The 123,898-nt window shown below is 34.2% G+C and overlaps 1 protein-coding gene across 15 annotated transcripts; it reads right to left on the bottom strand.

Annotated features, from left to right (window-relative positions):
• Window positions 1–13,056: 13,056 nt before the first annotated feature.
• On the bottom strand, window positions 13,057–101,721 carry CDH10 (cadherin 10). Of its 15 annotated transcripts, XM_085537818.1 has the most exons (16): window positions 101,606–101,695; window positions 101,209–101,431; window positions 81,604–81,673; window positions 74,823–74,917; window positions 73,103–73,405; window positions 64,950–65,327; window positions 46,378–46,672; window positions 40,119–40,238; window positions 39,392–39,559; window positions 33,600–33,787; window positions 31,050–31,303; window positions 27,766–27,902; window positions 25,326–25,447; window positions 17,040–17,148; window positions 14,834–15,085; window positions 13,057–14,141 (listed from the first exon to the last, which is right to left on the bottom strand). In XM_085537818.1, exons 6-16 carry the CDS (start codon window positions 65,178–65,180, stop codon window positions 13,648–13,650), a joined length of 2,370 nt encoding a protein of 789 aa, XP_085393944.1. In that variant the 5' UTR covers window positions 65,181–65,327; window positions 73,103–73,405; window positions 74,823–74,917; window positions 81,604–81,673; window positions 101,209–101,431; window positions 101,606–101,695; the 3' UTR covers window positions 13,057–13,647. The 15 variants fall into 15 exon arrangements, with proteins under 15 accessions (XP_085393944.1, XP_032298369.2, XP_085393946.1 ...); XM_032442478.2 differs by having other exon boundaries at window positions 101,209–101,628; XM_085537820.1 differs by lacking the exons at window positions 81,604–81,673; window positions 101,209–101,431 and having other exon boundaries at window positions 101,606–101,697.
• Window positions 101,722–123,898: the final 22,177 nt, after the last annotated feature.

Raw genomic sequence — 123,898 nt, 5'->3', positions numbered from 1 at the left:
AGTTTTATTTAATTGAAGTGGAAGTTTTTTCAAATGTGTTTTGCTTGTAATTAAACAAACAAACAAATAATAAAAAGCTTTCTATAATTTACTGTCTTAGAAGATACATTTTATGCATAAATAGCAATAAGCCAATTTTCAAATTAATGACTGGAAATGTTGCTCCAAAGGCCCCTAAGAATGGGAAACAAAACCCTCAAACCCCACTCAGTGACAGATGTGCATGTATGACCTCTGGTCACCTACATTCCTTGTCCATCTGTTTGGGTGGCATTATGTTTAATCACAAGTAAATTGAAGCCTACCACAAGAGTATTGTGATTTGGCAAAAAATAAGTTCAGAAGTAACAGTTTGTATTAAGCTACATGTGCCATTTTTCCTCTAGGCCAGCATTGTACGTTAGTAGATGCCTCCTGCATTTAATAACATCTGTTCAGTTCTTAGCCAAATCTAGTAAATGATCAGAATAAAAGCAAAACAGTACAGATAGTCAAGCTTTGCAGAACAGGTTGCATATCAGTGGGTGTTCAAGGAAGTCTGAATTCAGGTCTTGACTTGACTTTAATAGATAAGGTCTCCCTCATAAAATGATGCCATTCACTTTATAATGCAAACTCTCACAGACTGCCAGTTAAAAAGAGAAGCAGAGCAAACTCTGAAAAAAATGTCTGAGATAACAAATTAGCATGAAAAGTAAGAAGTTCACAGGGTGTAACATCCACAGAAATAAGCTGTGAATCACATTTCAAAAGGTTTAACAGAAGTAAGTATTTGTGCTTTTCAAAGGAAACTTCTGCCTGCTCTTTTTAATCAAAACAAAACAAAAAGAAGAAGATATTTAAAGAAAAAATCTCTGATATTTACCCCTAAAGAGTGTGAGAGCATGCCAATATTTCACTTTGTTCTGTTAAAATCAAAATTAACAAAATTGTTCTTTCTTCAAAATTTGCATGGGGGAAAATGCTTCACTACTTCAGATGTTATGATGCCAGAAGGTGAATTGGCTAAATCAGGTGTTCAATTGCCATGATTTAGAAAACACTTCGTCCTAGATGATCCTCTGTACAAAACTACATTTTGTTTCAGCCTGAAAAATATGCCTTCTGCAACCATTGCTCCAGTTCCCTTAGAAAATTATCTGTCAATTTTTCTAGACTATGAATACCTTAATGAATAATGAGTCACGTTTGAAGGAAATTGTTTCAGGAAAGCTTTCAACATCACTGTATTTTCATATCATAATATTTAAAATAACAAATCACATCTTTTAATCATAAATGAGTCTTCCAAGTGGTTTTCTGGGGAAAGATGCTAGAAGAGCCATGAGTTTAAGCATCAGACATAAGGTTTTACTGTCCAGGGATGTCTAAGTCCTGAATAGGATGCCATTGCCAGCTGAAAATGAGCTAAAACATTTCATTTCATTTTTTTAAATTTCATCCAGAAGAGATGCTGACAAGAATTCCAAGTTTGCATTGTGCAGTCTGTATGCTGTGAAGTCTACAGGTCACTACAAAAGTATGTTTCCTATTTATTTTCATGGAAACATCAGTAGAGACAAAAAGCATGATAACACTGTTTGATAGAGCAAATTCTCTGCTACAAGATATTATTTGCAACATACTCAACACTATTAGCTATGCATTTTTATTTTGTTTTTTTTTTCCCTAGTGATGAACAAGAGCCTGCCTGACATGCTCATAAAAATCTGCACCAGCAGAGGTGACTCATTGTTTCACAGCTGCTATGATGGCATCATTGCTAGGAAACTGTTTCAGTTCATCTTGTCTTTCTGTACAGTGTCTGTGGTAGGACAGTGCAGCCATGACTGGCAGTGTTCTCTATGGTCTGCAAACTGTTATGGGCTCTGGTGTTATGGTGTTGCAAGAGAGAGACTTTAATTTTGTCCTTTTTCTAATTCTAAAGTATTTCTAATACTTTACAAATTACATTTGTAATGATATATGGAACATCTAGTACTTGTGTATTCTTTATGTAAAAGGCTAATAATAATACAGATGAAAAAACTATGGTACCAGCAATCTAATAATTCATGTGGAAGGAATTAATGCTCTCATTATGTGACTGTGACCAAAATATTAAGTTCAAAGCAGTTTGATAGACTGAAAATACCATAGTCCAATCATAAATTAATTCATTCATTAATTAATATTAATAATAATAATATTGTTTGGGAGGTGGGAGAACAGATCCACAAATCAGAGGATGAGGATTTGGAGACCATTTAAAAAGTGTCTTGATTTCCAAATATAGACTATACTGTGATTTTACTTCCTTGCTTGGTTTAATAGTTGCCCCATCAACTATAAAAAAAAAGTCTAGAAGTCTATAAGTCATTATGTCTTAATCTGCTATTCCAAAGCAAGAACTTACTAAGCTAAGAAAAAAGTATAATAATTGTCTCTGAATAAGCCAAACTAATAAACATTTTCTTTGCTCTTTTATCCCACCTGAAAACAGTACTTAAGTAAGAAGTTGTGATTAGGTTGCTGGTTTCACCCTGATGAGCAGCTGAACTCCACCATGACACTATTTCACTCCTCCTTCTCAAAAGAAGTGAGGAAGAAAACAATGAAAAAAGTGTTCATAGTCTGAGGGAAGGACAACAAGATCACCCACTGTTCAAGATGGTTAATTTTATATTTTTAAAATTATTTTGTCTAGAAAAGAAAAGTGAAATGCTCTAGTTCAAAGTTCCTGTGCTATTTCATACACCTCTCTTAGCTCTCTTAGTCATATGACTGTATGGCTTGTGCAGGCAAAAAAAGCTATACAAAATTTTTAGTAAGCAACTTTGTCTTTATAAAATTAATACTTCTAATGATATGCTGAAATTTGAACTAGCTGTACTTTAATAAGAAAAAATTGATATTCCAGTACACTGTAAATGTCATGACATATGCTAGTCCCTTATTGGATTCCTGGATACTTTTTAGAATTTCTTTTCTTATTGTGTGCAGTTAAGAGTCAAGATTTTAGTTTGAGACAAGTTCTTGGCAATGTCATACTACTTAACATTTAACCTCCTTCCACTTTTTGCATGTTGTAAAAATAAACAATTGTTTTTTCTTCAAGAATTAACAAGAAAGCAATAGATCATCATTGGTAGCTTTTAAATTTAGTGTCCCAACTTTTTATTTGTGCATATTCAAGAAAATCTGACTGATATATGCCGATCTTTGCATATTCAGGAAAGATATGTCTTCCATAGGCATAAGAAATACAGGGCTTAAAGTCAGAACTTTTTTGGTGAATAGAATGTATTGCAGACAGATATGCTTGAATCTCCTTTCGTGGCCTTGGTGTTAGTTTCAAAATGTATACCTTTTAGGAAAAGCACTTAACAAAGAAGATCACAAAATGGACCACGCTTATACAATTTTTACCATCTTTCTGGATGTTAACACCAATCTATAATCAGATATATTGAAATCATTTAATGCAATGTTTTATGAACATGTATATGTCTGATATTCAAAGGCATTATGAAATGTTAATTGTAATGTCTTTGCTGAAAAATAACAGTGTCAGTCAGAGCTATTGGAGATCTTCAGTCATAGAAATTCCAGAAAGAGATACAGGTAGTTGTCAATCTTAAATAGTTTTTTGGAGACTAATAAGTGAAAACAAGCTGCATTTTTTCTGGTTGTTTTAATGAATCAGTACAGACACTGAAGTTCCACTGTCTTTTTTGATTTTCTTATCTCTTTCCTGCTCTTTATTAAAGCTCTGTAACAGTTTTTTCTCACTGAGGAACAAATGAGGGAATGGTGAGGGAACGGGAGAGTTTTAGAATGAATAAACAAGTCGATTTTTACCTTGTACATACTTGTTTCTCAAATACATTAAATTGTAATAGGAAGTTTGTCACTGCCAGCAATGACAATCAGGGGGAATGGACAGGGAGAAAGCTCCCAAAGCATCTACAGCTAGGTGGACAAAATAATGGACTGCCACTAACATAGTTATATCTGTCTTTCAGCATTATTATGTGGAACAAAAGGAAAGAAAAACCCCTGCCTTTACAGAAAGGAGAACTTTCCTTTAGTGCTGAACAAACACAGCTGAGCCCTGATTGGCTCCTCTCAGCATCATGTCCAGTTTGGATTGGTTGTTGCCAGACTTTGTCATTAACTCCTGTCAGGGTTGGTTCAAGTAGCCTCTTGGTATACTGGGTTGATCAACTGCAGCTGCAGCAGATCATGGCCCTTCTCCATCAAAAACATCTCCACAGAAGTTCTTATTTATTTATGTGTTTTATCTTTGCCTGTTTTCTCTGTGTTCTGAATGGTGTATGACAAAACTCATTCTAACTGTGAAAGTGATGGAAAACTCAGATACCATGAAGAAGTTGATTTTGCTTAATTCATATTGGATGCTGTTGAAATTACATAAACATTACCTTACAGTAAATAAAATTCCATTGCTGGGCCTAGGGTTCTACTTTATTTAACATCAACAGTGGAATTTCACGGTACCAAGAGGTTCTAGAGCCTAAAAACTTTGAAGTAAGTTATGAATGTCATCATTTGACTTCTATGCTTTGTCAAAACTGAACTGAACCTCTCAACTGTTTGATGTGTATCCATTGCTGACGGGAGAAAAAAAACCTTACCGATGATAGAAAAAGTACCTGCCATTTTCAAAAGCAATTCAGTAATATTCAGTTGTTATATTATTTTAATATTTTGTCTTATGCTTACACAGCTCAACAATCAGTGGAACTTATTGTTCAGCTTCTGTAATTTTATAAATAAGATTGAATTTATCCAACTGTTTTATGAATTGGTGTTCATTCCTTTTATACTGTTTAGGTGCTAGGCAAAAACTGGAGTGTTTCCCTCTCCTGCCTGACCTTTTCCTTTTAAAAATGAATTGCTTTCCCCTTAATAGGTTATGTAATATTATTTGTGCATTAAATGGCTTTGAATTTTATAAATAGCTGACACTGACTGAGAGGAGTTATTTTCAGTAAGTTTACACAGGCAGTATGTACTTACAAATGTTGATTAATATTGCTTTTAGTTATATTAATTAAATTAATGGATGTAATCATAGAAATTTTTAGTGATAAATAACTACAGAGATGAAGCTTTGCTATAAAAACTGTGTAAAGTCTTGTTAGCTTTGTAGATTATTATTTTTTCTTCTTAACAAACTTTGAGAAAGACTTTCTTTTCTAATTATACGTTTGAAAAGGTACTCTCAAATCTGTTCATGGTGTTTTCAACAAAGCTTACTGCCATTCTAGTTAACTGTATTAAGGCATACTTACTGTTTTGTAACACAAGCTTTGCTTGATGATGAAAGCACTAGCCTCTTATAGTAATGAATGATCAGCTTTATAGTGTTGGAGTTCTACAGACTCTAACCTTGAAAGCAGATAATCTGAGTCTTGCTTGGCCTCTTAACTAAAATACACTCTTTCGAGTTTACAAGGGTGTCTTTTATCTGCAAGAATAATGTTATGTCCTAAACCAAATGTAGAAGGTTAAACTACTTCTATCCAAGTAGTTTCACTTTAGAATTTGATATTATTTTGATAGTTAAGATAAATACAGGGAAGTTTTATAGTATTACTCAAGATATGCCTGTGAATCAAATCACAATCACACAGTCAGAGTTTTACTAACTAACCCCAGAGTGTATTTCAATTCTGTCACATAATGATGATCAAATCCCATTTGAGAGTAAGTGATAGGCCTCCAGAAGAGACTATAGTGAATTCTGAGGTGCATATCCCTAGAATTCAGTGTTTTGCCCTACTTAGCTCAATGAGAATAACTTAATTAACACTAAAAATCAAAAAGACATTCTCCAGTTCAACATCTTGCTACATAACGCTGGATATGAAACTTGTATTCAGACTGCCTTTTGTGATAGCCTTCCTCACTCTCTTTTTCCACCGGGACTTCTCCACCAGGACTCTTAAAACAAAGGAAGCACTAAATGACTGGGACAATGACAGGGCTTAAATTTCTGTGCCCAGCTGGAAGAAAATCCAGGAAGATGACTCTTTATGATAGGACATGTCAGATGCACTTGGAAAAGCCAATTATCTATCCAGAATTGAAATAAAACTAAAAAGAGAATGAAAACACGTCTACATTTGAAGTGAGAGTTGAAAACCAGATGAATATTCCCAGGTGCTTGTAAGAGAAGCTGCAGGGGTTTCTTCTGTGAGAAGAGAGGGCACATTGTGTTGAGAAAGGGCTGTCAGGGAGGAACTGCTGGGGTCAGTTGCCAGCCCTAATCCCCAGCCTGTGTGCTACTACAAACCTCTGTACAAGAGAGAAAATAAGAACAGATGTGTTTTCAGTTAATCTTTCCTAGTCAGTAATTTAGGAATGTTTAGAGCTAATGGTATCAAATTCTTTGTAAATATTTGTTTACATAAATAAAAGCTTTTTTTTTTTTTTTTTTTTAAAAAAAAAAAAAAAAGTATTGGCTGAAAATCATTTGGCTGAAGCATCAGAATGTGTTATGGCACTGACTCACATAAGTTTTCTTTTTGATTTTTTGAAAAGCTTTAAATTGCTATTATATTCCTGATACATATCAGATAAGCATTTGGAAATTTCCTTAGACAGTTTGGTAGAAGCTTCTGTCTTTTTAGGATAAGTAGAGAAATTTCTGCTAGACAGGGAACAGTGAAGCAATCTAGACTTAATAAAATTTGAAATTAATTTTGATTTTGTTTTTGTTTTTTTCCAGGTTTCTGCATTACTGAATGTCAAGAATAGCCAGATTGCACTTCATAGGTAACTATTATCCTTGACCAATAAACATCATTTCATTTGCTCTATTCTGCTTACAACAGGCTATCAAGTATTGTTTTTTCCAGTCATTCCTATGGTGCCCATCACTATAAAAGGAGAGTGTCTCACAACAAGTTTAGTCAGAAAAATCCCCATGGCCTAATGCTGTGGATTTTTTGTTTGATTGTATTTGTTGTTGTTGTTGTTGGTAGTCTTTATTTTAAGTCTCCAATTTACAGTTGTGAAGTTAAAAAATAACACTTAAAACGAGACAATGTTGAGATACATACCTCTAGATTGTCAGTCTTGAGGATCGATGGTTTTACACATCATGAATGACTTTTCACAAATGTGGAACTCAGTAATTCTGAACTATATGAGTAATGATTGCCAGTACTTATTTTATTTTTATTTTAGACTCTGTAGTAGAGGTATAATACTACTTGCCTTGTAAGAATGTATTTTTTGTTAGAACATGTGTAATCCAAACTGCCAATTTCCATATAAAAGTAGGTAAATCTCTGCCAAAAAAAGTCATTATGTAGGAGCCTTGAATCATTCCCAAAGCAAGCCTATCCAAAGCATAATTGAGGAAAACAGAGCAGCACGAACTAATGTAAGTGACAATATAGGAGTTATGAAAATACTTTGTGTATTGGGAAATTTGCAGTAAGGGAGTAGGTTTCTTTCTTTCTCTCTCTCTCTCTCTTGTCACTGTGGTGGCCTGCTATGGAAGAAGGCCAGAGAGATTCAGCTCTTAACAACAATGGAGTTCTTTTTTGCAACTTTTTTTTTTTATATATATATATATATATTATTTTTTTTTTCAGATCCTGTAACTAAAAGCCAGAAGACAACCTTCATGCTTTCTTAAAAATCTATTATTTCTTTCCACTTCCTTTACTCTCAGCCTCATTTATACCAAGACTTCTCAGGTCACAGTTTTGAGATGATGACATGGAAAGGTTTATGCATTTTTGGCATAATTATGCATAGAAGCTCTAAAGTTTCTCTGCTGGAAGTATCGTTTACAAAGGTTACTGTGACATTTCCAAAATTGGTTCTTGTTTATATGAATGAAATATGTTTTCCATGTCATGCTGATATTTTGTGTACATGTATATGTATGTCTATGCAAAGACACACATGCATAGTTGCCATACAGACAATATTGACATTCAAAATAAAGCAGGCTGTTGTTGTTGTTGTTTTCTATTCTGCTTTGAATGCATCAATAAAGTGTAGTAAGCAAAACAAAACTTCCAAACATGGATAATTTGGAAAAGATAGACAAGTTTCCTTCCAATAATAAAGTTTTCATCAGCAAGTTTCATCCCTTTCTACTGCTAAATAATCTGCTGTTTATGGCAGATAAATTTACTATAATATTCTTCAATGTGTTGGATAGACTTTGATCCAAACAAAGAAAACAAAGTCTTTAAAATTTCTTAGGAAATTCATATTCCTGATCAACTTGTGTTAAAAGGCAAGATGTGCTTAACTGACCTTGGAGGAGAGGGGAAAAAAAAAAAAGAAAAAAAAAAAAAGTTTATTTGTTTGTTAAAGAGAAATTTGTGCTTCTCCTTAAGTTTACATGCCATGTAAATACCAGTGTTACACCTGTGACAGTGAACTACTAAAGCATTACTTTAAAAGCTTTCATTGTGATTTCCTGCCTTGATGGGATGAGGGGTAGATTATCTTATTTTCCTTTTACAACTTTAATGATTCTAAGATTCTATAATATTCCTTTAGTATGCAACCAAGGTTAACTGTAAAGAAGAGAAAACATAATAATAATAAGGGGGGAAAAAAAGAAAGATCTGCTTTACTGCAAATAAAGATTTTGATGTTGTTATTTTTTTACATCTTCAATTAAGTGGAAAGTGATTTTTCCGCCAGTTCAAATATACTGGATGAGAGAATGACTATTCCTCTATAAAGCTGTAGACATTATAGAAAAGCCCATGGCATTTCTGAGGGGGAAAAAAGTCATATACATATATCTTCTTTTCTTTTATCTCCTTATGTTTACTGTTTGCATTATATTGAACACAATAGATAACATTTTTATGAATATGTGAAATTGTTTTAGCTCATCTTGCTGTGAATGGGTTATGATAAAGTAATGAAGTTGTGGAAAGCTCTTAGTAACTTTTGTAATCACATCTGTAACTTACTGATTTGGGGAAAAGGAAGGAAGCCTAAACTCTTTTGTTGATGTGCTGTTATTACATGTATGTTGCTAACAAGCTTTCTAAAAATGTTCATTGATTTTTCTTCATAGAAGTGAATAATGGGGCAAGAGAAAATATTTAGTTACTTTTCTTCCCAAATGTTGGAGAAATACAGAAGAGCACATAAATAATTTGTCAACTGTTACAATAAATGCAAACTAGTCTGAAAAGTACGTGGAGCAATGATTGATTTGACAGTCTCCACTAATTTTGTTTAGCACAGTTAGTAACTATGTAGCCCTTAACAGATATTTATGTAGTTACTCAAGTTAAAATGACTTAGAAGTTGCTTGATAGATAACAATGTAACACATGATTATTTTTCTTGTGTCTTTGTGTAATAGGCAGCATAAACATACATTCAAAAATTATTGTTGGAAAATTTGATTTCTGGGCAATGGTGTCATTCTGGGTAGTGATTGGGAGGAATGAGGAGTAGACAGCTGAGAGATAGTGGTATTATTGATAAATAATTTGATCCATAACAAAACTTCCCCTCCCCCCTCCCCAGCACTGTGAATATTTTTGCATGATATGTAGGTACCAGTGTTGGAGATGTTACACCTCATGATGGTGAACAACTAAAAATATCTGAACTTCCAGGGTTGGCAACCGATGAATACAGTTACCCGATTATGTAGAGCATGAGGATTCTGTTGGTTTAAGTGTTGTTTGTTTGGGGTGGTTTACTCAGTATTCGTTTTATTTTTGACAGTTCTTGACATCAACACTTTCCCTGAAGGCCCTACAAAATATGATTTTTGCTATTATTTTTCTCATATTAGTTTGTTAATATAAGATCTTGTACGCCTCTTCTTTCTAATAATTCTATTTTAATTAATAATTTAATATTTGTTTGAATAGACTCTAAGAACCATCTGCTTACTTAGGAACCAGTGGCCATTATAATTTCAATGTTTCTGAATTTTTAAACATCTATCATGTGAGTAATTCGCAGGCTCCTTCTGAAATGCATTATTTCTATTTTTGTTGTTGTTGTTGTTTGTTTGTTTGTTTTGTTTTGTTCTGTCTGGCTTTGAAGTATTTTCATCAAATGAATGTATGCAAAACTAATTTGGACAAAAGGATACTAGATTACTGCTTATAATATTGTAGTTACGTTTTATTGTTTTTCAGATACTTCCCTGTGGCTAGGCTTAGAAGGTGCTGCTTGGTAGAGAGATATTCTGTTTTAAATTTCCTCTAATTCTTTGAGTAATTTGGGAGTTTCTAATTTTTCATCATTTAAGTGCATAAGAAAGTCACTGGGACGGTGTCTTTGAATCCTTTTCCTTTCTTCTCCCTTTCCATTTCAAAGCATACATGGTTTTGATCTCTTACTCTAGCTAGCACCTTAAATTTAACTAAGCTGCTATGACTCATTTGTAGCATGTAGAAATCTGGAAGATATTTTGTGGACTATTCTTTGCCTGAGTGCAAAAGGCCGTACTGAGCTGATGATCCACTTCCAACAATAATTTAATTCTGACATTGCATTACAACTTCCTGATTATTTTACTTATGTTATATCTTCAAGGATGACTGCACGTTCCTAAGGCTACTTTCACGAGGCGCTAGTATTTGTACAATAACACAATAAATATCTGCATGTAGTGCTGAAATTGATTTTTTTCCTTTTACAAAAATGTGCTGAGAAAGATAATTCTAAGGATTTAGCAGGTGGTAAAAGACTCATAGGTCACCCTGAAAGTAATGCCTCCTATTTATTTTGATGGAAAGTACAACAAAATGCATAGTGACACTATTTGATAGAGGAAATTTGCAGCTACAAAACACTAATTTTTAACATAGTCACCAATATTAGCCAATTTGTATATGTGAGCTGATTGAGTTGCTCTTCATTTTGCAGTGTTTCAGCTGTGCATGGCCATCTGGAATGCTGCTTCTCTTTCACAACACTGACACAATTGCTAAAATGCTCACATCCACTTTTTGGTCTCCATAAGCATTCAGTAAACATCCATGAATGTCAATGGATGCCATGTTTTCTGCATGGAGAAATTCAGTTATGCACATTTGCTTCATGCACACTTCCATGTCAGATGCCATTTTATCAGACTGTCCCTCTGCTGCCATCTGTCACATGGCAGTAAAATATTACAGAATATTGGAGGAAAGGTTTCACATCTACTGCTATACCACCAACATCCACATTCGACACTATGGGCCAAAATAATAAAATAGGAGGCATTGCCTTTGGCGCCACCATCGTATTTTCATTTATACTCTTTACATTTATATATTTTAGTCATGTACTTATATTTTGTATATGCTTCTACAAGCTACACTACTATTTTATTTAATAGGGAATATGGGATTAAACTTTAAGTACTACTCAAATTCTGCTAAACGATTATAAAATTACCTGCTCAAAGACAGCCATAGACAAAAACCCAACATTCAGAAAGAATTATTGTATAACGCAAACCAAAATAACAGAACCTTCTTATTTATCCAAAATCTGTTTTTAGCAAGAGACAACAAACAGCTGTATTATAGCCTATTTTATCTCGTACTCGTATATACTCAGTTAATTATGTCGGGTGGCATTGATCTGAATTTAATACTGTTGCAGAGAGAAAATAGTATTGGAGGAGTTTTTTGGCTATGAATGTATTGAATCAATGAATTTTTATTATTTATTTATTTATTTATTTTTACTAGTACATGATGTTAAAGAACAAATGAGGGCTAGGAAGGGAGAAAAAATTGGACCAATTTCACTAAATAGTCATAATAAAAATCATCTCCTTCTATGGCCTTTCACGCTTCCAAAAGAACTTTATAATATCTAAATATCTAAGCTATTTCTTAATATTGTAAGAATTATTTTTCTTTTAAAGGATATAAAAATGAAGGTATTTTTTTTTATTGAAATGAAGAGAAATCCATAATCTTCAAAATTTCTTAATGGATCAAATAATTTAATGATACCAAGTCAATAAAAATTCATTCTTCATTGCACAAAAGTGGCTTGTATAATGGCACTGTATTCAGCTTTCAACTTCACTGCATTTAATCTCTCAATTTAGAAGAAGAAATATCTGGTATAATAAGAATGCAGCAATGCGCTTTACAAAGGACTAATGTATTTTCAATATTTGTTGATTTTATGCCAGTAAGAAGTTAAGGGAGATAGAAAAGGAGAGATTGTCCTTCAGATGTGTTTCTTTCACAATAAAAAGGTAAATGTAGACCCTATGACTTCCTGCTTTTCCTCTGAAATTATCTAATTTCAGAAATGTTTATAGATCCCTAACTACTTGTTCGGTGAATAGATTTGTGTAATCTGGGGGAAGAAAAGATATCTTAAAACATCTTGGAATGCCTAATTTTTACAATAGCTAGAGTGTGTTTTCTGGTATGGTTGGCTAATTGCTTGGTTTTCTTTTTACTAGAGTTTTCCAAGCCATTAGAAAACTGAATAGATTCAGTGGGAGTTTGTGCTGGTTTTACTGACACTTTGTCATTCTTCAGCCTGGTAGCTTTAAAGGAGATTACCCTCAGATAGCTACAGTAGAATGCAGTGTTTTGTCATCAAGTGATTTGTCTTAGGGGAGAGAGTTGGTGTATAACAATGGTTGCTTTATCATCTTTTTACATGTTCTTCAATGCAATTTCAGGTCACCTCTATTGATCTAATTATGATCCAGAATGAAGGATTAGAACCAATAATCCCAATAATCCAAATTTTCAAAATGAATTATTTCCTCTGATGTGTAATTTTATCAACATGTTTTTAGAATTGTGTAATTTAAGACAAAATAGAACTTCATCTTTCCACATATGATATCATTAACTTAGTTCAAAAATAAAGCTTTTCTTAAACATGACAACTGTTGAAAGTAACATTTTGATCAAGGAAATAGGTCTATGACTTGATCCTCTCACCATGAGCTTATGCACTTCTGGCTGCACTACAAGCATGCAGCTGACAGCAGCCCAGAATCATTGATGCTTGGCTGTGCTTTCTTCAAGACAGGAACTGATGGCCAGAAAAGGTAAGCAAGCATCAACATAGTTGTAAAAACTGGTTTATTTCTTAAAAATAAATACAAAAATATAAATATAAAACGTTGGCAGATAGAATTTGATGAAATGAAGCTGCACAAACTTTTTTTTTTTTTTTTTTTTTTTTTAAACCAGCTGCATATTACACTTATTAACACCACGTGTACATTTTGTTTCAGTTTTAAATGTACAGAACAGAACATACTGGGGTTTTTCTTCTTTGCCTTCTTAAAAGCTGCACTTGTAAGGGAAGGACATGTACCTAACAGAAGCGGCTTGTACATGAGGTTACTTAAGGGATTATCACCCTGTTCAAATTTCTGAAGGTAAGGTATTTTTAATTACTAAAATGGACAACACTGAATTTCCATAGCTTTGGCTCTTGGAAGGTGATTAAATAAAATACTGTATGTGTTCCAAGTGGCATCCTACTAGAAAGAATGAATGACATAAATGGACAAATTGAAAACAAATTCTAAAGGAAATCATTGTGCTGAGTGGCAGGAAAATTTTCCTGAATGTTAAATACTGTTGAGTGCAGAAGGTGTCTGTAAAATTACTTCCGCTCAAAGGAACCAAAAAAGTAGACTACTGTAGTTTAAGAAGTGTCTTTGTCACTTTCTCCTCCACCATACATTTCAGCAAGCTTATTAAACCGAGGGCCCCATTCTCGGAGGTAATCATAGTTTTGGTCTCCTTCAGTAGTACCCGACTCTAAGGAGCTCAAGGATTCAGCTATTGAATCATTTCCTTCATAGGCATAGGTTGCTAGCGAGTCATATGGTGGTGCAGAAGGATCAGTATCATGCTCTTTTAGCCTTTGGTTAATGAAATCTCGGACATCTGTGTTATCCGGTGCTGAAGGAGTCCTCCGTGGTACAAATAATGTTTCAGGGATAATGTCTCGTCGAAGCTTCTTATCTTCGATAGCTGCAGGATTCCTCAGTGTGCCAATATCAAAGGCTTGGGTATCTTCCTCTCCACCGCCTTCATCATTATAACTCACAATGTTGTCTCTGATATCCTCTTTAGACAGGATCAAAGGCTCTTTCTTTCGTTGCCTCTTCAGAGCAGCAAATAGCACCACTATAACTTTAAGGAAGAGGAAAGAATGGGTAAGGATTGAACAATTTTTAGTAGGAATTCCATCAGATACAACAACTTTATTACTGCTACATTTCACCAGTTCTTTTCTACCTGATAAGTGGATAAACATCACTGTCTATATCACTGTAGCCAGGTAGAAACTGCAAAATCTTTTCCCATTTTTATGTATGGAGCACATTCATACTGTTTTCAATCTGAACTGCAGATCATTATGTGATATTTTAAGAAACACAAAATGCAAACTTTAAAAAATTTACAATTTTTTTTTTTTTCACACAGAAACATTTCAATAAACAGATTTAATGTTGTAAAAATATTATTTAATGGCAAATTCTGTTTGAATTTATGATGTATTTGAACATTTATTTAAAAAGGAGATTATCTCAAAAAAGTTAAAACAAAAGACACGGAAGTGATTTTTGATTATGTTATTCCTTCTGCCTGATTTTTAAGACAATAAAATAATAAAAGTGCATTTAGCAGTCTGAAACTTGATTTCATTTTTACTATGTCCAATTATCAGGCATTTTTGGACTCTGTTTCTATCAATTTGCTGTCGAGTGTCTCTTGCAAAAGAAGCGAAGCCCGTGATCATTTATTCTACCAACCTGCATAGGTTTCTAAAGCGTGTCAGGCCTGAAGTATTTGTTTTTGGGGGAAAGATACATTTTTCTTACCCAGCAGGATGATGATGCAGAGGAGAATGGCAATCAGTGCCCCTGTGCTGAGGCCAGCAGGGAGGAGCAGGGCCTCCGCATTGCAGGACTGCATGTTCCCTCGACTATCACAGGCACAAACTCGGATGGTAAGTGTTCCAGTACTGCTCTGGATTGGGTAGTCATTGTCTGATATCACCACCGGTAAGAGGTATGTACTTATTTCGTGTCGACTAAAGCCGTTTCTTCTTGTTAAAATTCTGGCAGTGTTATCTAGATAGATTAAAATATAATACTATTTTGCATAGGGAAATAAATAGTGTATCACATATAGTACATGCAAAGTATAATAGTTTAGGTCACTGTTTGTATTTCAAAGCGGGCTAGTTCTCATTTTATAGTGACATCTGACTTTTCTAGCGACAATCTCATTTAATCAGAAAGCTATTTATAATCTTTTACATACAGCTGGCTAGCTCCTCTGTGTCTCTGCAACACCTCTGAGTGCGATTTGAAAAGAGGATTTCTGAAAGCTTAAAATGTTTTATGGATTAATGCATGCAGTGCACGACACAGTTCCATTCCATGGCTAAAGCCCTGAAATAAAGTGGCCAACCGAGAAAAAATAACCTTCCACTTCACGCTGTTCAACAAGCACTCTGTTCTGAAAGATTCCTCCTATGGATCTTCTGTGACAGTACCCAGGGGAATGCTATCAGTAAATACAGGATGAGATTTTCCACACCAAATGACTTTCATCAGACTGTAGAACAATGAATTATGTACCTTTGCACATGGAGTAGAATTTTTGTTGGAAAAAAAGACAGTCTTGAGAAGTGAATTGACTAATTTATACTTGTGGCCCAGAAAAATAATGTGTATGCAGTATACTTCAGCATCAAATCTAATCACCAAGTGGCCAGAAAAGGAATGAAGGTGGTATTGGGAAGAAATGAGTTACAGGGCAATACTGTTCCTTCTAATGTCAAAGCTACATTTTACTCATAAAACTATGACCCAATACTACAGTTGCTAACTTCTAAGTCCAAAAGGGAGGGAAGATAGATTTAATCAATTGGAACGAAAATTTCACTGTCATCACACAAGTGAATTTCTTGAGGTAAATGTTAAATCTCGTGTGAGACAAATTCAGCCTGAATTAAATAATTAATGCAAAAGAAAGAAAATAATTTCATCTAGAAGAGAAATACCAAGGTCAATACCTCTACATGGTCACTAGGACATAATTTTTGTTTAAAAAATTAAATGACTCTTTTTTAATGGGCTGCATGAACTGAAATACAAAGTTCTCTTTTACTGCATCCTCTGATTTATTTTGGGTATCTATGTTATTTGTTTTCACTCAACATCAAAAACAGTGTATGTGATGTATTTTGAAATACCTTTCTCTGCTACCAAGAAATCTATACAGTACCTAAACATTCAACTACAATTGAATGTTTAGGTGAAAGTGAACAATTATTCACTTTCCCTACTGATATAATTTATTTCAACTTAATCTTCCACATGGTGTTTGCAGCCTGTTACTTCCTGTGATTTTCATCATTGATAGAGGATTAGTCCCACTGCCAAGTCAAAAAACTTTAACATATTTGAAGGTATTATGATATCTCCCCTCGTTTATTTCTTCTGTAGTCTAGATCCCTCCCTATTGAAATGATAGTGAAGGCCAAAATGGGTGTGTTGTACACATCTCCTGATAAAAGCTGGACTGATCAAGGATCTAAGCAAAGCCAAAGTGGCTGTGTGTTACCAGCCATAATTTTCCTTCATCATCAGAAAGAAGCAAGACAGAAAATCAGGTGACAGAAATGTGACAGAAGGCTAACGTGAAACATCTGAACTTGGAAGGTGAAGTCATTTCTGAAGCTTCCTTCTGTTCACCCCTCCCTTTTTTTGACTATTCGCTCCAAGCCAACATTCACTGATTTTCTTTATAATTTATGTTATCCGTTTCTTTTTTCTTTTTTCTTTTTTCTTTTCTCTTTTTTCTCTTTTTCCCCAAACTGAGTTTGGCCTTCCCTACATAGATGAAAATATAGAAGTCCCAAACCACAAACATTCAAATAAAATTAATCTTGTTATTAACAGCAGCTTTAAGGGCATCTCTACTTGTTGACAGACAATAGAAGTAAATTCAAAATATTGCAGGAATGTATACCATGTAATAAAGATCTAACTTCCATGGATCAGGGATGAATTTTACCTTCATTGTCCTGAACAGTGAAATTAGGGTTAACAGCTGCTAAACTGAAGAAAAATTTTTGTCCCCCAAGAGGGTCATCTTTGTCTACTGCACTTATGGTCTGGATGAGCTGCAGGAGAAAAAAAAAAAAAAAAAAAAAAAAAGCAAACGACAACAACAAAATAAAACAAAATGCATCTAGGTTTTTAGGTCTAATTATCTTAAGAAGAGATGAGAAACTGCATATTTAAACTATGTGCATACTGATTTAACTGTAGGACAGATTACAAATTTGTAAGCTTTCTAGCAAGAGCATCCATATATATTTTCTATGGTGATACATGCACACATGCAAAATAGCAAGTGTCAAACTAACTTAATTCTCCTTTTTTTGTCTTTTTTCAAGATATGTTTATGTATTTTTGTAAGTTCTTAAGGGACGAAACTATAATCAAAACAACCCCTAAGAGAAGAATTCAGGTGAGATTTTGCTTTTGGGATGAAAATGTTATTTTATGAAATTAATGCTTGTGATAGGAAAGTTTAAGTTTCAAATTAAATTTCAAAATAAGAACATTCATTTCTAAAGCAAGATTTTCCTATTTCTTAATAAATTATTTTATAAAGATTTTTATAATTAAAAAAAAATGCAAGGTAGATTATCTTTCTACTAAATGCCAGATTGTATTTACTTGTAAGACACTTCATAAGATACTGTAAGGATTCACCCCCTCAGATGGAATCCAGTGCCACAGATTTATCAGATCTGTTTGGTTCTTGGATGGAATGCTTTCTGCAATCCCTGCAAAAAGATTTGTATAATACTTCTGTTTGGAAGTAACAGCAAGGGTTTCATTAACATTTGCTTATCTGTCATGTAAATGAACTTGTGGCTTTTTTATCCACTAAAATTTCTAGATGTAAGGCTGACAAGATGTCACTTTCCAAATAAAATACATTTTTTTGACATCTTCATTGATTGTGTTTCAGTGTTTGGTTTTCTTTTTGTTTGTTTTGTCCCACAGCGATAAAAAAATACTTATGATTAACATTTTTTGGGGGTGTATATGTTCAGTTAAACTTGCCAAAAATAATTTACTCTTGTACAGGTTTCAGCTTGAACTGAGCTGATTTTTCCTTCATAATGTCTGGTGTGATCCTACCTTTTGGCTTTAGGGGAAAACCAGTGTTGATAATATACTAATATTTTGTGCTGTTGTTGAGCAGTGCTGCACAGATGCCAAGCACCTGCCAAGGATGTTCCATTTTTTCAGCTTCTTGTGGACTGGCTGGACACCAGTTAGCAGGTGGAAAACAATTATAATTTTTATATATAATATTATATATATAATTATCTTCACTGTTATCCTTTTTTCCTCTTCCTTTGTCTGTCCTAGTAAATAGTTTTGATCTCAACCCACACATTCTACTTTTTCATTTATTTATTTTTTAAAATTTTCTCCCTCATCCTACTGGGAAGGTAAATAGTGAATGGATGCCTATATGGTGCTTAGCTACCTTCTGGGTTAAACTACAAGAAATCTTTAACCTAGATTTTTTTTTTTTATTCTTCACATCTAATCCATCATTTTAAATTGCAGTGTTTTTCTAAGCATGCAATAACTTCTAATTTTTGACATTACTTCTTCCCTGTGGCACACTTGTTAAACTCTGTTTTTCCGCTTTCCATTCTTCCAAATGCAGCCATTTCTCTTCATACTGCAGGTTTTGTCAGGACTGATCATTTTTAACATCAACAATTGCACTGTTCTCCTGCTTGCCTTTACAAACGCATGATTAACTCCCACCTTCTCTCTTGTACATCCCGAATACAGTAACAAATTTCTTCAAGAGGCATGGGCTGGATTTCTTTTAATGCATCACCTTGCATGCTTTCTCATCCAGGGTTTTCTCTTTCTCTAAATTTATTTTATCACGCAAACTTACAATAGCTTGCTGGGTAAGCTAAATAGATAAAAGAAGCTTTGCATAATATTTCATCCTAAAGAATGAAGCTTTTAATTATTTAGTTACTTTGTAAGTAACTAGCAAAAACATCTTTAGAGATTTTCACAAACTTAGATGTATTTTTTAAGTTGAGAAAAAACAAGTCAATTTTGCTTCACAAGTGAAGACCATGAAAGTGGTCCGCTGTAGGTGTTAAACTGATGAAATTTAGATAAACCTTTTCTGATTGCCCACACCCATAATTTAGAATGAGTATGTATTAAATTTTTCAGAGATTTTTAATCTACTACAGTAATGCCAACCAATGTGCAAAACTCTTAACAGAACAACAAACAGCGGGAGAATATCTCCAATCTGTCTATCATTCCTTGTAGTAATTGAAGTTCTCTGGGAACTTCCGTATTCAAATACTCATCCTGTTTGACATTCAGATAATTTGCTTAAGTTAGGATTGTAGGTTTTTATTAGTTTTTTTGTTCTTTTTTTTTTTTTTTCCTTTAGCTTGAAAACATCCTACATGTTTGAAAATATTTGCCTTATTAAAAAATACTGACAAATACTTGACTAACTAAATATTATGCATTTTCCCACTACATGCTGGTGTGTATCTTTAAAAGGCAAACATTTTGGAACAAATCTTAATGAGATAAAGTGTATAGGTACATTGTTATCTACCACATCTCTACATTCAATTGCAAAAAAACACAAATACCAAAAAAAAAAAACACCGTCACAAAGATAAGCATTATTTGTTTAGATTTTGTTCTTAATTAAAACCTGATATATATATATATTGTATATTTACACAAATTATTGCAAGTGAATATATTACTGAAATTTTACACAGGAAGTCCATTTATAGCTCCTTTTCGAAAAAAGGCACATATGAATGAAGCACTCATTATCTCACACGTCAGCCTGGAAGGTTCTTGCATTACCTGTACTGCACCTGAATTCCACCTGTATGTCATCATAAGGAACACGTGCTTTTCAACAGTGTGGATGAAGTTAATTTACATCAGTACATGTGGTCTTTGAAGGAAGCAGAATCTTTCTGTCAGCCTTTTGAAGCACTGAAAATTCTTATGTGGTCTTTCAAGGATTGTGTTCTGAAGTGTATTCAGACAATCACAGAATCACAGAATCACAGAATGACCTGGGTTGGAAGGGACCTCAAGGATCATGTAGTTCCAACCCCCCTGCCTAGCAGGGCCACCAAACATACACCTTTACTAGATCAGGTTGCCCAGGGCCCTGTCCAACCTGGTCTTGAACACCTCCAAGGAAGGGGCATCCACAACCTCTCTGGGCAGCCTGTTCCAGGACCTAACCACTCTCCTAGTAAAGAACTTCCCCCTAACATCCGAACTAAATCTTCCTTCTTTTAACTTAAAACCATTTCCCCTAGTCCTGCTATTATCAGCCTTTTCGAAGAGTTTACTCCCCTCCTGGGAGTAAGTTCCCTTCAGGTATTGAAAGGCTGCAATGAGGTCACCCCGCAACCTTCTCTTCTCCAGGCTGAACAAACCCAACTCTCTCAGCCTGTCCTCATAGGGGAGGTGCTCCAGTCCCCTGATCATCTTTGTGGCCCTCCTCTGGACCAAAATCTCCATGTCTTTTTTGTACTGAGGGCTCCACACCTGGACACAGTACTCCAGATGGGGACACAGTACTCCAGATGGGGAGTAGACAATACATGTCTACAACCTACCAATGAGTAAGGAGGACAGCAGGCTCCTAATACATTGCCATGAAAAACTCAAAATACAGATGTAGACCACAGGCAGTAATATAGGTTGTGAAATACTTTTTTTTGCTTGCCTGCTCCATATCTCTTGCAGTCAATTACAGCACCATCAGAGACTTGGATGTCAGATGAGATTCCATGTCCAAAAAGGATATTTGACTTGATTTCTGTTGACTTGAGCAAAAAGAGTTGTCACAACTTCTATTTGAGAGTAGGTTGAAGTATGCCTCATATACATTACTGTTCTTTGTTGTCAAAATAGCCCTTTTGTACTTTTTTCCTTCAGTGTCTGTTATTTCAAAGGTTCTTGTCAAAATTAAGAAGAGACGCAGATAATCCCACTGAAGAACAGCCACTGTCTACAGTTTTTTCATACTAGCCATTAGTTCCTCCTATTTTCCAAGTCTTGTCTAATGAAGACTTGGGTTGGAGTCATATCTTATTTTCTTACCTAGTCCAAGCAACTACTATGTGACAGTAAGTGATTCTTCCACTAACTGTTCTTTTACAGCTTTTCAGCATGTATTTATTGTGATTGCTGCTCCAGTATTTCAGTTTCAGCCACCTTGGGGCACTGCATCTTATGAAAATGTGTCATTGCTCACACAAATTTTTAATCATTTTCACAAATCTAACCCCTTTAAGAACACACTATCACTGTGTTCTGCAGGTGAATCCAATGAATCAACAATTTTCATCTGATTATTATCCAATTGTTTATGGGCACAGAACTGATGGAAGTAATTATGACTGTAATTAACCATGAGAGCTGTGTGGCACTAGCTTTCCCTCTTGCACCGTTGCTAGGCAGCCACCTGGAATACTATTTGTATTTTACTTAAGACACTCATTCATGAAGCTTCAAGGACTCAGAAACCTCTGGGCACTTATTGATAGCAGGGTAACTACTTAGAGTCTGTTAAATATAAGCAAATCCACTTGAAGAACAAGACAAAATTTCTCATTGGGTAGACCTGTTTATTTCTAATTGAGATGTATATTAGTCTTCAAGTAGCCTTTTCCTTTCTCAGTGTCTAAATATAAATCAACATTTGAGTAGAATTGTAATAGCAGACAGTAAACTCAGGCTTACAGGTTACCTACTGTTCAGTGTTACATTTTAAATATAGATATTTTGTCTTACAGCATATCTGCTACTGGTAATGTACATTCTTATTAATTCAGAGAGAAACTGAACAATACTGAGATGTTAAAGCTTTCAATTCTCATTCTCTTAAATCTGTCTGTATCACTTTGTATTATTTAAAAAAAAAAAAAAAAGATAAATAAAGAAATAAACATCTATCCAGGCACTCATATCTAATTACAAATCCTGCTGAAACATATGGGACACTGAAGAAAAAAATAAAATATGATCAAGTACTACTACACCCATGCTTTTTCATGAGAGATTGATTTAACATAACAGAATTCCAGAAAGAAAATGAAAGCCAACCTATAATTTGCCTCAGGATGTTTAAATACTACCAATGGAATTTCAAACAATAGAAATCTGGGATAATATTATTAGTATTAGTATTTGTATTTGTATTAGTATTAGTATTAGTATTAGTATTAGTATTAGTATTAGTATTAGTATTAGTATTTATTAGTATTATTTCTCCCCTGAATTTGTAATGAAATTGTTCCTCATAGCCTTTACAGCTAGACGCAATGTCATTACTAATCCAAAGGGGGTCTTGCATGACATAATATGGCAAGCCTGGTAATTATTCATTGCTTCAAGCAGAGTATCAAAATGCAAATAGTACATTTGGTGCTTCTTTGATCTATTTAACTCCAGTGGGTTGGGAATTGGGGAAAGGAAGTATGATTTTGGTTTAGCTTAAACAAAGCAAATGAACAGTTTATTTACTGAAATAAACTTTCATTTACTTAAATAAACAAAGCATTTATTTTTAAACTCCATGCAAAAATAAATAGATAAATAATCATAAAATGTGTTATTATCCCCCCCCCCCCCAAAAAAAAAAGTTCCATTATAAAAGTTTTATTTTTACTGTAGAAAGTCAGAGTAGAACTCTGACAATTATTGAATGAAATGGTTCCAGAAGAAAATTCTGACAACACTGTAAATGCTGAATGCAGAAATGCTAAATTACAGCCTGAAACAGTGATTGAGTGCCTGGTGGGAAGGCAGGGCCAACCCAGAGGAGCAGTGCTGTATTCCTGCAGCTATCCTGCTATCCAGATCTATTACTATGAGGCCTATACCATTGGCTGTAAGTTTGTTACTCAGTAATATTGCATTTCACATAAATTTAGAATCCCACAGATGCATATGTTTATATATATATAGAAGTGACCAGAGTAACAGAGGATGGTGAACAGTCAAAAAGGAAAAAAAATAAAAAAGAAAGAAAAAAGGGAGGGAAAAAAAAAAAAAAAAAAAGGAGAAAATTGAACAGAAGAGAAAAATAGCTGATGTGGGAGAATCCAAGCTATACTTAGTATGGATTAATTGGACTCAGTCCCTCAGGGTAGATTGAATTCCAAAATAATGATTCATTACTGATCTACCTGTAAGCAAGAATATAATTACATTCAAATAGATAATTTATGTTATCCTTAATTGTATTGTTTTTTTTATCTTCCTGTGAATTGATTTTATTTAAAGTCTCATTTAAAAATCAGTCTGTTTAAAATAGTAATAGTAATAGTAATAGTCTCGTGCGAGTTGGAAGGGACCTTACAGATCATCGAGTCCAACCCCCGGGATTCAAGCCTCCTGTGTAGCAGAGCGGCACTTCTACCACTTGCACCACAGGGGGGATTCAAACCCCAGGCCCCAGTGTTGCAAGGCGGCATTCCTACCACTGCACCACCGGGGCACACAATTATTTAATTACTGCAATTGTATAATAAATTTAATATTGGTTATCATATTGTAGTATATCTAATATTGGCACTTTGTTCTAACAAGAAAGACCTCTATAAATTGAATAAATATGTATAGTTTTGTACACACATTTAGCTTCTTATTTATTAGGCATTAGTCCTTAGAGTGCTTTCTTCTTTTCTTTTTTAATTGACAACCATTTCTGAATGTGTACAGATTTGTGATTAATTTGTGGATTAGTGCATTTCCAGTCTTTTTCACCCAGAGGTGCTGGTGAAACTGGGAGAAAAATTCAGTATTCTACATTTATAATTCTAAATCTATATCTTAAATTTGAATTAATTAAAATCTTATATTAGCACACATAGGCAACAATAGAACTACCATGGGAGATGATACAACTATCAGAAATCCTAGATGTTTTGCCAGAGATTTTCACTCATACAGTTCTAATTATCTTAAAATTCTACTAGTAGCAAATATTGATCAGTATTTTTAAAGTATTTAATATGTTATAAACAGGAAATGTAAGTTCTTCGTTGTAAGTTCTGATTACTTTGCTTTAGAAAAAAGAATAGCAGCCTGAGTGTAAAACTTGTGAAACAAACTGAATTCGATACTTGTAGGTTAAGAGTTAAAAAAAGCTAACACTTCTACCATCTGAAATGCTTGCATTGAGGTTCTACTGTGACCATTTTAGAGCATTTATTGCTGCCTGACTGATCTCTAGGACATGCTGTGCTGTAATAGGCAAACAGTACTTAGCAGTTCTAATAAGCAGCTGCCTATTAGGAACTAGATATTAAGCACTGCAGTCATTCTGATTAAATTCCAGTATGCCTTCTGTAGTCTGGAATAAGCAAATCAAAAATATATATTGGCACTTCAAAAAAAAAAAAGTATGTATTTTTTGCTTTAATTTCAAAAACTTTTGCTGAAATAATGAGAGACAAATATTACATTTGGAAAAGAAACAGAAAGTGTGACAGGTGTGTGTGTAATCACCACTAGCATGGAAATATATGTGAGGTTTGCCACTTATGAGTTATTGAAAAGATCAATAAAACTTTTTTTAGTAGATATGTATAACATTTTGCTTTCTCTGTGAAGATAACAGCAAAGCTAATTACATTCATATTTCCTGAGCTGATCTGTAAGGGAAACTGTTGATCACAGCCTGAACCCCTGATTAACCATCTGAAGCAAGCAATGAGCCCACTGTGGGTGCATAGGAGAAGATAATTTAACTGTGCTCCCAGAAGGGGTGGAGCTTGACTCCACTTCTCTTGGATCCCATTTAAGGGCTGACTACTGCTAAGGTTGTGTCTCTTTCTGGAGATTGCTCCTTTTTGGAGTTTTTGTGGTAAGTCTCAGCATTGGCAACTATCCATCTCAACTGAAGGCCTCAGTATTGGTGAGTCTTTTCTTAGGTACCCTCTGGCTATTCATTTACCCTGTAATTACAGCTATACTTGTATTATTCCAACTACATGTGATCTAAACAAGCAAAATGCTATAGTGTTAGGTTGAGGGAAGTGCTAATTCATATGCTGTTGTTGAAATAAGTTAGTATTTTGCTCCAAGCTTCACACAGTAAGCTACTTGCTATATTCATTTTCAACATTTGAAAGATGTTTTGGATGTAATTTCTCCCAAATAATAGGCTAAGATAATCAATAATTAAGTACCACGGCCAAATTAGACAGTAGAAAGTGTTTTATCAAAGGCATACCTGTCCGGCTCTTGCATTTTCACAAACAAAAGTATCATAGAACACAGCAAACTGTGGGGCATTGTCATTAACATCCAAAATTCTTACGTAGACAGGAACACGGGTAGTATCTTTAGGATTGTCTGACAAAAGAAAAAGAAGAAAAAAGAAAAAAAGAAAAAAGAATTTATTTTACTACTGAAAGTATTCTTAGAATATATAAGTATATTTTATCTTCCAAATTTAATGAGCAACAGATATTTGTGATCATTTTTGAAACTGGTGAAAAAGTAAGAAGTTAACTTTGATTTTAAGCATATATATATATACATATATATATATTTGAATCTAGTGAGCAATTAAAACTTACTTTAAAATAATGGCTGCCAGTTCTGATGTTCAATGTAAATATAGCATATAGAAAGTATGCCCATTAGTATAATGATAAATTTATTTTGTGGACTCAAGTGTTTCTTTCTGATACAAGGTTTTGAATTATAAAATGATTTGCAATCAGTTTAACATAAAAGAGCCATATTATTAAAGCTCTCTTATGCCTTAATAAGCAGAGAGAAAACTCAAAAAAGTTAAGTATACCAATAAAAATCAGAACCAATTAGAGTTTTTATGTTTAAATTATCTTAAAAAATACAAATGTAATTTTTCAGACCTTAGAAGCAGTTACTGTTGTTGGTTTTAATCTATCTCTCCAAATGCTCTAACCTCAGTATCATTTAGAGTGTGCTCCCTTGCGTATCAAGCTGGCATACAAAGAATCTGAAATTATTATTATCTGAAATCTGCCTTAGATTAAAAATGCAGCTATTTCTTAGAATTGTGCTGGATATCCAATAACTTTAAAACCATGATTTTGCTACTCTAATGGGACAGATATATAAGAATAGAGATGATTCAAAATTACTTTAGTTTTTTTTTTTTTTTCTTTTTTTTTTTTCTTCTTTTGATTTTATTTCCCTTTTAAACTGCAACAAATAAAACACTAAATGTTTAGGAAGAGCTGATGTCAAATTCGCATGTAACATAACAATTTTTGCTGGAGAGTTTGATGTTGGTCCTTTAACATGCTGAAAAATTTAAAATGGCAGGTTTTGGACACTGTTCTCACATGCTTTTGCATTTTTGTACTACCTTCCCAAATATTTTCTATTCTTACAGTGGTTCTCAGTGTCATGCTTCAGAGTTAGCATTTTTAAGCTAATGTCTTCCTTCCATACTTCCTCCAAAAGTGGTGTATTTCTTGGGAGAAGTTTAGCTACTCTTTGTAGGCCTAGAATGTAAATTCTCTCAAACTGTCCTGACAAGGAAATAAGTTTAATGTTATGACAGAGGGATAAAATTATAAGTTTCTTTGATTTATAAGTACTTTTAAATATTACTCTTACAGGAGTGGGTAGGACTGTTAAATAGAGCAAGCTTAGAAACGCGTGTTCCTGATAAACTGATGTATGGAAACTGCTGAATCACAGCTGGAACCTCTGATGGATAACCTGAAGCAAGCACTGAGTCAGCCATGGGAGCATATGCGAGGGCAATTCAGCTGTGTGAACAGAAGGGGTGAAGCCTAACTCCACCTCTCCTCGACCCTATTTAAGGGCTTACTGCTACTGAGGAAGAATTTCTTACTGGAGATTGCTCTCTTTGGAGCTTTTCTGTGTGCCTTGGACACAGATGAGTGTTTTCATTTACTGTCGATTATTCCTTTTCAATGTGATAATCTTTTTAGCTACACGATCTGTTGATACCAGCCTAACCACACCACTCTGTATAATTGTTGATTATGCAACTGTGGTCTTTGCATTGTAGTTCCTGCCAGCCATGCTGCAGATCAGCAATTTCTGCTTTTTGTAGAATTTAGTGATTTAGAGTTAACACTAAAAATTCAGTGGCTTTGAAAGCATAAGACCCACTCTATTTTGAAGATCGGTCTTTTGTCACATAGAAGATTTTCTTGCAACATAAAAATATCTACAAGTCTATAATTTCAATAGTCCAAGATATGCTATAATTTACTGATCAAGTTCAACCTAGCTAACTTTTAAGATGATTGATTTCAAGAACTGCCGATGTAGGTTTTATATATATATATATATATTTCCCCCCCCCAACCCCCCCCAAGGAAAGGAAGAAAACAATATAGACAAAAGCATAGATTACAATCCTGAGCTCTGCTACTGTAACATCAAAATCCTGCCATTTTCTTCAGAGGAAAGAAAGGAAACTGTTAGCCCAGCATTTTATTTAATTGTGTAACATTTCGGAAGTATCTTGGATATTAATGTTCATTGTTAGAAAAAGGTGAGGGTGGAAAAAACCTACATATAGTTGTTGTTAGCTATACCCAACTTAATTCCCCAGAATATCACATAGATTGGAGTGGGAGGAAGGAAATTTAACCTTGTGGGCTTAGGAAATGGAATGAAAAGATACCAAATTAGCTTACTGATCTCAGCTGCTATAACACTGAGATTGTGCCATTGTGATATCTCACGATCCAGTGGCTTAGAAGTATAGATGGATCCATTTCCAGAATGAATATTGAAAATCCTGTCAAGATCTGTATGACGATCCAGTGAAAACCTATATTCAAAGAAAGAAAAAACTTTGTTAATTGTTAAGAACATGGAAGAAAGCATTTGTTTCAAAATTCAATACAGCTTTTGGGTTCTGTATGTCATATTTAAAAGCTTGCTTTTCATAAAATAAATATTTCATTTCTGTAAAAGAACTGGTTCCTTTCTTTTCTCCTCTTGACCATTGGTAGTTAATGTAAGTATTATATCTAAAACTGTATATGCCAATTTCTAAAAATTCTCATGATTAGCTCTCTAGAATGAGGAATAAAAATTGATAGATTTCATAAGTCATTCAGTATGATATAACAGTGTAATATTTTATCATCAGAACCTTCATAGACATATATAAGGCTCACCAAAACTTAAGTCAAAATTTCATTATAAGAATTAAAGAATTGTTTTAATCTTGAAAGGAAAATTCTCTTTGATGTTGAGTTTCTCCAGACTGAGACTGACAGCTAATTCCTGATCTTTTCAAAAGTACTCTTATAAACTCCATTTCTGTGCTTTAGGGCATGTTAAATTAATAGAGATGGAATAATAATAATGAAAGAAAACCTATAAAAATTAGATTATATGCAGAAATTTCACTTTTATGATTGTTAAAGCATCTTATGTGCTGTCATAGTTGCTATGCATCTACAGGAAAAATTTCTTCTACCACAAAATGGCAGATATGTCAAACTATGATCCGTAAATATGTTCTTCACTTCATTTTTCTTTCTAATATTCAACACAGCCATCAAAGTTAAGATTAAGCCTTTGATGTGAAGTAAAATGTAAGATTTTGTGAGGTAAAGATTATTTGTCTAATTCTGGCAGTATTGGGTCAATTTATTGTGCAGTATATTAAAAATAGTAACTTATGTTTTTATGACCTGTTATGACTGACCTAAACATTTCATTAATTATGCCAATTTTTACATGTAATATTTAACTGGATTGAGTGAAGTGGGGAAATACCACAATATAGAAATGCCTGTGAGAACAAAATAAAAGAAAACTAGAACAGCCAAAAATCTTCTGAAATTACAGGAAAAACTTCCTCAAATATGTATATTTTTTCTCACCCAGTTGTCTATAAGTTAAAATTTTAAAATATCTTTTTTTTTTTTTTATTTTAAAGAAATTATAATTAATACTATTCTGTTTATATGACTAAAAAGCTGGTTTTCTTCATCCATGGTGGGAACTTTAAAGAGAAAAAAAACCTGTTTTGACAGCAATCTGTTTTTTATATAGGTAATAACTTTACTGTTTTTCAAATTCTATGCCATATTGTCTGGTTATAAATTTTTATGCTGTTTCATGTTTGATATGATGTGATGTCATGTTAGATAAGTATATACCTTTACCCACTTCAGATGACCAGCAAATTCTACTGAAATTATTCATTAAAAAACAAAACAAAACAAATTTCCATTAATTGAATAGAAACAAACAAAAAAACTGAAAGAAGCTGCTGCTAAACACTAGTATTTAGAAACACTAAATTTATGGGAACTTGAATTGATTAGAATTTGAATTAACAGAAACTATTATTTGAAAAGCAGTAGTTAAAAAGAAAGTTAAAGCCTGAATTAATTTTACAACCTGAAGCTGTGATTCTTTTCTATTTAACACTAGCGTTTAAATATACAAATTGGCTTAATGTCAAAATAATATGACAAGTTCAAAATATTTTAGTTTAAATGTCAGTTCTTCAAGTTAGGGTTGAACACATGCTACTTTCTATTTAATATTGGTGTTGGAATAAGTAATAACTTATAAAAGCTTATTCTAGGTACCTAATTATTCTTTGAAGCTGAGAGACAAAGCAAATATTGAAGAGAAGAATTTGACCTATGCAGTGTGAATTGTTTTAACATTCCTGTATTGAACTGTGTGGAGTTTAAAAAAACAAACCCAAAAACATGTGCCATGAAGAACATTATCACAGTATTTATTTATTTATTTGTAGTAAACTAAATCTAAATAATCCCCTTCAGTATTTTGATTTTGCCAACCTGCCTCTTATAAGTTATTTTCTTTAGGGGGATGGCACAGACATCAACAGAACATAAACAGAGAAATTATACAAAACACTTTTTAAGTTGCTACTGTTTGTAAGTAATACTGATGAAGAAAATATAGTCCTTAAGTTCATTGAGTTGTGTCAGCAACAAAATGAATAAAAGTGCCAAGTTTGTTCTTTTTCCGCTCACAATTATGAAACCTAACTGCTAAAACTGTCAGTTGTGTCATGAAATTAGCATTGCATCTTTATCCACTCAAAGTTATTTATATGTTCTACAATTTTAGAGGATTGGTGCTTTCATCTGCTATCTTTTCTATACACATAAATCACTGTAGGAGAAAATTAGATTCAACTTCAATTCTTAATGCAGTTTTTCCACATGGGCCTCATTCAACTGCATGTGACAATTTACTTCAAAGTTAGTAAATAATGACGGTGTTTTGTTTAGGTTTTTTTTATTTTTTATTTTTATTCTTTTTTTAAATATAGTTTTTATTCTTTGTTAGGTATTTCAGGCAAGACATATTCATCTCAGACAGATTTGTCTTATCTGTTTAAGACTCACGTATTGTAGCAACAATAAACTAAATAAAACAAAATACAGTTAACTATATACAGCTAGATGTGATCTAGCAAGTAGCATCAAGAAGTATCCACAGAAGATATATCTTGAAGATTAATCTTGTCTAATTCCATAGGGAGTTTGTAAAAACACTAGGATAATTCTATTATATGTAGCAATTGCATTGTATAGCAGGAACCACTGCATATTTTCCAGGTCTAAATGTCAAAAGACATTAAATCCCTCACCCATACACTAGTTTTGCAGGTTTTTTTTTTTTTTTTTTTTTAATATATATATTCTGAAGCATGCAGTCCTAAAGAGCCTACTTAAAATCAGTGTGTAATTTTATGTTTTCTGAGATAGGAAGTATTAAGAAGCACTTATTCTTGGTCTTGTGTGAAAGTGAATGGCTCTTCCCTGAAGTATCTGAGACTTACAGATAGCATCATTTTCAATTCTGTCTAGTTGGCACACTAGTACATATGAGAAAAAGATGTAGTAGTAGGTCTACTATGTCTCTCAATATTTTCTTTACCAAATTTCTTTCTTCACAGAGAATCAGAGGTTACCTTATAGGACTTGAAGCTGAATCAGGATCTCGTGCCATTACCGTTCCTATTATTGTCCCCAACTCAATATCTTCATGAACCTCAAAAAGGTAAGAAGATCTGCTGAAGATAGGAGGCTCATCTACATCCTCTACAGAGATTTTCACAATAGTTGTATCCTTGAAAGGCCCAAGGTAATAGAAGCGTGGATCCACATGGGTATTCTCAGCTTCTACTTTCAAGGTATAAAGCCTTCTTGTCTCATAGTCTAATGGCTGAAAATGAAGATGATGATAAACTAGTAAATTACATATGAAAGAATGTTGACCCAAACACACAGCAGATCTTGTTCTAAGCTAGGATAACCCTAACAATTTGAATTTCCCAAGTAAAAACCACTTTCCCTACTAAGAAATTATCAGTTTGTAAGATTTTTACAGAAGCTCCCCTTAAAATTTCTGAACTACATAATACTTGAATTAACATAGCACAAATTGCAGAAATATTTTTCAGTGCAGATTTACTAGTCATTTGGTGAATTTTACAGTTCTTTCACAAGCATAGCAATGTGGAATAATACAATGTCTGAATTTAAAATTTCTAAAATTCCTGAATTTAAAAGTCCTAAAATACTAACTTAAAATTCTGACATTGCAGAACAAGGTGCATAATACTATTATTATTCAGGAATTACTATACACACCTCAAAATTCTGTATTTTAATTGTCAAACCAATACCTGGCCTTCAAAATCATTGTAGATTTTTGTTGTTTATTCATTGTTTTGTTCCTTGTCACCGAATTTCAAACTTTTTTTTTTTTTTTTTTTTTTTTGAAATAGATTTAAAATTTTTGTCAGCAGTTTCTTTTTAAAATGGAAGCAAAAGGTCTAAGGTTAGGAACAGTTGTGGATACAAGAAGAAAAAAAAAAATCCATCTGTTCCTTCAAATGTTTCCAACTCTCATAGATGGGAAGTATTAGCTAATTAATGACACTTCCTTATTTCCCTATAAATCTCATGAAGATACCAACTAATTTTCCTTCATCAAAAATGGGAGGTAGAAGACTTGTTTAATTCCTCTTTTCTGCCTTTAAAGACAAATTACTGTTCATGTGAGATACTAGAAAGACAGCCTAGAGCAGAATGATGCGGTCCATTGAGAGCAGAAGAAAGAATATATAAGAATATACCTAAGAAATGCATGATAGTGTTGTTACCTAAGCTAAATATGCGACTACTGGTATTGTCTAAAAAGTGCAGCACACTGCTGTTAAGGGATGCTGCCTTCAACCTAGAGTCCAAGAAGCCATGATAGTCTAAATATATAAAATTGTGACACAGCAACAGTTAAGTTAAGCAATAATTTTATCTTTCTCTCACATTAAGATATAGTAACTGATGGACAAGAAAACATCCTGGACATTTCAGGATGTGTCAGGTTGCTAATCTCAAAATGAGAATAATTTATTCATTACAATTTGTGACTTTTTTGGAGCTGATATCTTATAACATGAATTTCACACACTTGAAAAAGTTGTAAGGCTATGTTTTTCAAGACTTTATTGATTAAAATATAATAGAAGTCTGCGTAGAAGACCTCAAGCAAGAGGTCCAAGACATCATAAACTTATATGAAAAGATAAAATATCTGGTCCCTAGCTTGGTATTTTCAAACCTTCGCAGATAATTTTCTGTGAAAGAGCACAAAATATCAGAGGTTACAAAAAGGAATTCACTATCATCTTTGCGGAACATATCTTTAACTTATTTGTCATTATCCCTCTCCTCATCTCTTGATATTGTTGTATAGTAGTGTTTTGTTTGTTATGCAATGCTTACAGTGTTAGTTTCTGTTAGAAATACTGCACAGATTCTTTAGAAATGCTTGAAATCCCAAAAAAAAAAAAGGACTGGAGCACTTCAGAAGGAAAAACAGTTGAGGGCCATGGTTGAGGTTGAGAATGGCATTTCTATTTCTGAGATCTTACACCCATGAAAGTGCTTAGAGACAAAAGACAGAACTAAAGCTAGCTCTGAAACAAGTACACCAGCATTATGCACTACTTGTGTGTACCAGCTAACTTGCTGAAAACAGTAATAAAACATTATAGCTTGTGATAGTTTCAACAAATATAGCTGCTTCTTGGCATATGTTGGTCTCTGAAATTGATGCTGAATGGATGACAATTCCAAAGAAGGAAAGACTATAATATTTAGTAGTTAGTTAATTGCATATTTCTTGCTGAAGAGAATAGCTTGCATGAATACTAGAGAAATCTATTTGAAACCACAGAAATAATTAGTACTAGCATTGTGAATGGCCAATTTTTTTGCATATATAACTGGCAATATTGCTTTAAACCTGTATTTCTGTGTCTCAGTGATATTGCTTCGATGTATTATTTCTAGTTCATCTTGAAGGGAAATAATACCATTCATTCAACAGTAGGGAAATATTTGCATATGTTAAGCAGTTACAATCACCATCACATGATCTAAGCACTTTTTTAGAAAGAGCTGTGCCATAACGTTGTCACCAAAGCCATGTAGTGAAACTTTTTAATAGGCACCTTCCGCACAGTAATGATGCCTTCCTGTGTGTCCCTCTGTGTCACAATGTCAAACATATCTGTCCCATCTCCATCTACAATTCTGTACTCTACTTCTGCATTTTTTCCAATATCTGCATCTGTAGCTTTGACGCTGCCAATAGCTGTCCCAACTGGAGAAGACTCAGGAATGCGGAGATGGATGGTACCTGTCAAAGAGACAAAGAGCCACTCAGGAGTCCCATAAACCGTTACACATGCATTAAGTAACATCATCTGCAGATTTTGGTTTCTTTTATTCTAGACACTTCCCTTTGTAATGCATTTGAGGCAAAGAATTATGTGGGGGAGAACTTCAGGTATAAGAGTGAAAACTGTAGAAAACTAAAATCAGAGGAAAAAAATCCTAGAAAAAAAGAGTTGAAAAGGCCTTCTATTTTTACTTTCCAGAAAATGATTGTTTTCTTTTTTTTTGTTTGTGTAATTGCTGAAACTACATGGAAAAACTGCTCTATGATCCCTTGATTGTTCTATGATCCCTTCAGACCTTACTCTTCTTAAAAATTATTTTCCTCCCCACTCCTCCTCTAGTAGCATTTAATGTGAATCTTTGATGCATTTTACATCTATATTATCATAGAAGCAATAGAAAGACCAGAACTTCCCTGACTTTTCCAGCCAAGAATAGGAAGCAAACTGAAATTCTGGCTTTCCAAACTAGATTGTCAGGTAAAGCATTAGATAAGTAGGGGGAAAAGTTATGAAAATCCACAAGTAGGTGGACCTGGGAAACAGCATGCATATACCTAATTAAGTAAATTGATAAAGGAAATTAGTAATTTTGTGTGATCAGAAAGAACTATGGCGGGTGGCAGTGGCAACACAATTCCAACATATCCTCAGGAAAACAGAGGCAACTACAGAGTGACAAAGGTACTGTTTCCCTTTTCAAGGAGACTGGCTGAAAAAAAAAAAAAGCACTCTTTGTCTACTCAAAAGTTTAAGAATTTCTCTTATACTGTGGAATTGCTTTTTATTTCCCTTTGTAGCTTGCCAACATGAAAAAAAGAAAAATCTATAAAAGCCTTCAAACACATTCATATATACTTTAGTAAATCTTGAATAGAGAAGTCTAAAATTGAATTTCTTACAATTGTTTCATTAGCTTTTGATATGAAACTGGTATACAGCACCAGAATTAATACTTTATGACCCTAAACACTCCATATTCTATTTATATGAAATTCATTTCTATGCAGCTGCTTTTTGGTGTTTCAGTTGAGTGATTTATCTTGCATTTGCTCTGATGTATTCATTACCTTTCTCTGAAACCTAAATCTGTGTACTCTGCTACATTAGTGTTTAATCTCTGTGTAATCTGTTAATGTTTATTTTTTGTTTTTTTGTTTTGTTTTGTTTTTTTTTTTTAAAAAAAAAAAAAAAGGGAGCAGAGGCTATTTTTTAGTATTTCACAGAATCATAGGGCTTGGAAAGGACTCCCAGCGCTCAGTAAGCCAAACCCCCTGCCAAAGCTGGTTCCTTATGCCAGGTTGCACAGGTAGGCATCCAGGTGGGTCTTGAATATCTCCGGAGAAGGAGACTCCACAGCCCCCCGGGCAGTCTATTCCAGTGCTCTGTCACCCTCTCTGTAAAGTTCTTGTGCACATTTGTGTGGAACTTCCTTTGCTCCAGTTCCCAGCTGTTTCCCCTTGTCCTGTCCCTACACACTGCTGAAAAGACTCTGGCCTCACCACTTTGCTTCCCACACCTTGGGTATTTACTCTCAGTCGTCTTAATGCTAAACAGACCCAGTTCACTAAGCCTTTCTTCATAGGGGAGATGCTCCAGGCCCTTCACCATCTTTGTGGCCCTCTGCTGGACTCTTTCCAAGAGATTCCTGTCTTTTTTTGTACTGGGGAGCCCAGGACTGGACACAATACTCCAGATGATGTCTTATCCAGGGTGTAAGTAGGGAGGATCACCTCCCTTGACCTGCTGGGCATGCTATTTTAATGTATCCCAGAACGCCATTGGCCTTTTTAGTGATGAGGGCACACTGCTGGTTCGTGGCCAACCTGTCATCTACCGGGACACCCATGTGAGACTACAGTGAAAGACTGCTCTTTTTACAAATATTTGATATGTCATAATTAGCCCTATTGCATGTCAACTATTTTTATTTATTTATTTATTTATTTATTTATTTATTTTTCCTTGTGTGTGTATGCTTAAAACTACATTCCCAATCAGTGCATTGTGGACACTTTATTGACTTCCACTGTTATACCCAACTTTATAGATAATTTAATAAGTTGTAGGTACATATAACACAATGGAGACAGATGCTGAAAATAACCAGAAATCTACCATGTGAAATAAATTATTCACCATAGTATAAAATACTACATTTTTCTTATTTTTGTCACTGATGACTAGAAGCCATTTAGGACATGAGGGAGATAGTGTAGGTTTAGCCATCGTATCAGAACGTAACTACACAAACTCAATTAGTTGTGCAAAGTTCTACTGTAAATCCCTTTTGTTTCATTGCTCTTCTTCTCCTAGTGAGAGGCATATATTGTTTGCATTTATTCCAGGGAGTGTTGTTCTCACAGACATGATAGTGTAAGCAAAAAGCTGCTCTATGTACCAAAGAGAGTGGAAGCAAGGTGAAAGCCTGTCTGCATACTTGTGGCAGTGTGCACAATATTCCTGCTTCTAGAAAAGAGTTGAAAGTATAACAACTGAAACAATGATCCAGTAATTGTCTTTAATCACCTTTCTGTTCAGAATCTTGACTTACATGTTTATGCAGGCAGAGCAGGAAGGGCACAGGGTGCCACTTTTTTCTGATCTGGGAACACTAGAGTGCAGTACGCAAACAGGATGACCACATGTCACAATGGACAGGCTGAGACAGAAACCCAGACTGAGAGGCCTTTCCCTGCTGATGTGTGACTCAGACAGAGCACTTGAAGAGCAAAATTTATGCTCAGACCTTCAGCTGTGGGAAACGCCAGACTCTAGCATGAAGAAAGAGCAGGGTGTCATGGATGTAAGTGTGCCCAGCTTGATGAACTTTTTGAGCATGCATCCAAAGTGTAAGAGCTGATTTAGTTGCCAAGTCACTCTCTGTTGTATTTGGAAAAGTTGAGGTCGCCAGGTAAGACCCCCAGCAACTGAAAAGGACAAAGGAAGACCTGGGGAACTAGAGACTGGTAAGCCTCATCTCTGTGTTTAGGAATATCATAGATTGAATCCTCCTGGAAGAGATATTATAGAACATGCAAGATTCACCACAGGCAGATCACACCTAACCAATCTCATAGTCTTCTATGATGGTGCAATAGCATCACTGGACAACAGAAACGCAACTGATGTAGACTATTTGGTTTTATGCAAGGCCTTAGGCATAGAGATGGGTTTTAAGGGTTGATTGTTCAGTAGATACAGAATTGTTTGCATGACTGTAGTGAGAGGATTGTTGTCAGTAGTTCCACATCACAAGTCAGGGCCCTGGGCGACAGTGATTTCTAACATCTCTACCAACAACATAGCAAAGATAGAGTGTCTCCTCATCAAGTTTGCTGATAAGACCAAAGTTGCATGGCGCAATTGACACAATAGAAAGAAGGAATGCCAGCCAAAGTGACCTGGACAGAATTGAAAATGGAACCCATGTGAAACTAATGAAGTTCAACAAGGCCAGGTGACATGAATTTACACGTGAATAATGGTAATCCCAGATATGCATGCAGACTGGGAGAAGAACTCATTGAGAACAGTCCTACAGGGGATTGTGAGTCCTGGTGGATGAACCAGCAGTGCATGCTCACAGCCCAGAACGCCAAGAGTTTTCTGGCCTGCATCAAAAGAAGGTTGGCCAGCAAGGTAGGGGGAGGTGACTGATCCCCTCAAATGTCCTTGTATGACCCTGTCTGGAGTACTGTGTCCAAACCGAGGTCCTTCTGCACAGGAAGTTTGTGTGCTGTTAGAGTAGAGGGTCCAGAGGAAGGATTCTGTGTTAAATGTCAGCATGTGATCACAGAACAGTTTTCTAGAAAGTCACTGATATAGACACAGTTTTAAGGGGATTTTTAAGAGTGGAAAAATACTCTGAAGAGGCCCCAGCCTCTACATTAGAGCTAAGAGGAATCAATTTTATTTTTTTTTCTCTCAAAAATACTCTTAGATAATTTTAAACTTCTCCCACATGGAAACTCATTAATTCATCATCTATGCTACTGAGTCCTGTGAAAACATATGGAATTTTTAAATAATTGTATTCTTACAAGATTTACCAATCATCTTATGAACCTAAGATCAAAAGATAGTGGTAGGATGGAACTGAACAGTCATCAGTTCTCAGAGTCTCAGTGATTTCTATTTAGAGATTAAAAATAAAGATCATTAAAAACAAAAACAAACAAAAAACAACAACAACAACAACAAAAAAAAACAAGTAACCATTGACCTCTAACTTTGTTATAACCAGTGAAATTACATTAACCTTTATGAATATTTTAAATTTTATTTCTAGTAAAACATATTTGCAGTTAGTGTGACTACTGGCAGAGAGAAAACCAAAGTAAAACAAAAGCCCACCAAGAACTAAAGTTAGTTTAAACAAAACATCTCATCTGATTCACACAGAGCATAGAAAAACGCATATATTCCTGGGATGCTACACCAGATCATCATCCAAGTCCAATGAATATGGTGTTGGACTACCTCATAAGTCATGTAAACACAGTCTAGAAAGTTGATTCCACAGCTCTACGTACTGATATCACACAATATTTAAGAAACAAAAAAATCAAAAAGGAAAAACAAAACAGAAAGACAAGAAGGAAGGAAGAAGGGAAAAGAGAACAGGGAAGGCTTAACTGCATATTTAATACTTAAAAACATTGTGTAGATACAGGAGGACATAAAAAGACAAATTAACAATAAATTCTGTCTAGAATAAGGTTTGTTCAGCTATGCACAAACTGTAAATGTTCCGTTGCTTGTGATATTCCTATGAGTGTATTTTAAATCCCACGCTGATAAACATCTTAGCAAAATACATATATGCTTTAATTACAATGCTAAATTGAACAAAGGTGTGTACTCCATTTGTGCCATAAAGGACATACAGAATCATTAGAACCAACTTCAGTTGTTTTGAGCTTGGAGGATGATTTCATATTCTAGTCAGAGGTTAAAGTGTCTTGATACTTATACTAACAAAAGTTAAAAATCAGTACAAAATGCATTGGTCAACATAAGTAATAAAAAAAAATAATTTAAATGCCATTTATTTCACTTTCAGATATCTATCAGATTCTGGAGCACTGTAACTAGGGAAGTACAAATCTGCTTGATTTTCTTCACGTAATTCCTTTCCCAGTTTCTCCATGATTAAATATTTAAGCAGATAATACAATTCAAACATTTCTGTATATCTGCAACAACTACATGCTTTATTTTCTGGTAGGGGAATCTCTAGGAATTAAGGTAAGGGGAAAGAAAAACACTGCTCTAATGCTCTTACGAATTCACCTCTCACCCTCTTCCACAGAACTGGAAGGTATCCTAGGCCTGCCATCACTATAGCTGATCATGTAAATGTTTTCCTAATAAACAAGTGCTGTAACATTTAATATTCTGCTTTAATAATAGTGAATAAATCAGCACATAAGCCTTTTTTGTTGTTGTTGTTCATGTGTGCCCTGTAATCTAGATTTACTCTAAATTAAACCAGATGGTGATTGCTTAACTCTTTAGTTTGAAGCTCTTACAGTGCAGGACAACAATTAAATGCAGCTTACTCTGGGGAAATCGAGGTGGATTGTCATTGACATCAGTCAAAGTGATGTTCACAGTAGTGGTCCCTGATAATCCACCCATCTGGCCTCCCATGTCCTTTGCCTGGATAACCACTTGGTACTGCTCCCTGTTCTCTCTGTTCATATTTGGCAAAGCAGTCCGGATGATGCCTTAAATAAGGAACACACAAAAATTGTTAATCACACACACACACCCTTTTTTTTTATAAACATGCAGCAATCTAAAGCTTTTTGTAGTAGTCTGTGAAATGTATTTACAAAATATTCATTTCATGTTTTAAAGTACAAATTTACTTTCATAAGCTTCATAGTCTTCAGTACAATCTGTTAAAAAAAAATCCCCCTTCATTCTACATCGCAGCTCCCTTTCAAGTTTACATTTCAAGCTAAAGACAGTTTGAGATACATTCAAGAAAACATTATTATACTAACTAGAACCATTTTAAAAAATGCCAAGCAACATTTTCTAGTACATGTATCCTTCTTGTTGCCTTTATCACTTAGATCCTCACACTGTTGCAGCTATTTCAATTGTACCACTGTAACATTATTTACACTTTATGGTATTAGCAGTGATAATTGTGAGTTTTTACATTTATAATAAGAAATACGAGTTACAATGAAAATAGCAAAATATATTATTTCATTTCAATTAGCTTTTAAATTTTTCTTAAGGTGATTTTCAAAATGAAAGAACAAGTCTCCTGACCTGTTTCTGGTTCCACAGAGAAATATGGCTGTCCTTGAAGTATGCTGTAAATGATTCTGGCACTGTTACCATATGAAGGGTCATCGGCATCCGTAGCTGTGACTTGCACCACAGAGGTACCTTAAGCATCAAAAGTCAACTTAGTTTCACATAGTACTAAACAGAGATCCAGAACTTTAGTTTCCATTCAAGTAAACCCCAAAGAAATTTTCAGCTGATGCTGAAATACATTTATCATCTTAGTCAACTTCAGACTCACACTTTTCTGTTCCATTTTATATTAATTAGATCTAAATTTCCATAATCCCACAAGTGTAATTAAGATGCAATAAATAAAGGTAAACGTTAGCAGTGTTTGAATTCTTCTCCCTACCTTGCTATCATGCATTGATACTTATGTACTCCTATTAGAGCACATGTTCATTTTTATTGCAATGGATATCTGCTTTTCATTTCCCAGAACAATTTATGTTTTCTTTTGTTTTTGATGTCAGTGTAATATAAAATGCCACAGAAACACATGACAAAAATATTTTTGAATAGGTCATCAAATGTGGGGAAAAAATAGTCATCAGTTTCATAGTTTCGTGCGGGTTGGAAGGGACCTTAGAGATCATCGAGTCCAGCCCCCGGGATTCCAGCCTCTGTGTAGCAGAGCGGCACTTCTACCACTTGCGCCACAGGGGGGATTCGAACTCCGGGCCCCAGTCTTGCAAGGCGGCGTCTTTAACCACTGCGCCACCGGGGCACACAATCCTTCCACCTATCCTTTAGGTGGAAAAAGATAGGTGGAAAAAGTTCCACCTATCCTTTAAGTGGATACATGGGTATTAGCAGAAGAAATATTATCATATGGTCTTTGAAACGACTTAGTTATAGAGATAGAACTGAGTTATACAAGTGCTGCCAGTATTGTGAAATAAATCACCTGTAAACTCAAGCAACATGGAGGAAACCAATTATTTCCTCTCATAGTTAGGGCTACATTACATATTTATTTTGACATGCATAGGTAAGCAAATAGAAATAAAAGCTACAACACCCCTTTGAGAATTCATAAGGTGATGACAAATCAGCTTTTGATAAGTCAATTTTTCAATCATATGAACAATTTTTGCCAGTACCAAGGATATGATTACATGCCTAATGGTTTAATCTGTGATGAATTTTCAACTGTATTACAACAGAAATGCTTATTTCAGCAAGGCCCTAGAAGTACTTGCATCTCATAATAAAGTCAATAACCGGCAAAATCCTAGCTACATTGCTATTGATCATAAAAAAGAATGAATCATTGATTTAACAGAACAGAGTCTCAAACACAAAGTTAAAAATTAAAAAAGCTACACAAGTATAATTGGAAAAAAAAAAAAAAAAAAAAAAAAAAAAAGAAAAAGAAAGAGAAAAAGAAAAAAAAAAAGGAAGCTTTGAGTACTTTCCAAAGTATTAATTTCTGTTTTAGTAAGCATCCAGAATAGGGTAGAAACTGAAAATGAGAACATTTGTTAAATACAATACTGTTGGGAGAGCTGTCATAAAGACTTGGCCAATTTCTGATTCACGAGTATCTCACATAGGCCACACTAAACTGTATCTCTAATCTGTTAACTATATTTCTGTTAAAAAGATACAGAAGCCTTGTGTTTGAATATGGATTATTCGACTGAATTGAAATACACTGTTTAAACCATCGTGGCAGTAAACTGCTGTGCTAATATTGATGCTAGCTCCTAAATAATACTTGCTCCGAAATAGCAAAGTAGTGTTGTGTAAAAGGAAGATAAGAACAAATAATATTTGTTAAATTAAGTTCTGCAAAGAGTTAAAATAATAAAATAATAATAATAGAAAAAGAAAACTAAATACAGACAAATGCTTCCTCAGTGTGACATCACAGCTTCCTGGATATACTCCTCTTTCCTCCACAAACTGGCAAAAACTTTTCATATACAAGCACAAACTAACATAACATTATTCAAGATTTTAAATTATTATACTCTATATTTGTAAACACTCATTATTATGATTGAAAAAAATGTATTAATGAGAAAAGTCTATGTAGCAAACTCATGAAAGGTAGTATTTAGGATCTATTATGTGCAACTGAGTTATTTATTGTTCTAATTTTTGCCTCTCTTTTATATGTTCTAATTAGTAGTAATTATTGATAGGAAATCATTTATATGAGACAAATATAAACTGTTGTTTATTATATAAGATTGGAGAAAAAATTAAGTAATTGATAGCATACAGTGCCTTCAAGATTTGCACCATCCTTCTGTTTTATACATTTTTTATTTATAAATATTTTTACTTTTCAAATAATTTCAAGCTTAGTCACCCTAAATGAAAGCTATATCAGTAACAAGTCTGCAATTTAACCCAGTATATAACTTTTCCTCTTCTCACTCCTTCACTGTGGGGAAAAAAAGTTCTCTTACACTTGTGAAATTGCAAGCTTTTTATCAAAGGTAAATAAATCTGAGAACTGCCTCTTGGTAGGCAAGGGATAGAAGAATGAAAGCAGAAGTAAAAATAAATTTGTATGCTAGTTGATAATTTCAGACATGGAAGAAGAATGATTAAATGGGAGCATTACAGTAGGATTGGGCTAGGAAAATAAGGCTCCGGTAGGAAGCCACTGAGCATCATCACTTTAGAAGTTGAGGTCAGAAGTGAAAGGTCTTTTAGAAACTTCGAGCTACTGCTTTAAACTCAAGACAGTCATTCACTTCAGATTTTTGTGTTGTTTGATAATTGCAGTTAGAATAGGAATAATGATAACTGCAGGTTAGCTTTATCTTCACTTCAAATTGCACGTTTAACACTTCAAGAGATCATTTGAATCAAAAGAAATTAAGAAAACCACCCTCATTAATGTTATATTGTGTGTATCAATTGTCAAACTATTAATTTCTTGTCCTGCATCAGTTCACTGAAGACTATTGATAACTCAATACTAGTAGTTTATTGTTTGCACAAGTCTTAAATTTGGACCAGAAATCCCAAGGCACTGATTTTGATCACTCATGTTGGTGTTTGCAATGTGACTTAGTCCTTGTCAGTTAGTCCGAGTCTTTCTCTCTGCCTTTTATATGAGGATGTACAGGATCCAAAGACTAATCTGAACTCTACAGGAGGACTTAAATGACACGGCAATAATATAACAAAGAATTTGGCACCAGCTACGGTATTACTAAGGCATGAATACAACTGTGAACTATGTAACTTCCTCCTCATATTATTAGAAGTTTCATTACACAGTAAACTAGAATTACATAGAGGTGTGCTAGGCCCAGAAACAAACTGACATTTGTCAGGTTATTGCAATTGTTAGAAGGCAAATGTGAAAATAATTTTAATTATACTGTTTGAATTTCTCTAAGGCCTGATAATACAGTAGTACTTAATACAGTTGGCCCTTTTAAATGGTTTCTTAACAAACATCTCCAGACAGTATACAAGTATTAATGATTTCAGCCTCACCATGTATTTATGATATAGAAGTCTTAGAGAAGAATTACCATAAATAATTAAATGGGATTTAGGGGGTACTATAAACAACAGATATCTATTGTACAGTTGAATTTGTAACTTATTTCCTATATCCAAGTGAGTTATGCACTATTTAAGATCAACTGCCCTCAGTAGTAAATTATCCATTCAAGTAACAAGTTGAATTAGCAGAAACCTTCTGTTCCTTCTAGTAGAAAAGAGGAAATAACCAGATATGTTCTCCCCTGTAATAAAGTATTGGAAAGGGTTGCATATTCAGAGAAGTCTGTGTCAGTGCACTTTGCTTACATGTTGCTTCTGTAACTTGGAAAATAATAAGCTGGAGACAAGGCTGGCAAGGATGCTTGTAGTTCTAAAGTGATCTATTTTAAATTGTTTGTAAAATATTTAAATATCTAATATGACCTCATTTTTCAGAGTCTGTTGTTAACATCATAAAACTGCAAATCATTTAATACAAAAGATTTGGTGAAAGAACTATGGAAAAAGAGTAAAGAAAAAAATCTGTTAATAAAAAAAAAAAAAGCAAGTGTAATGAGATAAATGCAATGGTAGAAGAAAAGGATTAAGCTCCGGAAGTTGTTGGAGCAGCACTAATGAGGGAGTGAACAAAAAGCCTGGGGAGAAACCCAAGCAATAGTAACTCAAAACACTGTCTGAAGACAAAAAGACAGACACAGTTAAGGATGACAAGCTATCTGTGGGAGACCAAACCTGCAGATCACATGCGAACCCAGTGGGAGATTACACTGAAGTGTATATCAATATCTGTAATGTACAAGTGGAAAACAGATGCAACTAGAAATGCAAAGTGCTTCTGAGTAAAAGATTCATAAAATGTTGCTCAACATCATAAATATAGAATGAAATAAGGATAAATAATGATTAGATTACATCTAGGTACAATGAATGAACAGAGAAGCAACATCAAATAAAAGAAACGGTGTACTGTTCTGAAAAGAAGTCTTGGTGATCAAGAAGATATGGAGAGTGTAGAAGGGGCAGAACAGAAAAACAAGATGTCTTCAAGTCTATTGACCTAAATGTGAGATCCTGATGTTAGCACATTTATCCCCGCCTTTACTATGATTAATGAGCAGTAGAAGAAAGATGAACAAGGCAGTCCTAGATTGCAGTTTATCTCTACATTTCTTTTATCTCTAAGTCTTAAACTTCCTTAGTCAACAGTTAACATGAAAAAGGAAGTGGAAGCTCTAAGATTTTATTTTTTGATCCACTTGACATGTGTCTCCAGACTATTCAGCAATGTCCTTTAAATAAGCTTTCCCTAAGGAATTTTTTTTTTTTTAAATTTTTTTTTAAAGTCATGATTCTAGAAATCCAATCAGCAAAACCAGTAAAAATTAGTATTATATTTTGTTTCTATTTTAGAACAATAAATAAGGAAGCCTTTTCAGTTCTCTGACAGATGGAATTCCAGTGCAGACCAACATACAATCACAGAATCAGGATGCTCAAAGTCCGATCCAGCCCAGCCTCAAATATCTGAGATCCACAGCTTCCCTAGACAACTTGTTCTAGTACATTGCCACCCCTAGTAAATATCTAATCCAAATCTACCCTCTTTCTGGTGCAAAGGCATTATTTCTTGTCCTGATAGAGACCCTTTACAGCTTTCTCATACATTTCCTTTAGGAACTCTAGGTGATGTGGACAGTATATGCAGAAATCAAATACATTTGCTTTCCCTGCCTTCCAGTTTTGAATACTGAAATCTTATTGCTGAGTGATGACTTCTTAATGTTGCAATCACAACACACAAGAAGACTGAAATATTTTCTTAAGAATAGAACTGAAGCTACTGTGGACGTTTCCTGGATATTAAGAAATTAACATTTTTATCTACTATAGTATAATGAATAAGTGAATTTTTAAGGAAGTATTTGGAAAACTCAAAATACAGCCTAAAGGTAGCTCTGCACTCCAAAATACTACTGTGTTTAATTCTGTCTACCTGGCATGATACAGGCCAGAACTTCATAGTTGTGGATAAAAAATCTATTCTGTTAGGATTGTGTCATTAATTTTGATAAAACTCAAACATTGTTCTCTTTTCATGTTAATTTTATCCTTAACACTTGACTGTGCTTAGCAAACAGAGATCATTTTTCCACAATTCAGTGTTACTCAGATGTGGAGTCACGATGGAAAAACCCTTGGAAGACTCTAGGCAGAAATACATCAAGAAATGACAAGGGTTTTATTAATGTAAAGTTCTTGTTAAGCAATCTGCCTGAAACTAAATGCAAAGAGGAGAATGAAGAGCAAACAGTCTACCTACAGGAAGTGAGTGGATCAACAGTACATGAGCAAATGTCTTTCACTCTTTCTGTGGCTGAGCAAAGTCAAGACAGATCTCCACACAGTGTGTATCACTGGGCGCTTCCAGTAAAATGAAAGAAAAGTTCATTGAGCATTCAACAAGCTAATTTATTAACCTTATTCTAGTAATTCTTAAAGGTAAAAGTGATTCACCATTATTTACTTTCTGTTCCTGTTTGTATTCTAAACTACTTTATGTTAATGCTTTAAACATTCTAAGTAGAAATCACAACATCTCTTTCTGGATGAAATACAAGTATTTGAATGAGCAAACTGAACTAAAAAGTAAATAGTCCATAAAGAAAAATTCCAGATATGACTGAATTTTCAGAAGATGGAGGAAAATCTGTTGAATAACATAATTAGAGCAGGCATTTCTGTTACAGTATAAAGCACTCACCCACTACTGACATTTCAGGAACACTAGCAGTATAAATTTCTTCTGGAAATGTTGGTTCATTGTCATTGATGTCATGGATTTTGATGACAAACTCAGATTCAGGTTCCACTGGTCTCAGAGTACTTCTGTTAATAGCTTGGGCACGCAGGGTGTAAAAGGCTTTCTCTTCCCTGTCAATTCTCCGGGTAGCATGAATGTCACCTGTTTTTTCATCAATTATAAAAAGAGTACCTGCCCCATCTCCTGACAAAATGTATTTGAGAGATCCGTCTCCCTTGTCCTGATCAGAATGAAGCTGAAGAGAAAAAAAACAAACAAAAATAATTATATTTAGAAGTAATGAAAAATATTTTTAATTACTATAATAAATAAAATTTTGAATCCATCAACCAAGAAAACAGTCATTTTCAGTAACTTCTGACTAGAAGTCATGATGTTACACTGAAGCATTTGTTTCTTAACTTAGCTCCAAGAATCTTTTAATTTGACTGTAATGGCAGATTTCAGTTTTGCAGCAACACCTGTTCTCTGCTAAGAAACCTTTGCACCACAATTCTTAAAGAAGATTTTTATGTTAATACTGACCTTTTCCTTCCTTGAAGAGATCCTATTAAAAATTCACAACCTGCTGTGCTAGTTGTAAATTCACTAAGCAGATAAAGTACATGGCAGGGTACATGACAATTAAGGAAAATAGAACAACTGACTTCATGTCAGACTAATTTTAGCTTTCATATATCATATTATTTATATTTCTCCTAAACCAGGCTATTTATTTGAAGTCATTATCCTTTTAATTCCATCAACAAATGTAAATAGCCTCAAGGAAATTCACAAATTTATTAAGGATTCAGATAACAGGTGTTATGTCAGTACGATGTAATATTTAAGTAATATAATTCATCTATTAATGACCTTCAGTACAAACTTATTTCAGTACATCTGTATTGAAAAAAAACTTATTCTATTGCATTACCTTTTTAAGTACAATATTGTAGTTGACTAATTTGATCTTTGGATAAACTTAGCACAGTTTCTCTCATCACCTTTCTGTATCTGTCATTGATTTCATATCTAACTGAAGGAATCCAGCATTCAGATCTATTGTCACTATGAAATGAATATTTTATTTTTAGATTCAGCAGAAGGGTTACATCAAGCAGAAGTTTTGATTAATTTTAAAGGATATTTTGAATACTTTCAATTTTATGCATGCAGCAGTAAGAAACACATTTTGTAGCATATAAATAAGAAGCTACCTGCTACCTGTGCAGATTAACTATGTTCATAAACTTGTACTTCCATACAGAATGATAAACATGACCAGTTTAAAGAGATTCAAGGAGTTGCAGTTGTTGTAAATATAAATGATAACTATTTAGTTATTTTTGTATTGTAAATCTAAGGACCACTCATTAGTTCTCATGATTACTTCAAATATATGATATATATATATATAAAACTTTCTAATCTACATTATTTTAATGCATATTTTAGTGCAAGAAATTAGAGTGCAAGTGACTGTTTTTATAAGTAAGACTCTAAAAATATCAGAATGTTCCAAGATTTTTTGACAGAACCAGTTCCTTTCTAAACGTAGTTAACTGAACGCACATTATAAACATCAATTGGAATTACATCAAGATCATATATAATCACCTGAATAATTTTTGTTAACTCAAGTTCATATTTCAGGTCTCAAAAAACATCACACAATATAACCATCTGCCTTGAAAAGAAGCCCTGGATTTTTTTCTCTTTTACTGTGATGCCCTTCTACTGTTTTCCGTAGCATCCATTTTAAGTCATTGCTAGGGGTATAATATGCCCTTTGTGCTGAAACCAGCTATAGTGGAGTGGTGGAATAAAATCCAGTGAAACAGCAAACTTCCCTGCTGTGAAAAAATTTCAAACACTGATTGACTGATGGACACCTACAATATGTGGAAGAGAAAGTGCTCATACAGGATCTTGAATTAAAGTATTTATGGAAAAAATTTAGAAAGCTACAGTTGATGTTGAACTACTTTGGTGTTTTATCTAAAGTTTCTTCTACTTTCAGTTTTGAAATAAACTTTTAGAAACACAGTAAATATTCAAAGAATATTAAACACTGTACATGTTAATATATCTAATGCATTTTTAGAAAATAAACTTATTCTTAATTTCTTCATTTCGTTCCACATGAACACTAAACATGTGAGTAGGGAAACAAAGGTAGGATTTACCAACAAAATATATATTTTTAAATTATTATTATTATTTTTCAATCCTTCCATTCTTCTCACGAAATTCAAAGAAATTCAAGACATTCTACTTCCCTTCTGGGAAATTATTTTTTCTTATAAAGTTTAATTCTTCATCCTCTTCTCAGACGGCAAGTTTCAGTTGTGACTTTTCACCTTTTTAGGATACATTCTTATCCCGAACTAGACAGTTCTTTGCTGTTTGCAATCCATTTTGTAGAGTCTTCTAGAGTAACTCAAAAGGCTACTAACTATTTTCTTCTTAAGAGCTTCCTAGGGTACCACTTTATCTTAAAAAGATGTTTTACTACTAGGAGGTCACTGGTGGCCCATAACCAGCAGACAAACTATATTCATGGCAAAGTGATGAAGTATAGTTACAGGGGACGTTATTCCTCAGATATCTGCATGAGAAATAAAAAGTGTCTCCTTGAGTATGAAATATTGAGGCAAAATAATTTTTATAAAGTGAAAATAGATAAATTATAGTTTTCCCATATGCTTCACAAAGTTATGTCTGGTATTATAAATGCTTATAAATTCAAGCTAAATGTACTTGTGATAATAGAAAGAAGCTACAGTGCCTGTTCTCTGAAAATCCAGAAGTCATCTAGCAGCATTGGGCAACATCCTTTCTATCAAATTCTCTACCTATGGTCCAAAAGAACAGTATTAGTCAAAAGTGACTCACAGACTTTCCATGGAAATTGTTTGGAAGAGTTATATTCAGTGAAACACTCCAGGGACTTGTTTAGTAATTTATCAACCCTAAAAAACTGCCTTCTTGTGCCTGGGGATGTTGTCTGGAACCAGGAGTACAGAAACAGTGTACTGAAGAGAACTAAATCAGAGGACAGAAAAAAATCTCTCCACAATACACAAAGCTTTTGAATAAACATCCAATTAAGGACATAAAGATAATTTAACATACTTATCTGATAAGTATTCAAGGTAACATCAAAAGTGATGATTTTTTCCCCCCCCCCCCTCACTTCTCCTGTTGTTATGTGTACATAAAAAATTCTTACTAAACCAATTTGGAAGAGAAAAATGTTATTTTTGTGCCACAAAAAATAATCTATTCTCCCCTTCTATATCAAAAATGTATACTTTTTGAAAATAACTTATTTCTGGAAAATGGTTGAACTTTGAGACTTTCACATATAAGAAATAGTTGTCCTTTTGAACAGTACATTCATAAGACCAACCTGGATAGTTCAGCTTACATTTCTTAAAACTTGTTAAGCATCTCACTTTGACAAAACAAGAACATAATAGTTCGCAGATATTGGAGACCAACTACAAGTTCAGAATGACAGTTCAGAAGATCTTGGAAGATCAGGATGCAAAACACCACAGAGACTGCATTATGAGCAAAGTTTCCAGAGATAATTAATAAGTAAAAATGCATACTTCACATAAGCAAGGAAAGAATACATTTCACCTTATTTGTTTTTGGTTCTTCAGTTCTATCAATCTAAGTATTTTTAGATGACTCAAGGTGGCCACAGGTAGCCCTGTATACTTTGCAGCCTTGAACATCAAATCTTTACATGGGTCTGAAAATCACAAGTAGGGCTTCAATCAGGACAGAATAGCATTGCCAGTCTACTATAGCACTAAGAAGAACAAAGCAAAACACCTTTGTTTCATGGCTTTTAGTATAAAATGTTTCCTATAGATTTTGGAAAATGGACATCTGTGATTCACATCGGCCAAGCTGAGAAATGGAAAGACATCTGTTTCATTTAGCAATTTTATTGCACAAAATGATCAGCTGTGAAGCTGTAGCTTTATTTTCACGTATGTTGCTGACATTCTGAAGACTGTTGTTTCAGTGTATTTCTCACTGTTTCTCCACAGAAAAACTTCCTATTTCAGCTGACAGAGGTACATATATTTTATCTGCTAATTTAAGTTTACACAGCCTTGTTTTGTCATGAAGTGACTGCAAATACTATATCATAGAATCAGGTTGGAAAAGACCTCAAAGATCATGAAGTCCAACTACTGCCTAACCATAGTACCCTAACTCTAACAACCCTCTGCTAAATCATATCTCCAAGCACCACATCCAAACAGCTCTTAAACACATCCAGGAACGGTGACTCAACCACTTCCCTGGGGAGCCTATTCCAGTACTTAACTTCTTTTTGTAAAGAAGTGTTTCCTAACCTCCAACCTAAGCTTAACTTGGCGCAACTTGAAGACTTTTCCCCTCATTCTGTCACTGGTGAGAAGAGACCTGTCCCACTCTCACTGTAAGCACCTTTGAGACACTAGAAGAGAGTCTCCCTTCAGCCTCCTTTTCCCCAGACTAAACAACCCCAGCTCCCTCAGCCTTTCCTCATAGGGCTGATTTTCCAAGCCCTCCACAAGCCTTGTTGCCCTTCTCTGAACCTGCTCCAGTACCTCCATGTCCTTTTTGTACTGTGGTAACCAAAACTGAGCACAGTACTCAAAGCCTCACCAATGCCGAGTACAGGGGCAGGACAACTTCCCTTGTGCTGCTCACCACACCACTCCTAATACAAGCCAGGATGCCATTGGCCTTCTTGGCCACCTGGGCACACTGCTGGCTCATATTCAGCTGACTGTCCATAAGCACACCAAGGTTCCTTTCCATCAGGTAGCTTTTCCAGCCACACCGCCCCAAGCTTGTATGGTTGCCAGGGGTTGTTGTGACTAAAATGCAAGACCTGACACTTGACCCTATTGAAACTCAAGCTGTTAAGCTTGGCCCATTAATCCAGCCTATCCAGGTCCCTCTGTAGTGCCCTTCTTCCCTCTGGCAGATTAACACTCCCTCCCCAACTTCATGTCATCTGCAATCTTAGTCAATCCCCTCATCAAGATCATCAACGAAGAAGTCAAACAGAAGCAGCCCCAGCACTGAGTTCAACCCAGTTCTGCATATTTGGTCATCTATTTAAAGATTTAGAAAAGGCTTTTCAATTGAGAAGCATTAAAAAAATAAAATAAAACAAAACAAAACAAAACAAAATAAAATAAAATAAAATAATAAAATAAAATGCTGTTAAATAGATTATAAATGGGGCGGGGGAAATTAAGAGAGTTCTTTGAATGCTTTAGTTGTGCTATAACATGATGGAAAATACAATGATAATAACAAGGTGGCAAAGTCTTCAGTGACAGCAAGTTAGGACAAGGCTAAACCCAGCAGTTAAAAATGCATACATGAAGGAAAAGAGCAGCTTACTATTGGAAGATCTTAAGCAAGCAGAGATCTCCAGTAAGAAACACTTTCCTCCACTGTCAACCCTTAAATGTGTTCTGGGAAGGGGTGGATCCTGGCTCTACCAATTCTGGTCACTCAGGCCCATTGCTTGCACCTGAGCTTCCGTGGGTTGGCCCTGCCTTCCGAACAGGTGATCAATCACAGGTTCAGGCTGTGACTTAGCATTTCAACTACAACTTTAAAAAGAAATTGAGGTATCAATCCAAGACTGAGTGAAAAATAAATTTAAAAAGATTAACCGTTTTTTAGCCTCAATTTCAATAAAAATAGATAATTTAGATACAAATCCTTGTTCATTAAGGTGTGAACAGTCATAAATACAATTGGATAATGTAAAGATGCTAAAATCAAAATTAGCTTGATATCTTTTCATATTTGTAAATGATCCATCAGAAGACATGAGATAAACAATGCAATAATCGTCCTGGAAATTATAGTGTGGGAATTCTATGTTAATTGTCTTCCAGTGACTCAAATCAAACTTGCCAATTACAAGAGTGATTTTTTTTTTTTTTTTTTTGATTGTTAGCCAAGTCTGAAATCTCCAAATTGAATATAAAGTTTGTGAGCTTTTTTTTCCTAACAGCATGTGATAACTTTATTTTCATTTCGAAAATCAGGAGCTGCTACTGTGAAAATAAAAGGCAGATCAAGACAGTTAGAAACATTTTTCCATATAGAATTCTTATGGAATATATAATGATTTATGACACCAGATAAAAACTAAAATCTTTAGTGCATGTTTGTATTTAAATTCAGAAATCTCTAGATATTTTCAGTGATTGGTATTTAGGTAACTAGAGACTGGAATATGATTGTTATTCACAAACAATAGATTAATCTTCATATTGAGTTTGGTAGTTGTTAATGCAGTTCAGGTCATTTTTCTACATGGTTTTAATATACCATAATGTATAGGAAACTTTCTAATGCAGTTTACACTTTTTTTGCAGCCTTTGTGAAATGACAAGACTACTCTATTATCACCTTGCTAAAATACTGTTATTTTTCTGCTTCAGAAAAATGTCTTTTTTCTTTTTTTTTTTTTAATTTTATATAATCTAGAATATGTTTTTCTTACTTTAGTCTGCAAAATATTTGCCAACGTTTCCATTTAATCCTTGTATTGCAATAGCAGTGGGACCTCAGTATGCTCCAGAATCAATCAAACTTTCAGATTTTATTCAAGCAAGTTTTGGATTTCCCTTCATTATGAACCAATTTCAGGGCCACATTGCTACCTATTAACTCTTTTCTAAGGAATCATATTAGCCATATGATGCCAAAATACACCTTTGGAATCATTCATAATTTTGCTCTAAGTTTTCTACAGCACAAATTATAATATTACTAGGTACTTCATAGAATAATAATAATAGTCTCACTAAAAATATTCTGACAGTGGGCAAATTTGATCTGCAGAGAATAATTGGCATAGAAGTCCCATATCAGGGATATTTATTTTAAGCTCCATGAACTGAGCTATTAAACGATGCAGTTGTTTAATGTTAGCTGAAATTATTAATAAAGACCTTCAGACTTACCCTCAATCTTACATCCTTTGCATAGTCTCTTAGTTGCCAGATTTAACTATATTAGCTTTAAACCAGCTTTACTCACCAAACAGATTAATTTATTTCAATTTATTCTGAACGTAACATTTAAAGCAACTCTTTTCAATCAAGCAAGATTTTATACTAAGTTTTAATGAGATATGTCACACATTTAATTTTCTCACTCTGTCATGTTGCCAGTTTTCAAGTCCTGTATATGTTATTTAACAGAGAAGTGAAAAGGAAAATGGCAAAGTAAAAATAATAACTATATATATATAATATATATATATGAGTACAAGAAACAAAAAAGCAAGAGCAAAGTAAAATACAAGCATAGCAAGTAGTACAAGATGAGGAAAGAAATTATTTTGCTTCCTGAGAATCAGCAAAAAGCAGAAATGAAATACAACGATGTGCAGTGCATTTTTACATTATATGAGTTTACAATAATTTGTGTTATAATCCAAAGGAGATAAAAATCATTATTGTTATTTCTATAAAGAACGCTTACAACTGTTCCTTGCTAATCAAGACTTTTTATTGTTTCTATTAATGTTTTAAGGCGCTAAGATATGAATTAATTTTTTTAATATTTTGTACACATCCCTGGTGAAGTAATGTTTATCAAAGGATCAGAATGTGATTTTTCTCAGTCTTCTACAAACGTCATAAGCATGAGGTATCATCTGCAAGATTACACAGACTGGAGATACACCAAATATATTACTTCATCCCTATATTTGCATCTTTTGAACATTATTATGGCTTATTCTAAATGGAGAAAGCAGAGTCTGGAGAAGGTAGATGGTCTTGTTGCTGACATCTAATAAGCAGCTGAAAAAGGCAGTTTCCTTTTTTACAATGTATTGCAAGAGCAATCATCAAACTCCTTTCTTAAGCCAAGGTTCTTAAGCTAATGTTCAGAGAGCTAGAACAAGAAAGTTTTTACTTCATTGGACTGTTTCTGGTTCTACTCCAGAAAATACAGAAGCTGCTATGAATGTGAGACTAATTGAATTTCATACATGGAAGGCTTTTTCCATAAGCCAATATGCATGTTTTCTTCTATTATTAATATAATAAACACAGTCCCTATGTAAAATGCAGACAGAAAGTAGAGAATTGTATCTGGGACTGCAATGCTCTTACTTTCTGATATCTTGACCTAACACCTCTGGTAGATGACTGCACATTGGTAGGAAAAACAGGATTCTTGCAGAAAAAGAACCAACAAGAACAACGAAAACATCAAACATACCAAGTAAAGCCTATGCCTCTTGTTTCAGGTTACCATTCATTAAAGAAGTGGGCTAAATTAAGAATCCTACTTCAGCTCCTACTCAGATTGATTTGCACAAGCCTATTTTGATTAGTGATCTCTAGACAAACCTGTTGTCTCAGGATGAAAATACATCCAATCAGATTTTCCTCATACATTTCTATTGTAGACATACGTTTTTTTGTTTGTTTTTTTTTTACATTTTGTATTGTTTGTTTGGCCAATTCTGGACTGAAATGATAATCTCTATTAAATGTGGTACAAAGAACTAGAATGAACTCTGTATTCCACCCAGGGATAACCAAGTCTGTGCTAGATGTGCTAGCACGTATGTTTTATTTACTGAATTTGGAAGAGCTTTTTTTTAAATATATATATATATATTTTATTTGTGACTTGTGCATTTAAAAGTCTTGTCTTTTACCTGTTTTGATTTGTTATTAAGGAGAAATCATCTCTAATCCTATTGTTCTCTGTTAGTTACTTGCTTTTATATCTCAGAGCATAATTAGCACGCATATATCTTAATGGACAATTTGCACTATACATAAAAAAAAACAACACTGCTTGTATTTTTTTCTTTGAAACAAATGTGCAATACAATTAAAAACTGTGATACTTAGTTCCTTTTGCCTACTTCTGTTCTCCATATAAAAGCATATTTAAGACAATTCTTGTTTCCAACTTTAATCACTATAAAATGTAGATCAACAAGAGCAGTGAAGAATTTCTGTGTTTAATTTGTCTGCATTTTCTCCTCGTGAATATTCTAGTCTTTGTGCCTCCCAAAGATGTATACTTGAGGGAAAAACAAATATAGCATAGAGAAGTGAATAACAGTGTCTACCAACCCCAAAAGTGTTAAATGCCAGCTTAGATGAGAGGTGTATATAGCAGAATTAAGAACTAAATTGGCATTTTATTAATAAAGGAATATTTTAATAATTTAAATAAGTTATTCCCATGATAACATAGCACTATGGTGAAATTTATCCCATGGAAAGGAGGAGAGGGGTGAGAGCATGCCTATATTTTAAATTTTTATTTTGGCCTCAAGAAGTTACTGATGAATCCGGCCTGATGCTACATTTAATACTATATTTCAAACAAGACACAAAAGTGGAACAGTCCTTACAGACTTCATTTCATATCCCAAAGTGGTCAGTGGAGCTGATTATTTAAGAGATGCCTGGTCCAGGAGAGATGTACTGATAATTTGTAACATTACAAGAATAATCAAGGTATTGCAGATAGATTTGTGAGAGAAGGCATTGAATATTCATAAATCCTTAAATGTAATCCACATTTTTGTTTGCTCATTAATTATTACCTCATGTCTCCACATGTCTAATATAACTTATTCCTCTAATCAATGTAACATATACCAGTAATTACAAAAACTATTATAACATTTTAGAAAGAGTTAGGAACACAAGGCAATTTCTCAACCAAGTGGGAAGAAAGAGTTTGTTTCTTTCCCTGGCTATTTTTTTGGATGAGGAAGACAGACAATATTCTGCATTATCATCTCTACTCTGTCATGTCCCCGCTTTACCAAATAACCAGAATAGCAATCTTCCATGTTTTTCTATAAGTAAGTATTTTTGTAATTGTTTTGAATTTTGCAACTACAGTTTTATTCTATTTCAAGCTAAAAAGTCCAACCTCTATTTCCAGTTCTGTTGTCTTAATAAGTGTCACTTGCTTGAGAATTTTCAAGAAAGGACAACAATGCTTCAGCAAAATATTAGCAATGAAGTATCCCAAGCTTTACATTGAGGGGGAATTCATGCCTTCCCACTAGTGCTTTGAAATAGATATAAGGGGTAATCACATTCCAAAGAAGTCCAGGATTGAAATAATAAAACACAAGAAGTGGAGACAACATCATCATAGTATCATAGTCTCGTGCGGGTTGGAAGGGACCTTAGAGATCATCGAGTCCAACCCCCGGGATTCGAGCCTCTGTGTAGCAGAGCGGCACTTCTACCACTTGCGCCACAGGGGGGATTCGAACTCCGGGCCCCAGTGTTGCAAGGCAGCGTCCTTAACCACTGCGCCACCGGGGCACACATAACATCTCTTTGTCCAAATAAAAGTGACACAAGAAAACTTAATTCAGTGTGAGGTTGTACTGCCTATGAAACAGTAACACTAAATACAGATAGCACAATTGTATGGAAGTCATTGATGCATGAAAGAAAATGTGAAAGACTTAGAGCTGATGTGAAGGCAAAAGAAAAAACAAACAAACAAACAAACAAAAAACAACAGAAACAAACCATCTCTACAGCTAGGAAAAGTTAACAGAAGACAGAGTTGCAATTAAGCACTGAGATTGCTATGGAATATTTTTTTTCTCCCTTAGTGGCCCAGTCCTCCTTTAACATACTCTAAAAATAGTTATGAAATGTTTCAGGAAATAGAAATAATTTAGTTTGAGGATGTATCAGGAAAATGAATGACATGTTGGACAATGCTGGTTGTTTACTTCTAAGAACAAATGTTGTTCTGTTCACTAGGGGCTTCAGATACATTGACTGTACAACTATAAAACAGAAGGCACTGGAGGGTTTGATAAAACCTGCCATTACAGCCTTTTTGGTTAAGCTTATTTTTAATTATCTTCAAAGAGAACAACACAAATATAAGGCAATGCTTCCAGCAGGAAGGCATTTTAAAAGGGTAAACATCAACTTTTAACTTCCTAGAACTTTTTCCCTCATGGGTATTTTGTTGCAAGCCACTGATTTTTCCTCAGTATTACCCTTGGCTCTTCCTTGCTATCTGTTTATTTAAAGATATTTAAAAGGTCAACTGCATTTGATTTAAAGAAAAAAGAAAAAAGAGACAAAAAAATCCCCTAAAGCATTAGCCTTTGAATTGATGTAGAAACTATTGGCTCTTTATACTGTTATTGTTTCAAAACAATGTGTAGGTCAAACATTTCTAAACTCTTTTTTCAATGATGTTTTCTATGTTCAATTCATTGATTGAATGAACTCAGTCTGATGAAGTGGACTCTAGTTTTACTGAGCTATGAATCAGTAATATAATTATATATATATACTTATATATATAATTAAAAAAAAAAAAATCATTCCAGTCATTCCTTTTTGGAATATCTTTCTTTGACAAGATACAATTCTGAAATTCAAAGAGAAATTGAAGTTAAAGGAACTGTAGAGCTCAGACCAAATTATTTCCCCATTCCTTATACTATTTTGAAGCATTATGCTATTTTGAATGTACTAAAATATTTCATAGTGCCTCTAAGTTTGGACTCGTTTCTTGAACACTCTCATGGTTGGTTCAACTGACCATAGCTCAACCCACGAGAGCTATGTCTCTTATCTATAATGGCAGCAAAATGCATCTTATTGGTGATATGCACTGGAAGGATATGCATAACTATCCCTGCTGTAGTTCTTCCTGAAAATTCATCAACAGTATTGTACTTTGTGCTTACACAGAGCTGAATTGTCATTTTTAGAAATTAGGTTTGCAAAGGCAGATCACTGAAATTGGAAACGTTAGGAAAAAATAAATCAAATGTTAAAACAGTTTTCTCAGAGACTGAGAAAGGCAGTAGCAGGAAACGTACTTCAGTGATTAGGACCATACTGACCTCTCTACCTAATTATCACATATCATCAAACTAACACCAGAATCAATCCTTTGCTCAATGGATTATTCATACTATAACTACTATCTCTTCTGGACTTGGCAGACAACTTCTGCACTTGGGAAAGGAAGTCTGTCTTACACGTACCTTACAGTGTGATGATCAAAACCATGTACAATCACAGAAGAAATCTCTCTGACACTTTGTATCACAGTTCGAGTTGTCAAGTTCTGATTATCTATTATTATTGTTGTAGTTTGACAAGATGATCTTTGAAAGTTGCTTCCAACTAAACTTCTCTTTTCTTACTTTTCTCTCTTCTCCTCCACTCCTTTCACCTGTCCTTCCCCCTCTAACATTCACATATAGGTTGATCTTAAGTTAACGCCTCCTATTTATTTTCATGGAAAGAAAAAACAGATGGAAATCACAATAACATTCTTTCACAGAGCAAATTCCCAGATACAAAACAGTGTTTTTCAACACAGTTACCATTAGCTACGCATTTTCACCAGTGCTAAACTAGAGCCTGCATGCCACACTCGTACAAATCTGCACTTATTAGAGGTGACCCACTGTCACCGTTGCCATTGTTGAAACACAGCACCCACTGCCTCGCTGTGCTCACATGCGCTATTTGGTCTCCATAAATGTTCAGCAAGCATTGAAAAATATCAATAGGTGCCATTTTTTCCTGCACCAAGAAATTGAATGATGTTTCTTTGCTTCGTAGGGACTTCTGTGTCAGATGCCATTCTGTCAGACTACCCCTCTGCTGCCTTCTGTCACATGGTAACCAAGTATTAGTGGGAAGGTTCAACCCCTACTGCCATAGTACCAGCACTTGCTCTGAAGACTTGGGCCCACATAGGAGGAAAGAGGAGGCATTATTTTAAGAACAGCTGTTGTACTTTCCTGGCTTGCGTTTGCCATCTTACCTTGTAGAATGGAAAACCATATGATTGTATGATCTATCTGCCAGGTGATGCACAGAAAAAGTAATATGCATATACTGCTTTCAACTCATATATACATTTGCTTGTGAGAAGACTTGAAATATATTTATGTATGAAGAAAGCATATGAAACTGCATATGAAACCAGTCAGAATGACACAGGAATTCATGGAGCAACCCACCCTTCCTGCTCAGCAGTTATGAAAGTGTTGTTTGTCAGATACTCATCACAGATTAAGTTTAGCTTTGTACTAATACTCACCTCCTATGAATTCAGAAGCAGTAAGAACCTTTCACATAGGACAGCATATAGTAAGTACAGTTTAGTGCGCTGCCTCAGAAGTTAGGCATACTGGTAGTAGCAGGCGAAAAATATAATTGCCATGGGAAGTTTTTAATGCTTGCTAAGAGTCACTTTGGTAAGAAAGAACTAGAAAGTTCATTTAATTTTCAACTAATTAATAACTCTGTTCAGCAGAATTTAATATCTCAAGCTCCCTCTACTCTGTACTTCCTGGAAGAAATGGAAATTTTAATTTTATTTTCCTTAAGGGATCAACAAACAAAAAATATTCTTAAAGTAATGATGATAAACAGGCACATACTCCAACTGTCCCCCTCCCAAAATACCATTTCAGGTTTTTATGAACAATTACAGTTCCTTGCTTTCACTTTTAATTAAAGATCATTAACAATGTCAAATGTAATAATAGTTATGGCCCCATAGAGGACAAGGGGAAATAAAAACAGACTTCTGAAATTACACAAACTACATATAATACAGTAACCATCTAAATGAAAAACATCCTATACCAAGAATAGTGCTTTCAAGGTATTATCTATATGTGCCTAAGACATAGATGCATATAAGAAATTTAGTATCTTGTAGTTCTTTTTTCATGCATTTTACCTTATTTCATTACCTTTGGAGTGCTGTAGGTACTACCGTGGTTGCTATGTAACACTGCAGAGCCAGAGTTGGGCCACTATTATGATCAGAGGGCTGGAGCACCTCTCCAATGAAAAAAGGTTGAGAGAACTGGGCTTGTTTAGCTTGGAGAAGAGAAAGCACTGGAGAGACCTCCTCTTCCTGTATTCAAATGAAGTTTATAAACAGGAGGGAGAACAACTGTTTACGAGGATAGATAGTGATAGCACAAGGGGGAATGGTTTTAAACTAAGACAGGAAAGATTTCGGTTAGATGTTAGGAGGAAGTTTTTCACACAGAGGGTGGTGATGAATTGGAACAAGTTGCCCAAGGAGGTAGTGGTTACACAATGGAGGCATTCAAGGCCAGGCTGGATGCGACTCTGGGCAGCCTGATTATTGGCTGGTGACCCTGCACATAGCAGGGGGATTGAAGCTAGATACCATTGTGGCCCTTTTCAACCATTCTACAATTCTATGATGTGTGTGTATATGATGTGAGGCTAGAACTGGCAACTGCCACAGGCTTCACTGCCAATGAAGATTTGACGCAGATACAGACCACGGTATTTCCCCTCTTTTAACCATATTAGATGGTAAAAAAAGTTGTAGACAACTGTTTAGACAATAGTTTCTCCATAGCAGCACCCACACAGACACTGTCATTCTTCAAAAGTTCTTCTTCTCTTTTCTTAGTACATATAGTAATAAAAATACAGAATACCCTGCCTTTCAGTTCTGTCAAACTAGATAGTCTCTGATAAGCTCATGCTTGAACGAAAAATGATTAGTTACCCTACCTTTACAGTTTTCTAAGGCTTTGTGTTTCCATTTTTCTATTCTTGTATATATCTTCCCTTGCCCTTACTTTCTTTCCTTCAGACCCAAGTTCTATCTCCTCTAATACCTCACTTGTCATTCTGTGTACAAACTCAAACATGTACTCCCCAAAGCAAGCTCTCATATTCCCATCATAACTTGGTACTGTAATAATCTTCACAGCCTACATGTTAAATCTTGCTGAGAAGCAAAAAAACTTTCTCTGTATTGATGTCCCTCAAGGGTCAGTTCCACCACAATTCAGTACCTTCCTTGAGGTAAGGTTCTGTAGGTACAACATGCTTTTTGCATCCAGTCACACCCCAGCTCCCACATCAAGCCTTACAAGGGATAAACTCTCTTATTTTACTCTGGCAGAAGAATACCAAATATACGTGATCACAGTTCATTTATTCATTGAGCAGAATATCTTACTTTCTTTCTATTCTTCTTTATTAATCACTGTCACAAGAATTGTCTCAAGCTGAAAATTTATCCTTTAAAGAACTTTGGTGCCATAGAATTGATTCCCTACACCTGAAGGGAGAGGCATTTTCAGCTTAGTCAGATCTTCACACCAAATATTATGCCTACATATGGGTATTTTCAATTCAAAATCTTACTTTTCAGTCTCTGTGGCAACAAGTCCTCCAGGAATCAAAAATAAAATTATTTTTTGAAAGATTTGGAAGGTCTTCATTTTTTCCACTGCGACAGGAACATTTATTTCAGTGGGATCTTATGTTTTAACCTGTCTTGATGATGAACTCTTTCAGTCACATTTCAATTCATATGGTTCAACATGTGGTAAATAATCTTACAAGACACTAAAGAACACTGTAGTATATATCTAAAAGCTTAACTCTCTCATAGCAATGAAATATTCATACTGGTTGATCCTGTATACACTAAAACTACCATCAGAAATACCATTGAAAAGACAGTATCTATCCTATCAAGCACAGGAGGAAATATCTGCAAGTTTGAAATAGAAGGGGAGATCAAAATAAATAGTAAAAAAGAAAAATATACTTCAATGTGGATGAATTTATTTGTGAAAAATGGTGGATCAAAACACTGTTAGTACACAGTAGTGTTTCATTAAGAGAACAACTATCAGCATTTAAAGGAAAAATGTTAAATAATAAGCACAGACTATGGATACCCAGCCTTGCAGAAGAATCCCAGGCCAGAGCTGCAGCCCACTGAGCGCTGTGGGAAGCAATACACAATGCTTTTTGTTTGATTATAGTTTTTACTGCTCCAGTCTGTTAATAATGGGCAATAAATTAAATTAAATTACTCTTCCTCAAGTTTGGTCTGCAATAGCAACTGGTAATTGGTCTTCCTGTTCTTACCTTGACACAAGGCCTTTTCATCTTATTTTCTTCCCTTTTGATGAGGAAGGGGTGTGAGAGAAAGTCTTGGTCTACATAGGGCAGCCAACTAACAAACTATCACACTACCTTCATTTTCTAAAATTATGAATACTGAACTGAAACAGCCAGTGAATGTTTTGACCCGGTCAGTTCTGCTGATTTTCTTGTTTAGACCTTGCTACTCTTCCACAGGCAAGGATGAGTTAAGGGACTCTTCCACAGTTACTGGATTACCCATCCCATTCATTCGGTGAACCTCATTTTCATAACATTATTCTGTATAAGCCTTTTCATGCTGACTTAACAAGTAAATAAATGAATACACAGATTCTATTTTGAATTTTGGACACTGCTTTCAAGAGTAATGTGATATTCAACAGTTTTCATTCTCCCTTGACAGATACATTGATACAGCATGAGAAATTTGAGAAAAAAAATATGGCATTTATGAGCTCAGAAAGCAAGCAGATGTAAATTCACAAATCTAGATTAATCTGGTAATCTCACTTTGCAATTCATGCTGATCCTTTCACTGATGCATTTGTCATCTAACTGCTGTTCTCAATTTTTTTTATAATTTTTTTTTTTAATATGGTAGTTTACTTTAAAATATGTAGTACTTATTCTTTACTAAAACCTGTTAATGATAAACATTCTCTTCTAGTCATTGGTCACAAATAATTCATTCCTAACTTGTGCTCCCATAATTTCCAAACACCATCATACTGCAAAGTAATAAATAGAAAGGTGGTATTTTATGTAACCCATCTATCCAAATCACTTTGGCTTTGGAGAAATTGAGATAAAAAGAAACATCCAGAAAGATATTGAGTATACAACTGAACTGATGCAACAGAATGCACCCTCAGCAGGTTCACAGTTGACAAAATACGAGTGATTGATTAATCATATGGATGTGCTACCATTCAGAAGATTTTTTAATAGTCTGGGAAAATATATGTCATGTATCTGTCATGCCCCTTACAATATTCATTAAAAAGAAATGTCAAGTCATGAACTGGGGAGGAATAACTCCATGCACTGGTATGTACTGAGGACCAACTCATTCAAAAATACCTTTGCAGATATGGGTGCAGTGGGCCTTGAGTACAGTAAAGTGACCATGAGCCAGCAGTGTGCCCTTACAGCTCAAAAAGAAAACACCATCCTGGCTTGCATGAAGAAAAGTGTTGCCAGTAGGTTGTTTGAGCTGATCCTTCCCTTCTATTCAGCACCAGTGAAACACATCTGGAGTGCTGGGTTTAGTTTTCTAGTAAATGAGAAATGGAGCTACTAAAGACAGCCCACTGAAGAGCCACTAAGATAATTAACATCCTGGAGCATCTTTCATGTGGGGAGTGGCTCAGAGAATTTAGGCTGTTTACCCTGGAAAGGGGAACGCTAAACAGGGGCCTTACTTAATGTATAAATCTTACCTGATGAGAGGAAGTGAGAATGAAGAGCACTTTTCATTGGTGACCAGCAGACAAAAGAGGCAATGAAGACAAACTGAAATACAGGAAATTCTCTATACATGTAAGAAAAGATTTTTTATCTTGTGAGTGGCAACACACTTCACTTGAAGTGGTTGTTCAGAGGGATTGCAGAGTCTCTATCTTTTGAAGATATTTAAAATCTGACGGACACAACCCTGAGCAAAGATCTGCTTTGAGTAGGAGAGTTGGACTATTTGATCCCCAAAGCTCTATTACAACCTTGGCTATTCTGTGATTCTGACATTTTCAACAAAACAACATTCCTCTGCAGTATTTTAGAAGTGAAGTATCATGTTGATATGAAAATCTAGGTTACAGACAAAGAAATTTCTGTTTTTATCATCAAGCAATATTGCTAACTGGTACCCATGACTTCTACCACTAACTTCCACTTTCAAGCAAATTGCCATCCTGAACTAATTCATTACTTACTTGTAACTAGTGGAATATTATTTGGCATGATAACTTCCTTATTTTTTGATAAGTTACATGGCAAAACAAGCTGTACAACAATTTCATGAGACTTCTGCTGTACTTCACTTCTTATCCACCTCACTCCTTTCACGTATTTTTTTAATGGACATTACACAGTGCAATTTATCACAAGGAGAGCTAAAAAACATATATTTTTTCTTTAAATAGGCTGCATTCTTCAAACATAAGTACAGAAAATGAATGTGCTATTTTGTACAAAAGATGAAAAACTCAAATACTTGAAAAAAAGATTTTATAATTAATTATAAGAGATTGATAAAGAACAGAAATATCAATTAGTCAAAAATGTCTTGATTTGGTTCATTGAAATATTTCTGAATATAGTTTTATTACTTTTATTGAGTCTGACAGTACAGTCAATGGTAATATGTATATTACCTAGAAATCTGCTTCTTATGCATGAGTGTAAAACACAGAATATAGAGCTCTGTAGAAAGATGAATGTCCTGGTTTCAGCTGAGTTGGAATTGATGATGAAACCAAGACAGCGAGAAAAATTGACAATATTGCAGAAATATATTAGTGGGAAACCTACCTTGCCTACATACTGATAATCAGATCCTGTGTATTCCTCTAAAAGGAAAAACTGGTTCCACATCCAGCCTCGCTTCTGGCGGTGAAGTGCTTTTCCATCACTCCCTGATGCACGTCCCGCAAAGCCTTTAGGTCTGAGATCGGGAGTCCTTCTAAACAGCATTTCTGTGTGGCAGGGATGTAGCAGCCACATCCAGAGCAGCAGAAGTAATAGAACTTGCTGTATTGTCATAATTATCCACTACTGGTACTGTTTGAGCTGGTCAGCAATGCAGTCCACAGTTTTATTTTTCTTGACTTGCTTTTTATGTTTCTAGTTCCAGATGTAGCCAAGCCCTGTACAACAACTCATCTCTGAAATGCCCATAGTAACCAGGTCCTGAAAGCAGAGAAGAGACAATGTAAGTTGGAATACATGTACTTACTAGTGTCCAATAACCCCCACTACTTGCAGATAAAAAAAAAAAAAAAAAAAAAAAAAAGTGGAAAGCTACTTAATTAGCAATCTAAAAGCTGTCTTGCAAGAGGGGAATATCACAAATATGCTGCTTCCTGAGAAAGAACAAGTATGTAAATTTCCCCATTAAAACCTTACAATTTAGATACTTTTAAGAATGCTTTTTTATATAGACTGGAGTATTATTACTACTGGAACATACGCATTAAATACTCCAGCCTTTATTTCAGATATTTTCCACCTGATTTGATTTACAAGAAATCCACTTTTTTTGTTAATCTTGCTATCAAGGGGGCTGAAAAGCTAACAGAAAATAGTTTTAGAAATGAGGAAATCATGAAACTCCAGTTCTCCAGGGTGTTTTAAGTGGCAAAAGAGAACATCATATGCATCAAAAATAATACAACATGACAAGAAGCAAACTTTTAAGTATAAAAAGTTCTTGAGGTGATCTTCCAATATGTAGAGAGGCGCAAGCATTACCTTAAAATGTAGAAAACATTTCAGAAATTAAGGCCTCTTCTGGAAGTATCCTGAATAATTTTAATTTTGCAAAATAGTGAAGTGTAAAGCTTATTAGAGGTAATGGTTTCTTATAAGTAAAATAACGTGGGCTTGTGTAGTCAACTAATGACTGAACATATTTGGTTGAAGAACCATCTTTCATCTTCAGTTATGTTATCTGTGGAGAGCACTTTCACCTCTTCTCCAAGAAGATTCTGTAACTTGTCACAGCCACTGTTGTCAAGGACTTCACCCCCAAGGTTGTCCTAAGTAACTATCAACCAATCATTTTTGTCTAAATAAACAACAGATTATGTATCCTACCATTTACCTCTTCTTTTATTGAAGTTTTTTGAGAAAATTTACTTTATTTGTGACTTTGAACATTATTCAAAACAAGGAGTCTAAAGTATGTCACTAATAATATGTGTCAAATTGCATCATATTCACAGAATCATAAAATTATAGAATGGTTTGGGTTGGAAGGGACCTTTAAGATCATCTACTTTAAATCCCGTTGCTATTGACAAGGACCAGGTTGCTCAAAGCCCCATCCAGTCCAGCCTTGAATGCTTCCAGGGAGAGAGCATTCACAAACTCACTGGACAACCTGTTCCATTGTCTCACCACCCTCACAGCAAAGAATTTCTTTCCGCTATCTAGTCTAAATCCTCCCTCTTCCAGTTTAAAGCCATTAACATGTACAACTGTATTTGTGGTCCTTCACCTTGAAAATTATTTATCACAACTCATATTTACATTCTTTTGAAACAAAGGTATAATGAGTGAGAAACTATGATTTATTCTTAGAAACTTATAAAAGTTTATTCTCAAAGACCACAACAATTTCTAACTTGAAATTAACTTTTCAGGATTTTATTAGTTTCTGTAAAAACTGAAAAGCTATTTTGTCTTTTTTTTTTTTTTTTGAAAAGGAGATCCAGTACTTTCCTTTTTGAGGTGTTGTTTTGTTTTTTTTTTGTTTTTTTGTTTTGTTTTCTTTTTTCCTTTTTTCTTCTTATTGCTATCCCTATATATAATCCTCTATTCACACATTATTATTTGATGTGGAAGTGTTGTTAAATTCCTCTAGGGAAATAATGCTTCAATATTAGGGGCTGTTATTGAATTTCCTTCTTGTTAAATTAGGTCAGCAGAATGAAAGCTCAGATGAAATTTGTTAAAGTTAGAGAAGTATCTAATGTACACGGACTTGGCAAGCATGACTGCTTAATGGATGTATGTACCAGTAAGGCTTTTTTTCCCTCCTTTGAGACTCCTGTTGGAGTTCAGCACCCTGCCCTAAATGTCTGACAGTCACCTACACTAAAGTAATAACAGATAGTTTTAAAAATAACATGACAAACAATAGCTCTCATATTTTTAAGAGGGCAATAAAAAGGCAAAATGTCATTTAATAAAAAGCACTGGGGGGGGGGGGGGGGGGGGGAACAAAATAAAAACCAAAAAAAACCCAACAAAACAACCCTAAATGAGAATTAAATACAGGAAGCCTTTAATATGCAAGTGCAAAAAACAGACAGAAGTCCCAGATCTGTAGTACATTACATGCTTGATTTATATCACATATTGCCAAAACTAGAGCAGTCAGTACAGGAAGATAAATGTATGATCTGTTTTGAAATTCCCAGCAACTTTTTAAAATGCATAAATTTTGTTGAAATTTGTAACTTAAGAGTGTCTGAGAACACAGCAGTAAGTTTTTCTGGCTTCAACTAATTTATTTATTTATTTATTTTTTCTTCTCAGTCGTGTAATAGTTTTAAAGAGCATTAAATTATTTTTAAACCAAATTACTTAACCAGTCTTTCTCCTCACATCTGTCTTTCTTCTTCCAAAGAATGACTTGTCCATTTCTCCCACAATAAAAATTAAACCAAGAAAAAAATTTTAAAAAAACTCCAAAATTTAAATCTTTAAAAAAATACCAAATATATACCATAAGTTCATATGTTTGTTTAACATGCCTCTAAATTATATTAAATATATACAAAGAAAAACTGTGATCTACCTTGCTCCTGTTTATACAAGTTTCTGTTTTGAGTTTTTTAATTATTATTATTATTTTAAAATATCCATTGTGAAAAAGATGGATCAGTCACTGGCAAAACTGTTAATTGTTTCACATTTAGCTTTTGGCTAACAATTTAAAAGTGGTTAGGCAGTCCTTAATTTCCACATATTAATCACACTGTATTCAGCTATAATTTTCTCAAAACATTATACTTTGTTTACTCGGTTATGAAAAGCACCTAATGGTACAAAAAACATATTTAATTTCACTAGAAACTCATGAGATTTAATAGACACATACAATCGGATATTAATACCTTCAATTGATGTATTAGCAGAAACATTCAAAAACATTTCAAGATAACTGGCCTGAAGATATTTTTGCATTGCCTTTGTGTTCTCTCAATTTCTGTATCAGATGGGAGCCACAATTTAGTCAGCATCTCAAACCTTGTCTTTTATCCATTTTTTTCCCCTGTCTTTTTATAAAAAGAAAGCAGTTTTGAAACTTAAGATACATTGCAATAAATTCGGTTAAACTAATTTTATGAGAACAGTTTTTAGTTTTCTTACAGTGAAACAAGGTGGAACATACTCTGTTTTTGTTTTTTCTTGTTCTGCAGAGGTGACACCAATAGGAACAGTTCTATATATATTCACAGTGAGAAACATTTCATATTTTCCACTTTATTTCTTGAGATCTTTATTCTCAGTACAGGCATTACTACGGAAATACCAGCACAATCTACAGATCTTTAGAAGTGAAGAAGCAGCCCCATTTCTTGGTCAGCCCTGGAAGAGCATACTTTTGTTATAAAAAAATTTTGCTATGTCTTTATTAAAATGGGGAAGAAAGTTCTAGTGCTGTAGAAGCAAGTACTTGAAAAAACATACCCTTGCAAGAGACTTTTCAAAATACAAAGTTTTTATCTCTGTAAACATAACTTACAAGTACAATTTATCCTTTAGGAAAAGACAATATTTTATAAAGGTTTTGTAAGAGTTCCTGCAGCAAACAAGTTAATTCAAATGACCATTTCTTAATGGATTCTAATCACATCACTCAATTTATTATACATTTATGTTCTTTGCTTTGTCTGTTATTTCCCAATGAAGTATTCTAAAGCTGTTCACAATATAACTGCCTAGTTGTGAACTAAGGAGATAATTGGTAAATTGTCAATAAGCTGCACATTTTGTAGCCTCCAGTGGAACACTTAAACAGTGCAGTGACCACCTTGCAGTTATTAAATTATAACATGAATTTGCAAAGTAGTCAGCTGTACCTTTGACCCTTAGAACTTCATCGTCTTTATGAAATCCTGCAGTACTTGATCCACTTAGGATTTTGAATTTGAGTATTCATAGTCTGATGCTAAACTAAAAAAGACAACAAACTTCTCAAATTAAGTAATTCAATTAGCTGTAGTAATCCTGTTTTCCAACATGTTCAGTTACTTCACTGAAATGTAAGATTCTTATGTTATTTTCATAGTTCACAGGGAGAATGACAGAAAAAAAAAAAAAGAAAAAAGAAAAAAAAAGGAGAGGAAACAGATGAAAAGGAAATACTGAGCACTTTAACTTTCCCCACTTATGTTAGTCAATATTATAGGCATGAATGATTTCATAGACTCAAACCTTATTTTTCAGCATATGTACATATATATGGGTCACTCCGGAAGTAATGCCTCTATTTCCATGAAAACTACAATGGACACAAAAAGCACAATAACATTATTTAGCTGAGTACATTCTCATCTACAGAACATTAGTTATCAATGTAGTCATCACCTTTAGATATGCATTTTTACCACTGCTGAACAAGAGACTGCATGCTGCACTCAAATTTATACCAGCAGAAGCGACCCATTGTCACTGTTGCCACCGTTGAAATGCACCACACTCACCCCACTGCGCTCTTCATAATTCTCTTCAGTAATCCACTGTTTGGCCTTCATAAATGCTCAGTAAGTGTTAATGAATGTCAAGGGGTGCCACTTTTACCACATGGAGGAATTCAGTAACACACCCTTGTTTCATATGCACTTCCACATCAGACACCATTCTGTCAGACTGCCCTCTTGCTGCGATATGTCACATGGCAACAAAATGTAATGGAATACTGGTGAGAAAGTTCAACTTCTACTGATGTTATGGGCAAACATAATAAAATAGTAGGCACTACTTTCAGCCCTTGTACATGTGTTAATTTTGAAGCAGAAAGCTAAAGATTCTGCCTTCCACTGTTAGGTCAGTAAATGGTTGCTACATGCTGACAACTCTCTGCAATTCATAGAATCACCGAAGTTGGAAAAGGCTTAGAAGATCATCCAGTCCAACTATTCACCTATTACCAATAGCTCCCACTAAGCCATGTCCAATTCTTCCCTATCCTTCAGGAAGAGATAAACTCTCAGTCTTAGAATGCAAGCGGATGTAGAAAGGGCAAGCAGGATAATTGAGAAAAGGCAGATTTTGCAAACTATTCTTGCATAACAATTCTGACTGCTTATTATTGAGGCTTCTGTGTGATAATTCGATATGTAACAGCAAGTCACCTCCATGCATATATATATATATATATGTACACACATATATGAAATCACCATTTTGTTTCCAGAACAAGACCTCAAGAGTAGCATGCTATTATGACAAATCAAAATTTAATAACAACACATTTACTTTTGATCTTAATTTTGTGGAGAAAAAATTTATGCAGCAATGATAAAAATAGTAAGTGACTTGTGTATATGCAAAAATTAAATCTGTCATTTCTGTCAGGTGCCCACAGCATCTCATTTCTTGTTGCATACTGTTCTCACTTCTAGATGCTGCTATCATATCTGATTATAGAGACTGAGGGATCTTACACAGCTCTTAATAACTATCTGGTGGTACTCTGCACAATTCAGATGAAAATCAAAGAGCTCACTTATAATTTCATTATGATTATCCAAAATAAATAAATAAATAAAACTATTCCTCCTAAATATAAAGAGATTCTAAGAAAAACGCTGGCTTTTATTTTTAAAATATAATAATAAGAAGAAAAAGAAGTGGAAAGGTCTAAATAGATTGCATAACACAGGAAACTGAATGCACACAGGTGTGTAGAAAATAATTAAGGCATATAAGTATAATAGGCCTTGTACAGTGATAGTAATGAAAATATGGTAGTAAATAACCAAAAGGTCATTTACAAGAAAAAGTCACCTGTATGGAAGCCTTCAGTCTGCTGGGACCACCTAAGGCATTCTCCACCAACAAGCAATCTCCAAGGGACACTACCTTAGTGGTGGTCAGCCCTTAAATGAGGTCTACAGGAGGTGGAGTCAAGCTCCACTCCTTCCAGGAGCACAGCTAAATTACTCTCACCTGTGCTCCCACAGCTGATCTGATGCTTGCCTCAGCTGATTAATTAGAGGTTCAGGCTGTGATTACCAATTTCCCATACAGGCCTGAACAATTTCAGTACTGTGGATTGTTTTATCGTTCATCTTCTAAATAATGAAAGAAAACTCCCATAGAATAAATGAAAATATTTGAACAGAATAACTGTTTTAAAGTATTAAATTATCCTTTCTCTCCACTTTGACTCATTTAAAATGTCCAGTTGTAGTATCAATATACAAATGAATAGAAATTAGCCTGGCAACAAAATGTTTAGTCTGTGTGTGTGTGTTGGGGGTGGGGGGGAAATAAAAAAAATAAAATTAAAATGAAGAAATTGGTAAGACTGATTACAGTGATTTAGGTTAAATACTGAGAAACCCAAGGATAATCAGCCGCTGAAATAAGGTGAGACTAAAGCTTGAAAAGAGCAAGCTAAGTGGGCTGCTTTCAGGAATGGGTTACATACAGCTAGTGTGAGCAGAGCGTTTACCAAAGTCCCTTTTTAGCTCTGTCCTGTAGAACTCCATCCCATATTTTTCTGTATCATTATTTCTCATTATGACTTCCTTCAGTCACCAGCAGCCACTCTATTCTCCGGTATATGAATACATATTATTCAAATCAGCGCAGTCATATTCTTTTCCATTTATTCAATTTCATCTCAAAATCAATTGCAGGGTGCCTATTTTCTGTAAAAAGCAACGTTGATTATCCTGTTTTCAGACAGTGTAACACACAGTTCCACATACAATGACAGTACTCATCACATAGTTTCCTCCTACTTAGGTAAGGTCTGAGCTGGTCTTTTGCAACTCTACCCATAGTATTTTGGAGTCACATTTATGCTACTAACTGTTATGTTCTCCTAGCTTGAAAGTGAATTTTTACTCTTTCCCAACTTTATCCTATGTACTTCCTAAATGCTTATCCCCATTATGTTTAGCAATGGCCGTACTACCTTTTAAAATATCTACATTCCATTCTTTGCAGCCTCTACTTTTATAAAGGCAGACCTCTACTTCACCTATCAAACAAACGACAACAAAAAAAATCAAATAAAAAGCAGTTTTAGGTTTTAGTACTTGTACTTTCTTTCTTCTTTTGTTTACTTAATAAAAAATCATTGTTCTGATATTTAGCAGGTATGATAGGGAAAAAGGAGAAGTGAGTGCTGGTATAGCAGAGGAGAATATAACACTGTGGTATTGATACAAGATCAAGAACTGAAGAGTATAATAAATAGAATTTATAAACAACACAATTTCTTATTCAGTCCATCTGTCATAGGCTATGATTCTTTCTCTCTTTCTCTCTCTCTCTCTCTCTCTCTCTTTCTCTCTTTTTCTCTTTCTCTCTTTCTTTCTTCCTTCCTTCCTTTCTTTCCTTTCATTCCTTTCTTCCTTTCCTTTCTTTCCTTTCTTTCATTTGTTCCTTCCTTTCTTTCTTCCTTCCTTTCTTCCTTTTAATAAAAAGATCAGAAATTTCTGTCTGGGTGTGGCAATGAGCCAAAACAGAGGCCACCATATATCTAGACCCGGGGACTTAATATTCTTTCTCTCTATCCTGAAGGGTTTTCTTGAACAGGGTGTATTGTAATGAATAATGCTAAATGGTTATGAAAAAGGCATGCTTTTCCTTCAGGGCAGGTGGAATTTTAAATTTCCTAGTCTTTGCTGTCCAGTGCTTTCACCTGCCGGCAAATTATCAGCTTTATTAGAGAAATAGAATAAGCACAGAAGCGTGCCAAGTATCTAAAAACTCACCATAATCTCATCAGGAGTTTATATCTTCAGCTCAGGCTGAAACCTTACAGCTTCAGAGAGCGCAGGCAGTTCACTAAAGCATAAAGAATTGGGGCACTGAGAGATCGTGCCTGCTTAGAAAACTGTATAATTTAATAAAGTGTTCATTGATGTCTACACAGTGGCTCCTCAAACTTGTGTTACTGCCTGTGCCTGCAGCATGGATAGTCCCATTCCTCCTAATTAGATGATAGCAGGAGGATTACATTCTCTCTTAGCAGACAGGAAGAAATGGAAACAACCATTTATCATGGAAACTCACATCTGAAATTTAAGAAAGAATAACAGTAAGGAAGCTAGTTCAGTCATATCTGTGTATCTCAAATTTATTAGAATAGAAGCATTAGTATGGAAAAATGCACCTTAATATTCACAAATCTCAGAAATGATAGATGGCATTACAAAATATTTCTTGAATGGCAAGAAGATACAATTGCAATGCATTTGAAATTTGAAAACTTAAGCTACTTTCAATTTGTGTTCAATTCTTTTTATATATTAAAATTTCTACTGTGTTTGTTTTTCTGTATAAACAGAAAATTATAAATTACATTGTGAGTATATTTTATAATAATCTGTACCTCACATTGTACCACCTATTGTATTGAAATAATGTGCATAACATCAACAAGATGAAGCACTGTACGTCAGGTGTTCCATAGAGGCAATATAATAATTTTGTATTGTGTTATGCAATGTGAAGTTACTGGCTGTACAATCTACATGTAATGATGCTAGCTAATTGGAAGATCGCATTCTATTTTTTGCTCCAAATAGTCCTTTCTTTAAATCAAAATACAACAGGTTGAACCAGCATCTGTTCAAAATTGTCTTGGCACCAGCATTAACTGAGGATCTCTAATTCATATAATAAAAATTGACCCTTTTTTTTTTTCCATCTCTTAAGAATGTGTTTTGACTGAGTTTGAAAATAGATACCTATTCCTAAGTGGTGCATCACTCTCAGAACAAGGCACCAGAATTGGGCATTCAATTAGAAACTTCAGTGACTCATCCACTCATCCACTGACAATGCTACATGGGACTGTGTAGGTAGATGCATAAGCCAGCCGTACAACCCCAAAGCCCAAAAAGCCAATTGTATCCTGAGCTGCATCAAACGAGGTGCATCCAGATGTGTAGTCCTTAGTACAGGTGAAATATGGGGGAGTATCCAGAGAACTGACACAAAAATGATCTGAGGGATGGAACTGCTCCCCTTTGAGGACAGGCTAAGAGTGCTGAGGGTCTTCAGCCTGGAGAAGAGAAGGCTCTGGGGAGACCTGTTAGCAGCATTTCAGTATCTAAAGGGGGGCTATGAAGAAAGAAGGGGACAGATTCTTTAAAAGGATCCATTGTAATAAGATAAGAAAGAACTGTTTCAAACTAAAAGAGGAGAATTAGATTGTATATAGCAAAAAAGTTTTTTACAGTAAGGGTAGTAAAGCACTGGCACAGGTTGCCCAGAGAGGTGGTGGATGTCACATACTTGGAGACATTCAAGGGCTAGCTGGGCCTGATGTAACTGTAGATGTCCCTGGTCATTGCAGGAAAGCTGGACTAAATGACTTCTAAGGGTCCCTTCCAAATCAAATAGTCCTACAATTCTATGATTCTACTGAATAGTCTTTCATTTATCCTCTTTGACAATGCTTCTATTTTTTACCCTACACTTACGTACCTTGTTTCAAATCTGTTTGATGAGATCATAAAGTTTATGAATTGTAATTAGTATAGCCAAGTGAATTCATTCAGCTGCTCAGTAATAGATTGTGCCTGTAGGAAAAAAAAAAAAAAACCAAAAAACTATTAGGTACTCCTCTATAGGATAAAGCTATGTTCTAAAGTGCTATAAATACACTTGGATTATTATACTTGCATAACTTAATAGAGCGTTGATGTAACTGAGTGTGATTTGATGAGCAAATAGATAATGGGATAACAAGCAGAATGTCAATTATCTATAGCAAGTCTAACAATGTTTTAGAAAAAACTTTCACTTTCAAATATGTATAAAATAACTCTCAGTACTGCCTGTTATTAAAATTTGTCAGATAATAGATGAAAAGATGAAGGTGGTGACCTATTGAAGCATGAATACTATGGACTGATAATTAATAGGGTAATGAATTACACAGTGTTTAAGAAACTGCTAAATTGTTGTACAAGAGAGACTTTATTCTCTCTAAAGAAGCTACTCAAAACTGAAATTGTTTAAACAGTTTTTGGTTACCTGTACATGGGAAGGATTTACTATCTCAGTGTCATTGTGCCAAATAAAGAAACCAATATATCAAATGAAATGTTGAGCAAAGCTCTGTGGGTAAGCTTGAGCAGCACATATCTTCTGAAGGTGTGAGATCTGAGATGTTTCAGAAATCCATTTGTGATAAGTGCAAGTGCAGTTGTCACTGGAGAATCAACATCTAAACAATAATCTTTCTGGCAAACAGGACAAAGTGGAGAGTGAGATAAAGAAGGAATGTAGAGAATATGCACCCTTAATTTCTTTTTCTCCTTCCCATCTACCAGTTATCATTTAGCAGCAATTAAGAAAGCAACAATATAATGCAGTACAGCATGAAGATATTCCAGAGTTGACTAAGGAAGCAATCAATAGAGTAGCTCAGAATTACGGTAAACTTTAAAAGGAATGCTCATCTCATGTTCATATGTGTGCATACTTAGCCTGGGAAGTAAAGCTCTTCCAGTGCAAGTGAAAACCAGTATTTCAGTGAATGAACTAAACAAAGCCTGGCATTCTGTTTGTTCTTAAGAGAGATATGAAAGGAAAGCAACTTTGTCAATGATCTGAGATGTTTCCTGTTGGCCTGCACAGGCTGCCTTGAAGAAGGAAAAATGACAGACCTTAAGAAAAGTCTACTGGATCTGAGGCTTTGAATTAAAATTTCAAATATATTGGCTTGAGGAAGAGTGTGTTAAACAAAATAAAACAAAAAAAAAACCAACAAAAACGGGGAGGGGGGGGGGGGGGGAACTTGTGGTAATTTCCTCTGTTTATCTCAAAGCATTAAGCATACTATGTGTTACACATTGTAAACTACGATTGTAAAAAACTATTAATGAAAGAAAGCAGCATTTGTTTAAAAGGCTATATTTTTTTTTTCCTCAGCTTATTTTTTTCTCCATAGCGTGACTTCATTAACTCCAAAATCATTCACAAATTAAATACAGATGGCAGCTAATCAGGGCAGAGATGTTAACTGAGGCCATTCATCTCTAGGAAACTATGCTGATCACCAGGTCCTAGGGTCTTCACAATGAAATTATTCAATGGTGTGTGGACTTTTTAATAATTGATGAAACACAGTAAAATAAATAAATAAATAAATAAAATTAAAAGGGAGTGACGGTCACCCAGTACTCATTCTATTCAAGAAGGCCTCAGAGGTAGAAAAATCAAAGCTAGGCAGAATACTGTATTATAGTTGCTAATCTTTGTTCTGACAACATTTCACTGCTCCTTCTTTCTGCTTGTAGTATCAATTAGTTTCTCTAGAACAATGTATAAGAAAAACACACACACAAAAAAACCCAAAAACCCAAAGAACCAGAATAATATGTTGTTTTCATTACTGGTTTACAAGGTACTAACACATTTTGGAAACATAATTCGAGGCTTGCAATATCTAATTTCCCATGTATCCATCATGGATAATTTCAATGGCCATGAATTTCAGGCTATGTTTTCTTTAATTAGGAATTTGAAAAGTAAAGTACTCCAAACAGGTGCACATTTGAATAGATTGGTAATAATCCTTCTGAAAAAAGAGCTTTTTTTTTTTCTCTTTTTTTTTCTTTTTTTCCCTGGTTTCTCCTCTTTCTAGTGGTCACTGGAGACTTGCAGCACTGATAGCTCTGAAGCAACACACTATTAAACTCTTTGATAGTAGCTAACAGAATATATTTTTGTTGTGTACTGTTTTTAAGATGTACTTGTTTTCATTATTGTTTTTTAGTAAATGACAGAGTACCATCTGCACAGTAAATTAAACTTTCTTTTGCACCATTCTGTAGTCAAAAGAATGAAGATGCAATGTCATTTGCTGATAATTTAATAAATTTCACATCCAATTTCTTTATTACCAACAATTCAAATTATAAAAGGAATTTTCTACTCTTACTATGAGCATTTGATACATTATAAAATGGTGTCTGGAGGGTGAGACTTAGGCATGACTTTGGCTATAGAAGTTATTCTGTTGTCTTTACCGTTTTCGTTTTTGTCCAACCAGACTTCAAATCTGGAAAGCTTGAAGTAAACAGAGTGAATTAGCAATCAGCATGTTATATAGAGTAACTACTGTGCCTATCCATTAATTATTTGAAACTAGTATAAGCTAGAGGATTTTTATGCTTTTCACTCAAAAACAGATAGAAGAAACTAGTATAATACTAAAATTTATCAAAATATCAAATTGTAGCTTTAGTTTTCCAGCTCCTCCTGCCCTCTTTTTTATTTATTTATTTATTTATTTTTTTTCTTCCTGGCTTGACTTTTTTAATTTATGTTATTCTTAGTTCCTAGTGATTACAATGATGCTTAAGTTCCTACATAATTACAGACAATTGCTTTTTATCTATGACTATGACTACTCCTTTCCTCTATCTTAGAAATTTTCAGTGGGTGGCATGTGATGGAAATCTGTTTGGTATATATGTTTGATTAATAACTCTTTTCAGTATTCCTTTTCAAGTACAACTACTCCTACTCTGTTTCTCTGCTGAATCTCCTCTCATCAGCTTGATCAGCTGTGCTTCATTTGTGGTTTTATTTTTTCCTGTATCACTGTAGTCCCTTTTACATGGCTATTGGACATTAATGAACAAAGTATGAACTATCCCATCAGTAAAAAAATGGTGGCTTTTGTATCACATCCAGAGTATCTGATCCATGACAACTCTCTCTAATCCAAAATAGAAATGTGAAGCTGTAAAGGCAACTAATATGTAATGTCTATCTCTGTCCATGCCTTATCCAAAAGGGCATTGCTATTTCAGGCTCTAGCTACACCCACATTATCCAGAAAACAAAAGGTGAATACTGGATATTGCTGTAAATTCAGCTAATAAACTAACAACTCAAAAAGACTTCAAGACAATTTAAGGATGCTGCACTACAATTGCCATGGTTAAGCAAAAATAGATTATTGTGACATAGGTTTATCTAATTTCTTCTTTTGTTAAACAATGAATAGCTTTAACATATGTATACATATAATAATTAAATATACAAAAGGCTTTTTTTCTGTCAGATTCTGATGTATGATTACTTTTAGCCCACTAAAATATGTTTGTTTAAATCAATATAACTTATCTGCTATGAATTCTCTAATTTTATGTAGGAGGAAAATGTTTCATTATTTATGCAATAATTTTAAGAATGCTCAGTTATCTCTCTGGTTTATTTATTTGATTTTAGGTACCTTGAATCGAAGATGAATAAATGACTATTGTATTTGGAAACTGAATGTTTATATTTGAATTATAAATTAAGAGTCAAGCCTTACACTTCCATGCAAAAAACGCTGTATAGGGTTTGTTTTTGTTTTTGTTTTTTTATTATATATATATATTGTTTGACTGAAAAATTACTGTACAAGACAATTATAAGGCATAGAATTATTGCAATTCTTTATATCTGTAAATTACTATCTACTCTATGACTTTTGTATCTGCTTACAGTTAGGTACTGCCTCATCAGAATCTGTACAAGTATTACTTTAAATTTAGGTGGTAAGAACAGTGGTCTCTTATCTAATTGGAAACGAATAAACCATTATTAATGATGTATTGATCTTTGGATCTTACTAACCACAAAGTTACACACCACAAAAAAACCAGAAAGTTTTAAAGTGTGTTTAGTGGTCTTAATTCTACATTCTTCTGTATTATTATACCACATTTCAGTGCAATTTTTGTACATGTGATGGTGTCTCAAGTGACATGTACACATATTTCTCTACAGAATATTCTTTTGTAAAATTAGCAAAAGACTGCAACAGCAACTGAAGTCTCTCATATGAATATCCCAAATAGGTAATATCCACAAGGAGAGTGCAGAAAAATAATTATCTCATTTCAAAAGTCAACAGTGTATTCAAACAAAGTGGTTTCTCAGCACTAAGCAGACATCCATCCTGTCCTTTCTGCATTAGTGTATAAATCATTACATAAATACTGCCTAGTTCACTGAGAAAACTGCCTTCGACAAAGCTGTATTCTTAGGACATAAAGAATTTGCCTACTTAAAGGCAGAGTCCTTGAATTTTCTCAAAGAAAGAATCAGTTCATTTCAGCAAATAATCTAATGGATATTTAAATCTATTTATGTGTCAAATATGTATTTTTTTACATAAATAGACATATATGATACATATATTTCTGTGCAACAATCTATAATGTGTTGCAAAATTCCACAGCAAAGACATTTTATGTAAAAATTCTTTGCTCCACATTTGCACTAGCAAACAAGAACTGGATTAGCACATTTTACCTACAGATTCCTTCAAAACACAGAGAGGGAATCATTATAAAAATGCACAAAACTGTTTTTTATAGAAAGTCCTTAGGATTTCTCGGTTGCAGGATTACCAGGAAAATCCGACTCTCGCATCTTCTACTAATGCTGTCATCTCTCAGTTGTCTGGGTAAATATATATATATACAAAGGTACACATACAAAAGTACACATTCTGATGCAATGTACCCACATAAATTTCACAAAAATAAAAATTCTTGGAAGTTTCACTATAAGACATGTTGACTTTCTGTGGCCAAAAACACAACTGAGGAAGGAAATCTATTATTTCCTTCCAAGGTATACTTTAACTTAATTAGTTTTGTCTCATCAGACTTGATATATTCACATGACTAAGTCCAGCTTCTCACTTCTGGATGGCTGAATCCCTGTCATGCTGCTTAGGGAAGTACTTTTCACACATATTGAGAACAATGCATGGACACTGTGCATCAACGTGGAGAAGCAAATGCTGAACTTTCAAAGTTTCCTATTTGCAGGTTGCTTTACGTTAAAACAAGCAATTTAAAGAAACTTATAACTTTAGTCAAAAGTACAAAAAGTGCTAGTTGATACACATTCACAAAGGTATACAAATACAGTGATTCCAAACTGGACAAAAAGTGATTCCTAACAAGCCTTAAAAGTCACATAAATTAAATGGTAATACTGGCAAAAATGACAAATGTTATTAGCTTTTTTAATGACTCCTTTAAGTCATTTTGGCACCAGTTTCCATCCAGTACCATTCACAGTGCATTATTTGTTGTATTCTACAATTTAAACATGGATTTTGTTGGCATATGGACTGCTCTCTCCTCTTCCCCTAACATTTTCATTTTATTCCTGGTCTTCCAAAAAACTTGTTTGAGAAAGGTAGGCTAGCAATAAAAGACTTATGTTGCTACAGGTATGTCAAAGATCCATTCTCTGCTTCAGCAACAAATAGCCAACTATTTGAGTGACTGAAGTGTACTTTTTGAAGACATTCACTGATGTCACTCAGAGAACAATGTGATATATATTTGAAGTATACATTAGCATATTTAAAGAAACTATGAAGATTTTTCTCAAAGCAGTAGGAAGCACAGAAAAGCAATGTTATTTTATTTATACATACACATCAGCAGTTTTAGATAAAATGTCAAGCAATGAATTCCTCCCTCTTCTTTATGCAGTATTAAAAGCAAAATAGGTATATCATCTCTAATAGTTGTTGTATGAGTGGAGATCGAATAAATCATATGTAAATATTTCCTATGCCTATGAATTAATTTTAGCGTTTGCTGTAGGTTCACCACATTACTCAGTGTAACTCCTTAAGAATACCATAACAGGGAAGAGAAAAAACACATCAACTATAGAAGACGTGGATGGATGTTAAAAAAAATAAAAATGCCGGAAGTGGATGAAAGTCACTTTGATACTATTGAAAGTTTTGCACTGTCAACTTGTGAGTTAAGACATCAAACAGTGTCTGACAGATCATGAGCAACATATATATATTTAGTCATATAGATAGCAGATGGACTGCAACAGCAGCACTGCCACTGTCATTTCCACCCTCAGTCCTCCTGGCAGACACCAAAAGTGTGGCCCTTCTCATGATCTATAATTGGGCAGCAGCCTCTTGAAAGCCTCTGTTACTCAGATTTTTCCCAGCTCCTGTTCCACAGTCTGCTCCACTGTTAATATGGAAACATTCTTCCACCCAAACCCTCTCTTCAGGTCTATAATTCTCAGTCCTCATCAAAATGAAGGACTGTAAGTAAAGTATCATCCACAGCACCAACATCTGTAATGACCTCTTTGTCTCCAAAATGCTTTTATTCATTACATTTTAAAGAACCCTCTCATTAGAAAGGAAACATCAAAAACATAATGTTCTAGAAATATATTTATGACTGATGATATTACCCACACTGTTTTGGCTTCCCCACTTTGGGAACATTTTTCATTGAGTTCTTAGGTGAAGTTCTTTCTTATGAGACCTGAGGGGAAACAAGGAAGGAAAACTGAGTCACTAACTTAGTTAAGAGGATTTTAAAATAAGGTGAAATAAGGGAATGCTAACAGAAATGTGTAATTTAGGTATGAACAGTCAGTTTCTGGAAACCAGTCCAGGTTAACCTCCAAAGTAAAAGGAATAGGTGAATGTAAGCCAAGGAGGATGAGGAAAATGCTGCATTATCTATCTATCAACCTTGATATTTATGCAGTAATACAAAAGATATAATGAACAAACACAGAAAATTGTAAGATTTTGTTTGCTTGTTTGTTTTTAAGTTGAAAATCATATGATAAGCACCAAAGAGAACTGGTAAACTATCATGTAGGCCTGAACATTATGGTAATACAAATGATAATATTATAAACAGGAAAGTACAGAAGGAAAAAAAGAGGAGATGGCTCTTGAAAGAGACAATACACTGCTAATAAAAGCAGTGTCCTGTCAAAAAGTAGGACATGATAATTAATAAAGAACAGACTTTGGCTAGGCCACTATCTTTTCATTCAAAACATAAGGAAGCAAGTCTTTCATAAATATAAAATATATGATATTGCTAAATAAAAGAAGAACAGGCAGAAGAAGTGATAAAATAGATATAGACAAGGCACAAAATGAGAAGTCAGACACATCTAAGTTGAAATAATTCTCTAAAAATATTAGTAATAGAGGATGATTATAAATCTTGGCTCCATGATCAATAATGAAGCAGAGCTTTTTCAAATAGAATGTAGGAAGTTGGAAAGTGCAATGTCTTTTTTCATCGATATTGTCTGTAAAGGTAAATTTAGAGCAAGTAGCTAATTAATGTTGGCAACAAGACTGTATGATCTTAACATTAAACAAAAAGAAGTCAAGATAAAGGAGTTGGGGAACTCAGATGAAAATGGCCAGCTTTTGTAGTCCTGTTAATTGTGAAACAAACTGTATTTGAAACCAAGAGCCACAAGGTCCAGAAACAGCTCCTAGGTGGCAAGTGAAGTGAACTCCTCTTGGGGGAAAGGGAGTGGCACTGGACAGGGTGTCCAAGTCAATTACACTGGGCTGTAGGACTCTTTCAGTGGCAAGGTGTTCAGAAAGTGCAGCAACCATCCATCAGCATGTTTGTGTTGATAAAACGAAATCATCTCAGTTTGGGAATCATGCATGGCTCAAGGGCCACATACTGGCCACTGCAAATTATAGCTTCTTAAAGCATTGTGCCTAATGAATTTGCTATTAGAACAAGAATTGTCTGAAGCAGTTTCATAATAATTAGAGTCTCTTATTGAAAAACTTATTTTCCACTCCAATTCCACTCTAAATTCTTTCCATAATTGAATAATTATCACGCCTCGTGGACAGAGAAAAACTGTTAAATGCCAACTCTTAATGCTAGTGAGGCAAACAGATCACTGAATATGCAGATTAGATCTCTGAATATGATCTAACAGTATCATCTGGATCTTAAAAGGAAATAGACATACAAAGAGGATTACTGTTCATAAGAAGAATGAAATATATCTTCAACACTTGGGCAACAACAGGAAGAGCTCAGACTAAACAGAAAACCCATCTGTGAACACTGCACTTCCATACAGGTGTGGAGATCCCAATGTGAAAGATAAACTGTCGTGACCACTGTGGTACAACTGAACAAGATGGTGCCATTAGGTTCTGATAGAAAAGCCTGTGAGAAGGGAGATAAAGTTACAACTTTCAAGTATATAAAAGGCTTATGCAAAGAGACAGAGGATAATCTATTATCCATTTCTACTGAACATGACAAGACGTAATGGTTTAGATGATTTGTAGCTGGGAGGGAAAAAAAAGCCCAGTGAATGAATTTTTTGTAACTTTAATGATAATTACATCTACAGACAGAACTAGCACACATTTACATAGTCCAATCCATCTCCTAAGACTGTCTCAGAGATTAAATTCCCTTTCCACCTCTATCCATCCATAATCTTATAAATGTTATACCCAGAAGATCAACCCTGAACTTCAGTTTATTTACACTGGAAGAAGTAAAAAAAAGACCTTATATGTAGCATTTATTTTCTGATTTTTTACTTCCGCACAACAACTGTGAACAGAGTATGAGAATGTGATTTTCTGAGACAATCCTGATTACACAGATCCTAATTTAGGGGAAAAAAATAAAAAAGAGAGAGAGAAAAGAGGCCTGTTAACCTAGATTTAACATAAAATAAATACTATTTGTAGTTTGCTTCCACAGCCCTCTAGGGATTAAGAATAATTTGAAACACTAAATTCATATTTTGTTTAGTAGCAGCTCATTCTATGACTTCTTTTCCAGAGTTATCACTTCAAAATACTGGATTTTCAGAAGCAACTTTCAGCATCACTGGGAAAAACAGCCCAAGGCTCTGAAGACACAATAGTTAATGCTTATATACCCACTGTGTCTTCAAGGAAAGGAAGGTGAAATGATTTCAAGTATGCAGAAGAGATGCAGTCTGAAAGAGGAAAAATACTGAGAGCTTTAATCACATTGCTATTAAGGATGACCTGTCTCCAATATGATGTTTGATTCCTTTAGATATTTCAGCCATTTCAAATTACACTTAGCTCTAATGTGATATGTCATTTATCATCACATATAAAAAACTACATTCCTAAAGTGACAAGGGGAGGAAGAAACAGAGGAAAGAAATAATTAATTTTTAATTTACAGATAAAATATAAAAATATAAAAACCACATTTTGATGAATTTGTATCTACTTACTCATTAGACTTGAAAGAGCTCATTACTTTCTTTCCTCATTCTTCTGCATTTATTTTACTATTATTTTTTACATGTTCTGTATCTTGGGATACATTTTTCAGCTCCCAGTTAGAAGTTCTGGCTACCTGTTTCCCCTCTTCTCCTATATGCACTATCAATAGCTTGTGGAATTGCATTCCACAAGCAATTCTCATAGCATAGTCTTTCAAAGCAGATGGAAGGATTTTGAGCAGGATAGGTAAGTCTCACCAGAGTGGTTTTACAAAGAGAGGATCCAAGTGATTATATCTAAAGCAGCCCAGTTAGTAGGATTAACTCCCAAGATGAAAGTGAGACAAAATTCCACTCTCTACATCTAGGCACTTCTATTATAGTATAAATATTACTTTGCACATTATCCATGACACTTGACACATTACCCATTACATATCATTTGTATTATATAATACATAATCTTTTATTTTTTTTATTTTTATGGCTCTAAAAAGCCAAGAAAAACTTGATTTTATGTTTTACTTGGATACAGTCAGAATAGCAGTTTTCTGTTTCTGGAGCAAATGCTGACAATCAGTTCAAAAAAGCTCATCATTCTCATAATCAGAATTATGACTTATTTTACATTTCAGTAAATATTATTTGTGCACTTCCTGACCATGTGCAAGTCAGAAATCTTCTAGTAGTTAATGGCACTTCAGACTAAGCAGAGTGATCTTCAAGAACCATGAGGCACTCTCTGTTCTGCAAGCAAGGAGAGAGCAGACAAATATACAGAAAAACAATACAAAACAAAAAACAATACTTTACCTGCCTATTAATAGCTGTAAGTGATTAGTTTTATATCATTAATTACATGTTCTTAAATAATATCTATCATATACTGAAAATTATCCAGGAACTACAGCTTTGCAGCATGAGCTCTTGGTAGTATTCCGTATTTGTGAAGTGTTTTAAAGTCATAACATATAACAAAAGATCCAGTAAGAGAATGCAGAGACACACACACAGAATGCCTATTTGCAAGAACATCCTAAGTATAATAGCACAACATACAGATTAAAAGCAAACACCCGTAATTGCCGGGAAAAATGAATTGAGAAGCAAATAACATAAGATGTACTAAACAGAAAACATGATATACAAAAGGAACATCAAAATACCAGTATCTGCACAGCAAGAATGCAAATCGTCAAGTTTGGAAGACAGCAAAGCAACAGTTTGATATATAATTATAATTTTGGAAAATTCATTAACAGAAGCACGAAAAAACAAAACACAACAGAAGCAAAACAGGGTAAAATTTGTAAAAATAAAAGCAGAGAAATGAAAGCTTGATTTCGCTTATAGTTTTATATCAGTCTTAAAGAGAAGATTTCATAATTTTTAGGTATTTGACAGTGTTTGACTTACACCACTATAGCCCTTTTAGTGAGATAGTATTTTGATAATATATTTAATATAGAATTCAATGTATTGTTTTGGATGTGAAAATTTTTGTTTGGTGCACCCTGAAGCAGAAGTGCATTTCCCAGTTAATAAAAATGATCAGCTCTGCATAGATTCTTATTCTATTCTTCCCTTGCAGGAGAAGTTTTGGTCACACGTATTTTATATATAATTCATTCATTCCAACTGTCCTATGCACTTCATTACTTCATTACTGAGGCAGAAAGCTCACCTTAGTCTTTAAGTCAATTAAATCAAATCCTGACAAATACTTATTGGAGATCATTAAAAGGTTATGAAAATTAAAAAAAAAAAAAAAAAAAAAAAAGGAAAATCCGACCCACACACTGCAATTTAAGAATTATGTGAGGAATGAAAATTGCCCTTTTCTTAAAATCTAGGTGAAAACTAATAAAATGTCTGAAAAAAATTAGATGTCTCAAACATATACCATCTGACTAATGCCACTAATAACAGCACAGCTAATCAAAGACTGTGACACAAAGAGATAAGGTTGATGGATAACACGCAGTAAATATCAGATATACAGAACCATTTATTTTTTTTTTTAATTTTATTTTCTACAAGAAAATTAAGGTCTGAGAACAAGGCAAAGCTTTCATCAAGAACTAAGTTGGGCAAATCATACAATTCCGTACAACTCTTTACAGTGTTAAAAGCAATCTAAGTATGCTTGAATTTGTATGTGTGATCAAATCCAGCCAACTGCAATGGGAATAAAGCACAGGCTTCAGCCATATGCAGAACACTGGGATCTCCCATGCATTAAGTCATATTAGTGTAATAGTACAGCATGGCCCACAAACTTCTACAGTTTAATACATTCTACAAGAAGATAATGCATTGCAGGAGGTAGCTTTTAGTCCTCCCTATAGACCTACCGTCAAGCTCTTTTGTCCCACTAATTAGGGAAAAAGTGTCAGAAATTTGCTGACAACAAGAAGCTTCTGCAGTGCTGCTGAGCCCTGCATCTTCTTGCTCCTCACACACGTGGCTTTTACATGTGAACAAGTGCTTAACGTTTCAAACGCAGTCTAATCACCAAGAGCACCTGACTGTTGCTGTTAAACAAAGTGCCTTTCAGAGAAAGTACAAACAACAAGAAACAAACAAAAACCAACCAACCAACAAACAAAAAACCCACAGAAAGAGGCAGTGTAAATTAACACCTATTTATCCCCACGTTTTCTGTTTTAATGAGGAGCAAGAAAGACTCTGGTGTAGTCTTTTCCAAGTGTAAAAGCTGCAAAGAGACAAGAATGTGAACTGACCAACAGAAAGCACCAGAACTGGCCTTTGTTACCGTACCTTTCCCATGTTAATCAGCTGTCACAAACTATTTGAGCACCAGGAAAATAGCTGTAGCTTGGTCTAAGACTACTTGAATATCTACTGAGATTTGTTTTCTTTTTTCTTTAACCTGAAGAGAACTTGATTGAATGCTATTGGAGAGCTAGAGCTCTAGATACACCAGGGTGTAATTTCTCTGAAAATTTTCTTTCCTGCACAGGATATTGTGAAGCTATTTGTGAATTACTGTTAAATCAAGAAGTGACATAAAGTTTTCTAGCCAGGTTTTTGCTCCCATTTTAAAGAAATGCAATTTATGTCATCTTTCCTTTCCTGAATTATTCTCACAGTACTCAAGTAACAGATATCTATATGTGTTTCATAGTTTGCCCTACATCAAAGGACATAGATGTAAATTCGTTTCAGGAAAACAAAATTTTATTTATGAAGTACATTAACTTCATAACATTAGTCCAGTTAACACACAGTTTTTTATCTTAGTGCTGTATGTTCATACCTCAAACAAAGCTTAAATTGTAACTACACTGTAAAGATAGCAAAGAAAGTAAGTATTTCATTTCTAGACACTATACATATCATAGAATCACAGAATGGCTGAGGCTGGAAGGGACCTATGGGTCCCTCCGGTCCAGCTCCTGCTCAAGCAGGGATTCTCATAGCAAACTGACTAGGACCATGTCCAGGTTACTGCTAAATATCTTCAAGGAGGAAACCCCTGCAGTCTCCCTGGCTAACTTCTGCACTGTTTTGTCACTCTCACATTACAGAAATGCTTTAAGATGTTCAGAGGTAATCTTCTTTGTTCAAGTTTGTGCCTCTTTCCTTAGCACTGACAAAAAACTGATTCTGCCATCTTCACACCCTCCCTTCAAGTGTTTACAGGCATTGATGAGATCTCCCTAGGCCTCCTCGAGACTGAACAGTCCTAGCTCTCACAGATTCTCCTCGCAGTAGAGGTGTTCAGCTTCTCTGTTCACCTTTGTGACAAAGCAGATACATTCACTTTAGCAAAGGAAAAATCATTTAAACTAATGACAAAAATACATAAACAAAAAAATCAGTATCACTACTCAAGTTTAATTAAAATAGTGCTTCCTACTCTGCCCTGACTACTATAATCTCTGAAAGGCAAAGTCATAGCACAAACTTACTCAGGCTGTTACTGAAGGTGTGTGAAAAGATGGCACACCTCTGTCTTGTATGTAAGAACAGCATTCACAGTTGTGATCCTGTGCTTTTGTGACCTTTTTATCTTGCTTAGAATTTCTCTAGGCAGTTAGGCCCTGAAACATGTCAGTTATATATTACTGCAGTTGTACAGCAGAATGAATTTTCTTCCTTCAGCGCCACAGCACATTGCTTGGACTAGCTGGTAGTCACACTAGGCATAAATAACTTTGACAGTCAGAAGAAGAACACACTAAATATACAAGTTCCACAGATCAGCAATCAATCTTACCTGACAGACTAACCTCAGAAACAATTTTAAAAAACATTTTTTCTTTTTGATCATCTAGACAAGTTCCATGGCAGTCACTTTTCAGTCTCCCTTTATATGCAGGATCTAACAGTTTTCAGCATAAATAATGTATTTACTTACCTGCCTAAAATTCTAACTAAATGAAGCACCCTGGGACTGAAAGATAAAAATCTGCAATTCAACAGGTGCAACTTGCAGAGGGGACATGCAAGGGATTTGGCAATTGTGATGCACAAACTGTAGTAATTTCACTTATTCCAAAAACAGATTCTGATATTTTACTAGGCAGATTATGTGGAGCTTCTGACTACCGTCACAAAATCATTAGCAAGCTTTGTTCTGTTTTCACCTCTATAAAACCCCAAGCAAAAACAATCACTTTGACAGTTTCCTTTTTGCTCTCTAACTTTAGTGGAGACATCGATAGTTTCTATCGTTTTATCTTTACAAGACACCTTGCTAAGCATCCGTAGCCTTTTTTTCCCCTTACATTTGTTTTTCATCCCTCTTTCAAATCTACCTGTAAATTCTCTTAAACTCAGGTCAAATGTATCATCATTCTATACTACCTCAGCAGCTTCATTTTTTAGATAAACATTTTAGGAAGTGAAAATTGGAAGTATATATATAATTCTACATTTCTATTCTTTAATATTCTGTATAACATAATACAGCTAAATTTCATTTACCTTAAATACAACTGCAAAAAAAAATACAGCACCACACATACACTAATGAAAATGATTCACACAGATTAAGATATTTAGAACATGAAATTTTTGGTACAAAACTTCCTAGAAACATTTTTAAGATCTCATTCTTACAAAGAACAACAACAACAAAAATGTACAGATAATATTTTGGATTTCAATGTAGTTATTATTCCTAAACTGTATATGTCATAATGTTATAAAATTTTCATTAATAACAATATATATATATATATAAATCTATGCCTTCAACTTAGTTTTCTTTTTTCTTTTTTTCTTTTCTTTTCTTATCTTTCCTTTTTTTTTTTTTTTTTTTTTTTTTTTTTTTTTTTCCCCTAAGGGAATTCATTCCAAGTGAATGCACTGGAACAAAAAGTTACAGTCCTTTCATTAATTCTTCTACCACTTTATTCTTGTATGTGAAGCACATCCTACTAAGAACCAAAAGATACAAAAAGAGACAGTGAAACAAGCAAGTCAGAACAATTTCACTGGAGTGAGAAGAAGAAATCTGAATGAACGCAGCCTCACATATACACAAAACTTTTGAAATCCTGTATCTTATTGAATTAATGTTGTGATTCTCCTCTGCCTTGTAGCTGACAGACAAGAGTTTTATCTCTAGCTAACCTAGGTAAACCTATTAAAAAAAAAAAAAAATGCAGGAACTCTAACCATCCAAAAAGTCATTTCAGCCATTGATTTAACACACTCACTTGCTGGTGTGGTGTACAACCGTAAATCATCTAGTGACTGCCTATTAAAAAACAAACACAGTGTAATGAATAGTATTTTAATATATAGCAAACAACAGCTGGAAAAGGTATATTGTATTAGCATCTTTATTTTCTGTGTATGTTCATGAAGCATCCGCAGTATCACCCATGTGTACAAAAAGTGTTGCATCTTCCAAAATAACAATATCCAATTGAAATACTTCTTCAATTTCAAAGTTTTCAGAACATGAAAAATATTCTCATTTTTATAAGATATCGTTAACTGAGAACTATTAGGATATCTAAATGCTTTTACAAAAGGCAGAAGAATAAGAAAAAAAAAACATACTTGCAATTTATTTATTTATTTGTTTGTTTATTGTATTAGCAAAGGACTGAAATTCAAAATTTCAAGATCAGCTTTCTATCCCTGCAATATGAAAACTTAATTTTTATATGCTTTCAGTCCTCCCAAGTGGAAAAAGTGCTCTTATAATAACTCACAGAGTTATAATCTTCAATTGGTCTTCAAAGTTCACAAGATATTTGTGAACATAATTTGGACCACGTTGTAGTAATCATCTGTCAGGAGAACAAAACATAAGAAAACAAAGATTTAAAAATCGTCCTTTCTTTTGAAAGAATGAGAATCCCTGGTTTAAGTTAAAGCTGCATTGACATCTTGATTTTCTTTCCAGTCACTGAGAAAGGTTTTTGCACCTACAAACTTTCAGCATGACTGGAACTCAGGGGCAAATAAGTAAGCAAATAGGGACTATCATACTGAAAATTCCTTACAAGATTGAGTTAGAATGTGATTTGTACTGATTGCAGACATCTACAAGCATTACCCTCAGAAAAGCAGGTATTGTACTATATTCATTTGGTTCAAACTCTAAAGCACTGATCTTGCAGAGCCCTGGTAAAAACACGAGGAAAAAACAACAACAACAACAACAACAAAACAACATTTCTGTGCTCTTACTGCTTTTGCTACATACAGGCTGCTATGAATTTTCCAAAGACCAGAGTGGAAAATAAAATCAAGAATGCCAGCAGAGACCCTGGCTTTTTCTCAACATTACTGGATGCTAAAGTGAATATTGCCTTGAGCTAGCTAACTATTCTACAGAGACCTAATGAACTAATACAACATAAATCTATTGGAAATTGCCTTGAACTAGTTAAGCACTTAAGTATTCTACAGAATTCTAATGCATTAAGGACTAAAAATCTATTTCTATATGGTAATTATAGTCATTTTTCGTGAGACTTCTAAAATCAATATTTGTATTAATGCAGCTGAAAAGATCAGAAAATAAATAATAAAATAAAAAAGAATCCCTTCCATCGCATGAGTTGATTTGATGCATTTGCTTTGAAAAAAAAAAAAAATAAAATAAATCTTTTTTTTTAATTTTTATTTTACTGGCAGGCTTAGGAATTTCAGTTTAGTTTTCTTATAACTATCATCTTGCCACAAGATGGCACCAAAAGATTAAAAATATCAGCATTTTTCAGGTTCCCCATGGAAAAAAAAAAAAAAAAAAAAAAAAAAAGGAATAAACTTTTAAGGAGTTGTGCAGAAATAGACAACATTTGGGCTACAGTAGTAAGTTATGAACATCACTCCGTTTACACTGGCAAACTGCTGAAATATATAGACATCACAGGGTTACTGAATATAGAGAAAAGGATTATTTTACTAGAGCTTAAGTTTTCTACCTTTTGCAAAACACAAAGAATGAATATTTAGAATGATATTGTTCCTTTTCCAGACAGGGAAATGAGGTCACATTTAAATAAATGAATAGAAACTAAACGGACACAAGAAAAATCTTCATGCTTCACAAAGAGTAGTATTATGTGATTGGAAGCAGCCCTATATAAACAAACAAAAAAGCAAAGGTTTCTGTAGAAGGAAATATTTTAAACCATAGTTAATTCATTGGCAATTATTTTATGCAGTTCATTTTACTTTTGTATAGAAAACAAACAAAAACTGTTAAATAACTTCTTCACCCAGGAGGAAACCAAGCATCTCAAATCACAGAACTGCTAATTCACCAGCAAATTTCTGCATGCCACGTTAATTGTTTCCTTTAATGAGAAAAGACCCTGAAAAATAACAAAACTACAAAGGAATTATTTTCATGTCAGTATTATCTTGAGTTTTGTTGCTAGTATTTTTAGTTGTACAGAAACACATTAAGCTAATATCAAACTTTGTTTTCACGTATCATTTCACTTTAGCTCATATGATTTAAAGCAATGATGGACTACTCTGGAGTACGTTAGATCCATTGTAATGACTTCTATTTCATTCTGTTTTCTTAAACAGAACATAATCCTAGCAAATATATATTTTCTCTCTTGCAGTCATCACTCTATTATGACACTACATTTATTTCTTATATTATTGTCCTGTTATCAAGTTTTAAGCTACCATAACAATAACAAAAAGGCTTCTGAACTAGTCCAGACATTAACTTATGGTGCAGAATAGCACAATTTTGCATGGGTGTTCTTTCTCAATGGAGAAAAATAAATAAATAAATAAATAAAATAAGATTTTAGCATGCTAGAGCTATAAATGGTCTCCAAAAGGCAGAGTAACAAAGAATGAGTCACATAACTAAGTTATCATTGTCATGTACTTCTTTAAGGCAAGACTGTGCTTTTCAAGAGGCTGAACTGTAACTATCTAAATATTAGCTGTGGGACTGATCCACCTAGCCTGCCATTATCCCATTAGATCTGTCTTTTACAGACATTCAAGTGACAAAACATCTCAGACTTTATGTACAAGTGCAAGTACCTGCTGCTTAGATCTTGATGGCTGCAGCCATCGTAGAAGTAAAAGGTGAGCATTTACACTCCTGATCATACATAGCACCCAATTTACCCAGAAGTGGTTGCTGTGTCAACCCCCTTTTTTTCTTTATTATTTTTTTAATTTTGATCTTGTAATGAGGTAGGCTGAACTACTTTGAGCTTTACCATTTGTGTTTAACACCCACTAAATTTGCCTCGTTAAAACTGAAAACATAAAAAACCTCATTTGTTCATGGTTGTGTGCAATTTCTGTTCTAAAACAGAAATTATATATATATATAGGAAATACAATTTAAACCTCTGAATGTAACAAATTGAAATTATCCTGTTACTTTTTAGACATCTTTTCATTTCAGAACTTAAATAACTGACTTCTTCTTTGTCACAAAGTTGTAGGTATCCAATTTAGAACAGTTCAAGCCCAGTGACCTTTCTCATTCACATTATAGACTCCTGAATTAACTTGAAGATTTATGCTCGTCAAAGCTATAATGATATTATTGCTATAATAGCTATGTCTTAGTTCATCATTCTTTTCTAATTCTTATTCTAAGCTCAAACAGAAAGCTAGGGGAAACCAAACCCCATGTAGAGAGTATTAACAAATAGCAGATGTTTTAGTGTGGGTTCAGATGCCTTGCTGAAGTTGTTAAGAGGAAAAAGAGGGATATGAGTTTTGTCTTCATCTTATATCTTGTACAAATATATCACACAAAAGCCTAAATTTTAGAGAAAAGATAAGATTTTCCATCATCAGAATAACTGCTATTCCATTGAAGTGTCTAAATATTGTAAGTAAATTTAAAAGTAAACACAATTACACTCTAAGAATGTTTTTCTCAAATTAGTGAAATCACAGTAGTACCTCACTGAAGACTGAAAATTGAATTGCAAACAAGAAAAAATAAAAATTAAAAATAAAAAAAAAAAAATTAAAAAAGGAAGTGTATCATTTAAAAGGGTAATATTGCAGAGGAAAATCCATCTATCTGCACATCTGCCATCCACAGATGTAACTACCAGGAAATAAATAAATAAATAAATAAATAAATAAATGGATTTAGTAACAGATAGCACATAAGCTTGCATGTTCTTAAGCACAAACTGTCAATAAAATGTGTCTTAGTATTAAGTCATGGAGAGAACCAAGAGAACTTGATAAGCCTGGGGCTCAATTCACCTGTTTTAATCAAGGTGTCAGCTTCTGTGGTATCTTGACCACAAGCACCAAACTCCTACTCAAGGGAAAGAGCACATCTCAGCATTCTAACTACAGAAAACCTTCATTCAACACAGGAAAAAGATCACACTTCTGTCCTTTTTTTATGGACATCATATACTTCTTCCAAAAGACTGTGGTAAATTTCACAAGGGGAAAAGGAAGGAGATAGAAATACTATTTAAAACATGCTCTGGGGAAGGGAGTAGCAGTAACATATTTGGAAAACTTACTTGGTTATATTGTATGCTTAAGCAGATCTTGAACTATCTTTCTTATAGTAAATACATTTCTTACTTAAAAGAGAACAAAATGTTTCATACAGCTTCAGAATTACTGGGTAACTCACACAGGACTATAGGTCTACACTACTATTTACCATTTCATAATGGACTATTTTGATGAAAAACTAAAGAGGCTGAATGCTGCTAACCTCTGCTGAAACTCCCTATATCCTGTGGAGGTGATTCCATAGTTTCTATGATGTTAATATAACATTGTTTAATCTTGGTTAAAGCTATATATTTAACCGTGACTTATTATTAGATGTCTAAAAGATGGGTACTAGATGTTTCATTTTTTACGTGAAACTTGTGAGAATAAGATAGTAGCTCTATACAGCATACTTTGCAGGATCAAGTTTGTAATGTAAAAGAAAAAGCAGTGTACAACTGTATTGACATGTAACGATATATACTGATATGACCTATAGTAGATTATGTGTATTTTTATATATTAGTGTTTTTTTTGTTTGTTTGTTTGCTTGCTTTAAGACATTCTCTTGGCTTTTGTTAGTTTGCCTGTATTTTTCATTCTATTTTCTTGAGTATTGTCAGTTTCCTACTGAAAACTCAGGTTATCTTTTGAGTACCCTCAATGTAAAAAATAGAATACATTAAGATCTAAATCTTATTCAGTTCATTAGTACACGTACATCTTCAGTGGGTGGATTACTTAGGATTTTTGTATTGTATTGAAATTCATGAGTTCTAAGTCAACTTTTAACCGATTTGCTGATGACACATTTATAAATGCATCTGTAGTTCTTCAAGTAATTATGTACTATTACACAGAGAGGGACGCAAATAAAATGTTTCTAGAATCACACTTTATCTGCTATTTTCCAGCTCAAATATTTCTCTAGTAATAAATAAAAAACAAAAACATGATTATAAGTCCATGTATACATGCATATATACAAAAAGACAGAAAATAACTTGAGGATTGAAAGAAGACATTATTTAAATTTCAAATTTCTATGTACAGATTTCAAACAAGACCAAAAGTATTGTAGATCCCTCTTATCTCTGCTCAAGGAGGAAAATATATATATATATATATGGAGTAAATGGAGTAAAGAAAGATGGGAGTTTCTCACCTTGAAAACAGGAACTTGTAGACATATGTAATAGACTACAGTCCCAATTCAAAATTTAAGCTAATATATCTATCATGACCACATCAAACAGTATTTTAAGGCCAAGTGATAGACATTATTTTAAAGAAAATCATTAGGAAGATAAGCATAACAAGAAAAAATATTGTGCCCATTAAACCAGGTAGATAGATCCAGGAAAATCTCAAGGCAGTGATGGGTAAAGTACTCTCCCTCCCCGCCTTGCTCACAGCTGCTTTTAAAACAGAGTCCAAATCTCTGTTCAGGAGACTTCATCTTTATTAGCAGTACTAGTACAGATCTTAGCAGGGTTACAGAACTCTTGGTCCTAGAGAATCCAAGACTGAGGTCAAAGGCAAGGATGCAAACTATGTACAGCAATGTTACTAGAGCTGAATGAGTTTCAGGTTTTGTACATTACATATATTTATTCTCTCACCACAAAAAAAGGCACTGGGAGAAGAACACATGAATATTTGTAAGAAAAAGGAATGTATAGATTTGGAAAATGAATTTACTTAGAAACCTTAGAAAGAAGAAAATCTTTCTCTTACTGACTTGACTGTTGTCAACATATAAATAGAAATAATTTTCAATTCTATTTTTTTTCTCATTTTCGTTAAAAAAAACACCTAAGTTTTGGTCCGGTTACTCTGATTTATTTTTACAATATAAATCATATTCAAGAAAATCTAGGTACAAAACTATCTCTGTTCCAGAAGAAGTAAAAATTACCTCTATGCTATTTTTACCTATACAAACCAATGACACAATGCACAATACTGAAGTTTTCCTCAACAAAGTCATACATCTATTTGTGCCTAATGTTAGGATAGTGCAACAACTAATAACATTTTTACTCACAAAACAGATATAAATATCATATGAACTACTATATTGTGGTTGACAAGCACAAAATAGCAGCTGAGTTATATACATTTATATTGTATGTTAATATAGGTGGCAGGGGATGAATACTAGTCTTGTTGCATTTTGAGCTTTGCTCAAAGTGCAGTAAATTACTTTGGTATCTATTCTTTAAGTCATAAAATCTGGTATTGTAACACTGCAGATTTCATGAGGATTGCATTCATTTTTAAGGATCATGATCTGATCAGGCTAAGAGATGGTATGTCATGTTCTTTATGCTTTAATGTGAAGCACTAAAATAAAATAATACAACACAACCAATCTGTAATGTGGCAGATGACACATATGTATAGAAATATATATCAAATTACATCTAACTCTACATGAGAAAATATTTCAGATTTTTTCTTCTCTTGAAAAACAAAAGTGCATAATTTTAGGTTCTGAGCAACAGAATTCTGGAAATTTCTATTTTCAATTTTTCGAATGATTATCTTAGTGTAAGCACACATACACATGCTATCTGCTTTACATATGTTTGAAACATGACTCAAAGTTCATTTTGAGTTAGTGTTACAAAGTTGCCATAATAAAGTTCAAAATAGAAAAGCATTTTGTTGAAAACATGTGTATACTGGAACAGCATTAGAAAGAGCACCTGCCATGTTCTTTTCATTGTGTCCACTTAACTTCCTAAGTCTCTGCACATTCTTAATGGAGCCTGTGGGTACAGATGTAGTACTGCACACTTCCAACTTGAGTTTATATCCCAGATCCGATGCCCTGTGACAGTGAAAGCTGAAGAACAACTCTGAGATATTGGTAGAGCTTCACATGCTCTGTTGCAAAGCCTTCTTTATCAACAAAGTGATTAACTTTTATTTCAAATAATTTAGCAGAGGCAAGAAATTAAAGCATGAGTTAACAGTGAAAGTGAAGTTAAAAAGGGCTGATATAATTTGAGATCAATTTTACAGTATTCTGTTTCTTAGAATGAAATCCCTGTACTAAACAAAGATATTCTCTGTTTTGCTTTTTCAGTACACACACACACATACTTGATGTAACCATTTCTGATGTTTAACAATCAGGAAGACTGCATGTACAAAGAAATGCATTAAAAGCCTCAGGTGGCAGATTTTTGGCAAATCCTCCACTAAAATCTCGACCAATAAGGCAGGAAACAGAATGTATAAGCTCAATAGCTCTTTGGTTGGGTGGTGTTTTGGCTTGCCACCAGATAAAAACAGAATTAAGAAGAAGAAAAAATAAAACAAGGGTGCTTGGATCTGGCTGATATTTTCTGTGTGCTGTAATACATCCTGATGAGTGTAACACACTCTGCCCTCCAGAGATGAAGTTTGCCATTACTCTGTAGTAGAGGTTCTAACTCACAGATGAAAACATGTTAGGCAAGCCACCATGCTAGGGACTCAGAACTGAAGAGGTGTAAATCTAGGGAGGGCAAATCAAACAAAAGTCAACAGAGGAGTTTCTTTGGGACTGGGAGAGTTTTGGAGAACATTTAGTCCAAGACAGAGTTCAGAATGCCATTATTACTTGATTGTATCTTGAATTGATTTTTCTCCAGAAGTTGGACATTAGCGGAAAGCACTCTTTGTAAAAAATCAAGTGTCCACATTAGATTTGAAAGTGCAGGATGTGCAGTGTGTATCATAAAGTGTGGCCAACTAAGTTTTCAGTGAACCATACCTTGAATGAGTGTTTGCTGAGAGCTGTATAACTTCCAGAGCAATTTAAGGTGTTCTACGGTGTGCTTATGTGCAGTCACTTCATAATTTTTTACTTTAGAATACTTCAATTGTTAACAGAAAAAGAAGTTTCGCTTCTGAATTTCAATATTTCTCTCATAAATACCAACTAGTATATCATTAAATATCCCATAATAATAATAATAATAATAATAATAATAATAATAATAATAATAATAATAATAATAATAACAGCAATGAAGAATATGTATTTACATGGCTCACAAAGAATTCACAGGATGTTTCTTAGACTGTCATATTTGGCCTATTAGCTTGTCCAATTACTCAGTCTTTCTTTTCCATTTCTATCTATTAAGAATGCCGAATAATTACGTGCAGATTTTTCAGGTACAAGCAAGAATATACTGCAGTGTTCTAATAATATGTGTTTACAAATTAGATTTGTAATAATGAACTCATTAAAAATACTGTGGTAATAATCAGAATCCTTACCCCATTGCTACACTTCAAAAATATTTGTTTAAATTTGACCCTTTGCATAAGTGCTGCAACCTAGTGGTGTGATAAGATATAAAATTACTCTGCTTTGAGGGTAGTGAATTTTCATCTGCAAGCTGGCTGTGAACATGGTTAACAGGCATAGGAACTACGTTATCTCAGAGAACTGCTTAGATGAGAAAGGCTCTGTCTCAGTCACTTGCTTCCTTGGGAAATCATGCTGAGAGTAGGAAATGATTGTCTCAGAAACAGTGGTGGTGATTGTTCTCAGATTAATCTTTTCTGTCTTTTACAATGAGCTAACAAGAAAAAAAAAGTAGAAATTATATAACTTAACTGAATTTGTATACTGGTGTGCATGTATAAGTGTGTATATTATGAATGTCTATTTACATTCAATTAATGATGAGCTTATTTGCTTTGACATGTAGCAATATTTTTATGTATTTTTCAACTACATCTGAGCACAGAACAGTAGCCACAGTGTTTATTCTGAGCATATTTCACTATTTCATCAGTTTCTTTGCAGATTTTTTGTATACTGAGAACATGCAAATAGGAAGTTTTAATAGATCTACACTCATTTGCTCTAATGAGTGTAATGCTCTAACCAGCAAGACCATTACAGTCTACAACTTCCTACATATCATCCTAGATTTTTCTATTTTATAGCAAACTGTTGCAAATGTTTATAATTGTTACAAAATTATAAACACAAACTCTTGGTGATGTGAGCAATCAAGGTCTTGTCCAGAGCCGCCTAAAGAAACAAAAAATTCTCAGCTGCTTTGTTGTTTAAATATCTGTATTATAATTAACACTCCTCAGACATTACAAAGTTCCTACTGAAGAATATCAAATCATCTTAGCTGCACACAAGGTAAACACAGACATAACACTAAACTAGAATTAGCAGAAACAGCTACAGACATGACCTTTTCTTCCACATTATTGTTCAACAAAGTATATAAAAATTTGAGAAGAGTGCCTTCAGGCACAAACTAGATTATCAATTTCTAATCTAAGTACTCGTGTCCTGATGCAAGCCCATATACTGACTCTAAAAAACTGTTTTTCAACTCTGGGAAAAATAGCTTCTCTATTTGCCTTACCCAGTTCCCTAAGTTCATTGTTTCTTCCTTTGCCTCCTTGAAAACAAAACAGACAGGCATTCCATTCACAAAGTAACCAATTAATATAAAAGTTTAAGTAACAGGAAAATCTCAATAAACGCTTTTACCACACTCATTATGTTCCTGGTACATGGCATACTTAAAAAGGATTTAGATATTCAGTACAGTACAGTCTCTCATATCTCCTTTCCCCCTCCAGTAACATTGCTATGTAAAAGCAGACATTACTACCACAGAGAAAGTAAAAAGAAAAAAGAAGATATAATTCTTCACAAACCCACTTCCTCACACCATGCACAACCTCACACACTCATTTGTGCAAACAAACAACAAGTTGTATAATATATATAAAAAAATACCTTAAAAGCAAAGGGTGTACAGTTGGGTTAATACAGAGGCTTTTACTGAAATGAAAGATGAAGATTATAGGAAACAGCTCCATTTGTGTGGAAGCAACAGAGATGATAGGTCAGTTTTAAAATGCTGGTTGCTATTTGTCACTGATTACACGTGCAGATGCCTTCTCTTAAGCTAAAGGACTATTAGATTTTTTATGGCTGCAACTAGTATCATGTGCTGTATTAGTCTATGGCAAATTTCTCATGCAGCTAACAATGCCACCAATAGTTAGTAGTTGGGAACATGGATTTAGTCTTGTACTGTGCTGCATTAATTTAAGACCACATCAAATATGGATTTTATTGCAGCAGTGACAATAAATGCTCACATAGGAGCAGACTAAATTTTTTCTCCCTCCTTTTTTTTCTTTTTCCCCCATACTGAAATTACAAATTTAACAATATTTTTTCCCATTTGTGTATAAGTATCTCTCTACCTATATTTGAAATATTGCCTGTATCCACCCTCTTTCCCTCTCCGCAGGGATTTCCTTTGTTAAAAAACATTTCCTCTAAGTGCATACAATTATTCTGAAATTCAATTCAGGACAAAATCAATAGCAGTGAAAGCTGTAACAGACTTGCTCTGACACAGAGAAAGTATGGGCACATACGTTCTTCATGCTATGCCCATAACAGTTACACTGTGAAACGCTGTGCCTTTTTCAATTCAAATAGTATTGTTGCTGTCCCCATTGAATTTGCAAGAACTGAATACAGATTGAAACTGCTGCTTGGAAGACAGCCTGTTTACTGGTAGAGAAAGAGAAATTTATGAAAAGCTTAGCAGACCAATCTTGAATACATATGATATTGGTTTACTTTAAGTAAAGAATGCACAGCATCTATTTCCTATCCCTCGTCTCATTACTCCTGAGGCATATTTATGAAATGTAAAAAGTTGCATACTGTAGAACAATTTGATGTACTGCATTAGATACCATGCTGCTCATGCTCTAATGACAGTGATAATAACAACAACTACAAGGAGCTTAAGGAAACGCAAATAATAAAGACTCCTACCTTTTATTCTGCTTCTGAGAGAGTGAAGTAGTGTCCACCCCAAGGAAAACTGAAGAATGAGGTATTAGAGTCCTTTTCTTGTTTCTTTTCTGCTCTTATTTGCTAAGACTGATCCCACTTGGATCTAACTCAGGCTTTTTCTCCCAGCATCACTTAACTCTGGACAGCAGAGAACCAAAGCAGAGGGGGAGCTCTCCCTCTGACTGGCTTTCATTCAGAGCTTCTGATTAAAAAAAGAAAAAAAGAAAAAAAAAAAAAAGGACACAACACTCACTCACCTCCACGCACGCACTGACACACACCACACACACACACGGGCACACAAGCACCGCGGGTCGCTCTTCCCGGAGGAAGGCAGCGGAGAGCCAGGCGCTGCTGCCGGAGCCGCAGCACTTACCGGGAAGGCTGGGGACTGGGAGCGCAGGCTGTGCCGAGCACACAGCGATTTGCAACTGAATGCAGTGGGAGGGTACAGAGAGCGGAGAGCTTTTTTGTTAAAGCCTGTCGCCCTCCCTTCGCTGACAGAATGGTTCTCTGTTTTTGAAGTCTAAGGTAATCAGCAGCCTCATCTACTTAGCTGATCGCGGCAATGCGGAGAGCACCATCACTTTTTGTGGTATGCTTTTCTTGATTAAATACAGCCTCTTGTCAATACCTCAGGTGATCTTTCTTTAATGTTTATAATATATATATTTATTTATAGAAATTAGCGTGGTGCCAAAATAAATCACACCATCAGAGGGCTTAGATATTGCCACAAAGGCAGTTTCTTCACTGAACTACGGTATCTATTAGATTAGAAACATTTCTTTCTTCTGCTCCACCAGTTTTATGATTACTATAAAACAAGACAGGTTCATATGATATTAAATATTTTCCCATTTCAAGAGGTCATCTGAGAAAAATATCAACATCTCTATGAATCCTCCATTCTTATTCTTTCCCCAGTTGATATATGTGATGCCTACATTTATTTTGTTTCAGTCTCCGTATTTGGACTCTTATTTTGTGCTCCTTTTCACTAAGCTGATCTGAGCTGGTGACACATTTCTAGTATAGCAAACTGGACTCAGCACAATCCTACTTGGATCATATCGTCAAGTCCAATCCTTTTATTTGTGATATTGTAGAGAGTTCCATGTACATTAGTTAGATTTAAGAAATAGTCACGTAAGATTAAACCAATGGATGTCAGTATTGCTCTATCCATAAAGTGTCATAAAGGATTTTCTCTGGTTGTGAAAAAGTCATCTAAAAATCAGAAAAAAAGTAAAAATCTCTTAAGCAGCAGCTTAAAAATGTATTTGTGAGTGAGGATTGCAGGTTCCTATTAGGCTGCTTGTTTGCTTGTTTTAGATGTCCAAAAAACAAACAAACACACCATGCAAAAAAAAAAAAAAAAAAAAAAAAACAACAAAAAACCCAAAAAAACCAAAAAAAACAAAACAAAAAACCAACCAAACAAAAAAACCACTGAACCCAATGACTACAACAACAGCAACAAAAAAGATCTTTCTCTTTCTGAGCATTTCCTAATATAAGCAACTGGTATCAGAAATGGTCCAGCACCTGAACACAGCTGTTTCATGGAAAGCAAATGAGTATATAAGTAGCACACAACAGTACCACATAGCACATCACCACCACAGACAGAAGCAAAGAAAAAGGAAAACCGACTCTTCTTACCACAGCTAATAAAATAATTTGGTTTTGGCAAATATATCTGCCACAATAGATTTTTATTCTTTCAAATATATGCAAAGATATTCATTTGCTTTGTCTATACCTGGGCGCAGAAATACACATGATGCAAAGGTAAAGAAATTTCTATTGCTCCCTTTCTCCCTTTCCTATTACTCTGTCAAGAAGAAAGTTAGTATTACCACATGTCCATCTGAGCCTGCTTTCCAAAGTAATTCATACAGTTCTATCACAGGAAAGGAGGTTAGTGTAGAATCTAAGTTGAGCTCTCTTATCTCTGCCAGCATTTGACATTACACTATGAAAAAAAGACATTCACAGATCCAAATGATCCATGTGGAACTGACAATATTGAGACATCTGCACTGTCTTCCAAGTTGACCCATTTATATGAGAAAAAGTACGAACATAAAAATTCATATTTTTGGGCAAAACATTTCACCTTTATCTGAAGCTAAAGTCCAAGGAACCATATTTTTTGTGTCTAAGAGCTGCGTTTCTGCTGCCTCTGATTTGGTCAGGCTTGGTCCATGCAGTGTAAAGCTGAAGACTCTTAGAATAGCAGTTGCACTTTCAATTTGGCACTACAGATAAATTATAGTGAAAGGAGACATAAAGATGTGGAGATTAATGTACACAGCTAGGAAGTAATTTTTTTAAAGCTGGACTGCTTTTTGGAAAATGAACAAAATATTGAGTGCTGAAAATTAAGCTAAAAGCTTTAGTTCCTTTTGATATTTTTTCTTCTATTACTTAAGTTGCAAATTTGAAGTGAGAAATAAAGGACAGTTAGTGTATATGTACAAGAATTTACTTCATTCTTGTGTGTACACATACACACTGAACACTGCACCAAATTCTGAAGAAAAATGAACAAAAACATCTAATAGAATTATTCAGGAACAAGACCTCCAGAGTCACACAGGGTGCATTTAGTCTCCATCTTGCAGAGTATGCTGGTACATTTCTGTTAACATTTTGTAACATTAAAATGCACCAAGAGATATATGAATTTATTCAGGCATAGTTTCCACAAGTCACACATGCATCCTTAAATTGGGCTAAACTTGGGATTTACTGTTCTGCTCTCAAAAGCCATGCAGTCACTAAATCCTTTTTCTCTTGGTATGACCAACTATTTAAAAGTCAGAGTTTTTTGTTGTTGTTGTTTTCATTTTTAAATACTGATAACATGAATATTGAAGGCAAAACAGTTATTCATCCGTATCCTTAATCCTGCACAACAGTAAGTTTAAAATAAGGTGACATCACAGTCTATTTATAACACTGCCTAATACTTCCCATTAAAAGGGTCTCTTTATGGATGCTTATAAATTTACCAAACAAATTATTTAGGATTAAATTTTCTGTGTTGACTATCTACCTCAGGCAGAAATAATCTAAAAACATCTCAGCCTAAATGATACTGAGATTTTGGAGAATGAGGAAAAATTATACTGCTCAAATTTTCTCACAGAAGTAAAACAGCCTTCATTCTTTGAAGGCAGAATGTGAAACTCCACAGGGTACGACTGGCCTTTGAGTCAGAGAAGCATACCAGTGGGGACAGATTAGGTCAAGTAGCATTAAGATAAAGGAAGAGTGGTAGGAGCAGAAGGAGTGGAGGCTGGAGGATATGTTCTTGTTGGTCAGCAAGTGAAAAAAGGATATATTCTGATAAAGAACCAACAAGGAAGAAGCAGTAGAAGACCAAGGGTAAAGACATAAATTCACACAGACTGAATAAAATAAATGGGCAAGGGCGGGGGAAAGGGGAGGGGAGGGGGGTTCGGGCGGGGGGGGGGGGGAAGGGCAGGAGGGAAGGAAAAAAAGAAAATAAACTTAAAAAAAAAAGGAAATAAAAAGTCAGACAGAATGATTGAGACTGTACCAAGGACTGAGAAATTTCCTTATGTCAACTCCATCTTCAAAGTGGGCAGCTTCATCCACTGAAAATTATGAGCCTACCATGAAACCTACTCAGTCAGCAGTGGAAATTCTTTCCCTGCTCTTCAATGCTGATTACAAATTTGGCTGATATCCCTGAAGTCAAAAGTTGAAATTGCAGGAAGATGATGAGGTGTAAGAAAGAAAATAGAAAGGGAAAAAAAGAAAAAAAAAAAAAAAAAAGAAAAAAAAAATTGAATTAGACCACATTTTCCTAAGTAGTATATCAGGAAAATTCCATGAAGAGTAAAAGAGTTTCTCTTCAAGAAAGAGAGATCAGAGTGCATTTTTTAAAGACACCAACCTAGCAGTGAGGTGGGTGGAACATGATGATCTGATTTTTCCTTGTTTTCATTCCACTTTTGATTGATTATTAATTTCTGTAAAATTGCACATAGAAATAAATCAGTAAAAACCAAGTACTTTGAAATTAATAAATGCTGGAATTGTTTATCTGTGTGTAGCCAAAATAGATAATTATAGTGTATACATGAAAAGACACGTTTGTTCTAATTCCTCTCTGTCTTCCTTCATACAGTCCCTAAAGCACCCCTTGTTGTTGCACAAGGTAGGATAGCCTCTCTATAAGCTATGGAAAGGCAACAGTTGCCTAGGAAAAAAAAAAAAAAATATATATATATATATATATATATATATATACATATATATATATCTTTTAGGTTGCAGAAGCCAGAAAGTGTGTTGCAAATGAAGCTGCGTGCTTGGAAAAATAGAAGTTCTTAAGTGAAAATATTTCCCTTTAAACTAGATCATATCCAATCCTGTCACTTTCTTAAGACCAATTTCTGTCATAGGTACTTTCCTGTTTCTAAGTTTCTCAATAAATAGATGAGTCTGATTCACATTCATAACACACGTTAGAGCATAACACTATGAAAGTCAGATCTGTGTCTTGTACCTGGTGAACTATCAACTTGTACTTTTGATTGTGGACTCTCTTCATGCCTTAAATTCTATTTTGTAAAAAAGGGTCAGCATCATAGCCTTTCAGAAATGCTTCAGAAAGTTATACAAAAGCAAGATATAAACATATGCTTCAAACAAGGCTAGAAACTTGACATTCAATAATTTTAAAGCAGCATTGGTTTTAATTAGGAAAGTATTGTTAATTATGTGGCATGGACACAACTGTGCAACAAAATATTATGATGCGGGAGAAGCAAATGAGTTTAGCATTTCCTAATATCTGCAAGCTTGAATGTGAAATCTTATTGTTTTTTACAATGACTGTGTGTGCATCCATATTTGAATATTCTAATATTTATTGACCGGGAACGTACCATGTAAGTGCCATGCAGACATAAATACAGCAACAGATCCAACACAGATTGTTTCTGAACAGAAGACATGTAAAGATGGACAACATAACATAAAAAAAAACACATGGCAAAGAAAAATAGAATCAATACAGATAAACAGAGGAGAGGAGCAAGACAGTAGCGATAAAGTAACTGAGGGTCCCAAGTCAAGCAGACAGAATACTGTGGAGGAAAACATAGATAGTGCTGGGAACAAAAGGCTGTTCGTGAAGGAAGCAAGAGCAAACTATTTCAGAGTATGAGCACTAAGCAAAGAAATAAAATAAAATCACAAGCACAGCAGTGCCAGTCCCAAACATCACTCTCAAAAGCAACATCAGCAATCTGTTCCACTTGGTAATGTTCATATCAGCTGGTGCTCCTGCTCTGACAATAGCACTACTTCCTCTAATTCTCCAGGCAGCCCTTGGCACTGTTTGTGCCAGGAAGTGCCTAGACTTCTATTATAAATCTCTTTTGATCTATCACAACAGAAAATAAATAAATAAATAAATAAATAAACCAACAATAACATTTTTTGAGTTCTAAATACAATAACATTTTTTGAGTTTCGAGAATCTCATTTTGACTCGAACACATATTTATTGCAGTTAGTGTAAGCCACAAGCTTACTAATTGAAGGACCATTGTGGCCCTTCCATAGAAGGAATGAACTATCTGTTTCTTCATTCACTAGTTATTCCAGATTAAATACTTTCAAGTCTCTTAAAAAACTGTTTTGTATTATCAAATAAGTTATCTAGTCCTGTATCAGAGTGTTCAAATGTTCTGAAGTAAATATTATTTAGGTAAAACAAGAACATTTATAGTTACCTAGAAAACATCCATAAGCGTGGTATAAAAAACCATAACTATTAAAGAGTATACACACAAGCTTAAACTACTAAGAATTTCAGTAAAACAGCCACATTATATATAAACATGTCTGTGATTCCTCCAGTGATCATGAAAACAAATTTGAAACACCCATAGAGGTAAATCGTAATGGATTATGGTGGTATTCTTCAAATACCCAGCATTTTAGCAGCATGAGCAGGAAGAATCTTTTTCTGTAAATAATACTTCATTAATACAACTAAGCAGACTATTTTTTTTTATTTTTATTTTTTTTTAATAATAGAATAGATGTCACCTGATTTACACAAAATTTATTATTTCTGGTTAAAAAAACCTTCACTAGAATTTCACTAGAATTCTTCACTAGAATTATTTGAATTTCCCCTTTTCTTGTCAGTCAGTTTATTTTTCTGTTAGTACTGGATTTAACACTGATAAAGTTTACTTCTAGATATGACACTATGTAGATATAATTCTTCTATGAATGATGTCCCCTTATACAGTAACATGAAATACATTTCTTCTCCCTTGTTCTTCCCTATTCTTAGTTTCTATCCAGTGGCAAAAAAAAACTGGAAAAGATACAAACGACCACAAGAGCTATTTGTTTTATTCATTTCTAACAACAATATGTGCCTCTGTGTTGACCGGTAAATAACATTTTTATACATAGGGTTTATTCAGATATTTGCTTTATCTGCATGATTGTAATTTTATTATAAAACTACAATGGCTATTTATGTATCTCTCGTCAAAGGTAAATCAAGAGGTTTAGTGCAACCCCATTTCACTTAAATAATGTACAGTGGACATGCATATGCAAATACAAGAAAAGGAACAAATGCACAAAACATCCTTCTTGAAAATATATTTGGAAAAACAAAATTAAATGAATCAATCTTGCATTTGGCAAATGTGATTTTGACATTTTAAGAAGAACAGTTAAACAGTTTTTGACCAACTGCTCAGACTTCAAAAGAAGTCACATTTTTGCTGAGAACAAAATCAAATAAAGCATTCAATCTAAATAATACTTTGAATTAAAATTGTAGACTTCATGAAAACTAAAACCAAGCAACAAAACGCAGCCCTGCTCAGATAAAAAATCAAAACAAATCAACCAACCAAAAGAAAAGCAGCATGAAATGCTACATTTCAACATGTTTATAACATCTTCATCATATTAGAATTGAGAACTTTTTAAACCCTTATTCAATGAAGTATTCACATCCAATTGGAAGGATGCACATTATATCTCTTTCAAGCCTTAACAGATTATGAAAAACACTATTCTTGTGGTTATTAAGAAGTACACCTTGAAGTTATGATAGCAGAAGAGTTGTGAGATCAAGAAAGGGCTTGTTCTTTCTTTTTTTATCCCTGATATGAGTCAAACTTTCAGTACACAAAGTGGTACACTTGCAAGAATGGTTTCGTTCAATGAACAGAGTGTGACAGTGAGAAGGCACATACCAAAAGCAGCCAGAACGAAACAAAACAATTATTTCCACTCCTCTGTCCCCAGTTCTTCCCTAACAGATTGTAAACGAATTGCAGTTTCTAAATCCAGTTGCAACCAGCAGGTCTTTTTCATTCTTCCTGCGTCCTCACCTATACAATATAATCAGCATTCTAGCCTTGTGCTTGTACTCAACCTTTATTTTGAAAAACGTGTCCTCAGTAGAGCTCAGAGTAGGAACTAGGTGAGAATTCCTGTTCTGACTGAAAACACCAAGCTATGGAATGACCACAGTTGATAAATATTTTTTTTTCTCATTAGCAACAGATTCAGGTATCAGTTCTTATGCTGCAAGCCTAAGCATTTTCATGTTGATATCTATAATTGCACAGGGATAAACTTAATTGTTAGAGAGAGGAAAGTTTTCTAACAACACACATGCAACAATTATGTGTGCTCCAGTGGCGCAGTGGTAGGAATGCCGCGTTGCAACACCGGAGGCCCTGGGTTCGAATCCCCCCTGTGGCATAAGTGGTAGAAGTGCCGCTCTGCTACACAGGAGGCTCGAATCCCAGGGGGTTGGACTCGATGATCTCTAAGGTCCCTTCCAACCCGCATGAGACTATGAGACTATGATACTATGAATTCCAATTGTCCTAACAAAAGTAACAGTAAAAACAAATCCCAGGATAATGGGTACAAAAGCAATGTAGGCTCAAGATACAAACAGTTCAGGTTATATTTCTAAGACAGAAATAAAAATCTTGAAGATTATTCAGTTTAGAACAATGTGACAGTAGTAGGTATGTGTATTTTATCTTATTATCAATAGCAGAATTCTCCAAGCAAAAGGATTAAGGAGGTAGAAAAATTGCAGCATTTTGAAACAGCACTTTTTATTCCTTTAGAGCAAAAGCAAACTCTAGTTTAGAAATGTGATGTTCAGAATGCAGAAGCAGTCAGAATTCTCTCTAAGAGTTGTTTTCAATGGAATGCATAATTATTGTGAGATTTTTTTTTTTAATCTCTGTGCTTAAAGCATTCATCTGGGGGCAGAAAGTGTCAGAAACAAGAGATATCTTATAGGTGTAAGTATGTCAAAACCAAACATGCGAGGATAAATAAACTACATAAGTTGTGGGTTTTTTGTCTTTCCCAAAAGACAAAGCCAAGTTCTGCACAGTTGTCTCCATTAAACTCTAACATTCCACCATACTGTATATTATTACTTGATCTGATCTTGTAGCCATCCCTAATCAGAATTCTCAGAGCAGTCCTCCAGTTTACATCTCACCAAATGTTCCTTCTTCAGCCTATTATGTCTTAATATAACACCTTTCCCAGATAGACAATATGTTCAGCATTTCCTAACTTTAGTATTAGAAGTTTTCAAGTTGCTTGCATTTTGACAAGGACCTCGGGAAGGTAGTACTCCAATATATGAAACCTCAAACATAATCAGATAGTCTGCACGGAATGAAGACATACAGTTGGTGAAAAAGAAATATTGTAAAATTAGTTTATGATAGAAACGTGAATAAGATCAGACTTTTCTATTGCCTAGGCTAGTGCTCTTTGACAATACAACCACTTCCTCCTAGTCTAAAAAGCTACAATTATTTTTTCCTTTCTGCTTGGACTGTCAGAAGATCTGACCTTTTCACAGGTAATGATGAATTTCTCCTCACAAGGATATCCTTAAGGCCATTACTGTCCCCACTGGCTTTAGAGAAACTGAAGCACCAGGAGATATTGAATGCTCTGCCCTCTGCCATTTAGGTTAGGCCATAACAGTAGAAGGAAAAGACTTCCAGCCCCATCAGATTACCAAGACTGTCCTTCTCTTCACCTTCTGCACTTACATTAATCTGATGAATAATCATATCTAGGTTATGTTTACACTAGATACTACCTATTTATGGTTCTGACTCAAGATTTGAGGAACAAAAAGGAATACCTAAAGCATTAGAAATTATAAATAAATATCTTAAAGTCTTGGAAAGAGCACAAGTACTGTGAAAAGAAGTCTAATATTCAGTTTTACTAATAAATTTGGAATTTGAAATAAGAAAAACAAAAAAGGGAGGGATGCAAAATAACATTCTAAAACAAAAGATGTTACATAGAGAAGTATGTTAAAAGAGAGCAGAATTTATACTGGATTTTTTCAAAGGCAGTTTTATTATTTTTTTGGAGGAAACAAGGCACTAGAGTAAAAAAATGTGTGCCTCAGGTTAACACTGAAGTTTATCGTAAGTCCACAATCACAAAACCAAATCTCTCATTTGTATGATTTACTCTGAGAAAAGCTCAATAACAGGACACGATAAAATAGAAGGATCACACTTAAGAAAAAATAAATTGCCAGATAATTCACTGAAACTCTGCATTTCTGCTATAACAATGTGGCTGCTGTTGCATACGACACCCTTTGCTTTTCATAGTAGCATGTCTTAAACTTCCCCAGGGTAAACAAACAGCTTTGCCACAGGAATAGAAATATTTTTCTCTGAGAAAGAGGGAGAAAATATCAAAGGCAGAACACTCATTAGAGTTTGTAAAACCATCATCATCAATATCTGGAGAACGGAACTCTTAGATTTCTAAACTTGAATTTAATCTGTTTTACATGTTCTCTCTACCCCCACCCTGAGAAACTTATTCTAATCACTAGCTCCTCTATTATGAATGCAAGCCCAGTGCCAGAGCAGTCAGGAGACTTAGAGCAATTTGGGTATGAAATAACACCACAGGTTAGAGTTCTCACTCATAGTGTTTGAGAGGGATGTCAGAGACACGCAACTCCTGACTGCAGAAAGAAGAATGTCTGTTGTCACCCAGAAGAAAAGACTTCAGAGTGCTGATGCGTGCTCAAGTCTAACTTGGGGCAAATTATCTGAAGTTAACAAATGTTCACATCCAGATTTAGATTGACACAGTTGCCTCTTTTCAGACCTTGAAATCTGATCTTTCTTGTAATTGAGATAAGAATCCTACTGGAGTGTCACTGAAGGAATATCTCATTTTCAACTGTATCTGTCTTATACTAAGTCCAGATGAAAGATCTGCATCTGCACTGCACACAGTACTTTCATCATTAGGCTTTCTGAAAAAGGAAACATGCTAATTATCAAAAGACAACTTAAAAACAATGGAACACTAAATCACAATTCAATATCATGCAATAGCTATGGACAAGTCTAATCGTAGAAGAGGACATCAGAAGAAGAAGAAAAAAAAAAAGAGAGAGAGAAAAAAGAAAAAAGAAAAAAAAAGAAAAAAGAAAAAGAGATATCAGGACTAAGCAAATAAGTTACACTAAAATTTACTTTTTATTTACTATGAGAAATCATTATCACCTAATGTCCAATAAGTGGTTTACATAAAATTATGTTTTTTGCATTGGACAGATGCCCAAAGGATAAGTAGTCGTACCATAAATATACACATATAAAAATCAATTTTGGTACTAATTAGAGTAGCAACCTTGTTGGCAGACTCAACAGAAAAGGAAAGGAGATTTTGCTTAGGTGACAACATAGCATCTGATGCCAAAATAAAAATGGTTGAACAAATGTTGGCACAGAACACTGCCTATGAAGCCTGACAAGTAGATTTTTTTTCTTTCTTTCTTCCTTTTTTTTTTTTTTTTTAAAAATTGTATATGTTTGGTTGTACTTAAATAGAGTGGGGGAAAAAAACAAAACAAACAAACAACAACAACAAAAAAAACAAAACAGAACAAAGTCTGTTTCTTCCTTGCTGGTTTTCATGGCTTAGTTGGAATGATAGAAGGGAAAAATATTGCAGATAGAATAAGTTAAACACAGCTTAATATTTCAAAAATATTTTAAGACAATTATGTGTTAAGTAATGTTTATTTATGTACAACACCATGCTTTTTTTTTTTTTTTTTAATTAAATTGCACATTTTCAGGCCTAAAGTAAAGATGAAAGTGTTAATTTTGTGTTTTGTTACATATTTTGAAAACAACAGATGTTAATTGTTATCATTTCATGATTACTTGAAGCTTAGGAATTGTTAATTTGAAAAGTAGATGTCAAAATTCAGGATTTTCTGGGCTTTATATATATAATTTTTCACTAGAATTCTATTACTTAGCTTTTGAAAAATACACTGATGCATGAGCTGGAATACTCTGAATAAAATACAAGTACCCTTCTAGAAATATTTTCCTCTTTAATGAGGTATTTGTACAGGAGTCAGGAAGTGACCTTAAAGTTATAGGCAGTTTTTTTACCTTCTAGCTCTGACCCTTCATAATTTCATCATGATAAAGCAAGAATACTAATATAAACCAGCAAATAACCATTCACACTTCAGTCATTTAAAGCTTTCTCCTTTCTTTTAAAAATGTCACAACTTAGCATGAAATGAATTTTGCATACTGCTTTCTAAAAGACCATAAAATTTTAGCCTCAGGACAGCAACATAAAATAAATAAATAAATAAAAATAACCTAAATAAGGAAGACCCAAAACAGCCAACAGCCTTTTACAGCTTATCTGTAAACTGGACAGCAGCCAAGAGTCTTGGGTATACTCTCTCATTAGGTCATTTATTGTGCTCCATTCTCATCCCCAAGAAAGCAAGGATTCGAGAGTTCCAAGTTCTGACATTTTTTAATTACACTACTGTGCAACATAACATGAAGTTATAAAGTATAATGAAGGCCTACGGGAGACTATTAACACAGTTTTTTTAGGAGCTAGAAAATAGTTTTTAATATTAATTTTGCCACAAACGCCATACTCTGAATTAGTAATTAAGATACAAAAGAACAGAACCCTGAAGAACAGAATATTATTCATTGCAGAACATTTCTAAAGCACTATGCCATTTGATTAGATTTTTGCTTTTAAGTAAACTAAAAATGGTGGAAAATATTTTCAAGATGTAGGTCACAGGACACTTGAGTAGAAAGTGCAGGGCACTCAGACAGACTACAGTGACAGCATCCTAGTTTTCACTGTGAGAAAAGAACTGTCTTGATATTTTCTAAAGTTGATAAACTTATGCAAGTCAGAAAAACAAAACAAAGCAAAAGAAACAAACAACAAAAAAAAAAGCCCTACTAAACCATGAAGGCTAGAAGATGGTACATTATACATCACTCTTACCATTAATGTCTTTGCCACAGAAAAGAATATGTGAGTAGGAAGAAGCTGATAATAACAGAAAAATCCTACTATAGGTGTTACAAAATAGCTTGTAAATTGTTAAGTTTGTCTAGTCTAACAGAACTACAGAACTGCACAGAGCATATTCTAGGGATAATCACCTCTGTTGCATCTTTATCATCAACTCCTTTTGTGAATGTTGGCCAATCACTTATCACTTCATCACTACAGTGGAGAAATTAATTACAGAATGAATAAATTTCACCTTCAATTTGCAAATTGTTCATGCAAAGCGTACAGTTTCCTTGCATTTCTTCTGCATAATTAATCATTCACCTTCTCAAACGTGCTACCCCTTCCCCTCCCCCCCACTGCAACTTCAGCAATACTAGTTAAATTTGACCAGAAAAATTAATTATATTTCATTTATTCCTCCTGACTGGTTAAAGCATAACTTTTAACCAAATACAATTTTGTTAACAGCTACACAGATCTACAAATTCCTGCTTACCTTCCACAAAATATTTTCTAAATTTATGGGAATTAAAGAAAGAAAACAGTTCACAGAAACATAATGAGAAATAATGCTTCAACTGCTGTTAAAGAATATGAAATAATTTCAGTAAATGTCACCACTTTGATTTCACTCATTGATTTTCCCAAGAACTGCAAGAAACGTTTTGCTGATGTTCATAACATGTTATTACAAGACAAATGGATATTCACAGTAATAGTAATATAAGGATTTACCAGAACTATATGCTTTCTACCAAGTGTATTAAAGAGCATAATATTTTATAAGCCTGTTTTGAGATTTTTATTTCATTCAGAGCAGGAGGAATAGTTTTAGGGTTTGCAGTATATGTGACAAATCTGAAAGCCACAATCTCCCATTGAAACACCAGAATATTTTCCAAGGAATCAAATAGTATCTCTAGAAAAATTCTTCACTCCAGATTCAGATAGCAACGGAAACAGTGCCTGCAGAGAGCAGCAGTGAACTTTTCACTGACTAAAGAAACATATAGGCAGGAAACACTGGCCAATATACACCTCCAAAACATTCTAGCCTATAGAGCAGAAGTCACTCCAAAATTAGGATTAGACAAACCTGTTACTGATATCAGTAAGGTAAAAAGAAATCCAAAACAACTCTTATCTTTATTAGAGACACACTGCTTTTCTCAAAATAACATTCTTTCTGGGTCATACTAAGAGACAGTCAGGTTTTCCAGATAAGGCAATAAGCCTTGTTAGTCTAATCTTCACATCATACAGACAAAGTACTATTATGTTATTTCATAACAGCACACATTATTGCAGAAGCATTTTTTTTTGTTTTAAATCTCTCTCACTTTCAGTCTCTGCAGATATAAGGGACAGAAATTAATCTCCTTAAAACAGACAGGATACTGAAAATAAATGCTCTTAGATTAGAGCATTTTGCCCTTTTAGAACAAGTATCTTTGACTTTCTAGGGGTAAGTTAAATGTGTCCCCTCAGATTCTGAGCAAATAAAAACCAAGAAATGCAAGAACACTGTGCTTTATTAAAATATGACAGGTAGTGCTACGGAGTTACCCTTGTAGGCTAATATCTGTTATATGACAGAGATATTATGTTTAGGTTATGTACCCAGCGACTTTCTTACCAATATGATGAGAATATACATGTGAGTGAAGAGCCATATCATGATCTAATTTATTTTATCATTTAGCTTACTACGTATCTCTAAGTTGGTATATTTTTTAATATAAAAACCTTTATTTTCCTTGGATGATTTTTAAAAGAAACCTTTAATACAGTATGATGAAAAGGACATTAAATATTAAACTTAATTATAGAAGTAAATGACCTAAATATATATATATATATATATATATATATATGATTTCAAACAGTACTGATCTAGGCCTTATTTGAAAACTCTGAAATTTGCATTTAAAGTTACTTTCAATCTAGCAGTCAGCCTTTAACATTCTTTGTCTATGTAGACAACTAAAAAAAGAATAAGACTATCTCACTGTTTCACTGTATCATTGTCCACTCCATGAACAGTTTTATTCTATGGATCACCACATTTCTTCTGAACCACTAAGCAATTTCAGCTTCAGAAATTCTTCTGTTTTTGCTTACTTCTGAAAAAGAGGTAAGAACAAGGAAAGGTAAAGAAGGAAAGTGTATTACATTAGGTGTATTAGTTAAAATATGAAAGGTTCAAACATTCACTTGTTAACCAAATTCAGGGAATTTCTACAAGAAGTTTAAAAAAAAGACCATTTCTAATGTAAGCAGGTGTGCTCACATAATTCATTCCCTCATTCATTGGTTGTGTATGAGTGAAAGAATCTTGAGACATCCCACATAATTAAAAAAAAAAAAAAAAAAAACACTTAAAAATTTTTTTGGGCTGAAGTAGTATAATTGTGACATTTCCTGTAAGAATAATTCTCTGATTACTATCCTCAGTGCCCAGAACTACTTGTCAACAAAATAGGGTACCCGCAGGCACATATGGTAGGTTAGCACTGGGTTACATATGCCCCAAAGCTTCTTCTTGCGCTATCTACAGAAAAGAGACATAGATTCTGTTAACTCTTCTTTTCTTGTTCAAAAGTACAGTGTGTTTTTTTTTGTTATTTTTATTTTTTCCCTCTGAAGGGTATATATGCAAATGTGACCAGGAAAATACTTTTTTTTTTTTTCATAATCACAAAGTGTCAGGTCGGAGAGGACTCTTAAGATTGTCTAGTTCCAATCTTCCTGCCAGACAGTAAATTAGGTTTCCCAGTGTCCCTACAAATCTGGCCCTGAACACCTCCAGTGATGGAACATTCACAGTTTCTCAGGGCAGCCTGTTTCAGTGCCTCTGCATTGAATAAAAAATATCCTACAAACATCTAACATAAATCTCCTCTCTTTTAGTTTAAAACCATTTCTCCTTGTCCTGTCACAGTTAAATCTTGAATATATCAGTCTCTCTCCTGTATATGAGCTCCTTTTAAGTACTGGAATTTTGCCATGAGGTCTCCTTGGAACCTTCTTTTCCCCAAAATGAACAAGCCCAGCTTCCTCAGCCTTTTTTTGTAGGAGCGGTTCTCCATCCCTCTGCTCATCTCTGTGGCCCAATTCTGGAGGTGATCCAAGCCTTTAAAATTTTTATTATTTTACTTTATTTTTGAATACTCCTTTTCTTAGCAGTTCACTGAAGGAGTGTGAAAAGCAAGCCTTAGGCAGGGTCATTTTGTACACAGTAGTAACTAATTTCCAGTTTTAAAACAGCCAAATCAGAATGCAGTAAGGAACTGGAACCAAAGACACTATAATGCATCCTGAGATGCACTCTCATCTTAAGATGAAAATGCAGCTTTTCTACAACCCAAAAGTCACTTTTTTTGGAGCAGGAGTAAATGAGTAACAGTGTAGAAGTTAAAATAAAATATCTTAATAAAGATATACTTATTTTAGTCAAAGAAAACATAGATAGCCATATATATGTGTGTGTGTGTGTGTGTGTGTGTGTGTGTGTGTGTGTATTCCTGTTCAGAGGAGGACTGAAATATTGAAATCTCCTTTCAAGTAATTTTTAAAGTCATTTTGATACATACACATACATCACATTTTGCGATGCATATAATTTTGATACTTTATAGAAGAAATTACAGAAATGCACAAACTTCTACAAAGGTTCTATTTCATGATACATTAAAAACATGTATATGCATAACATGAAATAGCTATATATCTGCACATAAACAGACTATGAAATAACATGTGGAAAAATATTGCATTCCACACATACAATAAGCATCTCTTCTAATGTCAGCAGACTTTGATGTGGGAGGTGGGAATTGGCATGATCTGCATGTCAGGTTATAATAAACAAACAAACCCCTACAGTAACTGGAGAGACACACATCATGCAGAAAGCAGTACTGGATATGGAGGACAAAATGCTATTCTGTGCCTCAAAGAAGAAGAGAGGAAGATGACTAACTGCTATTGGCAGTGTGAGTACATACTTTGTATTATGCCATGAGAGATGCTGTCCAAATATTTCTTGGTGTTATGACATTTGTAACATCTCCCCTAAATGAGGGTTTTTATCTGTCTTACAAAGGGTGAGTGCATGCTAAATCTTCAGTGTAATTGAGCTTAAATAGTGAACCAACATGAAGAAACAAAAACTGTAAATTAGGCTTCTGCAGACTCCGAAGTCTTAAACCAATTTAAGGAACTGTTCCTTAAAAAATGAAATTCATTTACATGTAAGAACCTCATTTTTTAATTTGCATTGTTTATGCCAGCATAAAATCTAGAAGGTCTTCAGTTTTATTGGCTCCTCAAAACCAAGTTTTCATATAAATCACATATTCTTAGCCCATAAAAATATTAGTTTATTTTACCTGTGAAGTTAAATTTCAAATTGACTGAATGACTGAAGAAAAGTTGGCTCACTCTCACTTTGATGATACACAAGTTTGCATTAGAAGCATTAACTAGTCTTAATATTTATCTCGGATTACCTTAGTAGATTGAGACTTTAGTTAAGAAAAACTTTAATACCATTACAATAACTGAGATAAGGTAGTTAGTTGGTTCCCATCTGTCAACCAAGTTATATAATTTCAGAATGCTAAGGAGGCTTAGACACTAGCATACACTATCAGCCATTAGTTGTTGATTGCCTGGATCTGTATAGTATCATGTTAATTTGCCATTCACACTAGAGTAAGGGTTTAATATTAAAGCTACATTAATTATCAGGTGCAATAAGAGGAACATGATATCTAAAACTTGTTATATTATTATAGAAGATCAAAATGATATTTTACTTATCTCACAATCAAAACTTGCAATAATTTAACCAAAGGAAAAATTATTTGAGTGAGACATAACTTACCAAATTCATCACCTCTCTCTGAGGAAATAGTAAGTTTTTTATTACGACAGCAATACTTCTTAAAATTGTCTTCTAGCTGGAAAGGCTGCTGTCAGTATTCATTTTCTTCTCCTAACTATCAGCATACTCTAGTTTATTTAAATCCCTTGAAAAACATATTCTAGATCTCAAAGGAAAAAATAAATAAATCTGAAGTCATATTGATATGAGCAACTGGTACTATTTTTTCACATATATAATAAAGCAGAACCTCTCTCCCTCTAACCAAAAGTAAAAATATTTGCACTCTTATTAGCAACTTTTCTCGTGCTTTCTTTTTTATACTAGAAATATATAGTCACATCAAACTGCTGTACATTGAGAAAAAAAAAGAGAGAGAGAGGAAAAAATATGAAAAATATGTTACAAAACAAAGTCTACCAGAACTTTACCAGATAGGTGATGAATTCCAGTATCTAATACTTCACCTTCTTTTTCTCTTGCTGTGAGAGAGCAAGCTATCAACCCTGAACATACATAGTATAGCTTCCTAAAAATGTTTTCTTAATGTTAACCTTACTGATTTGTTTTGTAGATGGTAAAGCAACATTCTGAATTATTCCAGCCATCCCAAAGAGATGCCATAGTGGATCTGATTGGAGATGGCATTAAGTAGAAAGGAAATAGAACAATTTAAATTCTCTGCTCTTCACTTTGAATTCTCTGTACTCCTAAATTGCAAGTTAATGTCTGCCACATCAGTGTCTTCTGACCACTACAAATGCGTATAGCCCAAGGCTGGAATGTTTTTTGTTTTTTTTAATTTCTTTGGCTATTAACTGAACTCTACCTTCTCTAGAGTGGTATTACAGTCTCTCTGACTCCTTTCACAAATCTCCATGCTCCTTTCTTTCACTAATCACTGGATCTTTTCCAAGAAGTGAAGAACTTCTCACTTTATACCTTCCCTACAGCCTCTTCCTCCCTACATGTGTGTTACTTGTAGTTCATTTCACGTCAGGATTCAAGCGTTAAGCCTCTGCGAATCTGACCTGGTCCAGCCGGAGCCCATTTAACTACACATTCACACCAATATTGTCAATAGCTAAATGGCATTTCATTGTGTGTGTTAGCGGTTTAAATAAGCCTCTATCTACTTTGTCTACACCCCTTCTACATATGCATAATCCCTTCTACATATGCATAACTCCTTCTACATATGCATAACTGAGCAGGGGAGGGCCTATCGCGTTACATCCCGAGTGCTCGTGCACGCCTAATACAACACATATGTGAGAGTTTCTCATCAATTTTAAGCTTTCGAGTTGTAGCATTGTAAAAACATTTGTCTTGTTATCCTTTGTATTTGGGAAGACACATTAAATAATGTTGTGTAACAAGAACATTTTTATACAATACACCAAATAAAAATTAAAAAATAGAGAAATGCAGAAGCATATTACAAGATGAATTACATTAGTATCAGTGCTTGTTTCTTCTTTTCCAAAAGAGCTGCTTGGACTAATAAGACAATTTGCATTTTATATCTGCATGATCTAGACAGCTCAGTGGAAACTCCTGTTCAAAATAATAAAAAGAAAAAGAAGAAAAAAAAATCATCTGGTGCATGTGTAAATGGTTTAGAAACAAATGATTTCCCTTTTGCACAAAGAGTTCACAAACAATTACCTAAACTTTAAACAGTAAAGCTGATGAGGAAAATACAAAGTCACAGTAAAGAAAGTAATACAGAAGATCCAAGTCATCTACTAAGACAATCCCTTGCCAGCAGCATGACCTTTTGTTTCTTCCAAGTTATTTGACTATATTTCAGTGATTTTCTGAAAGTAAAGCCCAGATTTTTGAATTTAATTAATTTTACTAAATCCATTTTCAAAATCTTTATCTGAATAATACCAGTTACCAAAAAAATCTTAGTCAGTTGTGAAAGACTTATTTTAACCTTGGGAAAAAAACAAGATAAGAAGAAAGAAACAAGAAAGAAAAAAAAATCCAAAGTAATAAAGACAAACATAAAGAAGTTCTACACAGACATTAAAAACAAACAAACAAACAAACAAACAAAAAACAAAAACCAACTAATGAAAAGATAAAAGTTAGAGAAAAGTTATTAAAGTACTAAAGAGTGCATAATAATAATAATAATAATAATAATAATAAAAACATTTTAAAAAATCTCTTAAAAGGAAGAGGAAGTTATTAGAAATCTGTTTTGTACCAGACTTGCAAAAATCTGGAAGATACATACTAGGAATAAAGGAATAAAATCAATAAACACCTTAAACATCCTTGAGCAATTAGTCAAGCCCTTTGTAATAGGCATTCATTTTTCTATTAAAGGATATAGATTTACTGTGAATTCAAACAGCAAACTAAAATTTCTTCTATAATCCATAGTTCCAAATGTTAAGCTAATGCTGCACAGTGACATTATCACCAATGTATAAGCAAAGATTAAGGGATTATTGTTGGCAACATAAATTGTGCATAGACCTCAGGTGAGCATCCCAGTATGTGTGTGTACATATATATACACACATATATATATACACATATGTATGGGATATATATATATAATATCCCATCCTGTCAAAGGAGATAATATAACTTTGAATCTTTCGTTCAGTTTTATTAAAAAAAAAAAAAAAAAAAAGGAATATTGGCTTTTTTTTTTTCTTTTTTTCTTTTTTTCTTTTTCTTTTCTTAATTGAGAAGATTACATTCTGTTGAATGAGACAAATGTTTTGGAAAACAGATCTCAAGTATCTTTGCACAATTCATCCTCTTTTTCCCCTTTGCTGCCAAACCAAGCAAGCTACAAGGAGTTCCATGCATATGGCACCTGCTGGCTCCTTACAAGAGTCACTTCAAAACTTTGCTCACAAACCTGCTTTTCCAGGAAGGTTCAGGGCTGGCTGCTGTTTTCACTTTCTGCCTGATAGAACAGAAACAAAGAGAAGAAATTTTGGGATTATTTATATGTACACATACATATTCCTAAATGTATATCAAATCTCTAAAATGATGTTCCTTATATAGTTATCCTAAACCATTTTATAAAGATAATTTGAAGGTACCATTTCTTATTCAAACTGTAAAATTTCATTAGCTAATCAAATGCATCAGTATTTGGTACTCTAGCTTTAATAATAAGCATCGTATAAATTAGGTAAAAGGAAATGTAAGTATTAAGTATTTAGAATAGCTCTAAGTTATCTGACATGAGGACTTGGATGGAAACCATTTAAATGAAAAGCACTAATGACACTAGAGACATGAATATTGTGTAGTAAGTTCAAAGCCAGAAGTATATGACATAACCTAGGGAGAGATGACAGTAAGAGAGCAGAATCAAGAGAAGTATTTTTAATGTTTTTAAGTTTAAGCATTCCTTAATGATTTAAAATCTCCAGTTATTGCCAATCTATTTTTCAGAAACTGTTTCAAGTATGGAAAAAATGGAAAAAATGTATACAAGAATTATCCACTTCTCACAAAAAGGGGGAACTTTGCTATCTAGGAGAGGTTTCCTCTTCCTGCAGGGAATTAGATTATACAGCTACTATTAGATAGTAGCAGTTCACTAAGATCAAAATTTCCTTCTCCTGCTCTTTCTTATCTAACTTTCATTAGAAATAAATAAGAAAAAGTGCAGTGGGAAACTGATCTACTGGTCCACTACGGGGATGTACAGGTAGCACAAGCCATTAAGAAATCCCTTTGAAAAGGTCTATTCTTTCCTCTAAAATTTTCTGACACCTGATCTGTTTTTTTTCTTTTGTTTGTTTGTTTATTTGTTTGGTTTTTGCTATGGGAGATACATTTTGTGGTAGATTTCCCTCCTCCCGACTCCCGCCCCCCCCCTCCATTCCCCCCACCCCCCGCCAAAAAAAAAAAAAGAGTGATATCTTTTCAGAAATGAAAACATTTTAATATAAAAAATACAGTTTTTTTGTTGTTGTTGTTGTTTTGTGAGTTTTTTGTGGTTTGTTTTTTTTTTTCCAAGCCTGATCATCATTTATCAGTTTCTTTAAAATGACTGGGAATATTATTGTGTCAGTTAAGCAGAGTCCTTAAATTATGGATCATAAACATCTGAAATGATATGCTAACAGTATTACAGAAAAAAAACCCAAAACAAAACAAAACGAAAATAACTTATAAACTTGTTTCTCTTTTTTGCAGTTTTTATGTACTGTGTTACTGTGTTACTCTAAAATTGTTTTGTCTACAGAAAGAAGAAAAAAAAATACAGTTTATTTATTTATTATTTTTTTTTTTTTTTTAAAAAAAAAGGTCAATTTAGTTTGGTAATTCAAAAGCTACCAAAGATATTGCTAAGATCTATAGCTCTTCAGTTGTTGCATTCACTTTGAATGGCTTCTTAAAAGCTAATTTAATAGCCTAAGTTTCTTTAAAAGCTAAAGACAAATATGAAGTTATAAAGTATCAGTATGGTGCTATTATATACCCAAAGAGAAGATGGGATCTCACCTGGCAATAGTCTGAGGTGGTGCTGTTGGAGTTCGCTGGTCATGTCTGTGTCTGGCACCAGAGAAACCCAGGGACCCCAACTGGTACCTGAACACAGTAAATAACATTAGAAATACGAAAAATATCAGTGAATGGACAGCAAAATTCTGACCTCTAACTGGCTCCAGATTAGGGAACATCAAATACCAGTGACATTTCTCCAAACAACACAAAATTCTCATTTGTGCAAATAAAACTTCCTCTGAAGTATCATTAGGAAATACCTTAGATACATTCTACATCAGTAGATCCATTTTTTGTGTGGAAGACAGAACATAATGAGAGAGTAATAAGTGTTTTAATGGCCTCAATGTCAGAGATATTTCAAGATATTCAGGAGCTTAGAAGCCGTGGAGGAGAGAGCTTCAACTTCTTCCTACCTCATTTTTCAGAAATTCTTGAGATTTCTTATGATCTTCTGTCCCAGATTACTTCAGCACAACTCTTGATTTTTTTTTTTTTTCTTTTCCTCCTCAGCAATTTTACTAACGACATTGATGATGTCTCCATTTACAAGAGATACTTAACTATTCCTTTAGATCACAGGTTTAGCAACATGTCACACAGAGACATACAGAGTTATAGAAAAATGAAATCATTTTTTCTTTAATTTGAACTAAGTCTATTTTCAATGATTTATTGTCTAAGTCAGATAGGGAACTCTCACTGTTCCTGGTGTTAAATAAGGTAAAATTTCTTTGAACTGATTTAAGTTCAGCATTTTTACTGTAAGAATTCAATTTGAAAATTGTTGTAAATCAGACAGAACATGATGGCACGTCCTGGTTTTAATCTTTGTTAATTTCAGTATCCATGATATATATACAA

The sequence above is a fragment of the Coturnix japonica genome, chromosome 2, assembly GCF_054131305.1.
Source record: "Coturnix japonica strain WE chromosome 2, WE-NBRP24, whole genome shotgun sequence".
NCBI lineage: Eukaryota > Metazoa > Chordata > Aves > Galliformes > Phasianidae > Coturnix > Coturnix japonica.
The sequence above is the reverse complement of the archived record's forward strand: the minus strand, read 5'-3'. Positions and strand labels throughout refer to the sequence as shown.

Excerpts from the sequence above, each read along its gene's own strand:
- CDH10 (XM_015854461.3), bottom strand. The coding sequence starts at position 65,180 with ATGACAATACAGCAAGTTCTATTACTTCTGCTGCTCTGGATGTGGCTG. Across the intron at positions 46,673-64,949 it reads ATTATCAGTATGTAGGCAAG|CTTCATTCTGATCAGGACAA; the intron begins GTAGGTTTCCCA and ends TTTTCTCTTCAG. Across the intron at positions 27,903-31,049 it reads TCAGCTTCAAGTCCTATAAG|GTTTTCACTGGATCGTCATA; the intron begins GTAACCTCTGAT and ends CTTTGAATATAG.